The sequence below is a fragment of the Trachurus trachurus genome (genome assembly GCF_905171665.1).
Source record: "Trachurus trachurus genome assembly, chromosome: 3".
Lineage (NCBI taxonomy): Eukaryota > Metazoa > Chordata > Actinopteri > Carangiformes > Carangidae > Trachurus > Trachurus trachurus.
The window spans coordinates 21,577,880-21,722,058 of NC_139893.1; the positions used below are offsets into that span (position 1 = coordinate 21,577,880).

General features: G+C 41.7%; 5 protein-coding genes across 6 annotated transcripts in view; all 5 read right to left on the reverse strand.

The window, feature by feature from the left end:
• Positions 1–8,729, reverse strand: part of cskl (c-src tyrosine kinase-like) — a 49,102-nt gene extending 40,373 nt beyond the window's left edge. Inside the window, 1 exon segment of the mRNA XM_083969284.1 lies at positions 8,458–8,729. The gene's annotated coding sequence lies outside the window, so the exon portion shown is untranslated.
• A 3,820-nt stretch (positions 8,730–12,549) lies between these two features.
• Positions 12,550–32,901, reverse strand: LOC310984225 (enhancer of mRNA-decapping protein 3-like). Of its 2 annotated transcripts, none has more exons than XM_083969384.1 (7): positions 32,801–32,901; positions 29,833–30,015; positions 28,349–28,542; positions 22,166–22,519; positions 16,275–16,428; positions 14,668–14,885; positions 12,550–14,181 (listed from the first exon to the last, which is right to left on the reverse strand). In XM_083969384.1, the coding sequence occupies exons 2-7, from the start codon at positions 29,994–29,996 to the stop codon at positions 13,847–13,849; spliced, it is 1,419 nt and encodes a 472-aa protein (XP_083825510.1). In that variant the 5' UTR covers positions 29,997–30,015; positions 32,801–32,901; the 3' UTR covers positions 12,550–13,846. The 2 variants fall into 2 exon arrangements, with proteins under 2 accessions (XP_083825510.1, XP_083825511.1); XM_083969385.1 differs by having other exon boundaries at positions 29,833–30,012; positions 32,801–32,885.
• A 314-nt stretch (positions 32,902–33,215) lies between these two features.
• cyp1a (cytochrome P450, family 1, subfamily A) lies at positions 33,216–37,056 on the reverse strand. The gene is made up of 7 exons (XM_083999654.1): positions 36,945–37,056; positions 35,597–36,467; positions 35,352–35,478; positions 35,161–35,250; positions 34,799–34,922; positions 34,563–34,649; positions 33,216–34,350 (listed from the first exon to the last, which is right to left on the reverse strand). The coding sequence occupies exons 2-7, from the start codon at positions 36,434–36,436 to the stop codon at positions 34,053–34,055; spliced, it is 1,566 nt and encodes a 521-aa protein (XP_083855780.1). The 5' UTR covers positions 36,437–36,467; positions 36,945–37,056; the 3' UTR covers positions 33,216–34,052.
• Positions 37,057–67,864: 30,808 nt separating this feature from the next.
• On the reverse strand, positions 67,865–103,524 carry LOC311008235 (collagen and calcium-binding EGF domain-containing protein 1-like). The gene is made up of 11 exons (XM_084001717.1): positions 103,220–103,524; positions 101,345–101,425; positions 74,174–74,226; positions 72,630–72,764; positions 71,975–72,112; positions 71,512–71,645; positions 71,189–71,303; positions 70,962–71,101; positions 69,836–69,871; positions 69,389–69,424; positions 67,865–69,101 (listed from the first exon to the last, which is right to left on the reverse strand). Exons 1-11 carry the CDS (start codon positions 103,330–103,332, stop codon positions 68,913–68,915), a joined length of 1,170 nt encoding a protein of 389 aa, XP_083857843.1. The 5' UTR covers positions 103,333–103,524; the 3' UTR covers positions 67,865–68,912.
• Positions 103,525–131,404: 27,880 nt separating this feature from the next.
• On the reverse strand, positions 131,405–140,284 carry LOC311004485 (synaptotagmin-2; the record flags this gene model as incomplete). Its single annotated transcript, XM_083996556.1, has 5 exons — positions 131,405–131,554; positions 131,644–131,810; positions 132,678–132,849; positions 136,691–137,688; positions 140,263–140,284. 5 exons carry the CDS (start codon positions 140,282–140,284, stop codon positions 131,405–131,407), a joined length of 1,509 nt encoding a protein of 502 aa, XP_083852682.1.
• Positions 140,285–144,179: the final 3,895 nt, after the last annotated feature.

Genomic DNA, 144,179 nt, shown 5'->3' on the forward strand with positions numbered 1-144,179 from the left:
GCACTGATAACACCCAACGGTGATCCAAGTAAGTAAATGAATGTGCTGAATCTCAGTGAGTGCTGCTTTTTCACCATCTAAAAGAAGTAACTGCAAGGGTGTGGGCCGCGACGACTGTGCTGATAACATTCTTGTGCGGATTTCTGTGTACGATATAATGCCTAATACTATAATGCCTAAAGAGTTACGCATCTGTCTCCCTCTAAATCCATCATTCAGTATCTACAGTATTTATGCATTCATCGGCCACCGGCCACCTACATACCTCCGAGTATGAACCACAGGGGTTCATCCGCTGTGTATTAGAAATATGCCCAGACGTAGGCCACAATTTACAATAAACAGATGATGATGCGGAGATCCTTTTTAATCTCTCATTTGAACACATCAGGAAAATGTTGCTTTTATTAAAATGAGGGAGGGGAGGGCAGGGCAGAAGTGATCAAATAAATTCTTCCTTAAAAAGAAAACCCTATTACAGTCGACCCAATTCAGGTCACTTTACTTCTCAACACTCTGGGTGACATCATTAAAGCAGACACACTGGCTGTTCTGTATCTCTGAAGTCAATCTGATGACTCAATTGCACAAAAATGACTCTGGCAGATAAAAAAGGAGGAAGCACTGGAGCCTCCCCACTGAGACATAATTCATTGTCACCACGGCCACTTCTGCTGCCACCATCATCGTCATCAACATCGTCAGTGATTCATGCTGTGTTCTTCTTAGGAGAGCTCAATAATGGCTGTAGAGTTTCATGTCTTTATAAATGGGGAGGAAAAAAGTGCCATCAACTAAACTTCCTGCCGACTGCACTACTACCCCCTTCTGTCTCTGTCCATAGACTGCAGTGAACCAGGACACCAGGTGATCAAGTGGAGGTAAGCAGGGAAAGCAACGACTATAAATAACATGTTGGCACAGGTCTCCCTGTGTTTTCCACAGGTACTTCCTGCTCGGCTGGGGAACTTGTGTCTAAAGTTCAGAGATCAGTTTGACACTGCATGTGCCTGTCACAGTGTGTATGTGACAGCACAGCTTCCCCCCCAAGGAACACGACACTGCTGCAGCATCACATGTGCATTTACATATGCTCACCAAGCACTTTCTCGGGAACACTGACTGTATTGATGCTGAGTAGAGTGTCTCTTTCCCTTTTTTCTTCTTTGTGGCATTGAAACCTCACTTTGAGATGCTCTTCCATGTTTACAAGATCGTATCACGTCACTGTGTCACATTCAGACTATTCTCCACTTTTATACATCCCAAAGATGTTGGGTGGTCCCAACTTTTTCTCAAAATTTTACCTTTTTTTTTTCAGAAATATTACATTGTTTTCCAGAAAATTTCTCTAGATTTCTTCAAAGATTTCACACCATGGCCCTAATTTGAACGTACATTGACTAAAAGAAGTAACATTATTCAGTCTAAGAACAGATATTTGTGTATTTCTGGTGTTTGTTTCAAAATTTTGTCCAATGGGGGGGTCTGTGGTCTAATTTGTGTAAGTTTAGGGGTCTTTGATCTAAAAAAAAAAGTTTGAGAACACTGTTCTAGAGGATGTATTTCTCATAACTGTGGAGGGCAACAAAGTACACTGAACCCATTACAGGATGATACATTTGTATTAAGGGCCCAAAGGTGTGTCAACAAGACATTCCCCACGAGGCGGTGCGTGGCGCAGTGGGTAGAGCGGCCGCCCCATGTAGAGGCTACAGTCCTCACCGCAGGCGGCCCCGGTTCGAATCCCACGTTGGGCAGCCCAATCCTGCATGTCATTCCCCCTCTCTCTGCCCCCCCCCTTTCCTGTCTATCTCTACTGTGGACTATCGAAAAAAAATATGACACCACCAGCAGCAGCAGGTTGGTTCTACAGGTTCATACTATAAAAGCTGTTCAAACCAGAAATATCACAGGTAGCTTACCTGTATCTCACTTCAGCACATCACTGTGAATAACTGGTCATGAGTAAAGCCTTCATGCACTGTAAAAAAAAAAAATCAGAGCAGTAACTGCGTTTGTGCAGAGTGGAAAACTTCTGAGCCTTTTCCAGCAAGAAACTTCCAAGACAAGTGGCTCATTCAGTCAAAATCAGCTGGATATGAAAGGTGGAATTCATTTCACACATAAGACAGACGGTGCAAAGCAGCACTGTTGATCAAAGCCCATGTTTCACTTGGATTGGCATTTATGCAAAAAAAAAAATCTGGTTGAAGTTAATTATCAGCTCAACACCTCTGTGGTGATAGGATTACCTATTCCATCTGTGAGTTTATTTTCAGGGACATACAACATGACAGAGAGCGCAACATGAAACACTCACTACCAGTCATTTCTTTATTCTTGGCTACATTGTTCTAATTGCGTAGATGGAGTAATTTGTTTATTTTTCCTCAATAAGCCCAATAAAGTTATTCAATTGTTTACAACAGTGAGAATCTGACTGTGAATAAAAACGTGTCCTGTCATATATTAACAGATCTGTCTATAATGTGTGTATTTATGCAGGAGGTGGCTGGTGTTTTCCAAAGCCAGTCCTACACCATGAGACAGATGCTCCTGACATCGGGCCTTCTACATGGATCCACTCAAAGAATAAGTGTCCGGCTGTTTCCCTCAACCGAAATGTTTTCCCTCTGCTCATTATTTCAAGTCTGCGCTCGCACAACCCCCCAAAAAATGCAGGCTGATGTCATCAGCTCATCTGTCAGTTCAATAAGAAACCATTGTGTCGTGCTGGTTTGCACAGTGGGGTAGCTCTGCTGGGTACAGAAGCAGGGTGGTTAGTGAAGGACGACTAGCTATATGAGCCGTATCAAAGTTGGTGACTTGGCAGTTTTAGTTGATTTATGTCTCGGACCTATGAGGAATTCTTCACTACCCGGTTTCTAAATGATGACCTCAGGTAGAAAATCGTTATGTGGATGATCAAACATTTAAGCTGCAGGTTACAGCAACTGATGGGGGTGGCCTGGCTGTCATCCGACAGGGCAGGCTCCATTTATATCATTACCTCTTAAATGTGGCGGGCAAGCTGTCACATTATGTTTTAAGAATTTTAGCAGAAAACTGTATGTAGACTCTTCCACAATAATATATTTGCTATGTGTTCATCATATAAATATTTTGCTTTGATGCATGGCTGCAGAACCTAATGATTAAGCACCACCACAATAGTGAAAGGAGGAAAAATTAACAATGAGGATCAAATTCATCTGAAATGATGTGTTTTAGAAATATTGAACATTTTGCATGATCAATATTCAATATTCTTGTGTGAAGCGCTTCCCAGTGGGTAATCTCTGGAGGCCGTGGGTGTAGCAAAAGACCGGGCATGTGCCAGGCCTCCGGCTCTGCTCATTGCCTACATTGTGCAGCTAGCCAGCAGGCGTGGCTGTAGAAACCTCCTGGCCTTCAAGGAGCTGCCTGACTGACCAGCCGCTGCCCAGATGGAGGGGCCTCGCTGAGTTTGCACGCAAGATGGCAGCCACAATGCCACTATTCTACTGGGAAGCATGCTCACCAGGAGGGAGGGTATGGGGGGTGTGGGGGGTTTGCCATGATCGCAGCTCAGCAGGTGCTGAACAGATAAGAAGATATACGAGCAACACTGTAAGAGGAATAAATGACGACCAAATGTTTCTCATAATGTGTGCAGAAAAATGACACTTAGAACAGGAAAGCACAAAAGAGTGAAATAGTAATAATATAATGAACTAATATCACACTGTGAGAGATTGAAGGGACAAACTAAGACTGAAAAAGAAAAACACTGTGGAAAATGAGTGAACAGTTCAAAGTGAGAAAGATAAAAAATTAATTGGTTTAACAATGCTGATGATGGATCAATCATTCATCGAGTAGTGGTTCCAGTCTCTTATAGCTAGTTGCTGGTCACTGTTAGTCCTCTAGGACAGTAAATGGAATATCTTTCAGTTTTGATTGTAGTGCAACAGAACAGGTAATTTGAAGATTAGGCTTTGGGAAATTTTCATCAGCTCCTGACATTTTAAATACAGTCTAACTGATTGTGCAAAAGATGAACTGATAGTTTATTCATTAAAGCAGAAGTAAGCGGAATATTTGTGTTAATATAAGTCTTAAATAGGTATATCTTCCGACAGCAATCACTTATAGTGTGTTTGGTCTGAAACACGGGTCTGTCAGTCACTCTGCTCTGCTGCCAAGGAGAAAACGTTCCTTGTATCCTACAACCTTTATCCAATGAGGAGAGAGAACGGCATAAAGGGGCGGTCCTCTCTGTGTGTGCAGCCAAGGGATGCGCATGAATGTGGTGACGTAGGGACGAGGGCGGGGACTGCTAACTCCATCGGCTGACAGGAAGTTAGCCAAAACGACCGGAACGCTTACTTCTGCTTTAAATCCTGTTTGCTGTTACATATTCAATTAAAAGTATTGCTATGCTTCAAATTTGTATAACTTCACATGTAGCAGAGTGCTGCAGTATACTCGGTGGTTGATGGCTGATGGAGTATTGTTTTCTGAAATCAAACTGTTGTTTCGCGCTCATAGGAAATGACGATCGCAACATGTGACCAAGGTCCGTCAAAACATCTGCTGGCTGATTTGCTCTTGTCATGACAGTTAGCATTTCCCTTTCCCTCTGTCTGTCCACTGTGCGATGCGATGCCTTCTTCTACGTATAGCCAAGATGGCAGGGTGCGAGTGTCCACTCAATTACTTCATCATTTTGAGTTCACTTCATGTTCCCATACTCATCAATATTAACACACTTATCCACTCAAAATACCAAGTGTGAGTATGGGAAGTACACAAACTAAGCAAAGGTACACTTCCTTCATATTACTAGCAATAATCTGATTAAGGGGTGTGATGAGCAGGCCAGGCGGCACAGTTTACTAAACAGGGATGTGTCTGGTGTACACAAAACACTTTGATCACTTATCAGCCTAGAGACAATTAGACCATTGTACACCTCACAAACAAGAGTGTAACACTACAGTACTATTACAGTGATGCACCTGTTCTGTCTGTGCACATGTTCAAAAGAAAGAGGAAGCAGTGCAGGTGCAGTGCAGATCTGCTGTCAGTTTCGCTTTCCATCATCATTCCTAAATAAGTGGACCATGGCACTGCTTGCCACTTTGCATCTTGCAATGTTCACAATAAAAAGCTGCACTACTCGGGATGTGCACATACCTTATTGGACACAGTAAAATGCATTACACTCTGCTCCTTGTGTGTTCTGGTTGAAAGGCCCATGCACTGCTAACAACTCTTCCCTAACGGGTGTACACACACACACACACACACACACACACTATCCCAGGCTGCTGAGATGCAGACGACCATGAATAAATGGTGTTGAATACTTGTATGCAGAGTGATGCAGCCTACTGTGTAGAGTAAAGTCTCGCACCATCTGTGATGTCCTGTTGCTCATGAGTGTCAGTATACTGTTGTTAAGCTCTGCACCAAAGTCACCATGATAAATCCCTCCTCTGGTATTGCACTTGCTGATTACAGAGACAGTGGATGTGGGAGAGAAGAGGCTGGAGGAGAAAAAGGAACTAAAACGCGGTCATTGTGTTGAGGTCAGCAGGCCCTTGGACAGGCTTCAAATGTGCAATGAGATGGTCAGTGTACAGACAGAGGAGCCATTACTTCCCAGCTGAGCACATAAGCCAAGCTCAGAGCTTAACACAAGACAGTAACGGAGCTCAGCTTTTAGCAGCTTCCAGGATTGACCCGAGTGATTTTTTTCCCCCTTTCCTCCTCATAACTCATCACCAAAAAGAAGAGAGCTGACATGTAACTAAGCCCCCAGACTTGTCCTGTCACCTCCAGTCCCCGTCAAGCTGCACCTCCATTAGACTACTGCTATCTAGCCATCAGTCAGTCAGTCAGTCAGTCAGTGAAACGAGCAAAGAGCTATTGACAAACGGAAGACAGGCAGGGGAAGGAACTTAGTGTGGTTGAGGATTTAATCTGCGAGTCTTCTGCCACCATACTGGATGGGTCTGACTTCACAGATGGAGCTGGAGCTGTACAGTCTCACTACTCAGACCAGAGATGAGCCACGCTGTGTTTAAAGGACTGGGTACAGTGTGCTAAAATAAAACATTGTGTGCAATTTTTTTTTCTCCCTTTCCACAAAAGTGACATGAACTCTTACACCGAGCGAAAATGACATTATTCGCAACTGCTCGTCGTAAGACTATCAAGCCAGAACTATGTTGAACACTGTCACACGGACAGCAGGTTAGCCCTGACAGACGCAGCATATGGATCCTTCACATGTTGCAGTCTGGTTCACCAGATTCCTCTGGGGATAATGGGTGCCAAGCCCCCGCACCCCCACCTCGCTTCAGCCAGTCCCGGTAACAAATTTCTCAAATTGTAAAACCCCAAAGCTACCACAGTGCTTCATCAGCACTCAGCACGCCAGTCAAGACAGGTGGGCTGCAAAATAAGAATGCAACTAAACTATCTGGCAGCAAAGAAATGGACACTGGACAATAACTGCTGTGGCTGGATGTTTTGTTGTTAAAAATCCCAATTAATATTTAGAACCTGCATGTGAAATAGTTGCAATTTTGAAGATTACCTTTTAAGACTATTGGAAAACCAGCACATTTTGTAAAAAAAAATAAAAAAAAATAAATACAGATTAGCAGGCTGTACAAATGCCAATATCTAACAATCCAGTTTCCGATCAGCCTCACACTCACTGTGGCAACCAATTATTAAAACAGGCAACATGGTCTGAAGGACTGATCTCTTAGATTTTGAACACATCAGATAACAAGCGCAAAGACAGAGATAATACAGTAATCCTCACATTTGTTCCCTTCAAAGCAATGCAACACTAAGACTGAAAGTGATTATACACTGTGTAAAGTAACAATACACAACAGACTTGACAGTCATGCCAGAGCTTGCAAAGGTATGTATGTTTCAACATTTCTGTCAGACTTTTACCTTGGAGCTCTGACTGAGGAGCAAGGCCAGAGCAGTCAGAGGGCTTCATGCAGCTCTGATTCATTAAATTATACCAACATTGTGTAATACTACAGCTATTGTTCACTCGCCTTCACCTGAAAACCTCTGTGTTTACAAGCATCCCACTTCTGCCTAACTGTCCTTGAGCAAGACACTAGAGCTCTACCAGCTCCAGGATGGTGCTCTCCTAGGCTTGGCCTCTGACCTTTCTGTACAGCAATGTAAGAGAAAAGCACTTTCCCCTGTGGGATAAACACATCTTCACAGTACCACCAGAACAGTTATCTCCTGTTACTGTCATCAACAGGACAACTACAGTATAGAGCAGCACTTTTTCTTCTGTTACACGGTGGCACGTACTAGGCCTACTCATCTAAAACCACGAACCACTACTAAAGAATGTAGTAGGCCGAATGGACACATTAAAACAATATCAGTGGAAAGATACTGATCAGTGTTTCCTGAAGCCGAATGGGCTGAACCTCAGCTCCAGCTCTGCTCCAGTGCAACGCGGAGGTGGCTAAAGGAGAGGGGTCCATTATCGGACAGGATCTGTATTTCGTGCTTTTTGTTCCCAGTTCCCGACACAATACAAAAACCATTACAAAAAGGTCGCCTCGCTGCATTGGCACACGTGTAATATTAAAGTGGTGACTACTTAAACGGCACAATAACCGAGCCTCTACAGTCAGTCAGGTATAGGCTGTTACCACATTTAGACGAGCGCATCCGCCTGTCACACACAATGCTGTATGGGTCCCTGTTTTTACTGACTCCCAGCTTCACCTCCGCTGGCCTCCCTACAGCACTGGACTATACACTGTGCCAACAAATACACACGGAAGACAAAGAGGAGAAGCACAGTAAAAGGTCAAGACCACAAGGCGTTAGCCGCGACCAAGGTGTCCGACTATGGAAACAAGAGGAGAGAGGAAGGGGAGGGGGTGACTGGGAGGTTTTGGGCACAGCAGCCGCAAAATCGCCCATAACAAGAACACAACAGCCAGTACAAACGAACAGCACAGTAGTCGTTTAACAATGGCCTTGCTTTGTTTGAGTGTGTGTGGGTATTGGTCCGATATCAAACCCGGTGAATGTGTCAGGGGAGTGAACCGGGGGAACGGGGAGGCTGGGTGAGGGTGAGGGTGAGGGGGATACAAATCTGTCCAGACTTAGCATAAATAGTGTCCGACAATGGAACCCGTCACATTGTATGTAAACTAGCAACTACGGCTAACCGCCTTCACCCGTGCTGCACTAAAAACGCTCACATTTTAGAACAACACTTAACGGCCGAGGCGAACGTAAAAGATCACCCGGGATACGAGCGGCGTATCCAGGCCAACGGTGACGTTCCCCTCCCTGTTCGCTATCTCGGCTCAGCTCCTCATGCTAAAAACGTTGCAGCAGCAGCAGCAGCAGCGGCAGCAACACAACGAAGACAAAACAGTGACTGCGCTGTGGGCAACTCACCCAAAAGATAACCACTGTGCTGTCGACCAGATGTTGCTCCAAATCAGCGGCGAAGGCCCATTAGGCGGACTCCTGCGGTTGGGAAGCATTCAGGTCTACCAGAAAGATAAGACAATCCCAAACGTGGCTTTGCTTTGACGGTTGTGTCCGTACTCTGTCTGCATATGTGTGTACGTTAGCGTGTGTGTATGTGCATCTGAATGAGTGACTGTGAGTGTGTGTGTGTGTATGTGTGTGTGTATGGAGCTCTGTGAGGCCTGCTGCTGGAGGAAATGGTCTCCGCTCCGTCCATGGGATGCGCATGCGCAGAGGAGCAGTAACGTTACCGCCACGGGGCGAGCGGTGTGCGAGCACAACCGTGTGGCCAACAACAAGTGAGACTGGCAACTGATGGAGGACTTGTTACAGCGGGCTGGAGGAGCTGCCCTGCGGCCCCTGCCACAGGGTGCATAAAAAGCTGTGATATATCAGTATAGATACATCCTACAGACAAACAATATGATCAAAATTCTTCCAGAGTATAGGGTCTATTATTGACACATACTCACACTCCTGGTAGCATAGGCTACCATGATCCATGACATCATGAGCATTTCACATTTGAGTAAAGTTTACCAGAGGTGGGGACTTGGACTCGAGACTTGAGACTTGACTTGGACTTGAGTCCCGATTTTGATGACTTAAGACTTGCTTGATCAAATCAAAAAAAGACTTGAACTCGCTTGGGACTTGATCAGATGCCAAAGACTTGAGACTCTACTTGGACTTGAGAGCAAAGACTTGAATTCAAGTCAAGTCACATGCAACAAGCACAAATATTAAAATATTTTAAAACAATAAAATATAAACAACTTAACAATTGAGGCGTGGTCATGATCTTTATGTATCATTAATTATAATCGATTTGTTTGGGACTCGAAACAAAAATCTTAGGACTTGGTTGGGACTCGGAAAAAAAATCTTAGGACTTGGTTGGAACTGGGGAAAAAATCTTAGGACTTGGTTTGGACTTGACTTGCGACTTGAGAGCAAAGACTTGAGACTCTACTTGGACTTGCAACATAGGGACTTTCTCCCACCTCTGAAGTTTACACCTGAGTGATTTAACATTTCATTTCATACAGTATCTCATTCTACAAAGCATACGGGGAGACATACATAGCTACTGGATCTACGTAACATTCAGCAACATGAATGCCTCATGTGGGTTCAAAACCAGGTTTAATTCTGAAATGCTTCTAGTCAATATACATAATAGGCCTACATCTGATTAATCCGTTTGTGTGTTATGACAATCTTGGGACTGATCTCCGCAGCTAACATCACATCCACTAAAATGCCTGAATACTGATTATCTGAGATGCCTTCTCTTTTTCATTAGGCCTATTATTAACCTATTTTTTTGTATTACATAGATAATGTTAGATAATCTTATTATAGCTGGTCTCTAACACATTTTTTATGATGGCTAAATGAATTAATAACCTTCTGTCAATATTAATTTAGAGATTATCCTCTTGATGCCAGAACATTTTCATGGACCTCCTCCACAAGGTTCTCATGTCATATTTACATAAATGGTTTTGGTTTGCACAGGAGCGGGATATTAATAACATTAGTGATGTCTCCACTCTACTTCATTAATTCAAAGATAGTTCACTAAGTAAAATATGTGTCTAACCATGGCAGTGCAAGTGGAACATGCACATTTGACCATATAGTCATAACTTATGTCATTAAATATACTTGTATAAATACTTATAATGATTTATAGCTGCAAAGATTCAGCTTTCTGCTGACTGAACAAACTATGACACACTATAAGGACAAAACCTTAAGTATTACCTTGCATCTTTATGAAAATAATGGTGACATTTTCATTATACTGTAATAAACTAAACTGTACAGTAAATGTGATTAGCCTTTTTTTTTTTTTTTTTACAGAATACTTTTTATAACTAGCCATCATCAATGCTGTAGGTAAGTAACATTTGTGTTTCCCATGGCTTTCTACATCAGAATGTCTGTGTTGATCAGTATGGTGCTGTTAACTGATTAAACCATGTATTTTAAATCTTAGCAGTAAAAATGAAGAAAAAAAAAGAAAAATCCTCACGCACATCCGTGCCAAAAAACTTTGGGCAGGTGCTTAGCCGGAAACATACAAAAGTTAAAAAGAAAGTAGAAGTAGAACGGCTCGCACACCACAGGGCTCCAATATGCAGTCCATTTATTCACACAAGACAAGATGTAACGTTTCGAGCAGAAGAAGCTCTTCGTTGGAACAGAAAATCTTAGCAGTAAAAAAGTAAAAATATAAGTAAAGTTTTTATGTACTTTCATCCAGTCCATGATTGCTTTTTATTAGCCCACTGTAACCTTGTTTTTTTCTGTTTAGGTGTTAATGATGGCCTTCGTTTGTCTTTTCTGTATGTAGGCTAATGTCTTACAGTTCAGTCACAGACATTGACTCCAGTTTCCACCCATTTGTTCCTCATTCGTTATTTTGTGAATATTATTTTCTGTTTTCAAAACATATTGCTTCAAGTTTTCTATCTTGACGCTACCAGTGTGATTCAATAAGATTTTCCCCAGAATTGAGTGATTCCATATTTATTTCCTCTACTCGATCTAAAAAAAAATTGTGACTGACTACAACAATTTTCTTTCCTGCTTTTTAGCGTTTCTTAAGGTTGGTATTTTGAATTAAAATTGTTTTGTGGCATGTCTGTGATTTGCCCTTTTTCTACAAAATTAAACAACTAAACGAACATCCTCCAAGAGTGGTGATTCCATAACTTTTGCCAGGGGTTGTATATATTTCTCCGTCCTGCAGCGAAGAGAAAGGAGCTGTCCACCACTGCCGTCTTTTTGGTACATCAAGGTGTTATGAAGTGGATGATCTCAGTTGTTCAGAATGGCCTCTACCATTTTCAGTTTGCATCTCTCCTCCCACTCCCCCAGTGAGTCCATCAGGGAAACATGATTGAAGTCTCCAAGTGCCTCCGAATGTTTAGTCTGTATCCCAGCAACGACTACATTGAGAACTTCACATGGAACTTGCAGTTGCCATGCTGGGATGTACACAAGTATACATGAAAAATTGTCTACTTTCTGAGTCCTCACCATTACCACCAGTTCATCACTGCTGTTGGGCAGAGTTAACATTTCCCATAATGACTGACGGCAGAAAGGACAGACAGTACACCTCCACTTCCAAGTCTTCACCTTTGCATCAGCACGGCAACCACAGAAACACCTCTTCTTCTCAGCTGGAACAGGGTGGCATCCTCCAGACCTGCTCCTTTTTCAATGAAAGAAGTTCATCTCCTGAACAAACTCCTCTCCCCACAGAAGTATCCATCAGTAGTTGACAAAATACGACAAAAAACAAACATGTAACAATAATAAAGTAAAGATCGAGTAAAAACTCAGAGCTACCAGACTTTGCTGCTACCAGTTGAAGTGCATGTTCTGTAAATAGTTAGATCTCCTATTTAGGACTTTATAGACGCACCAAAAGATAACGTTATTAAAGGAGATATCAGTGGAATGTTTTTGTTAATATAAGTCCTAAATAGTCCTATTTTCCGTCAGCAATCACTTACATGAAGTATTTCAGCCTAAACACGAGTCTCTCCGTCACTCTGCTCTGCTGTAACCCGAGGAGAAAATTTTCCTTGTGGGATACAAGTGTTATCCAATGAGGAGAGAGAACGGCATGAAGGGCTGTGTGTGCAGCCAAGGGATGCGCGTGAATGTGGTGACGTAGCACGAGGACCAATTGATGCCTGACAAGGGCGGGGGCTGCTAACTCATGGTGCGTTCAAAGAAACTCGTACTTTGTGTTTTTCCTTCCTGTGAAGTCATACCAGTTCGATCTGGTACGAGTTCACGGGTCGGAAGTTACGAGTGGCCGTTATAGGGAACTTTCACAGACAACAGGATGGTAAAAACACGAGCTACGGGTTACCTGGAACGCTACCAAGTCGTAGTTGTGACTTGAAGCTGTAACTTACGGTTTCAAAAGCCTGCCTTGAACGCAGCATTAGCCGAAACGGCCGTGAAGCTGATATCTGCTTTAAGCTATTCTGCTTCCCATCACCAGATTTACACATCTGGGTTTGGGCAGTTTCTGGTTTTGAGCAGACTCTCAAGAGATAAACGGGAACAATGCCCACAGCTGTCCTGGTCATACTTAACTAATATCCACATCAAATGTAGACATTAGTTGAGTGTAAACCTCACAAACCCTATTAAAGCCACCATTTTCAATTTGTGGCCAGAGGGTTTTTTATTTTCAGGTTTTAGAAAATAACTTCTGACACACAGACATAAGAGCATTTGAAAACCTCTACCTGCAAAATTTCACAAGTGCATAGCTGCCAGTCTAAAATAAGGCTGTTTAACTTGTTCATATAAACTTGATCTAAAGTTTTAACACAAGATCACAACGCTGACTCAAGGAGAGGAGGGTCGGAGTGGTGATTCCACCGAACATGGCTGAATCTGATGTGTCAAATATGTTTCACTACACCTGCATCGCTATAATCCCTGGAGATGAAGATGTTTTTTCCCCCCAGTCCTTGGAATGTGTGCTTCAAATTCCTGTCTAATCTGCTAGACTTCAAAAATACAGAAAAATTAATCCTCTGGGGGCGTTTGCTCCCACTTCTGATTTTTAGTGTCAGTAGTTATAAAATCTGAACAACCAACAGTGCAGAAAGAATGTCATGAAATGCAGTATATACAGTATGTAAATATAAAGTATTCCAAATTTACATTTATTCCTGAGGTGTACTTAAAAATAAATACAAATATAAATTCTGTATAATACCACTGGTTCAATGTAACATGCTACGGCCACTACTGGAAAAAATACACCCATTTGTAATTGTGAAAAAAAAAAGAAAAAAAAACTCCATCAAATTAAAAGACAATGGAGATCAACCGGGGAGGAGATAAATGTCAGATTTAGGTTGAGCTGTGCCCCAGTTCACAGGGTCAACACCAGAATCCACATGTAATCTAAAGAAGGAAACAGGAACTGAGCTGCTGCTGCTCTGACTGGTCACAGGGTCAGAGGTTACATAGACTCAGAGTGGTCAGCATTTTGTAAACATATTCACATAGTCACAGAGCCCTTATCAAAACACACCAAAGAACAGGAAACCTTTCCCTCTCAAAAACAAGAGGTGTTGCACGCAACATGCAGCAACCCCTGAGAGTTTCCACTGAGTAAAAGGACAAACCTACACTCTGATTTTTTAGATGGTGCCCTCAAACATGTCATTAAGTTCTATAAACTTTGTGACTGAATATTGTTTTGGTCGCGGCTGCCACATACATGCTGATACCAAAGTGTAAAGAGACATTAATGGCTGTTCTGCTATGATCTGTGCAGAGGAATGACAAATTTACATCCAAAGGGGGAGAGGTATCTGATTCCAACATCCTGGAACACCAACTTAGGGATGCCAATGTCACAGAGGTAGACCCTGCTCTCTGTCTCAGCCAAAGGGAGTGGGAGTCCTAAAGAGAGAGTCCACTTTGCCTCGACAGTCTGCTGCTGCTCACTGACGGGAGGATCGATGCTGAGAACCGGAGCCCGGTTCTGGTTGGCCCAGGCGGCAGCTGTTTGGTACCAGGACTGTTCTCTGAGCAGCGGGTTCTCGTGACAGTCCAGGCAGTTGATAAGCAGATCGACTGGGCTTGCAGGAAGGTCTGACATGAGGAGAAGAAAAAAAACATGGAGTTGATGGATGCAGTGTCTCAAAGTTGCATCACATCTTGGATCCATTCTTAAAACAATCTTAACAATACATCCACAAGAATCATTAGTTTATAGCATGTCAGGCTGAAACCTGCACCTCCACTTGGCTGTCAGACTACAATCCTGATGTCTACCAAATCAATAAAACAGAAATATAAGTCACCAACAGTTTTTCTCACTTCTCAGTTATCTAACTGCACATTACACAAAGTTGTCTGAGTTACAACCAGGTGTCCAAGATGCAACTTTCAGTCACTTTGAGCCCAGCATTATATGAGATTACTCCACTAGAGGGCAGCGTTTGTCTGTGCTAGCCTGTTCTAACATAACTAGATAAACTAATGCTTTGCTCTGGTACTCCCAGTGACACTTTTCCATTTGTGTCACTGAATCATGAACAGACAGGGATTAAACCATCTAAAAAGTTGTGTTTTTACCTTTGACACTGGACACTTGCTTGCCACTGGTCCTGCTGTAGAGGCTGACCTCACTGGTGACAGATTCGTGCATCTTGACAAAATTGGGCAAGAACAGAATGACTTCCACTTCGTGGTTAGCCAAGTGTCGACCACAGCTGATGCCCTGGGCTCCCTGGAGATGGGGCCCACAAAGCAGGACCACGGTGGGCCTCTGGTGGACATTTTTTGGGGTGAGTCTGGGGACATTTGAGGGACAAAGAGACGAGTCAAAAAAAGTTAACTAAATCCACGATGTCCAGAGAAGATGATGCTCACAGGTTGACAATACCCCACTCTAACCCTGGATGAAGAACAATGCCTGTTAATGGAAGTCTTGTGAGAGGGGCCCATTCTAAGGTAAAGGCATGTGCTATTCAGAACCGACATACAGTGCCACCTCAATGTAAATCTGTACACAGAACAGAGACAAGACTGGCCAACAACTATTATAAACATTAACAGAAATAATAATACTAGTGATAAGTAAAGAATGTTAAATATTTTATCACAGGATTGAAAGTAGGACTGTTTTGAAATTATACTGTGTAACATATTTTATATTGAATGATATATTATTTCTATTACTGTATATATTTTTTTGTTTGATGGACCATTAAATCTTTGTTGCATCCGTTAATCTCTGGTGGACATTGCCATTTTTGATCAGTGTGCGAGCCTTTTCCTCCTGTTGCTCTCAAATGTTTGTTGGCCTACGCACCTGAAAAGAGGGAATTTTTTTTTGGACAGTGAGCAAAAGCGCAAACACCTTTTCTCCTTTTTATTACTGTATATATTCATATTTTACCATTTGTTGAAACAATTTTAACATTGTTTTAATATTGTTTCAACAAACAATAATATAATTATCATAATTATGAAATTATAATAATGATGGGTACCAAAGCTCACATGTGGAGGCTTGATGTTGCACGACACGAATTGAGTGATATAATATCTGCTGTCTGTTGCTGTTAATAGTGCAACACCATTGTGGTACAATTTTATCTGAACTCATGAAATTTCAATTGTAAACTTGAGACACTGAAGTATTACAGTGCTGCTGGACTTATAAAAGGACCTGAAGCAACAAACCTGGACCTGTTTGTTGTACGTATGAGCCACTGTGCTGCGATTCTTTGATATCAAAATAAGACTTGACTGCTCATAAAAGGTGCAGCTCAGCGATACCAAACAGGGGTGTCTTCAGTCTATTAGGATGTTCACGGCCTGCAGTGTGACCGCTTACAGCAATTCTTTCCTGACAAAATAAACCCTGAGGGGAGTCAAGGTCAGCACCCCCTAACTTGTGCAGAAGCATGGTAGTAAAGATGATTGCCATGGAAACAGGAAAACATAACATGAAAACAAAAAGAAAGACACAGCAGCTCTTATGGTTGGGTTAGGGGTTAATTACTCAGATAGTGATGTTTGGCTCACTGCTGTGCATTCTTATTATTATTGCACAAACCATGCTGCAGTGTGCTGCACATCACATGAGTCAAGAGCTGATTATCTTTGCTCCTTTAGACAATTACCAACCACGAGGAGCTACCCACCACACCGTCACCCAGACTGGTAGTTCGTACCTGTTTGGTCCACCCAGCAGTGTGAGAGCCATCTGACTGGAACAAACGCCTATCGCCTCCAGCCTGCGCTCAAGAGACAGACCCCACTGCTCTGCAGTCATTAGGAGACGCTTATGAAGCTCATAGGGCACACTGGGCACCACCAGACCCGAGTCTGCAAAGGAAAAACACAAGGTACATAGCATGTTAATATTTGTAATACTATTATTAATTGAGGAAGACATAAAGCAGAAAGAGGGAATTATTTCTCCACTATCAACAAGTCATTAACATTCCTCTATAGCTGTTTAGTCATGTCACGTTCAGTGGTAGAAACAGGCAATTTAACCATGCTTACTGGTTCACCTCGATCTTCCCCATAGAAATGGACAAACATAACTTCACTACTTTTGTGCCACAGTGGTTAAATAAATGCCACCAGGGACATTTCACATAACACAACAACTGAACCAGAAAGACTAAGCAGTGTGAATTAAATTTAGATAAAAAGGTTGAACTAACTCCTGTTAGAAAAGACATTCATACACATATTTTTGCACTGTAATGTTCTTGGCTCCATTCTAACAGTCTGACAAGCTCCAGAAACAAACTCACACGCAGTTTTGCGTTTCTAAATTGGACCTGAATTGAGATATATTGTCATCAGCAATTTGTTTTCATCAGTGCACCTTGAAAAACAACATCTGGAGTATAAGTGAAGCCCAGAAACTGACCTCTGAGATAAAGACAAATATTGCACTACAGATAAACACGCTCCCAGGTTCTCAGGGGGTGGCAGCTATGCTTAAGCAACAGAGATCCTCATGCAAGGAACCCATTCCCCAGGGAAAAGGCCCTTCCTCCTCCTCATGACCTGATCTTGTTCCCATCACGGAAGATTCTCCATTTCCTCTCCTGTTTGTCACTGCTGTCTGCGGCAACAAAGGGAAGATTGGCAGCCTTTACAAAACATGACAAACATGAGGCAACTAGAGTGAGACGCCTATTCCCTGCAGGGCCCGAGTTCACACGCACCGTCACATGGTTTTTGACCAATCTCCCACCCCTAACTGTAGGACAGGGGCTGCACTGGGCTGGACCCCCCACATTGGCTGGCGTCTCAGTCAAAACATAGCACAGGTTAGCGTGACAGAAAAGGGGACAAACATCATATACTTACTGTATGAACACCTGCACCTGTATCTCAGTGGTTTGTGGTGAGAGATTGGGGAGGTCTAAACATGGGGGAGGCATGGTGGTGAACTATGGTTTCAGTTTATGAAATTAAACTATTTACTCATCCACCAACAGCTACTAAATAAAGAAAACCTTCTTCACAAAATTCATGAACTATACATTAAACATTTTTAGTTGGGATGTGTCACCCAACATATTTTAATTTGAGTTTCATGCACAGAACTTTGTTTATATGCATTTATAGGAGAGCTGAATTTCTTTCAAACCCTTGCGTCTTTGTTGGAGCACTTTTCACTATTTAATGAAAATATAACTAACTATATTGTATTGTTCCCCTATTTCAATTGCCAATGATGGAAGACTGGTTATCATATGTAAAACTGTAACAGTATCAATAAAAAATGTTTTATTAGTCTCTGGAAGAGAGCCCATGTTTGACATTTTGCTATAATTTGTTTTATTTATCAGTAAATATTGTGTATCCTGATACAGATATATAAATGTAGTCATGTGATTGTCTAATATTTCATGTACCGGTACCCACAGTTAATTTTCAGTTCAGATAATAATAATAATGATGATAATAATGAAAGACTGGATTTGAATGTGGATTTGGAATGAGCTATATTCAATCTATTTTACTTTTCTGCTCAATAACACTATCACACTGCTCTCATTCTCCAAAAGTAGATTCTGCTTTGAAATTCACTGTATCTTTTGTAGTTCTCTTTCTTTGGAGGAAAATGCTAATGTTCCTTTGTATCTGTGAGTCCTGTCATGTTACAGTAAGACACCTAACCTTGTCCGAATTGTTCTCTTTTGTGTATTTTTTGAATTACTGTACCACACAAATTCAATTCAGCCTTTCATCACTGTACAAACAGAAGTGTGTAGAAATATTTAAAGAGTCTGTGCTAATCTCTGGCTGTCTGTTGCCTGTGGCACATTAGAAGGGTAATGAAAGTCAAGCTGGGGGAACTGCATGGCTCAGGATCCCTTTGATAAATAAAGCTGCTGGGAGGCAGTTAAGTCCTTAATGGCCTCCTACAGATCTCTGACCTGGTAGCTGAGAACTTGGTGGCCTCATTGGCGTGCACAAATTCACACTGACACACACACACGAATGCACACATGCTAACACACACCTCATCCTACATGACACTCGCAGCAAGCGCATGTGTTCCCACAACTTTTTCACCCTGGCATGCAGCACAGGCAGAGTGACAAACACACAATCAGCCATGCCACGTACACACGCACACCCTCATACACGAGATAACTACATATAAACACAGGGACTGATGCCGTGCCTGACTGAAATTCGGGCTTATCTTTAGGGTGGCCCTGCTCCCCGCCCACTATTCTTTTATTGATACCGCACAAAGACGAGTAGTATGTTCCAGTGGGCAACAGAAGTCTGGAACATGCCAATCCTCACGTGAGTGATAAGCACAAGAAAGTCTACTGCCTCTTGTCATGCAAACTGCTGTTTGAAGTGCCAAGCTCAGAGGAAGTGGGAGTTGCACTAGTAGTATGCACTAATTGCTTTGCAAGCATCGCACCAGGTGCACTTCTTAATAACTCCCTTGCTAAAAGCTCTGGAGTTGCCACTACCATTATTTAAACACACACATGTACGTATGCACACGCAGACGCATGCACACACCATGTTCCCCTCCCCGACACTCTTGACATACATGCAATTATTTATGCGCATGTATGCACACACCCACTGTCGGTGTGGTGTGAAAACAAACTCGAGAATCAACTAGACAGACCAGGTAGCCATGAATATGCAGTGACACTAAAATAAACTGAGCTGGAAGCAATCCTTCAAGCATGTCAAGGAAACCGAAGGAACTGAAAGTAATACACGCTTGCTGGATGCAGGCCATGTGTGACTTAAGGTTCGCGCTTGGATAGGGAGAGTGAGACGATGCTCTTCCATTCTTCTCTTCTGCACTGCTGCAGAAGTAGCAAGATTGGGCACAAGTTCAGAAAAGGAGCTTAATGTGATAACCCATTCAATTCCGTTGAAGCAAGTTGGTAGTATCTTTGGTGCCAGTAGCTCATTGTCATGGCTTTCTGTACTTACAACAACATAAAACTGTTTTATCAAAATGGATTTTCTGCTAGTAAAGTTCACCTCTGTAGGTGGCACCACTTGATTTGTCCACTCAGCCATAGTGAGCTCCACTGCTCTTTTTCCAAACGACCTGTGACTGTTGTTGTTGTTGCTGCTGGAAACCTCCTACGAAGTTCTTGCAAACCATTAATTTTAATCGACAGGTGCACAGTCAGGAAAAGCCCTGGACTGTGAAGGAACAATCTGGCCCACAGCTGAAAACTTGAAACTTGAAGATACATGACTTTACTATCCATACTGTGGTATTGTCCCCTTCGTAACACACACGGAGGTTCCCATCTGTCCCATTGACAAGGTAGACTGGTTCAAATATTTCAAAATGATACAAATGTTCAAATTTGCGCCCTAGAAAGTCACATGGCATTGGAAATATATAAACAAACAAACAAAAAAACTTGGAAAACAAGCTGGCATTTGGCTTGGTTGCAATTTGTGTTGTGGCCTGGCTTGTTTGCACAGGAGAGGTTTCACTGCACAGCTGGAATCAATCACCACACAGGAAAGAAAGACAATAGCAGAACTAAACCAACACAGACTGCAAGCTTTACAATAAACAATGCTCTATAGAAACAGGTCTGTCAAAGCCCCATGCCAATGCGTTATGGCAACCTGAACATTACAGATGGGCACTTTGCTTTTCTTTTCTCTCTTCTCATAGTGTTGATCTTTCTGTTTACTGGCAAAGATTCCAGGTCAAGAGTACTGCAGTTTGTTCCTGCTTTCAGAGGTGCTGTTTATGTAAGGCTGTACGGCGGCATGCTAATTACAGAGTGCAGTGGATGGGGATTATGATGACAGCCCTGGGAAGCAGATCTGCCTGCACGGTAAGAAAAGGAGGCTCTGCTTGGCAGCTGTCTGCTGATTGGTAGACAAGTGCCCCTGCTGAGCTGTACTGTGTCACCATCAGATAGACAGTCTGGGATGTAAATCCTAGAAACACTATTAGTATTACAACCTGCTAATGCCATCTAGTGTACACAGCCATGGAATAAAAAATCTCAGATTGTCATCTTCCTTAGTCATCCTAGTCCTGCTATTCTTCAGCATAGGAGAGACAGAACAGACGCAACATGAGATATATGATGCCCTGTGTTTTAAATATTCACTTACTCATCATTCCACCTATTCTTCCTGTCAATATAAACTAAAGTCTTTTTCCAAAGAGAGACAGCCAAGAGAGGGACTCTTATTGAGATTCACAATGGGAGTAATTATTCCACATCTGCCCTGTAAACTACTCTCCTCTATCTGAACAGAAAAAGGTGGAATTTGATCACTGTAGTTTCTAGTATACACACCTACACATACTGACACATCACACCACTCAGCCCTTTCCTCACTTCCACCCCACTCTCCACCTTCTCACCGCTGCAATTCGTCCGCTAACGTGCCATTTACTTATCTAGTGTTTCTGTTAACTCGTTATGTAACATTTCTAGAGTGAACTGAACAGTGAGAAATTATGGGTTCATCATCTCTGTGGGCTTAAGGGTGGAGGGTCAAAAGTCACCTTCATACACACCTTATGCAACCATGGGTGTAGGCTGCCAGGCAGTCTGCCCCATGGTGACCTCTCACTGGCCAATGGTGGAAAAAGGCTCTGAGCCCACTCTTTATACTGCGTGTTGTTTTTCTCATTGTGTTCAATGGCAACAGACACTGCAGCACATTCCCCACAGTGCCGAGAGCCTCTTAGTCTCAGAGTCAAGTGTAAAAAAAAAAAAAAAAAAAAGTTTAAATTTTTACAGCTCTTGGCAACGGCTGGAAACGTGTTATTAGATAAACAGATGGTCCTTCTGGTTAAAGTTGAAACACAGTGGAAAAAAATGGCTCCGTCCAAAACAAACACTGTGCTCACAACACAAACATTCTCACTGATAAAATGCCCCTTCACATTATTTCATGTTTTTTTTCCCCCAGTAACAGAGACACATTAGTTACCATCTCATACAAAGGTAAATTCTGGTGAGCACATTAAATGATCCTGGAAACCCTGGCAGACGCCAACAGGCGAGGAACAATAGGTAAGTCATTAGGATTGTCATTACAAAGTACATTTGCTCGAAAATATTCTTTCCCTTTCTTTGTATAATGAATACAAAACAAGGTATTGTTGAGAGACACCTTGCTATTGTGCCCTCGGTGTTGTGGCTTGTGGTGCATTGCATTATGTAAAAATAGTAACAAGTTGTTTATTTCACACAGGAAGGAACTTTATATCATCTCACAGATCAGATAAGCTATTTTTTTCTGTGGTTTATGTAATTAAATACATTTAGGTTTTAAAATGTTCTATATTTAGAGCAACGGACAGAATGCGCCTGTATCTGGCACTCAACCATAAAACCATTGGTTCCTAACAAAAATGTAAATCTGTAAGTAAATATATGGGTCTAGCATATATAGCATTTTTTTTAAAAGCCAATATGATTACCCACTGTTGTTGGTTTTCTGCCATTCTGACTGACAACACTGTATGAAAGAACATAGGGTAATACAGTAAAGTAAGTCACATGTAGGTGTATGTGCTTTTGTGTGTATTACTATTCAAATGCATATTTGTTCTCACCAGTACAATACTCTTTGCCTCCATGTTGCGGCACCGTTATCTGTCGGTATATGACAGGCTTCCCCTCCAGAATGTTCTCATCATGGCGATAGGACAGCGGCTTCTGTTCGGCCTGCGTGCTGTGATGCTGTGCTCTGCTACTGTGGCTACTGGTGCCATCAATCTGGGAGAAGACGGCGGCTTTGTCAAACAGAGCCAAATTCCCCTCAAAGTCAAAGTCAGTATCCAGGTCCTCTTCAGGCCCGTCTCCGAAGCACTCATCATCCTTTGACCTCATGGGCCCACTGGTGCCTCCGTTCCTCACACTGTTCTTCTTTGCTGTGGCCGGTATCAACCCTTTACTGTTAGACTGACCTGTTGAGGTTGGAGAAAACAAAGACGTTATGATGTAAGCAAACTGTCAGGAGAGCGTGTGATTTATATGAAGCTTCTCACACTGTGTGCACATAAGGCATACGCATTCCTGAATTTCTTTTTTAAACTTTGGAAATTGTTCACATAAAACAATGCTGTGCAGGACAATGGTGGCAGAGATTCAATCTGAACATTAAAGGGAGTCCACCGATGGAGCGTTGCCCTCCCAATCTAAAGTGGTGCTGAAGGCAGGAAGGCAGGTAGTTTCACAATAAACCCATAAGGAACACTGCCAAAGACATTTGTTCTTTTATCAATTCAAAGAGTCGTTCTTGTTTTTTCAATCAGACTTTTAACTTCTAACCTTTCGTCATATTTTCACTTAAAATATGTAAATATAATGTAACAACTTTCCCTGTGGTTTGGCATCCAAGAAAAAGAAAAGACTAAAGGATAATGAAGGATACTATGGAAATACCTTTGTCTTCAAAGGAGATGTTATACATATACACTGAACAAGGGCAGACACCACAGATACAATAATAATTATCATATGAGGCTAGGTAATGTAAACAATAAATCAATAACACACAACGTCTGTGTGGTTCTTTTTTTTTTAGTATATTTTTTGGCTTTTCTCGTCTTTATTAGATAGTACAGTTGAGAGAGACAGGAAATGGGGAGGCAGAGAGAGGGGGAATGACATGCAGGAAAGGGCTGCCCGATGCAGGATTCGAACCGGGGTCACCTGCAGTGAGGACTGTAGCCTCTATACATGGGGCGCCTGCTTAACCTCCTACGCCACTCGACGTCCCATCTGTATGGTTATTTAGACTTTTCACGACAGAGGGTGGGAAGCTCTGCTCTGGGTGACAACAGGTCTGTTTTGGCTGTAATATCAAGCACTCAAACCCCAAATGTGTAGATTACCCAGAAATCCCCCCCAACATCCTAATCACCTCTGAAAAGGAGCTACGAGCTGTCATACTATACATCATCTCGTTGTAAATGCTGTAATCCATACACAATAAGCTCCTGCACTCAGCAGTTTCAAATTCTGACTCGATGCTTGTAACGCCTTTTATCTTGTGTAACTCTGACGGGCAACTCCTCTCACGGTTAGTTACTATTACCTGCCGAGAACAAAACACGGCTGACACACCAAACATACAATGGCGCCGTTCAATAAAGTTTACATACATGTTTGCACAAACAAAAAATAAAATGAACGGAGACCAAAAAAAAGAGAAAGAAAAACCGGAAAAACCTGGCCTTCAACCCCAATCATCTTGAGCTCTCACGCTAACCAGGAGACAGAGAGGCACAGTCGCACGCTACTGTCACTGTGACAGCTAAGGTGCTTTGGACTCTCACGCAAGACACTGGGAGGCTCAGTCATAGTACACTGGCACTCACACAAAACCACTAGCCAGCTGTGAGCTAATCTGAAACCTGCCTCAATATCACAATCCAGCCTTCCAACCACCGCTCAGGGACAGACAGGAGTGACTTTTTTTGCTGCTTCTTTCGGCCGTGAGTTGTTGTATCGACATGCGATCAGTATTTCTATCACCTTATTAAGGTGATTAGTTTCCCTCCGATGTGGAGTTGTACTTACTGCTAAATATTTTGCATTTGTTCACCAATTATAACTAATCCGGAAAAAAATATTGTAGTATCATGTTCGACATTTAAGTGTAAAAGATGGTGAGTTAGAGTGTTGAACTGTGTGAACAGGGATAAAAGACAGCATGCTTATTATCACAAGCCAACAATGACTTTATTTACAAGGAAGTGTTTTGTCATGCTATGAATCAATCATCTGAACAAACTGGGCAGAGCTCCAAGTCAAACAGACTAATGAATACCAAGTAGCGAGACAGAAGTGAACTACACTGATTTCAGTTTGTGCAAAGCTACCTCTGCAAATTAGTCCAACTGCACAGGCCAGGGGGATTTCAAAGTAATATGTGGCTTTTGGTTAAAAGTGCATCATGATCACACAAGCTCTCAATGTGAGAGTGGTGTGATTATGAAGTTAAACATTGCACATTCAGCAAAAACACTCAAAGATATACAATCATTATACCAACTTGAAAACAGTTAAGTGCACTTATTGTCGTGGCTGATCAGTGTGTATCTGTGGCCTGTTTTAAGAGCTCATTCTGATTTGAAACTTAATTTGTAGTTTTAATAATTTCCCAGAGCTTCATGACTTGACAAAAAAACACACACATACTGTAGCCATATAATATTCAAAACCAATGGCTGACTGGCGCATGTAGCCTCCCTTTGCTGTGCTGTGTTGGATTCAGATCTGAGGACTGAGAAGGTCACTGAAGTTCACTGAATTCATTGTCGTTATTGTGTGCATGAAAATAGCCTGAGATGACGTTTGCTTCTTGACATGGTGCATTATCCTGCTGGAAGCAGCCAGTAGAAGATAGTAAAATTTGGCCATAAAGTGATGCACGCAGCCAGTAACAATTCTCAAACTAGAGTGTGGAATTAAAACCATGGCTGATTGATATAAGGGGCCCAGAGTGTGCCAAGAAGAAGAAGACATTCCCCACAGATTCATGGAAATAGTGACTCTTTTTCCAGTCTTCATCTGTCCAGTTTTCGTGAACCAGTTTTCGTGCAGCCTCTGAGTATTTCTGTCTCAATAAACCAGACCATTTTCCTCTCACCTTTCTAGTCACTAAACAATTTCTGTGCACACAACTGCTGCTCACTGGATGTTTTTGATGTCTATGAAACTTTCCAGAGATCAGCAGATCAGACATTTTCAGATCAGCCCTTCTGACACCACAGTCAAAGTCACTGAGATCTGATATTTGATGTGAACATTAACTGAAGCTCCTGACCTGTAGCAGTGTGGTTTTAAGCACCACACTGCTGCGACATGATTGGCTGACTGGATAATTGCATAAACAAGCAGGTGTACAGGTGTTCTCAATAAAGCGCTCTGAGCCTGGTATAAACATTTCTGAGGCCGGGGGTTTATGGAGAAAAACACTGGGTTGCACACAGTGTAACTCCATATACTGAGGCATCATGCTGGTTATAGGAACAGTTCAGAGTAGAGCTTGGAGCGCCTCTTTCAAACTGCTTTTTTAATGAGATCTATTTGGGTCTGATGGAATTTGACTCTGCTTCTGGACGTGTCTGTATCACAGAGAGCAGCCCTTTTCTTAATTCCCATCCTACTCTCCCAGAAAGATCAGTGGTAGATATTCAGAAACCATTTCTGGAATTTGTGATCTTGTATAAGCAACAGGCCACCCTGCTTTCCCCTCTTTGTGGCCGGGGGCTTCTTGGGAGCATGGCATTGCGTGTGAAAGGACCAGCCCTGCCCAAGCCACTCAGCACTTTGGCCCAGTGCAATTTGGGCATTGGCTCCCTGGCCACCAGCCTGGGAGCTGGAGATTAAAATAAAAACTCAAAAGGTAAACATTACTTCCACAATTGATATCGCTTTGGCCTTCCGAGCACACTGGGACAACATGGCTTCCTGTCGGGGGCTGGGTGGGGGTGGTGGTTTCCTGTGCAAAGCAGGAGCAAGGGAGGTAGAGGAGATGGGGAGAGAGAGAGGACAGGAGGGCACAGAGGCACGAAAGCCAGGCTTTGCATAACCTTCTCTTTAGGAGCAGACACGTCCAGGGAGGGGGAATGTTTATTGATCTTAGTCACACACATATTGTAAAGAGGAACTTTGCTACAAGCCCTTAGCACGCTATGGGAAGACTTTGTGTGTTTGGTTCCATGCTCAAGCCTCTTAGCAGGAGCTGGTGGTGACACACAGGAGGAGGGACCAGAGACTGGCGACAACTTACAAGTCCTACTGAAAATAAAATAAAATAAAATAAATAATAATCAATTAATTAATTAATCAATGCAGAAATAAAAATGCAATTTGAACATATCTCTATCTATTTCTATGTATCCTTTTGTGCAAGTTTCGTCTTCCGTGCACAGGAAAAATGCCAAAGCAGAGGTCAGTTTTACAACCAGGCTGAAGAATATTGCACAGTGTCCATTAGCCAATTCTATTGACCTCTGACCTCTCCATTGTTTGGTGATCCTGAGTGTGAAAGTGAACTGACTTTAACTGATTCCGGCCGAGGCCACAGAGCTGTCCAAGCAGACTTCCTGCTGACTGGATGTTGACTAGAGGAAATGCTGTTTTTAACTCTTATCTAATCAGGAAGGTTATGCAATGCACTCACATTTTTACAGCTACACATACAACTTGAGATGGGAGAGGAGAATGTAGATGCGCTGTTCAGTATGAAGATCACAGCTCATCACTGTCTGCACGACAGGAGACCCCTGATGATTATGTTATTTAGTTAATTGTTGTAATACTTGCATTAAACCACATTTTCTACACAAAGAGCCAAATAGCCAATCTGTTCAGGTGCAGGGCTACAAGATACACAAAGTATTAAAACCACTGTAAGACACAAAATGCAACTTTTAAATAAGTTATAGTTACAAAGACAGCGGACTTAAATGACTCTGCTAAATAAAAACATTGGTCACAAGTTAAACCCCAGTACTAATACCGGTAACTATAAAATACCAAACAAGGTCTACGTATCACTTCCAACACTAATCCCTATTATTATTCCTGAGATGAATCAATTCCTCAGCTACAGAGTCTGGGCTCTAACATAAACAATACTATAATTTCAACAGAATGTTGGATTGCATTACACGTTTCATATTCCTGTTTATTCCTCTCTGCTGTGTTTTTAGTGAGCAATTGGTAACATGGCAGTCAACAACAGTAGTCAATAACTAATTTATATAGCATAACCAGGCAAGGCAGAGCAGTGCTCAATGCACATGGCCCTTAAAGCTATACACATACCAACTCATTCAGTAATTACAGACTGACCGTGTTAGTCTGAAAGAGTCTGATAGCAAGGTTCATCACTAAAGAATTGAGTTAGTTTATATATGTCATACTGAGAATAAATCCCTTGACATGCTCCTTAAATACCATGAATATTGCCTCTATTTTTGGGGGATGACTTGGTATCCTGGAATTGGCACATAAACTGAAAAGACTTCGCTTTTACATAAGGTTGAGAAACATTTTCTAAAACCCACAATCCATCTGTACTTAGCAGTTTTGAATTTAATGTGTATGACTTAAACATGTAACTCTATGAACTGTGAAAATGTGCTTCTTCTTTTAGTGGAGTATTGTGATTTGGCATACTTGAAGTGTGTGAAAACGTATTTGGAATTTGATCCTCATCATCGTGGGTTGGCGAACATCACACATTTCTATTGTATAATCAAAAGAGGTGACGTTTCATGACTTGGCATTTTCAGTCCATCTTCATTGGTAACTCAGAGAATAAAGGTTATTTCCTTAAGTGCAAGAACAATAAGTATAGTCTGTTCTTCAACAGAGAAAGTACTGTAAAATCCAGTCACGTAGTGCATGACTCCCAATGTGAACTATGATACAACAGTCTTGTTTTGTGAAATGACATCTACGAAATGCAACTTCATAATGATTAATCATAAGTCATAAATAAACTGGTCTTGCTTATAAAACCTACGACACATTGGAACATTCACAAATGTCACGTCAGTCTTCTTGTATTTTACTGCGCTGTCATTCTCCTTACCTTGGCACATCACTTGACACATAACCAAACAGTATCAAATTACTGAAAAATACTTACGTGACATTCAACAACATTGTTTCTTATCTCGAATTACGAAACTCTAAACAATGTTAATATCTTTCACTGTGATCTCTACCAAAGAAAATGAACAGTGGATGTATGAGCATAGCCATTTACCCACCTCTGCGTAGTATGGTGATTGGAGCGGCGGCAGAATGAGAACTGCTGCTGGTTACAGGAGGTTGAGTGGTTCTGTTAGTCTGGCCTTGGTGCCCCGCTGATATGATGCTGGGTTGCTTCGCTGCTCCCTGACCAGAACTGGGCTTGACTGTCGGCCGGATATCTAGGAACTTCAAGTCCTTGATGTCCATGGCACTAGAATACAAACAAACCCCTGACCTTAAATGGAGCTCTACTGTTGGACTTGAATAATTATCCATTGACATCTACAGGTTTATTTTTAGTCGGCATGCAAAACTATAAAACAATCAGGTTTGATTTGTGTAGCTCTCTCAGTGCCAAGAGCTTCAGCCATGGTTGTGGAATGAAAAAGAAAAAAATGTGATACTGAGCTTGGTAAGTAAACAGCTGTTTATGCTGCTAGCAAGCTAGCAATACCAAAAGTCCTATAAAACCAGTAAATTATGTATGAACACATTCAGAACTATTATGGAACAGACTTGATCAAAAATGTATAGTAAAAAAGGACATTTCTCCCACCATGCACATTTACAATACCCTGAATGGGAAGCACTTAAAGCAGATATCAGCTTCACGGCCGTTTCGGCTAATGCTGCGTTCAAGGCAGGCTTTTGAAACCGTAAGTTACAGCTTCAAGTCACAACTACGACTTGGTAGCGTTCCAGGTAACCCGTAGCTCGTGTTTTTACCATCCTGTTGTCTGTGAAAGTTCCCTATAACGGCCACTCGTAACTTCCGACCCGTGAACTCGTACCAGATCGAACTGGTATGACTTCACAGGAAGGAAAAACACAAAGTACGAGTTTCTTTGAACGCACCATGAGTTAGCAGCCCCCGCCCTTGTCAGGCATCAATTGGTCCTCGTGCTACGTCACCACATTCACGCGCATCCCTTGGCTGCACACACAGCCCTTCATGCCGTTCTCTCTCCTCATTGGATAACACTTGTATCCCACAAGGAAAATTTTCTCCTCGGGTTACAGCAGAGCAGAGTGACGGAGAGACTCGTGTTTAGGCTGAAATACTTCATGTAAGTGATTGCTGACGGAAAATAGGACTATTTAGGACTTATATTGACAAAAACATTCCACTGATATCTGCTTTAACTGTCTGTGGTAACATTGTTCCCAATTCAGTGAAGTAGATGCTATTTGTGTTGTATAGGATTAAATGGCGACAGCATAACACTAGAGCTTGATCTCAGGGAGAAAAAAAACACAGGCAATGGTAAAGAAGTGTTTCCCATTTTTAGTCTAAAAACAGCAAGAAATATTAATGTTAATTTTTTTTAATGGGCATGGATTCAACTTTCCACCCAATGTCACTGAGACCTACAAATTCTGAGACAGGGGTTAAAAATGTCATATTACTGCATATCCATGTTATTTAATGGAGAATTCTGCATTTTAGTGAATGTGAATGTGATGGAAAAGAAAATCTAGTGGTCTCTTTCCCCATTCTTACCTGAATGTGACCTCAGACACAGGACACTTGACCCCATTGTGATAGGGCTGCCTCAGAGAGATGGTCTGACTGGTGTGATCAACAGATGACACCTCTCCCTGATAAACTCCCAGCGCTGGCCCACAGTTTATGGACACAACACTACCCAGCCAGTCGGCAGCCATTCTGCTCACTGTGATCCTGCTATTTAAAAAAACAGAAACAAAACACAAGTGAAATTATAGCTGCTGTGCAGCAATGGGTCGGGTCCGGGCTATTTTTTTGCAAATTCAGGCAAATTCTGAGCAACAAATAGGAGAACAGGAAGACAAGACAGTTGCCCTTATAATGTTCAATTTGCACCAGTTGAGGCTCGAACCCACAACTTCTGGAACCAAAGACCATCATCTATCACTCTGAGCTAATTGGCAAGTGGCAACTTAAAGCAGAACTATGCAGGATTTCGGCTGTAATTATTGTGGCTCAGAGTCACTGTGATGGTAGAGTGACCTATTATGAGGTGAATGGGGTCTAGGCCAATGCGCTCACCCCCCCCACTGGCTGAAAACCGCACTTGCAAGATCAGTCCTCCGTCTCGGTGTTACAAATCTCATCAATGGATAGAACTATCGTGAGAAACTGCCTTACGGCAGTACGAGATAAGAACGCAGATGACGTCATGCATGTTATGAATCGTGATTGGTTTGAGTTCGGAAAGTCGGAGGAAACCATGGAAACATGTTTGTACTGATGAAGTTCGGCTTGTGGCTAACACGGAGCTAATGCTAACAGACACACACACACCATGGATCTTTTATAAGATAATGTAATACATCATGACACACACACACACGCCTTCGCGTTTTGGAACCTTTATTCATGTGTGTGTGTATGTGTGTGTCTTTGTGTCTTTGTCTGTGTGTGGCCGTATTAGCGTTAGCTCCGTGTTAGCATTAGCTCCCTGTTAGCGTTAGCTCCGTGTTAGCATTAGCTCCCTGTTAGCGTTAGCTCCGTGTTAGCATTAGCTCCGTGCTTAGCAAACACCGCTCTCTACCTTCAGCAGTAAACACAAGCACGTGTAGGGAGGGGGTGGAGGAGGTGGCGGCGGCGAGTTTTTACGACAGTGACATGTGCCTCCCAGAACTGTGGGGGAGCCCCGGAGAGGGAAAAAAAGAGAAACCAACGAAGGAGCGAGCTATTTCCGGCCAAGTTGCATAGTTCTGCTTTAACAGTGGCTTCACAAATTGAGTAAGCCTTTCACTGTCGTGCAGGCAGATTTGAAACCACTGTGGGAAAAAAAATCAGTTTTTGAGGTAAAATTCCGATAAGGACTTTTTTAAACATCATCTACTATGACTCTAAATTTTTGAAGGTTTATTTAACAAAGACCATCTGGTATTTTTTATCTGTTATCATCACCCTTGCTGGGGCTTGAACCCACATCCTCTGACACCAAAAACCAGCTCCTAACTCACTGAGCTAATTGACTGGAAGTGAAATCTGGTGTGTTGCTTCTCAAATAGACTCCCAGGCCGTAGGTGTCAAGGCAGAGTTCAAAAATGGTTAAAATGTCAGAAATTGTGTTATCTAAACTAAAATCGGATAATACTAAATTGCATCATGACAGCATGGAAATGTTGGTGTTTTGTTTTTAATAATAAGTGTTTTGCTTCACAAGAGAAAATGTGATGTTTAAAAATGTCATTCCTACATTGACTGCCGTTGTTCCCATGAGAGCAGAATTCAAAATGTTCTAGAAAATTCAGTTTTTGAGATAAAATTCTGATATTTGTCAAACTTCATCAACCACGACTCCAAAATATTCTCAATTTTTTTCAGGAAGATTGAAAATGTATTTAGCAAGAATTGGATGGTATATGTTTACAGTACTGTTTACAGTCCGTTTTCGTGCACTCTAGGCCCATTTTTTGATAAATCAAAAATCAGAGAAACAAGTTTTGTGTAGGACAGTCTGGAGATGCTCTCCAGCAAGGTTGGTGACAATTGAGCAAAAATTGTGGGAGGAGATAAGTTTTACAGTTATTGAAAAAAACAGAGTGATGGACTTCATAATTTGTAATATAATATGGATAGCAGTATAATGAGTTTAAGTGGACAAAAAATTTAGCAGTAGGCTATTGCTTTTTGGTGAAAGTTCCAAAACTGTAGCATGTACCGTTGGTTTGGTAGGAACTGTTTAAGTTTTTTAATCGCCCTAGGAGGGGGGCACATGTCCTTGGAGTTGAGTAAATCTGGCATGGGGTCGGACATTTCTGTAAAGTTTGGTGAGTTTTAGCCCATGGGAAGTATTTAATGAAGTTCAGCGTTCCTGCTGAGGACCATTACAGACCACTCAAGTGCATGTGCGACTTTACTAAGGCTGTGTACAATCGTCTTACCCCTGTAAATGTAAATGTACTGACATTTTACGAACATAATCTGCTCATTACATTACACAGCACGTCAATTAGCCTTCATAACTTCACGTACGTTCCCCTTAACTTGTAGCCTATGTATGTACGTGGGTTAATGTTACTTCCACGAGCGCAGAGAATACACAGGTAAATTAGTTACAATTGAAATTTGATTCCGATATCGTACTAATCATTGTGATTATTGTTGCTCAATGTATAAGAAGCTGGACCCTTCAACAGAAAGGACTTGATATTTTGAGGTTTGTGAAAAATATTAGCTAAATCTACTACCACAAATGTTGCCTGGACCTGTCTATAAAGAGACTGGTGTTTAAACTCGGGTGCAGAAAACGTTTATAACAACATATATTTGAGGGCACCGCTCTAAAAAAAAAAATAGGCTATGGTAAAACATTAAGCTAAACCAGTGAGCTATCTTGGATAGCTTTAAAGCTAACATTAGCTACGGCTATGTCCGTCCTTATTCGTGTTTAATCTCAGTGAGCTGTTGTTAATTTGAGGAGACCGTGTCCTAATATTGAGTATAAAACTTAATCAATAGTCAATAGATGTACCTTGTCGAGAAATCTGTAGCGGGGGTCCAGAGAAAAGCAAAGCTTCAGCCTCTACTGTCTGATTAGCTCCAGCTGTTGTTGGTGTCATTTTCCGGGTTCACGCTGACGTCACTTCCTTCACCTCCCACGTGGGTTTGTTGTCGTTTGTTGCTCTCTTTCTCTCTCGCGCGCGCGCGCTCTCTCTCTCTCTCTCTCTCTCTCTCTCTCTCTCTCTCTCTCTCTCTCTCTCTCTCTCTCTCTCTCTGACACTTAAAATAACTCAAGTGGAAACTCAGTACCTACTGTACCTACATATTCTGACTTGGGTCCACATCAGTGCCTATATTCACAACTATGTGGTGGTGGTAATTGTTATTAATGAGTGGGTGTAATTGTTTCCTTTCTCATCGAGCCAGAAATTGAAACAAGATGAACATTTAACCATATTTGTTTTCTTTTATTTGCGTGGCTGATTAAAGGATGCTACAGTCACATGCCCTGACATGTTGTACAATCATTGATACATTAGCGATAAAAAAAAAAAAAAAAAATTAAAAAAAAGTATAGCTTACTAATAGGCTATTCCAAAAATCACTGGAACTCTTTTGGTGTCCTGATAAATCATAAAGATGCACAGCAAAACTATTTCACCTCAAATATATACAAATGCTAGGCACATAAAAAAAAACAAGTTTATAAAATAGAAATAACTTGATATACACACAAAATCACATTTTGGGATACAAATATATCTTCAGTGTCTTACATCCACATGAAAATGGAATAAAAGTAGCTTAGTATAAATGATATCATAAGGTAAGATCTGTTCTGTGTCACACAAAAAAGGTTTCAATGGTCTTAGTTATAATGCCTATATCCGGTAAAGCATAGTTGTCCCAAAGTTGAACAAGGCAACTTAGTCTCTGTGTGTCTTACAACCTCTGAATGGGAACAGTTTAGGTTACTGGACAGCACAACAGGAGATACGTATCTCCTCTTTACTTCACTGAGAAGCACCAACATGTGCAGGAATGTCTCTTGGAGAATTGAAAACATGACATACAAACCTAGACATCTTGGACAATCTGCGACAAGCAAATATCACTTATTTGCTTTGATGCCATTAGCTCTGTATATCAAATTCATGCAGTGTCTTACATTCTGAGAAAGATGCTTCCTCCACTGACACCGGCACTTGAATCTGACTGTGACCCAATAGTGCTTAAATCAATTTACACCAACGGCTGAATTATATTGTACACAGTTAATAAGTTCACTGCTCGTTCCTTGCTCGCATTGTGGCTTTCAGGTGGCAGCGTTTGTGCTTCATTGTGAGACCATATTCGGGTGTCATGTCCAGCGGCTCTCCAGGCATCACGTCGAAGTGCAGCCTCTGGATAATGATTGCCAGGAAGAGGTAGACTTCATTTCGTGCAATGACCTCACCGATGCATCGCCGCTTTCCCATGCCAAAGACTGTCACCTTCTCCCCTTCCAGCTTGTTGACTTCAGTGCCATCAGCACTCAGGAAGCGGTCTGGGTTGAAGGTGGATGGATTTTTCCACAGCTCTCTGAAAAGAGGATAAAGAGATAAGACAAGGTGTACAAATACTCCTAGAAACAGAAGAAGTCAGGGTCTGGAAAGACAATAGCGGCTGCTATGCCCCTGAATATGCCATGTAATTGCTCATAAAATAAATTCCTCTGCTCATTGCCTTGTTTATCAAAGCGGTAAGTAAATGTCATGCATTTTGATATAAAATTGTTTTTAAAAAAGACTTACGGATCATGGTTGATCTGCCACTGATTGATGAAAACACACGTGTCTTTAGGAATGAAGTAGCCATTTAGAGATGTGTTTTTAGAGGTGCTGAAAAAGGAGACCAAAGTCAGCGGTGCCTTGACAGGTTTATATTACACAAATTGAATAAAACATGCCTTGATTCTGTAATGCAATATAATATAATCTCGTTCTCAGTTGGACCTGTGGTACTCTCATCAGAAATAAGTGAACCTCACCAGTGTGGGATGGTGAAGGGTAGGAATGAAGAGTGGCGTAAGATCTCCAGGATGAAGGCCTCCAGGTAAGGTAAGTTGGGTTTGTCAGAGAGAAGAGGAGTTCGGTCCAGGCCCACTTTGTCCTCTGAAAAATTAAAAAAGGAGCACTTTAAAAAGTAGTCTAGGGTGAGGACAGAGGCTGCAGAAATCCCTTCCACATTCCACTATTTGACTTTGACAGTGCAAATTCTTTCAGTTTTTACCCTGAATCAATCTAACAATGGAAATAACCCTGTTATATCCAATGGTCATCAAAGTCATGTTTTTATAGAGGATAAATGTAACATTCAAGGAACTATCTTGTGTGAAACAGCTGTACTTACTCAGTTCTTGGTAAAGCCTCTCCTGGATCTCTGGGTAAGCCACCAAGTACATCACTGACCATGACAGAGCAGTGGAGATGGTGTCAAAACCTAGACAGACAAACAACCTCAGTTAGGACTTTTTTTTTTTTTAAATGCATCGCAAGTAAAATGTGTTACTTGTGATCAGATCAGTCGACATATAGACCTACCAGCTCCAAACAGGTCGTTGACGATTCCTACAATCTTCTCATCTGACATCTGGATGTTAGAGTTCTCATCCAGCTTCCTGTCCTCACAGTGATCAATAAGGGAGTCGGTGATGTCACGGATGTTGTCCTGAAAGAAGATGATTGGACATCAAAGCTTAGATAGACAGTAACTGATAGGAGACACAATGTCTTTCAACAAGAATGGAAGAATAGAGATTCCATGAATGATGAAGTGTGTGGTGTACCTTGTCATAGGTGGCATAGTGCTCGCCGACGATCTTTTTGACGAAGCTGTTGAAGCGGTGATTAATGCTCACAAACTTTTTCATTGTTGTGCTGGGCAGGAACTGTAGAGCAGGGATGAAATCTGCAGGATTGCCACTGCCCACCACCTGGCCAAACTCATCACTGAGGTTGACTAAGCTGAGCAGCTCCTGGTCATTGTGGTCATAACGGCGTCCAAAGCACATCCCACAGATGACATTAGCCACAGAGACCACAATGTAGCGGAACGGGTCGAAGCTGCCGTCTGCCTTCATGACATGGTTGAGCTCATTGATCAGGTACTCTCCCTCTTTGCAGATGTGCTCCTCGAGCATGCACGAGTACTCTGGGGTCGTTCCCTCCAGGGTGGAGAAAGAGCGCAGGGCACTGTAGGCCAGCTTTCTGCGAGCACGCCAGACGCCTGCCTGGTCTGTACTGAAGGCCAGACTCTTGCCATCATTGATGAAGCGGAAGCTGTACAGGTCAGGTCTGCCCGCAAACTCGTCCCCTTGCTTGATGAGAGCCTGTCGAACTGTTTCACTGCCGCTCAGCACAACCACAGGACGCATGCCGATCTGGATCTGGAAGACGTGGCCGTATCTTTTGCTCATTGCACTGAGACTCAAGTAGGGTTTGCTGCCCAACTCCAGCACATTCCCAATAATAGGCAGCGGCTTTGGCCCCGGGAGCCGACGAAGCCCTTCAGGAATCTCAGTGCGGAAAAACTTGAGAATCAGATAGACCAGACACACCGTTGTCAAGGCCACCAAACTCTCTGATACCGACACTGATCCAATGAATGGGAGTATCATTAACGCCATGATGCCAACTCTTTTCTGGCCTCAACACAACCTGGAAATTAAATAGGAGGGGCATTAGAGTAGTGAAGGCGGGGAGGAGAAGAAGTGTTGTGCAACATGTAAACTGCATGAACAATAAAGTTTAAAGTAACTAAGAACTGTCAATGACATGTGTTTGTTATTAACATGACTCTACATGCATTGATCCTATCTTGACTATATGCACATTAGTCTGTTTCTTACTTTGCAACATTCAGGATCGTGCTAGGCAATTATGAACAAAAGCACATCATTATTATTACATGCTGCAAAACAGCACTTGGTCTTTGCACAGTGTTGGGTTACATTACTCTAAGTTTCTTGTCCTCTTACCATGGCTGAAAATATTTACATAAAACAAAATCCTAGTTTAAAAGAATAAGCATATTTGAAGTTGCATCTGCAAAGATCAACCTCACAGTGATACAAGTTATTATAAGCCCATAAACTGCACTCAGCAGGCTGTTCTTATCTGTAATATTAAGCTTACCTTAGTTGAACCGTCAAAGAGAAACAATGCTGTGACTTCTGGGGTGCTTTTCAAAATAATATAGTTCAGATGACTGGTACTCCGAGATTACTCTCTTTATGTCCCCAAAACAGAGAATGGGCTCTGGCTTTATAGTGCGCTCCACAGATTCATTGGCTGCTGTGCATGACGTAATGCCCCTCTCCCTCTCCCTCCCCCGTCCTCTCACCCAGTCTGTCATGAATGAAGTTTAGTACTGAGAAAAGGTGTGGGTGTCGGTGGATGTCTGGGGTGTGTGCGTGCGTGCATATGTGAGATTCGACACTGTTTTGAAACTACACCTCTACACACGCTATAATTTAGTTTATTCTACAATAAGTTGGAAGTTTTAAAGCTACAAGATTTTATAGCCATGCGGTTTATGTTGTAATATTTTATGGACAGATAAGACATAATAACAGTCATAGACGAGTATGTCTTGCCCCACTATAAAACAGTTCTTAGTCTGTGATAACAGTATTCGGTTTGATACATCTACTGTTCTATGGTTGTCTAATAGGGATTTGCAGACAGTCTTGTGTTTGGCTTCTGTGGCTATATCATATTTGGGCTATAAAAAAAAAAAGAAAAAAATTATAATCAATATCATAAATGCGATGCCATAAAAACTTGCAGTGAAAGTGTTGATGCAGGAACTTAGTACAAATTTCTTCTCACCTGCAAATTATAATTCAGTTGTTTGTTTGTTTGTTTAGTTTGTTTTTTATACAGTTAATTCGACGTGTTCCTGTTCACCGTGCAACTCCTTTGACGATGATGCGATTTTTAAAAACTGGTTAAATCAAAGTTTTGCGGAAACCTATTTTTGTGGAAATGGAAAAGTGCGTCTAAAACGGTCATTATATTCCCAAGTATACAAATTAGAATACAACGGCCCAACTTTATTAAGTTAATCCTGTAAGAGACACCCAATAAGCAAGAAAGAGAAAGAGAGGGGGGAGGGTGCAAACTTTAATTTAGAAGTCGAGGCTCTGTAAACATTGTCATATTTGCGTGGTTTGTTCTTTGTCTCAGTCAATCCTGTTATGCCTAGAGCAAAATAAATCAAGCTTTGGTGTGAGGATACTTGTATGCGAGAGAGAGGCAGGTTTAAGTCCTGATAAAACAGTAAAATGCCATTGCGTGCTTGTACCTGTTAGTTCTCAGCTGGAGTTAAAGATTGACCAGTTGCGTGAGAGCGCAGTGATCAAACCCTCACCTCCCCTTTGAAGAGGATGCTGGGGAGGGAAGTGGGGAGGGTGGAGTGGGGGGGGCAATCGGGCAGCACTGCTGGAGTGAAAGGGTAGATGAGTTCAATACCATTCCTCTTTGTCCTTTTTCCAACCTTTTAAACCCAGAGAACATTTTCCTGAGTATTTACAGTACTGCACCGTTTACCGTCAGTGTAAGTTGCGTGTCATTTCAGGCTTTATTGGAAATGGCACTGATACTTTCATCAGGCCTGTGAACGCCCCTGAACTCCACAATATATGCACAAAAACCCTATATGAAGCATGTTAAAAATGACATTTGGGCTTTTTTGTGGAAGAATCTGCACAATATTGAGTTAAAACGTGCAATTCTGATTTGAAACGTTTAATCAAACAGATGTTGATCTCCAGACCTTTAAAAGGCATTTGCTTTTTAATTTCATACGCCCAAGTATTGTGGCCGTGCTTGACAACAGTTCATGATGAAGATACAGCTTTTACGAACAAACTCACCTAATTTTTTCTCCTCAACAAATATAGCAAAAAAAAAAAAAAAAATGGTTTTCCTCACTCACTTTTCTCACCTTTGTTATAAAAAACATCTTAAGTTCAGGTGTGAATTGCTTCGGGAGAAGTTGAAGAGGATGCATAGAGTTATAGTCATATAGGAGAGAAGCTGGTCGACACTGTCTGTTTCTCTGCTCCGTGTCATTATCAGAGTTTCTTTCTGTAGTGTTTATTTATTTATTTACTTTTCTGCATTGGGCCTGGAAATTTAATCGGTTGCCTGCCTGGTGTAGCTGCGGGAATTTTGATTGACACAATTCAAATAGTTATATGTCACTTTGAGACAAAACCTCAGTCACTCTCCCCATCACTTTGTCTCTGAATCTCTCTCTCTCACACACATACATACGTTTTAATATAGGCTTACTTTAATATGGATCACATTAGAGAAATTGACACTTTAAACATGACACCTGTCCATTTAAATGTGGAAAGTTTTAAATTTGAATTGACAAGTAGTCTAGGTGTTGTAGGATTAGTCGTATTCCCCTTGAATTACGTTTTCTCATAGTGACACCAGTGACACACAGTTCTCCTGAAATTGTAAAGAAACTGAGAAAAGAGAATTCACAGCCTGAAATATTCACCCATCCTCTGCCACTACTGAGCACATAGAAAAACTTTTCAATGAATTCCCTATAGGGTGTTTCAGGATGATGTTCAAGAAATTCCCTTGCCTTGTTTTGATGGGGATTTATTTATTTATTTATTTATTTATTTATTCATGATGCGTCAATCACAGCGCGTACTGTGCAGTTGGTTCCCAATGAAATCCGACATTTTTACTCCTCAGGGTTAAAAGGGTTGTTAGTACATTGTGAATAAAAGTTAGTGTTACAAAACAACATTTGAACACAAACTTAAAGTTACTGGAACCAACTTAAATGGCAGGTAGTCTACTGTGGCGGTAAAACCGTGTTTCACCACAACTCAACAATGTGCCCCAGGAGTAAAGGTAAGGAGAAGATTTTGAAAGAAAAGTCAAAATCCGGCAGGTAAAAGTTACATTTGTTCATGTATTTTGCGTAATCCGTGCGGCTCAGCGCTGTGCTGATCCTCCCGGACTCTGTGTTGACTCTCCGGGGACTCTTGCCGTGCGCCTAGGCGCTGCGCCTCTGGTGCTGCAGGTTGCGTGAGAAGCGGAGCTGCCGTCCAGAGGGGAGGGTCCCGGTCTTCTGGACAATCCTAAATCTGCTTGGTCAAGTCACGCGAAGGCAGCAGCCTCTGGAAAAGACACAAGGGTCTTAAACTTGCAGAACAAAGAGCGCAGGACGCGAGACTCCCTTTTTCCCCCCTGCTTGGGCACGAAGGTGCACATATTTGCGCGCTATAGCTTCTGTAAATGCGATGATCTTGGGGCTTTGGAGTCATGCAATCTGCCACTCAGGCTTCATTCATCGCAGTCATGCAACACGATGGGGCCGGACTGAGCAGCTACACAGGCGAGAACCCATCAAACGGCAAAACAAGTTACGAAAACTGGACCTTATTAAACAAGGTGAACTAGTCACCCTCTCTCTCACGCAGCGGGTCCCAGAGTGGAGCCTGGGACCGTTGGAGTGGGAGCAGGGAGTCACAGCCTGCTGAGAAATTAAGACTATTTTCATTCAATATGCTACAGGACCGTTGTTATGGCTGCCCGTTTCTACACCTTTTAAGTGTTGTTTAGCTCTCAGCATAATATTCCCATGGTTAAAAACACATAATAACTTAAGGGGTTTTCATAAGAACTGTTTAAAAGTTCGTGGGGAAACGGGGAAACCCACCCCCCAGTTTAGATCATGATACAGTATATAGCTCACGAAACATGGGTGAAAATCAAAGTTTCATCAGTGCATATATCATATTTCAGCTGCAGGTACAACAAGACACATTGTTATTGATTATTGCTCTTGTAAGCCAGGAGGTAAAGGAAAACTCACTGCTTAGAAGTGTGATGTTAGATGTGTGATATGTGAATCAAACAAGGATAATTTAGCAGGGTAAACCACCCCTATGATAGTTTAATGAACCATAACGACGCCAAGTGGGAAATTTAGGGAAATCAGCTCATCTTTTCCTATCACTTTAATGTCAACATGTAAATATTTCAAGTTGACTCAATTTTGGAAGTTTAATCTTCAGATTTGACTTTAAAACTTCCAAAATGCGTTGATAAAACTTGAAATGCCATGAGCTGTAATGGACTGAAATGACATGAACTACTGATAAATTAGGTGTTGGCAGAAACAAAACCTTTAATAACAGAGACCAGTGTACATTGGTTAAAACTCTCCTTGTACAGTATAGTTTGAAGCTGCACTAACCATGTCTCTAGTACACACAAAGTACATGCCTCACTGTTGTGTCTTTTCAAACTAATAAACCCATTAACAAGGGTTAGTGAAAATAAATAAATAAATAAAAGTTAAAAAAAAAAAAAAAGTCATTGTGGCTCCAATTAGCTTCAGCAGTTCTCAAATCCAAATGAAGAAAACAGTCTTGAACCTGAGAAAATGTAACAGCAAAGCACATTTCCACATGTGACGAAATGGTTGATTCAATTCAGTGTACTGAACTTTTCTCAAGTCCATTTATCTTAACTTTGTAAGCTTCAAGTATGAGGTTGTGTTGATTCACTATTGGAACTCAAGGATTCAAATGCAAGTGAATAAATGTCAAGTCTATGTGATTATAAAACTTATTGTTTTCAATTATTATAAAATTACATTTTCCAATTGAAATTTTAAAGGCAGCTGGATATTTTTTCAAAGTTAAAACTTACTTTCTAAATTAATATTATGTATTTATTTTATATTTTTACAATGCAGTCCCAAAAACATTTCAAAACACCTGTTCAAGGTTGCATTTTCAGGTTGTGTGTGTTGGATTCGACTGTGCTCCCCAGAGATGATACTGAACCTGATTAAAGATGAACGTGACTGTGATCGTGTGTGGACCGGCTGCATTCTCAGTGAGCACTCAGGCTGCAGGAGTGTGTGTCAGATCGCAGCGGGTGAGCAGCATTCACAGCTTGAGATAGAGCAACTGTAAATGTCACACAAGTTGGGCCAAAAGCTGTACTTCACCTTTATATTCAAACCACTTAAGCAATTAATCGTTTTCACCAACCAGTTTCTAGATATTACACCTGATTCATTCAGATTTTTTAAAATCTAGGCCTACTGAGTGAAAAAGGAAGAATGATGTAGATGCCCGGATATAAGTCAGTGATTAGATTCTGTGGTGAGGTGGTCTACTAACTTCTTTAAAAGATTAAAGAGATTAGGGGCTACCACAGGACGCAGAGAGAAGTGCTACTAGATCCAGAGCCGTGGGTCAACCTGACCACAGGTACAGCAGAGGTGGGCCATCCCAGTGTGCACAGGATGAGCCAGAATGCAGAGGCAGGACCCCCGGCCTGGAGGTGTTTGATGTTTACCCATGTCCATTTCACAGAACTGGGGAAAAAACAGGAAAAATATGTTTTGCCCAGAGCCATTACTGCTCTTAAAGAATTCTTGAACATAAAAGCAGGTGTAATGACTGTGAAGGCTGTTAGTTCCTACTCACGCAAAGGCTGTCACGCACACACCTTCAGAGCAGGTGTGTACCTCCACTGCACTGTGTGAATATTTCTCTTTGCATACCGCCGCTGTCACGAGCTTGTTCTTTTCTATGCGCTGCTTTTCATGATTTAGTATTAGTCGAAGAGTGAATGCACCTTTATGGTTGTAATAAAGCCATAAAAATCTTTTCAAAATAGACAGATAGAGATTTTAGAAAATGTAGGCTACTGTGTCCAAACCAAAAAAACCAAGAGATACTCAGGCAGAATATTTTGTTGCATTTTGCACAGCTAATGTTCTCTCTTTAAAGTTTTTGCATGTATGAGTAGTTTTGATGCTGCTTTAGAAAGCAGAAAATCAAAAGCAAAGAACTATCTTAGTGTTTCAGTCTTAGTGTCTGAGTGTTTTGGCTCAAAAACCATTGGCTATAATAACATCCTGTTGCTATTGCGTGTTGAAATGTTCTTTACCTGATCCAGGGCTGACAACCCATGAACTTCAAGGAAGCGGGAGAACGAAATGGGAATTTCCCCTTCAATGATCTGTCAGGTCTCACATCAGATTCTTGTGCTGCTCCTCCTACTTAGTGTGTATCCCTCGTAACTAACAGCAATTTAGCAAAGTCACACAGATTGCATGTATTCCAAATGCAAAAACTAACATTATTTCATATTTAAATTTGAGCATATACCATGAGTTGGGGAATACCTGAGGATTTGACCATATAAACTTTATTGTTAACTTGATGAGGGATCCAATGTGTGTGACTGCAAATAAGTATTTCAGTGGTGGGCTTATGGCCAGTCCTTGGCAAGTTAAAGCAGAAGTAAGCGATATTTTTGTGTTAATATAAGTCTTAAATAGTTATATCTTCCGACAGCAATCACTTACATAGAGTGTTTGGACCGAAACACGGGTCTCTCAGTCACTCTGCTCTGCTCTGAGCCGAAGAGAAAACATTTATCGTATCCTACAAGTTTTATCCAATGAGGAGAGAGAACGGCATGAAGGGCTGTGTGTGCAGCCAAGGGATGTGGTGACGTAGGGATGAGGACCAATAGATCCATGACGAGGGCGGGGGCTGCTAACTCCATCGGCTGACAATAGGTTATGGTGCGTTCAAGGCAACCCGTAACTCGTGTTTTTCCGACCTGTGAAGTCGTACCAGTTCGATCTGGTACGAGTTCACGGGTCGGAAGTTACGAGTAGCCGACTTTCACAGGTAAAACAGGTGCAACAGGAAGGAAAAACACGAGTTGCGGGTTGCCTGGAACGCTACAAAGTCCTAAGTCGTGACTTGAAGCTGTAACTTACGGTTTCAAAAGCCTGCCTGGAACGCAGCATTAGCCAAAACGACCGGATCGCTTACTTCTGCTTTAACCTAAAACCTTAATGTGTTACATGTTACACTAAGCTTACTTAAAAAGCAACAACATTACTGTAATGATTACTCACCAGAAAAAATACTTTTTTTTTTCTTCTGGTGAGTAGCCAACTTATTTTGTTTCATCCACATCCATACCTCATCCTTTGTTTCCTGTAGTTTGTAGTCACTCAAAACTGTATCCATCATCTTTTGGTAGGTTTCCCTCACCTACAGTAAAGCCCCTGTGCCAAGTTAAAGCAGAAGTAAGTGATATATTTGTGTTAATATAAGTCTTAAATAGTTATTTCTTCCGACAGCAATCACTTACATAGAATGTTTGGACTGAAACACGGGTCTCTCAGTCCCTCTGCTCTGCTCTGAGCCGAAGAGAAAACATTTATCGTATCCTACAAGTTTTATCCAATGAGGAGAGAGAACGGCATGCAGGGCTGTGTGTGCAGCCAAGGAACGCCGTGAATGTGGCGACGTAGGGACGAGGACTGTTATGGTGCGTTCAAGGAAACTCGTATTTTTCCGACCGTGAAGTGGTACCAGTTCGATCTGGTACGAGTTCACCGGTCGGAAGTTACGAGTGGCCGTTATAGTGACTTTCACCGGTAAAACAGGTCGGAAAAACACGAGTGGGTTGCCTGGAACGCTACAAAGTCGTAAGTTGTGACTTGAAGCTGTAATTTACGATTTCAAAAGCCTGCCTGGAACGCAGCATTAGCGAAAACGACCGGACCACTTACTTCTGCTTTAATTTATCCCAGACTAATCTGTCCATAGTTGATATTAACCATCCAACTAACTCGTAAGTAAGACAGTAAGCTTGTCATCAACCAAATATGTATAAAATAAAATAAAATAACAATTGAAGCAGCAGAAGTTGAGTTATCATACCTTTTTAATCTATAGTCAAGCTGTTGGGCCCTGCATCTCTCCTAAGATGCAGCATGGTACCATCTTCCCAAGAATATGCTTCATCATCACAGTTTTTTTTCTTTTTTTTTTTTCTTTTTTTACTAAATCTCCATCCAGAGCCACAGAGGATATTATACAGCTGTTTGCACAGTAGCTCACCTTTTGATGGGTTGAACTGAACTAATGTAAACTCAGTGGAGTCTTGCTTTAATGCTTAGTACTACTCTACTGTTGCACTGATCGTTAATCCAAAAACAAAGCTCTTCTGTTACAAAAGTAATCATAGCTGCTGAGCAGCAATGGTCGGGGCCGGGCAATTTTAGGCAAAATTAGGCATATTTGAAAGTGAAAGTCCCAAAGCTGTAACACCACCATCAGGACTATTATCGTGTTTTTCCAGTTGAGGACATCTGGCATTTTGATGTGTCATTATCATCACCCTTGCATGGGCTTGAACTCACAACCTCTGACACCAAGAACTAGCGTTTGTGTAGGACTGTCTGAAGATGCTCTCTAGTTTGGTGTTAAATGAGCAAAAATTGTGGGAGGAGATATGTTTAACAAGTTTTACAGTTTTTGAAAAAAAAAGTGAAGGACTTTATAATTTGTAATGAGTTTAAGTAAACAAAAGTTTCAGCAGTGTTGGGGCTGCATTTTGGTGAAAGTTGCAAAACTGTAGCATGAATTGTTGGTTTGGTAGGAATTCTTTTAAAATTTAAATGCTTATTATGCCCCCCTCTGCAGCTTAGGCTGCCCAACCCCTAAGAAGACGAGGCAAACAATGACCTGACCAGTATGGCACCGGTGAGCAGGCTCCTGCCCTTGCGTGTGCCCGATCGAGCAAACCTTAATAGGATTATTTTGGACTGCAGGTCATGACACCTCACATGAATGTTGCCTATGACCTAATACAAACTTGCAGAATATCCCATTCTGGGGAAGAATTAATGTGGAGCTAAAATGGGTTTGACTGTGTCAGACATTCAAAAGAAACACACCAGTGACATGTTGTGTTGTATCTCATACTCTGCAAAACTGCATTCACTGTAGTACACATTATTATAATCTGTTACATGCACTATGGTCAAAACACTTGGTTTCATAATAAAACAATGTACAACCACTTGTTGCATAAAGTGTGTACTGTTTGTGCCGTTAGGCTGTGGCTACAGCATGCAGCTCACAGGTTCATGATGATACATGAAAAGACAGCGTTGTAATGTTGCCTTCTCGTATAGGTAATCAACCGGTGCACTTGCTTGTTGTGATTTTGTCATTTTGTTTGTCAGGCTCAATAGAATTCATATAATTCTATAGTTATGGTGAGGATTTTCATCATGGGCCCTACTAAGCCATAATCAGCAAGATTTTCTGTAAACATTTCATACACCGTTTCCCTTCGTAAATGATTTAATTAAAAAATGATTTAATTAAATTGAATTGATCTCAGGATAAATCAGACATGATAAAACTGAGGTTATCAAATTACCAGTGGTTGCTGCTGCTGCTCTGCTCTGCTGCAGGTGATTGTACAACAGAGGACAGAGTCAGTCCAGGCCAGAACAGAAGTCATGATCAATAGATACCGGGGTCAGGGTAGGTCGCCACGTAAGCGCCAAAATCAGCTGAGCAACCACTACTGATATGACTTTCACACGCAACTGTAAACTCAACACATAGTCATGCACACACGGCTCTGAGTTGTTTGGAAGGGGGAAAAAACCTTTTCTCATATATTGTGAGTGTTTGGACGGCGTTGACAGAAAGATTTCGTGTGTGTGTGTGTGGTGTTTTGTGTGTGTGAGTGAATGGATGGGTGGAGGGGTTGTGGGGGGTGGGGGTCACTGGATCACCTTCCCTTCCTGACCAGGCGTGAATACCAGATTAGTAACTGAGCTAATGGTTTCCCCTCCCCTCCACACACAAGCCTCCTCTGGCCTTATGCAAGCCCCAGTATTTGCGCTCCGTGGCAATAACAATAGTTGCGTGCGGAAATATCTCGGTCATCCATCTTTCTGTCACCTCTCCCTCTCTAGTGGAGCATGAAGGTGTCATAACTCTGCGGAGCCAAGGGGGGCGAGATCACAGAGAGGGGAAGAGAAACCTCTTAAGAGTCATGACCCACACTGCAAGAAAAAATAGAGTATTGTCTGTGTTTATGTGAGCAGGGTGGCTGTGTGTGTGTGTGTGTGTGTGTGTGTGTGTGTGTGTGTGTGTGTGTGTGTGTGTGTGTGTGTGTGTGTGTGTGTGTGTGTGTGTGTGTGTGTGTCGTTATTAGCTATTAGCCATTAGCTATTACACATAAGTGATAACTGTTTACTGGTGTTTTGTTTTCCCTCTTGTAATTGCCAATTATTAATTAATAGTGATTGTGTATTGATTAGTACAGTAGAGTTGCCATGTGGGTTCTGTGGTAAACAAACAACATTTATCTTTGCACCAAGCACATTCAACACTTGTTAGACCTGTTGCAAAAGCGTTGAATGTGCTTGCTTCGCACAAAAAAATTGATGTTGCTAAACTGAGATTTCTAGTATTTTAACCCTGTGTAGTTTTGCAGCAATCTTTCATAGGTTTTTGTAGGTGCCCTCTTATTTTTCTTCTTCTTCTTCTGTTGTGACACATTACTGCACATGCTGATGTGTTACCGCCTCCTGAAGATCAGAGAAATTGGTAAGACTGTTGGTGAGAGGGTGATTTACACATGCCTGTGTACACTCTTGCATGAGGTTGGTGCCAGTGCTAGAGTTTAAAAAAAAAGAAAGAAAAAAAAGCTCTACACAGTGAACCTCAACACCTTAGACCAAAAATGTAAAGGAAAAAAAAGAGGTGTTAATAACTTCAATGGGATCTTAGAAGTGTATTTTTCTGTGTTAGTGAAGGTCTAAATAGCTCTGTATGACTGTGCATCAGTTTATGGTCAGGCCCGTTGCGTCATGTGCTATTTATTCTCTCCTCGGGATAAACACTAGTTTATATTTTTGCTGTGGAATTTGGTCTGTCAGCCAGTCTTTTTTTTCTGTTGGGAAATAAGATATGGATAAGCTTGGCACGCAAAACAACTCATGCATGACACAAATTAACCTCTCCTGCCCCCTACACACACACACACACACACACACACACACACACACACACACACACACACACACACACACACACAGCCCCTACCACAATTTCCATTCTCTCTGCAGTGCAAACCAACGTGCCATCAGCCTATCATACGGGTTAATCCACAGACGATGATTTCAGTGAAGACGTCTCACTCTGTCCCGTTTCCCGTGAACTCTGGGAATTGAGCCAAGGTGATTGCCTGTAGTGGATTACCATCAATGGGAAATGAAGCTCAATCAGTTGATCTGTATCAACCTCCATTGGTAAGCATTTTTTTTGTCAGGTTTCAGCATAAATGAGTGAAGAGTTAGTAAACGAACAGAAAGTTATCAAAACCAAAAGAAAGCAGGTTCAGCAAAATAATATAATAAATATGATGAATAATGAAAAATACTACTACTTATATAAATGAATGAATTAATGAATGAATGAATTTTTATTTAGATTATGAGTTATGATAGTAAGAGTGGTGGGGGTTTAGTTAATTTACAGAGCAAAATAAGAAAGAGGAGGTAATGCAGCAGTGCATGTGACAAGCAACTGGGACTTTTTTTTTTTTTTTTGCCTACGGAGTGATTCCTCCCTCAATAGGCGATCTGCGGGTTAATCATTGTGCATTGCGTGCAGACTGTGTTTGCTCGGACAGAGCCAAGGGTCGGGAGGTTGTGTACAGAAAGAGTAGAGGGAGGTCGGGCACCCTTTTCTATCAAAACAATCAACGGGACGTTTTTTTAGACAGCACGCTAAGTTGTGTTAAAAAAAAAAAAAAAAAGTTTGCAGTTGTGCATTTCAGGCCAACTGTGCATTTGTACTGTTTCAACTGGACCGGTTGGATGTGCTTCAGCCGACTGCAAGTCTCCATGATATGACTAATGACTCCCTCACAAGTTAAGGAAGTAGGTTTCTGAGATGACTTTTCCGGAATCATGTACAACATTAGAAAAAAATAGCTTGGCATAAAATATGGGGCAAAAAAATAAAACCCTCACATGCTCATCTTATAACATAGGGAATCTACAAAGTAGCCTATAAAATGAAAAATAGCCTATAATTACCCAAATCTACATTTTGTGATGTGCAACATTATGAGAGTATGATGAAATACATATAGGCAACTAACACTCTTTACTGGCACTGCACCGTGCCATCCAGTCACCTAGTGCAGCGCTTTAGTGTAAGTTCTGCAGCTAACAAAGGCAAGACACAAGAAGGAAGTTTTCTGACAGACAGACAGACACCAACTGTTCTGTTGTTTCACTGTACTCACATTTGGCCAAAAACAACAGAGAACAGTGGTGCGCCCACAGACTTTCAGAGTAAGGGTGCAGGGAAAAAATTGAAAAACAGAAGCTCTCTGGCGTGAACATGTGAATGTGAATAGGCCTTTGCATGAATCCTGGTTATCTTGGTTTCACAAACCTGGAAACAAATGTGCAAGCAAGGGTTGGCTATTCCAATGGAAAGAATAGAAACAATACTGTAATAAGCCCACTCACTGGTGGACTGGGAGACTTGGGACCCAAACTTCCCCTCTGACCACAATCAGAGTATTTAACTACCACTGAGCTGTAGCCAATATCATCATTACTATACTGCTGTGTCACAATGAAATAATATTATCCCATACTAAAGGGAACTGGAGCTGGGGAGGACTCAGTTCTCTTACCGAACTTACATTACTCAGCTTCCTAAGGAGATGAGAGAAGCCCATGTGAATGTTGGTGATTATTCCCAGCCACAAACACACCCACTGATAATGTATGATAATGGATTCTTCCTAAATCCACCTCGTTTCCATGTCGCCCACGGGTGCACCGTGCATCTCTAGCCACAGATTCACCAAAAGTGTGCCGTTTACTTTCTCCTCCAGTCTGTTTACTGGCGCCAGTGTACTGTTTCTACAAAGTTCTCATGTGGGCCTATCTACTGTGCAGCTTTTTTCTCTCTTAATCTTTTTTTTAACTGTCTGCATCTCTCAGTGTCTTTCTTTACTGTAAATCTTTATGACCCAAAGTAACGTTTTTATTATATTATAGTCCTGTATTTCCCTACTTCCGTGCACTTGAACAAATGATCACATGTCTCAACATGCTTAACTGTAATATAATATCCCTAATACATAACATAAGCACAGATCTGTATTATGTAAATGTTCTGTCAAGAAACGAGGGTGTAGAAGGTGTAAGAATCTGAAAAGAATGATTGGCAGAGATGAATAATTCCTTTGCGTGAGGAAGCTCTGGTTATGCAGGTACACGTGGAGCACTGAGGCTATTGTGTGCCAAGCTTTATCTCCTTAATCAGTTCTGTTTGCCACCAGTTAATCATTTGTGCATGCCAGGGCTCAGACACATTGGATTCATTACACGCAGTGGGAGAACAGAGGCAGGATGACGACACCGTGGCTGATAAAGCTGACTTAGCCGCTGGACAGTGGTGTAAATTACACAGCACAGTCACCGACCCTCCTTTTGTACCAGTGGCAATAGATTTAATCGTGTGCTTTGTGAAGCACTCCAACATCTGATCCCTGTGCCTCAACATGCTCTTTTATGCAACACAGTGAGCGGCAAGGAGGCAGGTGAAGAAAACACACACATACGCACAAGAGCTCACACATCTGGCCCCTGGGGTTGTGTGTATATGTTTAGAAAGATGTATGCATGTGATATCGCCTATGTTAATTTTCATATTTGTGCAATTTTCCAGCGTCCTATTGTTTGAGTTGTAAAACTGATAAGACATAAAGGAAATTGAGCTATTTATACCTGCATGTAAATATAATGCAAACCACGCAGAGGCAGATAAAAGTAAAGAAGTAAGTTAACAGTGCCGGCTGCTGGGTGCCGTGCTGGCATGTGTGATAAGTAAAGGCAGTAATCCAGCAGCTTGTTAGTTTGCAGGCCCTCACACAGCAGGGAGATTAAAGATGGTGATCATGATACAGGAATACTAAAGAGACACGACACAAACCGGTAAAGGATCTGCGGCAGTGGACGTGTGTTGCATTGCTTGTCGTTGAGTGTGCATGTGTGCTCGAAGGTATGGATGCGTGTAAGCAGGAGACATGAGCTTGTGTGTGTGAGAGTGACACACAAAGAGAGGTGAGTCTGGCTGAGAGTTGCCAATGGGTGTAACCTGGCTTAAATAAATTTCGATCCCTGCAGGGCAGCACTGCCTGTCATCCACCCATCTCTGGGATGTGAGCATCTCATAAACACAGAAAACAAAAATGTCTCCCCGTCTCCTTCCCCTTCATGTTTACAGAACAAGCATCGACACTCATGCATGAGCATGCTCCACAAAAACTAACAGCTATCAAGCAATGTGGAAATCCCGTTCACTAATGTTGTTTAGACTGTGGGGGGATAAAAGGCCATCTGATGAGGAAATGCTGCCGATGTCATGTCACATTTGATGACAGGACCCAGGGTTCAGTCTGCCCGCCACTGCCACATCAAATAAGGTTACAAATGGATCTGCCAACAGCCCATTACCCTGCCTGTCAAGTGAGAAATTACTCTGATTTGATCTCAAGCCAGTTCTCAACTCCCAAATGTAATTTATGAGCAATCATAATTGTAGCAGTTACAAAAAAAATGTTACTTCTTGGCCTCAGGTTAATGTACTGTAGCGTTTTTATTGTCGGATTGAAAGCCTTTGATCTTTATGTGCTTTGCTCTGTGATACGCCAAAGTCCTTCTGGATGCCTCTGCGAGCTCATTTGCTGCCTTCAAATCATATGAATCAAGATGTAGAGCAAGTCGTCCACTGATTAGAAGGCTGTGGTTCGGTTCGATTCCCTGGCTCCTCCAATCTGTCTGTTGAAGTGGCCCAGGGCAAGATCCTAAACGCCACATCCCCCTGATGGCTGTCCTACCTGTATGAATGTGTATATAGGTCAGATTTATGAATGTCTGTGTGGATGGGTGGGTGAGTGAATGTAGCAACTATTGTGAAGACTAGAAAAACACAACATGAGGGTCAAGTCCATTTTCCATCACCTGAGGTTGTAGTGTGAGCTGCCATTGAATGTGTCAAATAAGCACTAGAGCTTTTGCTGTAAAGCTGACTCAATGCTGACATGAGCAGAAAAAGTGGATACTATAGCTCCTGTAGATTGTCAGATAAGTGAACTATTACCACTCACTGTAAATATTTGCCTGAAGTCAAAAGTGTTGTTCCTGTTTTGACACAAAGCAGGCTCTGCCAAAACTAATGGTTGAAATTCACCTTTGTTCAACTTTGACCTCAGACAGCCAATTACAGTAGACTAATAGCGTTCCTATCATCCTGGGAAATGGAGGAGTTATTCTTTTAAGAGCCTGTCATTTTGTTCACTATTACACCATCAGATTGCATATACATCTGTCACGGCTGCCATGTCATCACATCCTTTCTGGTGTGGGACAGTTTCTGTAATTGTAGCCTCTGCGTGCAAAGGAAAACGTACCTAATGTAACAATCTATTCTATTTCTCCAATGATTCACCCTCAAAAATTCTGTGTAGGCCCAGTGACTGTACTTTGTATCGTGACACAATGATACAATTCACCTATTGTGTAACAGGTCAGCCAGCAATGATACACCACATCTAGTTATTGGCTAAAGCAATGGACTAACTGTAAGCATGATACAACAGTAACATGGAACCTGCAAGAGTCATGGGAGATGTTGCTCACTGCTCCGGAGAAGCCATTTCCCCAACCACTGGGTGTCAGACGTGGGTTTTTATTTTCCAGTCAGATTTTCTGCAGTAAACTGAGTAAATATTTCCCATAATGCCGAGCTGTAGCTCAGATTTCCAAAAAATCAATTTGATTCTGCCAAGTCCCCAGATCGCAGCAGTCACTTTGGTGAAGACAGTGTTATCATAAGTGATTGAAATGAATATCAATATACAATAATAAAGAAAAGAGGGCAGCAAAGGGTGTGAATAGAGAGAGAAGATGTTCATGCATGGGTGCGGCATCAACTATGTCCCTGTTAAGCATACGCCTCAGTTTCATGTATATGTACAAAGGCAGGTGAGTAAATATGGAGGTATGCCTCCTACATTCCAGCTGGTGCATGGTGACTCATATGTTTTGAAGCAATCAGGATAATTGCTCCTGACGTGCAATAAGCAATGTCATGTTGGCAACAGAGAGATGTGGTAGTGGCTGCAACAGTCATTAATTTGAATATAGTGTGATGATCAGCACAGAGACTGACGCTGTGGCTATAACATGGATCTGGAAAAATGGACAGTATGCTCTCTCTATGTGATGTTATAGGTATTAGACCGTAAAATAAAACATTCAGTATTACAGAACAGAAGGATGCGAAGGATGTGCAACCTTGGTTTTTCAGGCCTCCAAGGCGAGAACGTAAACAGTCTCGGAGCCACTCCCACACATACAGTATATGAAAAAAAAAAATGTTTTTTGTGAATGACAGCAGCAGCTTGACAAACTATTCTCTGTCATTCAGGATCTTTCACACTGTGCGCAAGATGTTTTCTTTGTCAGCTGGTGGGCAGATGAGAGCTCTTACACTTGAGGAAGCTTTTTTCCCACTATCACAGTGTAAACCATAGGAAACAATAGGATTTGTAACATTCATAATATATAGCCTGGAACTCACAGTGTACCTTTTTTGTCCAATGCAGGGAGGAATAAAATAAAATAAGTGAAAATAAATGTGTTTCAGATAGGAAAAGGGTAAAAAAAAAAAAGAAAAGGAAAAAAGGCCTCAAATAATCTGATGTGTGATTTTAAATATTGTTGTTTTAGCATTATGATTATAATTTACTTAATGCTTCTCTTTTCATTAGGATTTGATGGTCCGTGAAAACTTTTCTTCTGAGTCTTTTACTGCAGTTGATTTCACAACAGTGTTTACTATTAAACCAATGTTCTCTCTGCTTTGATCAGAGTGAATTCACCTAGCAAATGTTGTGTGTTTGCACGTTTGCAATGCAGTGGGGAGTGACTGTGGCAAGAAAAACACAATCTCCTATGGGCCTGCCTCCCATAAAAACCACGAGCTCTGCTCAGCGAAGCCGGAGGCACTGCAGACAGGACTGAACCCAGACCTTGCACTGCATTTTAAAAAAGTAACTAAAACACACATGATTGAACAAGTCATGTTTATTTGGTGTGATTATCAGATGGGAAAAGTAAAACGCGTTAAGTCAAATCAAAACAGGATTCGACTCTGGAGACTGACTGGGAGTTGAGTGAGCCTGACAAATTTGTTCTTGAAACTCACAAACGATAGGAAAGAATATTTAACATTTCAAAAAACAAGTGATTATAAGGTTTAAAATTAGAGGAAAACATATAAGGCTGTACACGTTGGACAGTGTACAGCCTTATGGTGTCATAAAGCTGTACACATTCTCATCAAGCAGATGATTGTTTATATATGTATATCACAACTGAGAGGTGTCATCGTTGTCAGAATCCAGTGTCTGTCCTCCACATGCCTTACTCCCTGCCAAGAATGTAAACATGTAGTAGCTCTTATTTCAGCATACAGGTGTTGGTGTTTTGCTGCAGTAACCTCTTAAATCCAACACTTCCATCACTTCACTCCAGACTGAAACATCTCCAAACCCGACTACCATGAAATTAGATGCAAATATTCATAATGCAAACTGATGACCTATTGATCCTCTAACTTTTGGATAGCCACCACCAGGTCACAGTTTTTCCTCACCCTCTTAAAGGATCCCACCCAATACCGCTGCTTGTCTTAGGTTAGCAGCTGATAGAGCATCTAGATGTTGATGATAAAGAGCATCAGGATATTCGAGGAGCCACGTGTGTGAGGCTCTGTCTAAACCACATTCGGCAGCTTGTGGTGACACATTAGTGGTTAGTGTAGTTAGCGTCTTTTCTATGTTTCTGTTGTTTGTTTGTAACAGGTAGTTAGATCGACTGGTACTGTCCCTCGGCACAGCCTCACACTGTCAAGAGCACAACTTTAAACTTATTTCACCATCCCCTTTGTAAATCCAAAGTCACTGTTGTTGTGATAGTGCCAATAAGTGTCATCCATAACAGACATTGCCTGCAAGTTCTCTAGAACTGCTATTATTTACCACCTGGGTCTGTCATTGGCACCATTAAAGAAGATACAGCCTTTTAACCACAATGCTTTGCATGACTGAATTTACCAAGCATGTTGAGGTGTCATGGTGGGACAATGGAGGACAATTGGTGTTTTCTTGAATCATTTTGTCTGGTTGTTCTGGGTTTAATTTGCCTCTGTTGGCCCCTTCCAAGAGATTTGGTTCCCCAAAAAGAATTGTTCCCAGAACAAGACTCACACATCCTCAGGATTTTCCCTCACGAATGTTTCAAGGGAGTAAAAAAAAAAAAAAGTTACAGAAATGCAGGTACAATATATCAACCGCTTATGCCCTCCAAACCCTCCTTCCATGACAGAAATGAAAACATATCTGTACAATTGTCATCTTCAAAAAGCTGTGAGTCAACAGCAAGTGAATAAGTGTGTATGATTCACGGTTATGCAATGGAGAAATGTGCACACAACGATGAATGCAACACACATAACACTAAGGATTAAGAGCAAATCATAAACGCCACAGAGAGCAGTGCCAGGCTTAATTACATGGTCTTGTTTTATTAACGAACTTTCATGACCCAGCAAGTACTGCTCTGCTGTTACCCAAACTATTATCAACAGGAAAGGCATGGGGGGGGGGGGGAAGAGAGAAAGAGAGAAAGAAAGAAAGAAAGAAAGAAAGAAAGAAAGAAAGAAAGAAAGAAAGAAAGAAAGAAAATCAACCTCTTATGCGTCACTGTAGCAAAACCATTAACATCTAATTGAGTGGCAGCACTGATTTACTTTCATTTATTCAAATCTTTTTCATTATAGTTCAAAATTCCACAGATCAAACTGCCGAGGAAATGCCACCGTGCCCCGAGGAGACGTTCATCAAAGAGACATGATGAAACGCCATCACAACCTGTTGATGTTGCTGCCTGATTTTCATGATGGCCTGTAAATCAAAACTTCTTTTTAACTGTCTGTCAGACACTTTTATAAGAGGAAAGTAGTCTGCCTCAGTCTCCACCCAGGAAAGATGTGTTCCACCTTAAACCATGCACACCTGTTGATGGAGCCACATTTTCTTCCCATGCATTGCACGCCACACATAAAGAACATTTTAAATTCACATAAAGGAAACACCTTTAAACACCGCTCATGGTACCTGAACAGATGAGCACTTCGCTGCCACAGCCCTGCGTTATGTTTCTCCTTTTTAATATCACGAGTTACTGATGTCAGGGATCGTGCAACGATCGCTCACAATGCACCACCTCACACAGGCAGTGCCAATTAATGTAATGTTTTGCTCACCTCACTGTTTTGCTTGTCACCTGGGCGCCACAAATGTTGGCCTCTACCTCACATAGAGGGCGCTATTTAGTAAGCATTATTGGCTATCAAATTTAGCAACATATTACGTAATCATTACTACAAAAAGTAATCAGATTAAATTTACAGTCTTATAAGGGCATACTAACTATTAATAGAACCTTGATTTAATAACTACAACCAAAATTACCTTACTAATAGCAGTAGAAGTTGAAGGATCTAATAGTTTAACTGGACAGACAGAAAAGTGGAGTGTGTGTGTGTGTGTGTGTGTGTGTGTGTGTGTCTATGTGAAGGTGGTTCCTTTGTCTTGAGATCAAAGGAACCAAATGGCTAAATCAAAGATGGCCCCGTCCAGACGAATACGCGGCTTCACCGAATCCGATCTTTTTCTTAATCGTTTTGAAAAAAATCTCCGTAGACACGGCATCGTTTTCAAAAATATCTGCGTCCACACGATCACCTGAAAACGACCCAAAACGCTGTAGTACCTACATACTGCAGGCGTGTGTGTGGAGTGTGTGTGTCGCTGTAGCGCTGCCTGCCACACATAAGACAGCTGAAGAAGACGGGAAGTCCCCGCTGTAATTCAATAGAAGAAGAAGTTCCCCGCTGTATTCAAACTCAAACATGGATTAAATGTTGACAGGGAGTCGTGTCAGAGTAAATATGATGATCAGCGATGATTAAACAGCCGTGATTCAGCCGCAGCGTCTGGGCGACGCGACGTTAGTTGGCCGTTGTTGTTGTTACGTGCATAGACTGTCAGTGTGCAGCTGCTGCAGCGGTGTGTGTCTGTGTGTGTGTGTGTGTCTCAGGTTACAGGTAGAGCGGCGGGGGGCATCATGACATCATCGTTTCAGAAAAAGTCCGTATTGGCCGTCCAGACGGATACGCTGGGGCGGCGTTTTCAAATTTTCCCACTCTGGGACCCGTTTTCAAAAAATACCGTTTTCACCCCCTGAAAACGCCGGATCCGTGTGGACGCGAGGTCAATCCGATAAAGTATTTATCCGGATTCGAAAAAAACGGCTTCGTCTGGACGGGGCCTTAGTCAAGCTGTGTACGAGGTCAGCTATCGAGGCCCAATTACATTACCAAGTCACGTGGATAGGTAAATGCCATTTGATGTAGGCTACTGGTTGAAGTCCTGTGGTTGCTGGGCTGCAAATCCTGCTGCTGCTATAAAGTCCTACTGTTGTTGTCCTTGTCCTGGCTGTTCCAGTTTCACTGAGTAGAGTTTCTTGGTTCTCCTTGTGGAGTAAGCTGGTTGGTGCTCCATCGCTGGTAAACTCAACTAGCAAGTTGGGCTAGTTGGTGCTTTTCCTTTAATCCATTGGTTGGCTCTACCAAGGTTGAGTGTAGTGGAGGCCTCCGCTTTGTGCAGGCCTTCGGGATATTGAACAGCAGTAGCAGCTCTTATTGGGGAGCTGCCCACTTGGAGGGAAGAGCAGGGAGAAGAAAGGAGCAGCAGAGGATAAGGGCACAGGGCCGTACAGTAACCAACTGAAGCAGGAGCTGGCAGGAGGCAGGAGTAGTGAACATACTGTCACCCAGGGATGAGGGCTCACATTCACTGAACATACTATTCAACCGTGTTGTGTCTTTTGCAAATGTGTACACTCAGTGAACGTACCGTTTATCAGTATGTTTGAACGTACTGATAAAGGATATGTTCACTGAATGTACTGCACAGACGTTCGCAAGAGAAACTTTTAGCCTAAAGAGCCATACCATATGAAACTAAAAATATAGAAAAAGAAAAAAGGAAAATATAATTGCATATAATTTTACAGTTGAGAGCTCAGCACACTGCAACTTAATACACAAGCAAATGCACAGGAAAATTAGAAAATATATTGATCAATTTGACAACATGTGTTGGTGGGACAAAAAAAAGAATGTCTTATCTTATCAGTCTCTGCTGTTATACTTGATGTCATATTGCTTATTTAAACAAAGTGCTACTAGAGTTTGGTCATTCTGTACCGAATCAAACATATTAAACAGAGCAATAAATTCTTTAGAAGCGTAATCTCTCTCATCTGTCTTTCTGTATTTTCAGCTTGTTAAGCAATAATAATAATATCAAAAAAGTAGCGTTGATAAAAGTTTAGTGTAACAGTTCCTGGCATGACTGGTTAGTGATGGCTTTTCAAAGCAGTCTGTTACTCATTTACATAAAAAATGACCAAGTGATAATTTGCTGAGTAATTTAACCCCACAAAATGTCAAAGGCATCAGCTCATTGCGTATACACACCCTCATTCTTTGTCAGCAGGAATTGGCTCCAGCCAATAAGTGGTATATTGTCAATGGATGGATGTTTTAAAAAAGGTTGCCTGAAATTATGAATCGCTCCCAGGTGAATCTTGACTCCCAGAACACAGTGTCACAATTTCTGAGTATGGAAGAGCAACAACCTCAATGGTCAGAAAGAAGAAGAGGATACAGGGTGAATGGTGGAGAAGCAGGCAGGCAAAACAGAGAGGTAGATAATGTTCCCGATGATATAATAACTAAAGATTTTGAGCAAATACAGGCTTTTGTAGATAATCCATTATCTGGTACTGTGTTCCTTCTGTTAGGCAAATATAAAGGATGATGTAAAACAACGGGAAACTCAGTAAACTGTAATTTAAGAGAGGTTTGGTATAGTATTTACTATACATAGGGTAGCATTCCAATGATAGAAAGATAATGCCAAAAAAAAAAGTTAGTGTCGTAGCTAGCAATTGTGTGAATGCCTGCTGCTGGATAAATAACAGTTCAAAAAAGGGGCATAGGACCCCAGTCTCTGTGCCACTCTCAGCCAGTTCCAGGCAACTGCTGTCTAAGCAAGACCTTTGTTATGGTGGGAGTCATTTCATAATGCCAGTGGTGTCCACACATTGGTTGCCAAGCTCAAATTGAATTATCAGCCTGTTTTCCAAAGGAGGCCACTTGGAAATTCCACTATTATAGATAGTGCTATCATGCCAGAAATCCCAGCCTGCCTGGGCCAAAAACAACAGTTTGTGATGCTGCAGTGTGTGTGTGTGTGTGTGTGTGTGTGTGTGTGTGTGTGTGTGTGTGTGTGTGTGTGTGTGTGTGTGTGTGTGTGTGTGTGTGTGTGTGTCTTTCTGTCTCTGTGTGTATGTCTGATCTGCTGTCAGCAGGATAAGTGGCTGTGCATGTATCAGCCATGACAATCAAAGTGATTTGTATTGAGATTGAATGCTCCAGGTGTCTTAAACAGCTCTTCAGCCACATGTATGCCATCGGTTGATTTAGTAGTTCGTGCCATTGCAGTTATCCGACTGTGGTTTGGCCCAAAAATGAAACAAGTCGTCAGTTTCACACAGCAGGTAACTGGGAATCAAGTAGAAGATTAACTGCCGTTGCAAAGCCAAACACTGTTGACAGGAGATGTTACAACTTGCATTTGTTTTGAAGAATGTGGAGACCGCAGGTACACACGTCATTAAAGCAATATTGGTATTTTCTTCAATCAAAAAGCAAACCAATGTAAACTGAGATGGAGATGACTGGCAGAGTAACATCATGCAAAGAGTGGAAGAAAGTAAAATGTCAAATATCTTCAGCATGTCTTCACTGTGAACAGACGCACGGCAAGTATCATTACATTCGCTGCATCTAACATGCCCAAGAAAACATGTCATTAAAGTTCAGAGTGATGTGTGGATTGGTGTAAAGGTCACCCTCTGATGACATTATGTAACGATCTCTATATCCAGGAGGTTTTCTTTTTTTATAAAGTACATTTTTAGGGGCTTTTTGCCTTTAATGGACAGGACAGTTGAGTGAGAGACAGGAAATGGGAGGCAGAGGGGGGGGGGATGACACGCAGGACAGGGCCACCTGACGCGGGATTCAAACCGGGGTCACCTGCAGTGAGGACCATAGCCTCAACACATGGGGCGGGTGCCCAGTTTGTTAGACCAACATTGCAGCACAAGTCACAATAATGATGACACAATTAGTGCTGTGAAAAACAATATTACGGCGAAACAATTTAAAATACAAAACACTATAATTGTCATCCTATTTTACTGTCTAAAAGTTACCAGTTCTTCCTAAAAAAAAACTGTACTGATTGATTTTTGGACTCACACATTAACACATCATTCACACACATCACATACAAAATTGCCTATTTACATGGAACAACATTAAAAGTTATGCTGATGATTTCGTTAACCTTCACTAGCCCGCTAGTCAAATATCTGGCTTTTTATCAGCCACCATTTGTATCCATTACCATGTCTATTATAAAATACTGCTACAGCTGTACAACTAAAAGTGAAGAATCCACACTACACTATTCACCAGATAGTTTCCAACAGTGAGCTTTTATGTCGCATCTCGTGAACAATGCTAATGAACATGTGAGAGAGAATTGAAATAGTAATGTAGTGGGTGACAAATTGAAAACAATGAGGTGGAAGACACTAAAAATCTCAGAGAGCTGATTGGAAGAGCAGAGATGGTGTCTATCTATGTGCATCTTGATTGCGTGCAACTGAAAGAACACAAATCAGGTTTCACTATAACTGCATCCAATGACCTTTGCTCTGTTTTTGATGTAGTTACTGTAATATCTGCCATTACTTAACAAATACAAAGACCTTCTCTACAAACTTATTCATTTCAAGAGCTTCTGTTATGGGCCTGAGGGCCTTTGGTATGCAAGTATGTACTTAGGTTGAGACACTCGCTACATAAACTAACATTGCCTGGGTTGAAGTTTCGATTGCATGTTTTGTTGCTGCAAACAGTGCACAGCATCTGTCATGAAAAGATGCTCCAAATACTTAGATGCTGGAAAAGATGTTTAGCCTGTCAATGAGAATTTGAGTATGGATCTAACCATGCGAAAAGAAAGAAAGAAAAACAACAACTTGTAAAAGTGCCACTGCCACAGGCCAGGTCAGGAGGTTGATGGGGCTAAAAAAGATGAAGCTGTTGTCCTCACGCAAGGCAACTCTGCAACCAGAGGCAACGCTCTGCTTTTTCCCCAAAAGACAAGAGAGCCATGGACTCGCTCATCCGGTTTTTCACACTCCGGGCTTCGCTGCGTGCATGCGAACACCTTGTAAAAGACAGAGGAAGCCAAGGTGTATAAAGACCAAGTGCCTAAGGCCAGGGGAGTTTACACAGCGTGTTGCCATTAATCCGCCCTCTCAGATTTTTCTATCCAATTCTGCCATAACCATGCCAATCAAGCGCAACTGTCCTGTGACGCTGAGTTTAAGCTTTTGACAACTCTTTGTTACACATTCTTGACAGATGTGATGTTGTATATGTTGAACCTGCAAGCAGAGGATCACCTCAAATCATGCATGTGTCATTCAAATGGTACATACAGTAAATCTGGATTTTCTATCAGTGAGGAAATGTGGAAATCTCATGGTCTTGCAGCCATGACCATGCTTTTTGGTGTGTGTTTTTTTATTACACTGGGCTTCACTGGGTTTGCCTGTGTGTTTCAGAGCGACCTGCAAAGAAATTCTAAAACACACTAGAACCAAATGCATTGTGCAAAAGTCAGCTCAACCACCGCTGTCGTAATGTCAGGTCTCGATTGAGGCATCAACGCCTCTGTAAGAGCCTCATCCATTTGGTTCTTATACACACAACTGCAGGACAACAGATAATACATACTGATCATGGGATTGGTGGCATGCTTTTGACACAGCTAATAAGTCCATTACTCATCAGACAAGCTCCAATTCACAGGCCTCTTAGCAGCACCATTATGAGCAGAATGACAGAAGTCAACCTTCAATCGGAAGAGGGTGTGCCCAAGGACTGGAAGAGGAACAGGCTTCAGAGAGTAAACTAGGGTTCCTAGAACTCAGCCTCAGGCATGTAACTCAGATTTAAGAATGAGTTAGCGTGTCAAGATAGCGTGTCTTGCAGCAGACCACGCCTGCACCTGTCAGGTGTTCTGTGGCATGCCTGAGTTTCGTGCAGGAGATCATATGTGCGTGTGTGGCTGCATGTAAGATAGTAAGACATGTTTATAAGCGTGTGTGCTCGTTCTTCGTGTTGCACGCAGCTGCATACCCCAGCGATGATGGACACCTGTGATTTACCTTGTCTGCAGCGGCTGCAGATCCCTGGAAACAACTAAATATTTGTTAGGAAGCGCAACCGTTCAACATGGGCCAGGCAACTTCCTCGCCCTTTGGCTGACAAAGTAAATCTGGTTATATAAACTGTTACATTTCTGTCACCTTCGACTATCACAATCACCTGTGGTTTGATTCATGGGCTCAGGCTGAGGCTGTTCCAACCTGTGCTGTGATTGAGCAATATGGCATTTTTGTGGTTTAGAACTTTTATACTACATAACCGTCTCTATCCAGTAGGTAACGACTAATACTGACGAAATTCTACCCCCAGTCAGGTTAAACTATCAAATCACAGCTTTTTTTTTTATTTTGTAAGGAGAATATAACAGAAGAACCTTAACTGATTCGATATGTAGTAACATAACACAGTAACGAGCAATAAACACAACAGGGACACAGTTCTACTTCCTACACATCACATTACTTTTAAGTTGACCTTAGTTCACCTATTTCATATCCTATGTTTACAGTACTGTATGTCCTAGTCTGTACTCTAGTTGGTATCTGTAGACTTCTGTGAAATAATCTGTCTTTAAATCCCCATTTGCTAAATGCTATGCTCTCTTGTGCTGAAAAAAAGCTGCCATCTGCCAGTGAAGTGCTGAGGCTGAATCAAAACCGTCCTAACGATGTTCACAAAGATGCTGTAAAGCTCCAAAGTGCTTTGGGGAATTGCAGGGTGATAAATGTCTGTGGGTTCATCACAACGAGCAACCCCTTTAACAACACATATTATTTTGGTCCATTGTTAACATAGAATACCGGTTAGTGCAGCTTTCCAGTTCATATCCTATGCTTGTTGTACCAGAAGTGAAAAAATGTACCTATCTGAATCCACTCTTTTTGTGTGGTGCAACCTGCCAGTGTGTGGACATACTGACTGTTTAAGTCAAACTGGTGATTGATGAAGACTCTCCAAAAGCCTAAGCAGGTTTGCTCAACTTTCTCTCCACAGTCCAAACACATGCAGATTAGTTTAAGGTTAAAAATATAATTCCTGTAGTTGTGACTGTCTCAGTGTATCAGACCTCTGATGAACGAGGACCTGACCTAAATGTGACTCACATTTTTGTTATTACAAAGAACGGTCAGTAAAGTTTGTCTTTATCTTTGAAACTGGTACCTATTCCCTCTCATCTCCATCTTTCCTCTGGGTGGTTTACAGAGACGAGATCGATGATAAACGTGCAGCTATCTTGACCTGCTAATGGAGCCTGCATTTATTCTGAAAACTATTTTTACACTTTTGTTAAGGAAACTCCTTTGTGCTTCTTTGGTGGCTAATTATGACGTGAAACTGTGATAAAAAACATGTGTTGATAGTACTAAAAATGAGGAACCCACATACAAATATTACATATGTCACTGTGAGTATCTAGATTAAGATTGAAAAGAACATCTTTTGATCCTAATATGGTGGAGGACCAAATAAATTTAAAAGATGAGTACCTGATGAAGATCGGACCGAAACATTGTGTGTTCCTAATAAATCAATTACCTTTTGCAAGAGTAGACAGTGTGCAGGAGTTTTCTCTGTCTCATTTTGTCGACCGCTTACCTATGCAGCTGTCCATTTATTAAAAGGTGTGCATAAGTTTTGCTTGCTTAATATTATTATCTCACAACTGATGCAATGATGTCATTGGAGTGCTACAGCATACCAGTTTGTGCTTGCTGTAGTCCATTTGCTACAGATTACACACATCTAACAAACAGTTATATGCAAAGCCTTGTATCACGTATAGTAGGTTTGTGTTTTGTAATTATTCTTAAGGTGTTAGCTATATGATCAACAATAGAGAAATGACTGGAAACTGGTATATTTCACTTCCCTTGAGGACAGGAGAGACATCTTCCAGGGATTTGAGGCAGAACTACGGCATGAAGCTGAAGGGTGGACTGATTTGAAAAGCTTGGAATAAATTAGTGCTATATCAGCATAATTTGATATGACATTCATTCTAGTGGATTATCTATTAGTCTTTTACAAAAGCTTTTAGTTTCTGTGTTGATTTTAATCAGTGGTGTAATAAGCAGCCACCAATGATCGCCTGGAATGTATAATCCCTAAATGTACGGTATGCGTGATTCCTACTACACTGTTTAAATTTGGAAAACATTTTTTGATTATGTCCCCTTAATAACAAACGGGGTTTAGGGAGGTGGAAACTGACTCTTTTTGACCTACTGACCTTTTTAACCTGTTGATATTTTCTTGGTCAAGAAAGATGTAAAATGTGAAAGATGTAATAATGTGACTCTGAATTAAAGGAAGCAAAAAAAAAAAACATTAATAAATGTAGATCAACAGGGGAGCTCATAAACTCTACATTTACTGCAGAACACTTACAATATGTTCGCCATAGACACACACACACAGTGGCGTGCACAGGGGGGGGGCAGGGGGGGCGGTCGCCCCCCCTCGTGGCCCAATTGTTGAAAAACGCGTGCTAAAGTGCCCCCTGGGAGCCAAAACGCGCGTTAAAGTGCCCTCTTGGAAGCCAAAACACGTGCTAAAGTGTCCTCATGGGGGGCAAAACGTGTGTTAAAGTGCCCTCTAGGAGCTAAAACGTGTGCTCAAGTGCCCTCATGGGGGCCAAAACGTGTGCTAAAGTGCCCTCTAGGAGCCAAAACGTGTGCTAAAGAGCCCTCTAGGAGCCACAATGCGTGCTAAAGTGCCCTCTAGGAGCTGAAACGCGTGCTTAAGTGCCCTCTTGGGAGCCAAAACGCGTGCTTAAGTGCCCTCTAGGAGCCAAAACGTGTGCTAAAGTGCCCTCATGGTAGCCAAAACGTGTGCTAAAGTGCCCTCTAGGAGCCAAAACACATGTTAAAGTGCCCTCTTGGAAGCCAAAACACATGTTAAAGTGCCCTTGGAAGCCAAAACGTGTGCTAAAGTGCCCTCTTGGGAGCCAAAACACGTGTTAAAACAGGCCACATCGATGTTTTTTAGTCTTAAGGTATTGATATTATAAAACAGGCCAAATCAACGTTTAAAAAGGCCAAATTTTTTTCGCACCATGTCGCTACAGTCTCACTCTTGTCATTTTCTGAAACTTGGCAGCCCTGAAAGTGCCCTCTAGGAGCCACATCTAGGAACCAAAACGTGTGCTAAAGTGCCCTCTTGGGAACCAAAACACGTGTTAAAGTGCCCCCTTGGAAGCCAAAATGCGTGCTAAAGTGCTCTCTAGGAGCCAAAACGTGTGCTAAAGTGCCCTCTTGGGGGCCAAAACACGTGTTAAAACAGGCCAAATCGACGTTTTTTTAGTCTTAAGGTATCGATATTAAAACAGACCAAATCGATGTTAAAAAAGGCCAAAAAAATTTCGCCGCCGACCTATGGTCGCCGGCCAAACGCACCATGTCGCTACAGTCTCACTCTTGTCATTTTCTGAAACTTGGCAGCCCTGAAAGTGCCCTCTAGGAGCCACATCTAGGAGCCAAAACATGTGCTAAAGTGGCCTCTTGGGAGCTAAAACACGTGTTAAAGTGCCTTCAGGGAAGCCAAAACGCGTGCTAAAGTGCCCTCTTCAGTGGCGAGGACGCGCTATTAGGTGCCCCTTTTTTTCCTTTTCGCCCCTGCCCTTCAAAAAGTCTGTGCACGCCACTGCACACACACTCACAGACATGCGCACTCACTCACTGTCATACACACAGGGACACACACAAAGGCCCAGACTGTCTGAAGGGACAGCCCTGTCGTGCATGAGGTGTATTTATGGATGGTCACATTGTGCCAGTGCGGAAATTCCACTCATTCTAGGAAACATCTGGGCAACTTTTATCTGTTGTATCTTCATTCTCATCTAAAGATGCCAGCAAATAGTTACACAACTCTCCTGACAGCACAACATCAATAGAGTCTGGCATACAAAATGCCTGGATGAAAATACTTGTCAAAATTGTTATGTCATGATTGTCAGTGATATGATTGAATGAGGGGGTTTCAATTCTCTCTCTCTATATATATATATACATATAAACATATATATATATATATATATACACACACACAGGTAATTTCTTTTTAATCATTTGTGATGCAATACTCCCATCATTCATTGTCGCTGATAAAAAAAAAAAAGTGGGCCTACTTAATTTTATGAGCTGACGTGTTGTAAGTTGTAAATGCAAAAAATAGAAATGTAAGATAACAACATGATTTACTGAATACAGGACAGTTTGTGCTCGCACAGCTGATCTTACGTTTGATTGACAGATCTCTTGTCGCAGGTGGTATGTGAACTTTGTGCTTGAGTGTGCACTCTGCTGACCTCCTCTCTACCGCCCCCCACAGGTGGAGAGGAAACACTCTGGTTGCATGACAAGTGGTGAAGGAAATAAGATAATCTCTTTCACTCTCTTGCCTTTCTCTCACTGACATGGTTCTTAAATTGTTTCATGTTGTTTTTCCTGATCCTGGTTGCCCTGGCAACGACTGTACTGTGAGCAGTGACCGCACGACAGGGGGCGGAGCTGTTAGGTGAGAAGCCTGACAAGTAAGAAAGAACACACACACACACACACACACACACAAACATGCGCGCGCACACACACACACGCATGGCAGATTTCACTGAGAGCTGCTCATCAGGATCAAAGAACCAAACACCAAAAAGGCCAAAGAGAGTGAACTCAACTACAGCCGATCAAACATGAGATGTGTTCTCTTTCTTTCCCAACCACACACTCCTCGGTGGTGGGTACGAGCCTGGACAGACCCCCCCGCCTGAAGGTCTCCTGCCTGTAATTATCCCTCCAGCTGTTTATGCCAAGGCATTTGACCTCTGACCTCTGATGCTTACACTTTTCATAACGACACCTAGCCACGCTACACTTCAGCAGTTAGTGCTGACAATAATGAGAGGGGGCATGAACTTTGCACATAAAGGCTCAGATGAGACCCATTTTTTCCATAACTTGAATGTTTTGGAGACTGAATATTTATGGGCAGTAATTATACAAGGATGAAGACTCTGAGATTTTGGTTGTTTCACCTTGTTGGTATTTAGAGAGATGCAAAGTTTTGTGGCTGAGCTTTTGAAGTAGTTGATCTGTGATTTAGCATCCTCTGCTGGTTGCACTGGGTAAAACATTATTTACGAATTGACTGGTTCAAAGTGGGCTGCAAATACCTGTTCAACAGCACTTTGATGATAGCTGTTTTGGGAAACTCTTGCCTATTCACTTCCCCCACACACAAATCTTTCCAGTCTTCAGGGATCAGTTCCCTTCCATTCGACTTTAAATTCTCAACCTGACTTCAAAAACCTGGACAGGAAGAGAGACACAGTTCATCACTTCTCCCTATTTGGCCACTATTTAAATTCCCCTGATGAAGAAATACAAGCCCCAACCGATCTAATCAAGCTGTTCATTGCTGCCACCATAATATCAGATTTACCTTTGTGTCTGGTGGATGTAGGAACAGACTGCTGCCTCAGTTTTCTAAAGTGCAAAACTTATGTACAAGTCAATGAGATATTGCAACTTTAGCCACTCCATCATATTGATCATTCTTTCATCTGTTTTTTATGCACTCAGCTTTGTGCGTAGGCGTAGACCCTTTGCAATGTGATGCCTCCTTGACAAAAAAAAAGCAATCACAATTACAAAAGTTAAAACCTAGAATTAGACAATCCTTTATTGAGCAATGACTTAGGCTTTCTTGGCAGCTCCTTCACAGTAAATAAAATGTTCGAGCTGCCTTCCCTCTTCATGTCCATGTTTCTGAGTATGAAAATATGTGATACATCTGTGAAACTTTTCCTGCCAAATTATTTTCTAATAAAGAATGCTTTGACCTACACCACTGCATAAATTCATTTTGTCCTTGTAATTAAAAGTCACGTCTATTATATTTTCTGTGTATTAAGCAGCAGATACCAGAGGGTTATCTAAAAATCACTGTCAGTAGATTGACGTCTTGTATACGTAACATTGCCTTTGGATTATATTCAAGAACATATTGCTACTGTAAATGTTTTTTTTCTATTATACTTGCATGTGAGAGTTGTTTAATTGCGTAAATTCAACAATACATCAGGCATTTCTGTTTCTGTCCAACAGTAGCCTACAACTTTGGGGATAGTCTGTGCTCATGAATCTCATGAATTAGTTTCTGAAGATTCCTCAGAGTCGAGAGAAGCTGCAGAGCTCAGACTTGTGGGCCGTGATACTGCAGACAGGTGCAGGAGGCTCACAGTGCGGGTCCTAGGTCTTTGTACCAGCGCCCTGCAGGCAAACTGTCAGTGGCTGCAGAGCCTCCATCGACAGACTCAGGAACAGGAAGAGATGTAGACGATAAAGTCCAACGTTTGAAGTGGTTCAGCTCAGAGGCACAGCTCAGAGACTCAGACATAAAGGCTCACACTGCGTCTTTCTCACTCGATGTGCTGCACGCACACCCCTCTCTCACTCCACAGCATGTGAACGGCAGCAAGATGGCGCTCACAGAGACACTGTGGTCAGATTTCTGATTCTGTAAGCTTTGAATCCCTCTGCTTTATAGTCTGTGGCAGTGTCAAGGATGTTCCCAAGGCTCCTTTCCCAGTTCATCCCAGCTGTGATGTTAGGAATTATTTACATGTTGGCACTTTGTCCACCAAGATCCTTTATCAGTGAAGAAAAGAGTCAAGGTTGGTGACTGTTCTGCTGGGTTTGGGTGTCTCTTACTATGGCCGGGAAATCAAAAATCAAGTATTGAGCATGACATCTCCTTGTCCAGAGCCCCACTCCACAAAATCCACTTCCCCGTTGGATTGAGGAGGACTATCCAGAGAGATACTTCGCCGCTCCCCAAATACCTTCTCCTGTAGTTCAATTATATCATTGCGGATATCGGCCATCATGAGCAGAAGGAAGTCGAAAGAGCCGGGTGGTCCCTGGAGACAGATGGGAAATTGTGGAACTGATTAACATGCTCTGAATTTATAGACACTTTGACAGTGCAATTTTAGGATATACCACATATTTCCAGTTCTCATATACGTGTGTAAATTGTCTACAATTTCATTATGTACTGTATATGGAGGCTGTTCAAAAACGTATTATACAGTGAGTTTTCATTTGTGGATTTGTAAAGGATATTGTATTTCTTTGCATGGAGAACATCCATGTGTTAATATTTGCTCTACTGTATGAAATTAATATACGTAATCCATAAACTTACAGGGGGACCTCTGGGACCTGGAGCTCCTCTGTCACCCTGGGGATGAGAAATAGCACATATTTAACCCAGTTTATGCATAGGGAGCTTCCTGAGGCTATGGTGCTAAGGTTACAATAGTGAACAATGTTGCGGTCAACAAAGTAGAGTAAATTGTATTTTATCATTTATTTGGATGGTGTTTTATCTTGTGAATCAATCCTACAGGGAAGAAGAACAAAAGAAACAGGATCCATGTCAATGCCGTTGTAGTTTTTCCAGAACCACTTATAGCTTGATATATGATCCAGTTCAGTTCAAGCTGCCCCCTGTGGCAGCTTCAGTCAAGTCTTTTCTCTCAGTGACACAGACACTAGATGGCGACAGTGTTGCTCCACATGAGGCACAAACACAAGCACAAGCCCGCACTATCATATTTCAACATGATAAATAAAGATATGCTATAATGACCTTTATTCCATCTCTTCCGGTTGCCCCAGTTGGTCCCTGTAAAAATGATGCGACACAGGTTTAAGCTTTTCAACATAACATCTGCACACACACAGCTCTGTCAGCTGAGCAAACTGCAATGAGTAAGTTAAATGCTTTACTTTTCAGTGTAACACAGAGATGATCATACAGACATTATGACATGTGGTAAAAGCAACATCACTACAAGGCTTTCGGTCCATTCAGTGTCGGTTGCAGGGTCCTGATAACGGGCCCACTCACTCAAGACTACACTGAGGTGAGTTAGTATAAAAGTATAAAACCTGAAAGTCATAATTGTGGTACTTTTCCTATCAACAGTTTCCAGGCATTACAATGACTGTTTATGAACAAAATGACTTTTGGGCCATAGTGGTACCAGGTTGTGTCATATGATATCATCATCATCTTCACAAGAGAACTCCACAAGATCCCTTAAAGTCTCATGGGAGCTGTGGGTGGTGTCACTTGTGTACTGTACTGTTTGTTTATTTTAATTGGGAAACTCTTGCCTATTCACTTCCCACACACACAAATCTTTCCATCCTTCAGGGATCTGTTCCCTTCCATTCGACTTTAAATTCTCAACCTGACTTCAAAAACCTGGACAGGAAGAGAGACACAGTTCATCATTTCTCCCTATTTGGCCACTATTTAAATTCCCCTGATGGAGAAATACAAGCCCCCAACCGATCTAATCAAGCTGTTCATTGCTGCCACCATAATATCATCATGGATGTAGGAACAGGCTCAGTTTTCTAAAGTGCAAAACTTACGTACAAGTCAATGAGATATTGCAACTTTAGCAACTGTAACTGCAACTGTCACTGCACAGTTGAAACATACTTGTTTACACAGTTGACATGATTGCAAAAGACACCAGTTTTGATTTATTGATCAGCAGGCTCAAGATCGTTTAACCCCTGAATGCCCACTGGCCTGTGGGTTGTATTGTTTCTAACGCATGCTTGCATGTGTTAGGGGGTTAAGTAAATGAATTCTATTTTAGTTGACCTATCTAGTTTGTTTGACAACCTGGACTAAAAGGTCCAAATGGAGTCAAACCTTGTAATAACCTCAAGTTATAGAACCAGGAGGTTTCTCTTACCACGGGACCCCTGCGGCCTCTCTTCAAATGTTTGGTGTCGGGCTCTGGGCCCATAGGTCCCATGTCTCCCCGTGGGCCGCGAGGACCAGGTGGTCCCCTCTCCCCTGGGTCACCTCTATTTCCTGGTTCTCCTGGGTGTCCTGGCGAGGACAGATGATTCAAATGATAAAGAAATTATTATTTCCCTCAAGTCGATACTGTGTCTCCTACCTGTATTGCAACATTACCTGGGACCCCAGGAGCTCCTGGCGGGCCAGGGAGACCAGGAAGACAAGGGCTATCAGAACCTTTTCCTACTCTTCCTAGAGACGGCTTGTTACTGCTGTTAGCCAGGCCAGGTACCTACAAAACACAGAGGAAACAGTAAGTACAGTGAATACAGAGGTAAAGTGTGTAAAGTTTATCATTTGGATCCCAGTCTAAATTCAATCAATCATAATTTACATAAAATGAGTTTAGATTTACAGTGGACTAGGGTGTTGATGTTCTTTTTGACGATGTAAAACAATGACACAATTAGTTAAACTCCTGTAAAAAGTGAAGATGTTACCTGGTTTGGTAACTGTGTGGTGCCCAGCCTCAGTTTGAGCTGCAGCAAACTGCTTTTCATGTTCATAAAATCCTGACAGGTGAATGAGCAGGTACCGGCACTCATCAAGGTGTCTGACTTCCCTGATGAACTCACTGCAACACAAAACATTTACACATTTAAAAAAAAACTTTTTTTATTTACATATTTACATTAAGATTCATGAGATTCTCACTCTGCTTGCAATAATCCGGGAAAAACATAAATCACCTGTTGCATCAATATAATATATAATATTTAACCCTTGAGTTAAAAACACCGACTTTAGGCAGGTAGAAGTTTAACGGATCTTATGTTGTACAGGTGTAACACCTTTACAGAACAAAGAACCACTTTATGACTCGACTCTGACTCATATCTTAAACTGATACCTTCCTATCCAGACCAACAAACCTCAACAACATCAGAGAGCACAGAAACTTACAGTTGTGTACCGGGATGCAGGAGCGCTGGTCCGATGCGAGGATGTAGCCGGTGTGACAGCGACACAGAAAGCTGCCCACAGTGTTCACACACTCATGGTCACACACATCGCCGGCCGAGTGCTCACACTCATCAATGTCTGTATGAGATGATCAATGAAATCAAAAACGTTTTGGGAGTTTGGAGGTTGCTATGCAATGAATGATGAATAGAATAAAATGAAAGACAAAGAGAAAGAGAAAAAAAGCTAAAGATGAGGATGCTACAGTTCATGTATGATGCTGACACTGAAACATAATTGCATTGATTATCACTCCTAGGATATAGTTCTCTTATACTGTATGTTTCTTTCATAATTTAGTAATTAGTTTTGAGCTGTCTATAATAACTGCACTCAACATGCACCTCTGTAGTGCAGATTCAGTCAGAACTCAGAAATCTGCTTCATGGTACAGACCGACATGCTTTGCTGTATCATATAGGAGGGCAATGTTTTCCATTTAGGAAAATGACTGATGCTGTTTAAAGCAGAAGAATGTAGTAGTGTGTTTACTGTCAGGAGACTAAAAGCTGCTGCTGCCAAACCAGTGACAGAGACAGTGACACAGTCATCAAAGGTATTTAACAGATGATGAGTGGGTGGGTGAGCTACTGACCTAGACAGTAAGGAGACTTGTGGTTGCGGTGTCTTTCTCGGTCGAAGCGATAGCCGGGGTAACATGTGCAGACAACTCGCCCAAAGTTGTCAGTGCACTGCTGCTCACAGGGGGAGGCAGCACACACATCCACGCCTAGAGAGAGGGAGAGGGAGGGAGAGAGAGAGAGTAGAATCAGAGTTAATGTCTGAAAACCGAGACACCACTGTAATCACCCATGAACAGTGTAGCCAAACTAATGGTAAAACATTTTACATCCACAGGTGGGAACGGAGCAGTTCGACTGTAAGACACAGCTGGAAGACATCTTGGACGTGTCACAGCGGAAGAAGCAGAGGTGTACTACACAGTAAAACATTGACTGAATGCTGTCCACAGTGTCATGGCAGACTGGGACACTTAAAAGAGGAGCTATTTCTGGTTCTTCTGTTATGACAGGTCAAAAACCATGACTGAAGTCATTGCCTCATTCACTTGTTCACTGCTCCCCGGTGAATAACTCAACTCTATAGTGTGCAGTAAATTGAGATGTCTGATATTTACAAAGCACTGTATTTTGGGGGCATTGCTGACTTTGCTTTTAAGGTCACGCAACTCAAAATTTTGCATTTATGAGATGCTGTACATTATTACATGGTGGGACTGTTGGCAGAGAGTTGCCAAACATGTCCACAGTTTTATATAGTGTGTAAATTTCACACTCATTTTGGACACAAAAATAAAATGAGAAGGGAGACTATAGTGCACTGTATAGTAACATATAATCCACATTTCTGCTGTTAAATGGGCCTTGTAATGGCTGGACTTGGTTCCCAGTAAATGCCAGAATTTATTTTACGGTTCAAGTAATGGCCAATAAGAAAAACTTAATGGTCTTGCATCAGACGACATTACACATGAGACTATGAGCCACAAGTGTGTCACAACTAAAGGACTATAATCAAAGTTTTTAATTAAATGGGACACACACATTCGCTTAGAGGCCCTTTCAATGAGTTTCAGGCACAAATGCATCAGCTGAATCTTTTTTCACAAACAGTATATCTTCATCATCAAGATGTCAAACTCATAGAGAAACAGTGTCCTCTAGTGGTCAAGGTAAATCACTGTTCCTCATACAAGTAGTGACATTTTTGTCAGTATTGATCATTAAGTGTTCCTGATTGTAATTTTCCAGTTATCACTATAACTGTATTTTGCAGATGACAACAAGAAAATGTGGCCTCTGACAAAAAAACTTTAGGCAGTTTATTTTTTTAGTGTTGTGTTGTTTGTTCCAGTTATACACTGCAATGTGGAAGTTATCTGGAAGGATTCCTGACACATAAAACAAACACCAACTAGATAATCACTCAAAAACTAACAGAAGTCGACAGTAATAACAAAGCCATATCTGGGCTTGTTTTTAGCAAATGTGATCCCTATAAGACGTGCAATCCCTGTTTGTTTTCATCTATAAACTGCTGTAATGGGAACAAAAAACCACATTAGATGTACGTGAAATCTAGAAAGTCAAATGTATTGGACAGTGTGTGTTTACCTACCTTCAGGTATACACTGGCCCATCACAAACCTAAAGCCCTCACAGCATTTCCTCCTGAAAGAAAACAGAGGCAATAATCAGATGTTTGTGTTTCTATTTGTGTTTGCTTTCAAATCAAAAGGACCAGCACTTCAGCTTCTAATCATTAAATTAATAGTTTGACATTTAGGGAACTAAGTTCATTTGTTACCTTGTTATGATGACAATGTTGACACCACTAAAATATGTAGCAGAAGAAGGTGACAAAATTCACCCCTCAGGCTCATTAATTAAATCTAGTTTGTTTTATCGATGCAGAAACTGAAGGGGAAACTCATTATAAAACAGACTACACATCAAGTAAAGGGTTGGCAATCTACAACATCCACACCAGTGTGGTCCAATCCACCAATGCTTGAGGATTATGTGCAATTTGCTGAATCAAATGTAAACCATCATTGAGTAAAACTGCATGTATCCACAAATCAGGCAGCTGTAAAATGACCAAGCGTGGGAGGCAGAGACTTATTATATGCACAGTGAAAAGGTTTTGCTTAATGAGCTGTCAAAACTAAAACACCATCAGGTCCAGAATTTGAGACCTGCCTCTGTCTGCGATAACTGTCGAGGGCCACATTAACTGAAAATGTCCATGCCCAGCAAAACAGACAGGTCATTTAGAGGTATGTGTGCAGCTGAAAGTATCAACACAAACTTGAAAGAGCATCAAAGGGCAAAGACAGTCACCACAGCAACTGGTTGGCCCAGGTAATATTTCACTTATTAGGAGCCTACATCACAACCACCTACACAAATACCAAGTCTGCAGCTCGACTATTATACTGCACAATACATAGTAAAAGAAAATGACAAACAATCTCCTCATTTTTGTGGTCATCTCTGCACCACATGCTGTAGTTACTGCAATTACTGCAGTTACTGATTCACGTAAATCTATGTGGAGGAGCAGTCAGAGTTTACTTATTCCTATTTGGCTTACTAGTCCAGGCAATTTAGCTCATTTTGGACCCCAAAATAGAACTAATTGTCACAGAAGGTTTTTCACCATACATCATTTCTATGAGGTGTCTAGAACAACATACTAAAAGTCCTAAGAAATCCTAGTTGGGGAAATATGTTTAATTTGCATCATTATTTACTGTATAAAGTCTATGGTGCCGACAACAATACACCCCAATGGGGCTATTTTTTTCCTTTACTCCTATCACAATGAAATTTTACATGATGAAAGTAGACATTAAAAGTAAAAATTTTTGTATTACAAGTTTCTTGGAAAATGAATTTGAATATGCAAATGAGCAATACACTAATGGAATATGCCCAAAATACACCCGAATAGGCTTACTTTCTTCCTTTACTCCTACCACAATCACACTTATAAAACTTACTCACACAATAAAAGTATACATGAAAAGTAACATTTCTGTATTTCAAGTTTCTTGGAAAATTAATTTTATATATGTAAATGAGCTCAACACTAATTGACTTATGGTCAAGAAGCCATAAAGCCGCAAGCAGCAAAAACAGGGGCAGAATAACTTAGTTCTTAGTCCCACTCATATGTTGTTGAACATAGTTCAGCATATTTAATATAACATCACACACAGTCGTTGAAACGACTTTGATGAATTCTGACTTTCATCTGATGTTCTCTGCAAACTGGGAGGAAAGTCGTTAGGTAAGGCTTGTTCGCTAATAATAATAAAAAGAATTTAGAAAGCAACTGGAGACAAGACTGTGCAATTAATTCTTAAGGTCAATATAGGTCTTTTAAGTGTGGCAAGTGACATGTGTGTATGCATAAGTCAAGTGTGGCAAGTGACAGCACTCAGTGCATAGGTTAACTTATTGAATGGACATATGAATGTGTTAGTTATTTGGTCCCTGTTGCTGCTTGTGGCTTTATGGCTTCTTGACCATAAGTCAATTAGTGTTGAGCTCATTTACATATTTAAAATTAATTTTCCAATAAACTTGAAATACAGAAATGTTACTTTTCATGTATACTTTTATTGTGTGAAGTGTGATTGTGGTAGGAGTAAAGGAAAAAAAGAAGCCGATTCGGGTGTATTTTGGGCATATTTGATTAGTGTAAGGCTCATTTGCATATTCAAATTCATTTTCAAAGAAACTTGTAATACAAAAAATGTTACTTTTAATGTCTATTTTCATTGTGTAAAGTTTCATTGTGATAGGAGTAAAGGGAAAAAATAGCCCCATTGGGGTGTATTGTTGTCGGCACCATAGACTTATACAGTAAATAATGATGCAAATTAAACATATTTCCCCAACTAGGATTTCTTAGGACTTTTAGTATGTTGTTCTAGACACCTCATAGAAATGATGTATGGTGAAAAACCTTCTGTGACAATTAGTCTGTCGTAAAACGCTATTTTGCCTGGACTATACCTCTCTTTTCACTCTCTGTAGAGTACTTGCACTCTGACCAAATAAACAACCGAAAACTATTACGTAAAAACTTAAGTTTCTGACTCCTTTGCATTCTCTGTTTTTAGAATTTTTTGAATTACAGCGTTGTGCAACGGATACTGGGCAACAATTTCTTCCAAAATTGATTTATGGTGTTTGGCAATGACACTCCATCAGCATTCCCACAACAATCCACCACATGTTACAGACATTACAGTTGGAAAAACAGAGAGGAAATGGCTCAGAAACGGGTGTAGCACAGCCACGCAACAAATATCATGCTTACACACACACACACATAAACTTGAAGACAAAGAGGAAGAAATGCAAAAGTCCTAAAAACTGCATGCTGTTACCGATGGGGGCGTAGCATGCAGCCTCATTCACAGCCCCCTCAAGACAACAAGTTGCTTTTATTCTCCTCCAGCCTCCATGCAGTGTAACCCTAAATCACTCTGAGACGCCACCACCACCACCTCCACCTCCACCCCTCCTTCTCCTGAATGAAAAATAACCTATAAAACTGTGAGGCTGGCCCAAACTGATGAGATCCAGATGAGAGCAGCTTAATCTGCAGCCTGTAGCTGCAGAGTGTTGAGAGGGATGGATCGGGCCGGGCGTGGAGCTGAGGTGGAGACAGGGGAGTGAAGGCTGAGACGACCATCGTCACTCATTGAGTCTGTCAGTCAGACAATCAATCCATCCATCAATCAGTCAGTCGTCTAACTTGGGATAATGCACTACAGATGCTGGTTTGTGCAACTCCAAACTCCAAATTTTGACTGATAGTGGTGCTGATACTAACCTTATTAAGTTAACTGTATCAGCCATGGTGTGACTGTCTTTGTTTGTCAGTGTCAGAGTCAGAATGAGCCAATGGCCAAATATGTGCACTGTGACACATACAAGGAATTTGACTCCACTTTTGCATTATTCTTTGTACTTGCTGCATATAAAAACATGTACAGAACAATGACAACAACAACTGAACAATAACTTAAAGTATAATAGTGTCCTAATGTCACCATCAATACGAATATTTCCTCCATCAGTGAGCCACGACCAACGCCAGCAACAGCTTTCCTTTAATTCAACAAGTTGCACATATTGTGGAAACAGATCAGAGAGGAAGAGAGCAGCAGAGAAACAGTGTGTCAGGGCATCTGTATTGAAAACAGGTGGTTTATTGCAAAATTACTACAAGATCTTAACTCTCAAACACCACCCTTTGGCTGCATGTAGTGTTTAAACGGACAGACAGAAATTGACTTAGGTTGACGCAGTCACATATTATTGCAGATGAGTATTCGCAGCACAGATGAGCTGTGCTTGCTTAATTCAATAATTCATTTTAAGATGACAATGCAGTGTAATAAAAAACAAGCTGTCTGGGTTTGGAAAATTCTGAATTAATTGTTTGACTCCGACACACATCATGTCCCAACATTTTTTCAAGAGTCAACATTTCATCAATTGTCATTGTGCATGATAACTTTTTTTCTTATGGACTTATTTGTCAGGATAGGAGAAAAAAACATTAAAAAAAGCACATTCAAATTCAGGAAACAGAGCTGGAGTCTGTATAACTATAGTCAAAGCCCAGCAGGTATCCAAACAGCATTTTAAAAGAAGATACACATTTATTAATCAGTGCAGTGCTGGTGACTTAACATGGTTAAAGGTGTCATGGCATGTTTCACCAGAACTGCTGCTTTGAAAGTCATACAGCCTTGTAAACCCCCTCACACCTCTCTGTTGTCAGAATAGAGGGAGCTGTGTCCGACCACCAGTAAACATATAATGCAGTGAGGTGAGGAGGTGAAGGGGATATGTGATTGAACTGTTTCTGTCACTTTTCATGCAACCAACCAAGTGCAACACTATGAATGCATGAAACTGAAAACCTTTGGCCATCTATAAACAACACCACATCCTCCCTCACTGTGACAGCCATCTTTTCACACTTGTCCAGAACAGCTATAAACTCTTACATTTTCTTTATATTTTCTCTTGTGAAAAATTGCAAACGCCATGAAAACTGACAAACAGACAAGGCGGGGAGTACTGTAACAGTATCTGAATGACAGAACGGAGCCAGGACAGCAGCGTAGTATCTCACTACGGCAAACCCTCCACATCCAATATGTACGACGACAGACTGCCTGTCAGTCAGAAATGCAGCAGCCTCCCCTGGGTGTTTCTGACGGACGGGACGAGGGAGGCCGGGGGCATCTGGACAAGCAGATGAGGATGGAGGGAGAGGTGACCCGTGTGTTTTTGTTTAGGAAGGTGAAAGTATGTTGGCCAGACTGGCAACAGGCTCGGTCAACGTGACTGAAACACAGACCATTACACTTTGTGGAATCTAAAACAAGCTCTCTCTCTCTCTCTCTCTCTCTGTGTCTATGTGTGTGTGCGCATTGGGAATACATATCAGCATGTGTAATAGTTTAAGAAGCTGGTGGCGTTATTATGGCTATCAGCAGCCTCCATTAAAACACACATGAAAAAGAATCCAAAAGCCAGAGCAGTCAGACTGTGTGTGTTCATGTCTGTGATTCTCCATCTGTACATACAACATGCATGTGGGCTGAGAGTCTGTGTGAGGGCTGGGATACCATCCAGTAATTGGGTACAGCCTTTTAATGTCAGTCAGGCCTTATTAGTGAGAGCGATCCATGACGCTAGCAGGCTCCGTCTCCTCCTCTCTCCTTTTTCATGTCCTCTCCGTGCACTTTACTTCACTCGCCCTATAGTCATTCCCGTGATTTGAAACATGTCAATGTATATTCAGGCCGTTCTATCGGCCTCTTGTTCCACAGTGTTGCTCCACTGCTTCGCTAGTTGTTGACATAATCTCTGTCTCCCTCCCCTCTCCTCAGACTGACATGTTGTTGGCCTCACTGTTGCCCTCTGTTCATGAAACCTGATGAGGTGTCTGCTTTTTCCATCTTTATTTCATTCAGAGGGATATTTTTCTGTCCTCTTAACATTTGCTGGGGGCAGGGGTACTCAAAGCTTTTAATAACCATTTACGATACAGCACTAAACAAGAATAATTGTATGCTAGACATTAAGTATTGATTTCCCAAGCTTTTTTATGTGCTGTGAATAATGTTGTTTGACTTGATGCTGCCGTGTTTGATTCCCTTTCAGAGTAAAGATAATAATTTGGGTTTATAACCAAATACCTACATATCGCCCTTGGTTATAATTCATGTTCAGTGCTAATTATCAAATGTTAGCAAACACTGCATCTTCACATTGTGATTTTGAGCACATAGAGCAAGCTGATGTGAGCCTTTAGCCTCACCGGACTGCCAGCATGGCTGCAAAGTCTTACACCTGGTAAAACTGGCATCATCTCGAGCTGTATCACTTTATGTTTCTGCAAATATTCAGACTTTCGCAGTCACTGCCCTTCGATTGTGCAACAGCCCATTCACAATGATCAGATCTGCCTCATTTATTGACTTCCTCCAAGTCTCAGCTCAAAACATAAGCTAGTTATTAAACTACTTAATCATATGAGTCATCCTTTGCTATTTGCTGTGGGTGCGTTTTTTATTGATTGTCTATAGGCGGCTATACAGTGTGTGGGTGGCTGGTGTACAGTGTCCTGTTGTCTGTGCATCTGTTTCTCTTCTGTTTCGTTTATTCCCTGTGTTGTTTGATTTTTGTGATGACTGTATTGATCTTGTGTTATACAGCACTTGGTCAGCTGTTGCTGTTTTTAAACATGCCTCACAAATAATAATTTATTAGATTTAGTTTTAGCTAATCAATTCTCTTTGAAGTTGGAGTGCAGGGTTGGCACAGCCCTCTGACTCCAGCTGTGGTGAGAGGGCTGAAAACTGGCCCTTTGGACTGACCGCACAAATTAACATGTACGTATGAAATGATTTACACTGAGTTCTAAGTAAATGACTCACTGCAGTATTCAATTGATTCTGAGCAGAATGACGTGAAATGTTCGGTTTAGCAGAATTGTATTGATCTGAAAGCCTTGCATTGAATAGTGAACATGACAGAGGATATTATCTTCCCATGCTGTTGGTATTTTGTCTCTCCTGCCTTATTCTTGTGTTCATCTTATGTCAGGTTGTGAATCATCCTGTAGCAGACTGAGTCACAGGATTGACATTTCTGGCTTTGTAAGTCTACATAAATTATTTTATATTAAGTTATTGGCTGCAATTTGCAATTTTGCAGCTGATTAGCTTTGCATTTGGGAAATGTTCAAATAATAGAAAGGTTTGGAGAGGATTTAGACAGCCTCTCTTGGCTTCCACTGACACACTGTCAGCGTGTTTATCATTAATTGTGACTGCTGGCTGCTGTTTTTGACAGCTCATGCAGCTAGAGTGTGATAAATTATACCAAACAATGTACTGGAAATAGAGTGAGTATAACATATCTAATACTGATCCACTGAAAATGCCGTGATTGACTCTGATACAGGTCCTGCTGAGAGCTTTGTTAAATCTCTGACAAGCACTGAAATGTTTTTTCCTCCCACTGCTACAGTGATTTCTCAGTTAAATATCATTTCAAAGGAGCAGAATGACTTAGTGATTTCCGGTGGGGAGGGGAGAATACGTGTAAAATCCAGCATGTCATAACTACTCCACAGTGAGTTTACATGCCGCTGAAATGACCTCATTCAAAGCATCCTAAACTTCACCTCTGTCTGTCCTCCTCTCTTGCCGCTGGGTACCAACTCTCTCCCACCAGTCACCGGTACCGGTGGTGGCTGACCCAGCAGCTACCTGCCCAGTGAGGGGTGCAGTAAGCCCCGCATACGACCCCAGTCCGCTACTGCAGCTGCTGCCAAAATCAGCATGGAGGGACTGGAGAAAACACCGAGACAGGATCCAGAGGCAGACCTGGGCCTGGATCACTTTACACTGAAGATTATGTGCTTTAGCAAGGGGTCTCCCTTCCAGAGGGGGAACGCTCACTGTTATGGTTTCCCATCCAGTGTTACCATGATTTATTTGTGCATTTGCAGGCAGGAATGTGCTACAAAGACAGGATATTCATTATAGCACCAAAAGAAACCCTCACTACCTCCACAGTCCCCAACCTAGACAATGCGGGGGTCCAGAGATCAGTGCACAGCGTGGATGATGCTTTTCATAGATGATGCTGCAGTCACTCTTCATTATGGGCCTTATTCACATTACACAGAGCTGCTCCCCCGGTTTGTATATAGAGTTTCTATATGAGAGGGAGATCATAAGAAACATCGGCACTGGTCCAGTCTCATGACTTTAGAAATAAATCCCATGTCTTATCTGTGTATCAACTTTAGCTGCAAGAATGTGGGATGATCTGAGGGGGATGAAGGAGGAGGAAATGCCACACATAAGAAATGAGGGAGGACACTGACATGAGGAAGAGGAGGATGGTTAAAAGACATCAATGAGGGTTGTTGTCAGCTTAAAGTGTTCCCTCTTGGGACTCTGAAGGGAGGGACACAGGAAGTGGAGCTCAGTGGAGGTCAACGGCCTCTTAACACACCAGGACAGGAGACCGGCCGTGTGTGTGTGTGTGTGTGTGTGTGTGTGTGTGTGTGTGTGTGTGTGTGTGTGTGTGTGTGTGTGTGTGTGTGTGTGTGTGTGTGTGTGTGTGTGTGTGTGTGTGTGTGTGTGTGTGTGTGTGTGTGTGTGTGTGTGTGTGTGTGTACGTCTTGTCAGTTTGATGGATGCTTCTTACTGATGTGGCTTATATGTGTTACAACTACAGCATGTTGTATTCATCAACCATGCTGTAATTGATTTATTTGCTCAGTGGTGAGTTTGGTTCAGAAACTTGGCTGGTCGTGTTGCATGTGATGGTGTGATGAGGGATTACACTGAAACACATTAGTATGATGGGAGCGTCAATGAAGCTGTGCACGGTGTAACACATTTTTGGAGGGATGCCATGTTCGGTTTTTGCACCTATTTGTTCAGCTCAGTTCTGATTGCTCTCTTTTGTGTTTGTTTTTTCAGTGTGTTGCGCTTTCTTGCTTGTGCTCTAACCTGTGGGAGTTTTATTCTTTTTTTTAATAAGGTGTTCTGTCCAACAGCAATTTGTGGGATTTTTAAAATCCCCAGTGAAAGCACATTTATACTACTTTATAAGATAATCTAATTTGAACTAACTTTCCACATTTGTCTCACAGTACAACCAAAAAGAGCAGCAAATTCCAACTTCTGACAGTGTTTTTGAGGAAGAAAAAATGTCCTAACATCCTAAATACAAAATGTCAGACTCCAAAAATCCACAGTCTATGTCAGCGCCCTCATAAAGTGTGAAGGTGTTGAGCACAGCAGCATGTTAAGCTCCTTTAGTGTTGGCGTGTAATTGCGTGTGTGTGTATTCTTCTTAACTTGTGTGAGTATACATATGTAAAGGTGTTAGTGTGGCGAGTGTGAGCACCTCCTCACTGTTTATTTGCTCTGCTAGCTCACTTCCAGGACCCATGGCCTCAGGGGAAACATCAGAGCTGTGGCCTAACAGAGAAAGCTTTGACTGGGAGCACAGGAGGTCTGAACCACTTCCACCAGAATACAGCCTGCACGCCTCCTCCTCCTCCTGTGTTATGCCTCACCTCTCCCCACTCGCCTCATCTTTCCATCATTTTTCCTCCTATTCTCCCAACTCACCCCCTCCTTAAAAACACCCTCTAACCTTCTGTCCATCACTCTAATTTCCTCGCTGTCATTATTTCAGGTTCATAGAAATATAGAAATATATCATTTGATACAAGCATTGAACATTTGAACAGGCACAACCCCACACAGCTGTAACACCGTTCCTTTGTGGCCACTGACCACATGGTGCCTTTATTTTCATCACTAATAAGCGCTGAAGTTTGCGGACCTACAACTGTACTTAAAGCAACAGAATGCAACATACAGTATTCCCCCCATCACCACCTTTCTTTCTCACTTACATCATCCATATGTTAAAGGAAAAACTGACATTTTAGAAAATACATCATTTGTTTTCTTGCACAGAGTTTAATGTAGAAATGAACATCACCCCCATGTTTCTGGAGCCAAATGGTGGTAATTATCCCAACATAAAGAGTGAAATCAGTGGGAACAAACTGGTCGGTCTCATTATAAAGTAAAAAGAGAATTTTCCTGCCAAGACTATTGAAAGTGGTATATCGCCTTTATTTACACAAAATATAAACAGAAAGGCAAAGACACCAATTTGTGGTTTTACACGGTAAAACTCTTTGGCAGGGTTAATCTCTTGAGCTATAAAATACCCTCAATTGTTTTCTAAAAAGTGGTTAGTTTGTACAAAAAAAGAGGGAAACACGATTCTGTTTTATATCTCAAAATGTTGTTTAAATTATTTACAGATCACTTTGAGGACTCGTTCAGCGATTAGGTTCCCAGAGATCCCTGAGGGAATGACTTCGCTATTGCTATTGTTTGACGAACAACCGTTCATCCTTGCATCCCACACACTGAATTCTGGGTATATTGCCAGGTGCAGCTTTGCTTTAATTAGTCTGTACAGGCGTAATAGTCCCAAGCCTGTCATCCTCATGTGATGACAAAACGTCAGGATGCTGCAAACAGTCCCTGTGCCCACATGTTATTTCCCCAAATCCTGACTCCAGTTCAGAGCTTGCTGGTAAATTTCCTAAAGTAAGATGACTATCAAAGAAAGTAAGTGGAATCATCTCTCTGGCATTGTTACTAACGTGTCTGTGTGAGACCAGAGCACTTTCTTCCCGCTTATCCTTCGTTCCATCCCACGCAAAACCTCAAATGCCACAGACCAGATTTCCTGATGATGCAGCATCTCACCACTTGATTGTGACATTTTGTAAATTGCCCTACGTCTTTTCCGTCACACATGATTTCCCACTAACCACTGAGCAGATTTTAATGATTCATTTTCACACTTCATGCCAAACTGGCTTTAAGTAGGCTACTATGGTTTTTTTGGTCATAGCTAGATGGGTTTGTAAGCACTCTGCCTTTTAATGTCATCTTTCCCTTGTTTCATGAATGTAATACACATGTTTGAGTGTTTGTGTCCGTCCGACCGTCCGTGTGTGTGTGTGTGTGTGTGTGTGTGTGTGTGTGTGTGTGTGTGTGTGTGTGTGTGTGTGTGTGTGTGTGTGTGTGTGTCAGGGCCCACCAGAGCTCTCCCAAGAAGCTCTGGCCCCTGCGACCCATCCAGGCTCTGAGTCACTGCAGGAATGTGGCATCTCTGACCCTATGAGCTCTTTTCTGTGACAGATACACACACACACACACGGATCAGGAGATCTGGTATCCTACCTGACAGCAAAGGACAGGACAGATGTGAGAGAGGACATGGGGAGAAAACACTGTGTTTCCAATTACAAATATAGGCAGGGGACTGGGAGTCAGTATTTAAAATATTACCAAAAGTAAAATGTAAATATAGGCCATTTTCCATCATTATCAACTAAGGATAAGAAAATGACGACGGAGTTTTAGGGCCACATTGAGAAAAAAAGAAATCACAGTCTTTGACAATGAAGTCGTAAATTTACGAGAATAAAGTCATAATATTTTAACCTGTTGTTTTAGAGGAGGAAAGTTGTTAAAATGTGGGCCGTGGAGCATTTCGTATAAGTCAGTATAGGTTTCACAAACAAGGAGAGCCCCACTATGAAGTTTTTCAACCTTAAAATAATGTTCCTAAACTCACTGAAGTGGTACATCGCAGCTCCACTAAGCTCCAGAGCCCGAGCTCAAGCCGAGTCTCCCCGCGCTCTGTGTTGGGCCGCACGGCCGACAAGGTCCCCTCCAGAGCTCGAGCTCTGGAGCTTTGCTTGGCACCGCTACCGGCAACAGTGACGGCACCGTATCGGTACCGACGATGGCGCCGGTACCAGTATCGGCATGGTACTGGCAACGGCAACAAATTCACGTATAGGCTACTGGGAACGAGGTAGCAGACAGTTGCTCTTCTTAACCATAGTACTACCAGTACCACAAATCCTACATACTGGGGCTTTAATCTTTTGGCACATCAGCACCTCATTGTCATCAGTATCAGGACTAGAATATGCAAGAAAATGCATCTATTGGGGCGGTGCGTGGCGCAGTGGGTAAAGCGGCCGCCCCATGTAGAGGCTACAGTCCTCACCGCAGGCGGCCCCGGTTCGAATCCCGCATCGGGCAGCCCTTTCCTGCATGTCATTCCCCCTTTCTGCCTCCCCCTTTCCTGTCTATCTCTACTGTGTGCTATCGAATAAAGGCAAAAAGCCACAAAATATACTTAAAAGAAAAGAAAATGCCGCAGAAAGAACCAGGCAGACTTGGAGGAAGTCGCTGCTTTTTTCTCATAAAATTCCCACTTTATTCTCATATATTTATGACTTTACGCTCATTTTTTTTTTTTAAATGTGGCCCTACTCCGTCGTCGAAACAAAACCCAACTCATCATAGGATTTTTTTCTGTTAATGAGTATTGATCTTTCATGTCAGCTTATATGCATCTTGTTATCAGATGGAAGTACATATATGAATTTGTAAAAGCTGTAATTATTTCGGTCACACCGTCTTTGAGTTACTCACTGGCTCGCTGATACCAGATGTCTTTGACTCCTGCCCACGTTGTGAAAGAACAGGAAATATTGGAGTATCACAATCAAACCAGACCAATGTGTTTCCATCATTATTCATTTTCTGGCATGAAACAGTCATAGAAATAAGTGGATACACATTACATCGGGATGTGTGTGTCAGCGAGAAACTGTGAAAAGTCACACTTTTTTGCTTTGGTGTTTGGATAATACTTTTATGTGAATTTATAAAACACTGGATTGAGTGAACTGTAAAAGAGGCAGCGACTGATGGTCAAATATGGAGATATGGGGAGAGAGAGGAAGGTAAAAATGGACTGAGCAGGATGGGTAAGAGCAAGATAAGGGTGAGTGAAAGCAGCTAAGCAGGGAGGTCAAGTTAACGACAGCTCGCTCATAATGATGTGTCTGCTTAAATTTTTGTGCCAGACAGGAAAACTGTGTTAAGAGAGAACTTTTCACTGAAAATCCCACTGGAGACTGTAACTGAAGCTCAAAGTAATGGCCTGATAAGACCATGAAGGTCTTCTAGGTCTTCTAAATGGCTGTGACTGTCTCTGTGTTGAGTAATCCTGGAGGTATAAGGAGATTTATACCTTTCTTCAGTAATAACTCCACAGCTAATGCTCTCCACACCTCATCATTTCAGGTTTAAATTCTGTTGCACGAGACAAAGCTTCATACATGCAACTCATGTGCCTCAATAGGCTTGTAGACTTCAAACCATAGTGCAACAGTGTCGTTCCAGTCTGTTATCAATTGGCTGATGATTTGTTTTGTTGAGGTATTGACAGTGACAGTGCAGCCATAAAAAGGAACTTAAAAAAAAACACTACTAATCTGGAGCAGATTGTTCACCAAAACACAGCCATTGTGAGGGCCGTTCAGGTGCACACTAATTAGAAAAAGATGGAAGATGATGACTGGAATTTGTTGGGAGGTCTGACTCTGCTCCACCCGCTCTACGAAGACAATTATACCACCATTAAACACAGGAAGCGTAACTGAAGGGCCTCGTTAAAAGACCTCTCTGAGAAAATGAAGATGGGGACAGCGTTTAGTGCTTCTCGGTGCAATGAAATGGCAAAAAAAATGGAATTTGCTGAAAGAATTTTGTGTCAGCTCCAAATGTGAGAAAAATGAACAGGGATTTGTTGAACGCCATCCAACGAACACAGAGGAAACTCTTATGGGAGAAGAGAGAGTGATAGTTTGAATAGGATGCCTCTGAGGACTTCTGGTTGCAATGTAAACAATCCGTAAGTGGTTTGCGCTGGATCTGAATGTGTTTTCTCCAATTGGTGAGAGAAGAGATTTCACCAAGCACCTTAACAATCTAAGCTCACGAGCCACAGGCGAGAAATTACTTTATCCACACTGTGTTAATGACGAGGGCTGAGCTAAAGACAGAGCTGTCAGTGACTCACTAAAACCCTCTCTGGATGATAAACAGTAGACTGAAGGTCATTTCACCACTTCAACATCCACACACACAAACACATGCACGCACGCACGCACGCACACACACACACACAAGTACTCAAGTACAAGTTTATCACTACTCATTACCACCAGATATCTAGAAAAGTGGGGCAGTATTGGCAGGATATATCTTCAAGCACACACACCTACTGTACAAGCCTAATGGATGATCTCATTTATGTGCACCTGCACACACACATGCACACACACACACACACACACACAAACAGGTATCAAATGTAGAGATCTTCAGTCCAGACGTCTACAAACTGTAACAACATACACATGGACACTTGCACAAACATATTCACATACTACTCATAAACATATGTCGAAACACATGACACGCACAGCGATGGAGGCATCTGGTCTTCGTTACCTGTTTCAGAGCCAAATCAAATCACCTCCTTCTATTCTTCAGGCAAGACTTTCCTGCTGTTTGAAGTAACAGGATTTAGCACCTAATTTTACTGTTTATTGTTTGTCCATTTCGGCATTAACCCTGTCACTGTCGGACAAGACTACTGGGCTGACTAATGAAATGTCAAGTGGGCAAGCAATAACATGAACCAACAGCACATTTTTTCATATGGAAGTGTTGAGGGTTATTACAACAGGGTCTTTAAGAACTGTGCGAGATGATGAATCTCAATCAATACGCTGATGACAGAGCATTTTCAGTCAGACAAACTCACATCGTACTTGCTGTAGTAAGTTTTTTTTTCTTTCCCAGCAACAGCAGTGTTGTAATGGCTGGTTTTATGGCTTGTAAGAGGGGGACCTCTGACTGTAGATCCCAGCAGGCCCTGAGCGTTCAGGCCTGCAGTGTACGAGCGCCCCCCCCCCCCCACACACACACACACACACACACACACACACACACACACACACACACACACACACACACACACACACACACACACACACACACACACACACACACACACACACACACACACACAGCACAGAGGAGAGAGAACATGTGGACACATACACACAGGTCTGCTTCCCATCACCTGGTGTAGGAGACAGCCCTCTCTCTGTACAACCAGATACAGATGAATAGCACTTCAGTGATGTGATACATTTTGTCTGCTTCTCTCTTCCTCACTGTGTCTGTCTCCTACACACAGCATCTGCAGCAGCACATGTGGTACTACTACACCAGTGCCCATTACATCTACCCCGCTCTCTGCTAACAACACCACATGTCGTCCTCCACATTTCCTAGATTTGAAAATAACAGATGTGGAATAATACATGTACATAGACATATGTCAGCGATGGCTCATAAGTAAAGACGATTTCAGTTCAGTGTAAACCACTGAGTGTATATTATGGAGGGATTAGTGAATAAATGAGCAAGGCAATGACATAAATTTGGTATAATTGAGCCATTACTGATATTGTGGGTTTCCAACTATGACAAGTTAAAATGAGGCCTACGAGCCGTCACGCTGCCCACCCGTGCACTCTAGGGTCTTAAGTCATGACAGTGATCCAGTATGCAGAATACCAGGGAACTTGAACTTCACATAATGCTGTTAGTAACACCTACACTCATAGCTCGTCAAAATGTATTCCTGTTGTCAAAATGACAGCATGGTTGTATAAAACTAAATCGGTACATTTGAAAATATATAAATATAGCTAGACATTTCCTATTTCCTCCTCCTTTGCTTTGGATGACACACGTGGACAAATGTGTAGACTATGTACAGAAAGTTAGACTCAACAAACACAAAGACAATGGACGTATGTGTGTTTGTGTGTGGAGCAGGTGCTCAGGTGTTTCATGATATCTGGGACCGAGGGCTGAGGGTGGTTCTGATCCAAAGAGGGAAAAGAAAGGAGGAGGGAACAGAAAGAAACCCAAGGAAGAACACAGGTGAAAACTGAGGGAGAGAGAAAGAAAAATGTAGGGAGAAAATGACACAGCAGAGAGAGGAATGAGGAACAGATAAAACAGCATGAAAGATGGATGGAGATGTGAGAGGGTTAGAGAGGGAAGATAGAAAAATGAAAAACAGAAAGTGACAGAAATGGATGCAAGTAGACAAGAAAGAGGAGGGAATCTGAAGGGGGCCATGAGAGGGAGGGTAAAGGAAACGTCACGTTGATGTCTACTGAGCAGAGCTGCGTGTTCTCCTGCTGCTTCACTGACAGCATCAGTCAATGGAGCTTCAGTCAGCGTCCCACCACATGCATTCATCTAAGTGGGAAACCAATTACAGGAGGGAGAAAAACACCCAGCGGCTTCTCTGATTTCCTCTTCTTGCTATTTTTATAGACCTTTATGTGGTTTTCCAGCCAAATCCCCCACCGAGGAGAGCACTCAGCCGGCTTGTGTTTTGTATAGGTTAAAATCCTTCTTCATTTTCTTACCACCGTCCTGTAGTTCCTCCTGCTGTGAATATTCCTTGAGTATTTCTTTTAACATTTTGTATTGATATCCTTATGCTGCATGTGAGTTTCAACAAATTCAACAAAGCTATTTCACTATTGCTATAGGCCTAGCCATCATTTGCATGACATGAGCAACTGTTAAATTACCATTACTAGAATAAACAAGGTCATCATCAAACTTCATTCTCACCAACAGCTGACCCCAGAGGTGGGAAGCCACGCCATTGTCTCTATCACTTCCTGATAGCGACTTACTGAAGCCTCCAAATGTATCCTGAAGAAGTAGTACTGCTCAGAGGGCGTATCATAACCTCTAATCTTGTAAACAAAATGTTTTCTGAAGCTCTTGACAAGCAAAAATCCCTAGCACACGTTCCTGAAAAGAAACCTTGAGCACTAAGAAAGAAAATGTAAGCTTGGTCCCAATTCAGGGGTTGCATCGTGGTGCAGATGTGGTCTACAAAGGGTTTGTCCTCTGGTCAAACCAACAGAGGAGTGTCCAATGTTTTTCCAGGGCTACCACTGCCTGGCAACCTCAACAGCTGCTGCACGTTCAGCTGATTACTCATTGGGAATTATCAGACCAGACCACTGCATTTACAAACAGCTTCGATTAAAAGACAAAGTGCAAACACAACCAGGGGGTGATAATTAAAATTATCACATTTTCTCTACTGCTGCCATCACCACACAATAATCCATGCAAAACAATATGCATTGTCAGATGCAGCATCTTGACTGAGGGGCAGCTTTAATACTATAATACTGTATATTAAGCAAGTATCACAGAAACCCCCCCAGATCTTGTCTGCATATATGACTCCACATGAGCAACTCAGAAACAGTTTCAACAGAGAAACTGCTGGAAATGTTTTTGACAGCTTTGCATAGTATTAAGCCAAAACTGGGCAGTGAGAACTATATTCTTGGGATCAGCACCACGTTGAGAGACTTATTCTTTCATCTCTCTCTCCTGCTGTTTTATGTGTCAGATTACTATCAGAAGAAAATTCATCTGAGTAGATTCAGCTTTTCTGTGCGTGAGTACTCACAGAGTATGTTTTTGAATAACTAAAATAACTGGTACACTCACTCTTAGTAGTACAAATTAGCAATAAATCGATAATGGTGTAAATGGACTTGCATTTTTAGCACTTTTCTAGGCTCTCTAGATAGAAGCACTCAGAGCACTTTACACTACTAGTCACACTCACCATTTACACACCCATTCACACAGCACAACTATCGCCATATATTGCACATCATGCATACACACCACGATGAGACATAGGGGGCAATCTGGACTGGAGGAACCAATCAAACTGCCAACCTTCTGGTTGTGAGGGACTTCCTATCTCCTAAATTAGTGATACCTGAGTACCTGAATAACAAGTGCGGTCTTGATGGTTGACTCCCATACAGCAGCATCCCACGCTGTTTTTCCTCATTCACTGGGATGATACAGCTCCTGCTCTCATCTGTTCATGTTTTCTCTCTGTGTCTTGTTCTTAATGACATGTCATGTCAATGTGTTCCTGACAACTCAATTGTTTATTCATCTACAGTAATATGTTGTGTTGCTACTCTTTTTTCTCAACAAGTCCTTGTTGTTTGGCTGTTGTGGTTCGACTGAGTGTGTGTTGGGGAAGGTTATCAAAACTTTAAAAGTATGCGCAGAGACCACATTGGATTCAGAACTGAGGTGAGAGCCAAGTTTGATGCTATAAATCGAAAGGGAAAGAAAGGAGATGAGAGGGAGGTTGTAAAGGCTCTACAATACCACAGGTTTATGCACTGAAACTGTCAGTGAGCAAAGTTCACAAGCACTTCCGCACGCATGCATCACATGCACGCTTAGATCCCAGCTAACAGCTGTCACTAAGTTAATCAATCATCCCAGCCAGTCAATCCGTCAGTCAGTCAGTCAGTTTGTAAGAGTTTGAAGCCAGGGTGTCATTCACCCTCAGCAGACTCAGTGTCTCCCAGCTCATTGTTATTTTAGAGTGTTTACTGCTGAACGTCCACACATCTTCATCTCTCAGAGGGACCATTACACCACAGATGGTCTCCCTGTGGTCTCATCCTGCCAGATCCCAGGGCACCACGTTCCCATGAGGTGGAATTAACAGGACAAGAGTGGCTGCTGGGGCTCAGGTCAAACCAAGACTGACTTAAGTGTTTCCTGTCATTCTTATTTCTTTTGGCCTAAAATGATCAGACACGATCGCCGCTGACAAGGACAAGGACAGGATCAGTTTCTCAACACTAACCTTGCTGACCTCATCTGGGTAACACCGAGCTGTCAATGCTCTCTAATTATGTGCAATTCAAAACAACACTTAACATGCATGAAATGTCTTGTTTATTACATTTGACCTGGCCTCAACCCCAGCATTAATGCTCTGGCTACTAGACAGAGGTCTGGCTTCTGTCTTTACGGAGCAAAACATACAGGCTCAGCCCTACCAGAGAGAAGGAAGCTGTAGAGTGGAGATGGAGTCCAGACCTGGACAGCTGAGTCAGTCTCAGTCGGGTCTTTGTAATGAAGACTTTAAATGTTTCTGGGTGACACACAGGGCAATTCTGGGTGAGGTGAAGGAGGGGCTGGGATTGTACTTGGACTTGGTCCTTGTGAAGGAATCTACGACTATAGATTGCTTTCCAGACCAGTTTCCGTACATGTTAACGAGGTCTTTTACATTTCCAAATCATCTTTTCTGACAAAAAACAATAAAGAAAACATTCTGAACTTTGGTTTGGCTGGATATTCAAATTATGTCATAAACATACACCATGGCATGACCCTCAAAACCACTGGTTTCCTCCCCCCAGACATTGTGACAGAATATGATTACATGTGCTGCCATGGTCTGCATAAGAAATAAAGGGAACAACTGATTAGTAGAGATCAGCAAACTAATTTCTAACCTTCAGGACGCCCTGTCTGAGGAAGTCATACAGATTGCACAAAGACACGAAGCGAAGCTGCAGGCAACTAACTCAACACAACAAAGACCTACACTGCGGTTCACTAAGTGAAATAAGCAAATCCCAACAATACAGTTCAACAACTCAAACCAAGAAAGACTTTAACAGTCTGAGTGAAGCCAACAACAATGTTCACAGACTGAAAACAAGTACAAAACTAAAGCTTATGTGGTCTTTAAAGAGTCGTGGCTTCATATTTCTGGGTCTTTAACACAAAAAACAACAACAATACATTTAAATTAGTGTTAATGTGCTTCAGATTCACATGATGTTGTCATTATAGAAGTCAGTTTCCTTTTTTATGTCTTTTTTTAACAACATTTCGTACATTTTGAAAGTTGTTCCTTCTGTTTGGTGGATGATAGAGGCAGATTATGCCTTAGAGGCTGATTGGAGTTGATTTTATCCTTCCACTCACTATAGCCTATCCTTGCAGTGTTAAAGGGAAGCTGCAGCCATTCCCAGCCGACATAGGGCGAGGACGGGGTACACCCTGCACTGGTCTCCCTTTTCTCACATTTACATCTATGAGCACTTTAGACTGACAAATCAACCTACTGTGCATGTCTTTGGAGGATGCTGGTGACCCTGGAGAGAACCCACACAGACACAGGGAGAATATGCAAACTCCATATACAGCAAAGGCCCAGGCCGGGGAATCAAACCCAAACACTTCTTGCTGAGAGGTGACAATGCTGACTGTAGCCTCATGAACCATGCCAAGTGTGTGGACTGCACCATCCATATCAGCTACAAACACAGAAATATACTTCTATCTATGTACAGTGAGAAAGCAAAGGAAAGGGAAAAGCTCCTGTCAATATTTTGTCCCTACTAACATTTGGGTGACTTGGAGTGAAGTCCTATTGGATAATTGCATTTGTGCTTTCCCAGGGGCTATGTTTCCAAGATGACCAATTCAAGCTTGCTGATATTTCCTTGGCTGAGAGGGCAGAGGCTGTCTGGAGGCTTATACACATCATGCACAAATACCACAAGTTTACTGCCAGTGAGGACACAAGAGCAGATCAGTGAGCGGCAAGTTGTCAGTGTCAGCCCAGAGGAAGCAGTGAGTAGATGGGTAATAGACTGACCAGCCAGCAGCTACTGTGACTTAAAATGAAAACATGTGAGCTCCTTAATGACACCAACCTTACATTTTTAAATTGTACTGATGCATTAGCAGATTATTGTATTGCATTTCACTGAGCCAAACCGACATGTATTTTTCGGGGCCGATGCCAATGTTGATATTAGGGAATAAAAAATTCTGATAACTGATATATTGGCCAATTAAATTTGTACATTAAAAAAAAAAGAGAAGAAAAAAAGAAAATTGATACAAATAGCTGCTTTTACACCTTTAAGTGTAGTTCAAACACTTATAACTAAGATATAAGGGAGAACATTTTACTATTTTCAAATTCTTTTATTGTCAAAGATATTTGTGTGGGGCAAGAAGCATATGAACAATTCTAACATCATTTGAAATGTGCCTGTTACATTATTCATTTACTTTATATTTTTTAGGCCAGCAATGCATTAGACCTCTACTGGATAAACACAGTAATAGCACAAGGACATCATATACTGTAAATGAAAATATACTGTAAGTGTAAACAATGGTCTATCAACCAACATTTGGCCATTTAACGATTATTCTGGGCTACAATCAGAGGATTAAAATGGCCATTTGATTAATCCGTTGGGCCCTAGCTAAGCAAGGTGGAGTTTGTTATGAAGATTAAATCAAAGGTGAAAGAAGCACTATTACTGTAAATCCACTGAATGTGTTGGATGCAGAAATGTTAAAGCCCCACTGTGTAGGATTCTTGGTAGCCTACTGGTACTCTGGTGACTAGTTTTTATTAAATGTAAATGCAAATCTCATTACAGTTTTAAAAAACATTCAGATGACATCTTTGTAAAATTGTCTTTGTTTTGGAGGGTCTGTTTTGTCCATTGGTTATTATTTTCACAATGACAGTCGTCTATTGTGTAGCAGATGAAATGTTCCTCATCTTAGTTGAGCTAATATGACATTTGCTAAACAAAGCTGATGGGCTTGTTATTGGCCCATAAACCAAAGCAAATAAAATAAATAATTAAATCTGAACTGAGGCTGATGTTTGAGGAAAAATTAAGGGATTGATTGTAACAATTCATAATGAGGGATGTGTGTACACAATGTCATGGAAACACATCCAGTAGCTGTCAGGAATTTGTCACTCAAAACCAGAAAATGTCAAACTCATTAGGTTCTGTGGTCTGAAGAACCTCAAGTGGCTCGTTCATCAAAAGGGGGGGATCACCAGAATCAGTGGGATTAGTGGTGTATGAATTACTGTAAATTTTATGGTGATCAGTCTAATATGTGTAGAGTTATTTCAGTCTGAGCAGTTTGCCAATCAGCAGACCAACACTGTCATCTCTGGAGCCACACAGCTATTGTGGCCAGAAGCATCTTGAATGGATGTTTACTTTAATAAAATGGATTTCCAGGATACATGTGTATTGGTTTAAAGGATGGAAATCACAAGAGAGGCCTTGTCCAAACTGCGCTTTGGCAAAGCAAAGAGGAAACTAATGCCTCTACAATATGTATATTATGAACACAATCCACATCTGAATGAGACACATGTGAACGCCAGGTGTAGAGAGGGCTTCCTGCCGTCCGACCGGCATTCGGCGAACATTCCCACGCCCACCGAGGCTCATCCAGCACAGGTAGCAATGAGTCCAGACTGGAAGAGGTTGTGGTTAAAATCAAAGGCTGACTTCAATAAAACAGAAAAAATACAAGTACTCGCAACTCTGCAGGACTCAGCGTATTTATTGTAGTGACGTACGTTTCGAGCAGTAAAGGTGTGCTCTTCGTCAGACAGTAGGATAGATAACAAGAAGCCATCTTAAATACTACTAGTCACATGACTTGATCAGGAGAGGATAGCATGCAGCTGTCAACTCACAGGTGACAGAATTAACAGAAATAGCAAAAACAGCACAGCAGCCTCAATACCATGACCATAACAATTTCAGTGTATACTGTATAAATCAATGTACATTATGTCACACAAGCAAAACACTATAAAAACATTACACATTATACCAAGACTCAGGCCAAAAAAAAGGGGGCCGTCATGTAATAGAATTACAAGAATTACCAATAATAGATAGAATAAAGTTCTCAACCCAAACATTGGGATCAGACATAAAGTCGTCATATAGGATGGATATAATGGCATCTTAAAGTGCAGTATTCATAATAAAATGACAACAACACATGTCATGATAGAAGCAACAGTCATGATAGAAGCAGACAGTCATGGTGGAAGAGACAGTCAACCCAGAAAAAATAAATAAAAAATATACACAAGCTCACAAGAAAGGTCTGATGTCTATCTCTTCATTGAGACCTTTGGGAGAGACTGTGTTGAAGTTGGACATATTCAATGCCTGTGTATGAGAGATGCCACTGTATGTTTGAAGAGATTGAAATGTCTGGCAACAGGGCTTTTTTGATCATTGGTCCTAATGTTGCTCCTGTGTTCAGCAATTCTGTTTTTCAAAGGTCGTGAAGTTTTGCCAACATAGCCAAGTCCACAAGGGCATTTAAGAAGGTAGATGACATTTTAAGTTTTGCATGAAATAATACCCTTAATGTGAAAAGTTTTTCCTGTTTGGGCTCTCCCAAACCAGGCAATTACAACTGCGGGGGAGAGGTATTGAGGTATTGGTATTGAGGCTGCTGTGCTGTTTTTTGCTATTTCTGTTAATTCTGTCACCTGTGAGTTGACAGCTGCATGCTATCCTCTCCTGATCAAGTCATGTGACTAGTAGTATTTAAGATGGCTTCTTGTTATCTATCCTACTGTCTGACGAAGAGCACACCTTTACTGCTCGAAACGCACGTCACTACAATAAATACGCTGAGTCCTGCAGAGTTGCGAGTACCTGTATTTTTTCTACTTTGCCTTTTTTGTACTCTGCACCTGCCCTCGCTGGTGTGATGTGCGTGTCCACTCTGGTCTGTTCTGACTTCAATAAAACCTCACATTATTAAAGCTTACAGTAAGTCAGTTGTAAGCAATAAGATAGTCAGAGCATGTCTTGGAAAGAGTTAGTGAGCTTTCCGAGTTGCTGTGAAATCCTAAGCGTTCCCTTTCATTGATGTCAAACGAGTGTTTCTGTGGAAAAATTTTCAGACAAATGAAACAGTAAAAAAAACGCATGGAAGGGTCCACCAGTGTAATGATATCAGAGAGAGACCCCCGCAAAGATGCTTCTGAGTCAAAGATTCTGCGTCTGTCTGTCTTTCTGTGTGTGCGTGTGTGACTCAGCTGTGAGACATTCCTGCAGGCAAAGTCCAAAAACACTGATTGTAACCCTTCTCTTTTTCTCTCCCCCTCAAATACAGCCAGACTTTAACTGTTCTCCTACAATCACATGCTCTGCACTTTGTTCTACTGGAGGTGTGTGTTTGTGTGAGATAGAGAAATGAAACAGGAGGATGAAGAGAAGATGTTGAGACACTGATCCCGACCCCCTGTTTTCTCTATAAGGATTAGACATGAAGGCAACCCCCATTTTAGAATATGTACAGTATTTCCAACAGCTATTTACCCTCATTGATTATCTCTACATGGTAGTTTTCATTGGTTGAGGAGGACACCACCATCACCTCACTAGATTTAGTTTGCTACAGTAAATGGAAATTATAGGAAAGTTATTCAGTGAGTAATCCAGAGCAGTTTTATCGTACTGATAACAGCAAAATTCACTGTTCAGTGTTAACTCTCCTGGCACTGTGTCAGAGCTGTATTAAGTTACCACTAAAGCAAACTCAACATCCTACTGCTGCTGCTGTTGCTGCTGCTTCATATTAAATTCTTACTGTATGTAGAAGTTCAACAGTGTTTTGGCATTTGTGTTATAGATCACGAACGATATAGATTTCCAGCAAAAGATACACGTCTTCTTCCCTCAGGATATTTACAGCGTGGATTTTCTACTGTTTTCCTAGAACAACAAACTCTGGTGATTTTACAGAGCGTTTCCCTCAGGACATCCATGAACATGGTTATCACAATCTGTTGAGCGTAGCTGTGTGAATTAGTGAACATTTGGAAGAGGGTTCATTCATGTGGGTTCCCAGGTGCTGCAACTGAAGGCTTGGCTGTGAAATTAGCTTTTTCTTTGGTCTGGTGTAAATTTGACTCTTTCATCTCAAGCTATTTTTCATTTCAGCGTACAACTTGAAATAATGAAACAGTTCCAGCAAAAAAAAAAAAACATTAGGACACCCTGTCATCTGTCCCTCAGTGAAAAGATAATGACTGCTAATGATTTTTTTTTAAGATACAGTGGCAAACAAAACTATAATGTCACTGAAAGTTGGGCTAAAGAAGCATCAAACGTTGGAACAATTGTTTCCATGGCATTTATCATCATCCCTCACATTATTTAAAAAAAAAAAAAAAGAGCCTGAGCTCACATGCTGCTGCAGGATGTTATGGGTGTTATCTGCTGCAGTAATGAGCCTTGCAGGGTATTTCAACCAAAACAACGTGCCAATCAAGTGAAAGGTTTATAGTTTAGTTGAGCCCATCAGTCGTGTTGTAGTTGGACTCCACAGCTGAGAGTGTTTATAGAGAAAAGATTCAGATTGGAGTAGAAAATTAACTTCTACTGTATCTAACTGCCAGCACAGACAATACTGAGACACTTCATACAGACTCATACATAAACAAGGCAAGCTCACACACACATGCTCACATCAACTCACTGTCTGGGTACAAACCATGTATATTTGGCTTGGCACTGACTGCAATCTGACCTCCAGCAGAGACTGAGTAAGAACACGAAGTAGGCAGAACAATAGAAATGTAGAAATTGAGCTGATTCACCCTCATCGCTGAGAAAACCACAGCGACCGCTCTATGTTTGGACGGTGAGATCAGCACGGGTTTCCATCTACACAACACCACAAACCCATTTGAGACATTACATTTACATGTTAGGCATTTAGCAAACACTCGTATGCGCACGGCATGACGAGGGGGACACAGATAGCGACAGTAACAGTTACTGTCAGGTACAGAACAGGTTGAAGAAATAATGGGAGCTTCACATCATCCTGAGAAATCTTTCAATATTTCTTGAATATGTTATACTTGTCTAAAGCATCAAAGGATCCCTTTCATAAAATCTCACTCAAGTGCTACATAACTTAAGGACCGTTAAGTACCATAATTTGCTTCACTGTTTTGATAGCAACTAAGTAGACTTGCTTTGAGATGGTGTAAATTTTTCCAAATGGTTCACATGTCATATTCAATCAAAACTCCAGCAATATGACTTTTTCCCAGATTATTTGAATATGAGAAAGTAGCGCCAGGTGGGGAAATTAAGAGAAGAAAACCAGAAACGATTGGAAAATGTGCAGCCTGCCTGGACGTGGCAGAGCTGCGGGTACAGATTGGACTGTTGGACAGACCAAGCGAGGGTCAACACACTTTGCAAACTTTAATTGTCCAGTCATAGCTGGGGATGTAGTGAAAACAATACTCGGTATCTAAGGAGTTTGGAGGATGAAGGTTTTTTGAAATCTCTTCTCCAAAAACATCAATCAAGTCATAAAAAACCGTAAGAAATACAAACAGCATGTAGAGCACTACTTTTATCTAAACCTTATTTCCAAGGTCAAGGACCACATTATTGACTGTGGAGTTACAAGTCATGTTAAAGGTAAAAAAAAAAAAAAAAAAAAAACACATTTAAAGACCACCGTGTGTGGACGCAGGCTCCAATTACAACGTTGTCGTTCCAAACAAATTGTGAGTGATGGCCTCTTCATCAGCCGTGTATGCTGCTCTCGCTAAGACATGAAAGTAATATCTATGCCAGACACAACGGATCAATCTGATTGCCCCTGAAGTTATTCGTGAAAATCTATTTGATCCAGGTCTGTGCTGAACCACCCTGAGAAACAGGGGGAAAGGAAAATACAACCTCGCCTAATCCACCTCCTCCAGCAACACCACGCATCTCTCGTGGAGCCAGAAATTAAACCAGACGCAGAGCCTGTTACAGTCTGACCTTGACAGTAAACAGATCAGATGGTCTGGCCTCACACTAGACCTGGTGCCTCATTTATTAAAGGATCTTCTTACGCCAACAACCAAATCCGAGCCAAAGTTTGGCTTCAGAGGAAAGCTATGTTCACGTTTTGCATTGGTTTCCTCTTGTTGCGTGTTGTGATGTATCACGAGCTGAAAGCCTCACAACCTGCCGTTAAGTCTGCATCGGATCTGTGTATTTCTTTTAACCTACGCTTCAAGATGTTCATACGATATGATATCAGTGCACAGCGTCATAAATTATATCCCTGGAGACTGTGTGTATGAAGAGAAAGATGAGCGAGGAGGGAGCCAATTTCTTCAACTAATATGTCATACAGTACATTTCAAAAACTGCCTCCGGTACCCTTCCACGTTGTCTCATCTGCATCTGTCTTGTTTTAATAACAAAAACACTCACGAGTCCAGAGTTCAACCAAATTTATCGTTGGTAATCACTGTAAGCAGTCTGTTCTCCCCGTTTTTCTCTGAATGGATACAGTGCAATAAAAATAATCACATCCTCTCCTGTCAGACTACGTACTTCTACTTTTTAGGTTATAATGCAGGCCTAACTCCCTGAGGGGGATGCCTTCCCTAAATGTTTTAGCTCTGGACCCAAGCAGAGAAAGTTCAAGTTCAAGTTCTGTTTTACTGTCACAGAGCCAGAGCTGGTGGAATTCAGCTCAGTGCAGATGGAAACTGCTGTACACGGAAAGTAATAACAGCTTTAAGAAAAAAAAAAAAAAAAAAGGGACTAACAAACTACAACATGAGGTTAGAATAAATGATGGCTATTAAAAAGACTGAGGAGCACGGGGTAAGAGAAAAGTAGCTGCTGTGGGTTGACAAATACGACAATTTTACCAATTGCATCTTCATCCTATGAGTGATGGTCTTCAGGAAATTATTATTTTTCTCTCTCAAGTGGATATATAGAGTTTCCAAAAGAGAGATGTACAGTGTGGAGTTGTGGAAATGACATGGCAGGGTGGTTTAGTGGTTACAGAACCGCTCCATAACCCCACAAAGCGTCAGGTTCAAATGTCCCTACAAGCATCAGCAGCAGGGAAACAGCTCAGCTCAATACAGATCCATGAATATATAATGTAACTTACTGCTGCTTCACTCAGTAGCTGAGGATTATGAGACTCAACATGTCCGAGCGTCTTACCTGAAACAGGTGCTGTTCTTCCCCCCTGCTCTGACACAGGGATACTCCACTGTCAGGATCTTACTCTCCGGACACTCCGCTCTGAGAACATGGAAACAAATGTAAATATTATTGACAGCTTGTACACTCTTTGTCAACAGTGTTTTGCTACATGACGGGGGAATGACGCCCAACAAGGGGCTAGACATGACCAGTTGAACCTGGTGGGTGACGGTGCCTCATGGAGCTAAACCCAGTACTTTGACACAAACTGTCCCTGTTTTCATTGTACATTACATTAGACATTAAACTAGAGCCATGCTGATACTGTGAGTTTTCCGGTCAATATCCACTTTGATCGATATCGGTTTAGTGTTTTTTTTTGTTGTTGTTTTTCTTAAAGGTGCAATATGTAAGAATGTGGCCAAAAACGGTTACTGCAGTCAAATTCAAAACACAGTGATCTGGTTTTTTCTCCCAGCCGTAGCAGCAGCTCAGTGGAACCAGACCGGAGGCTGAAATGCCACTGACACCGCCGTGACTGGGAGAGAGGGCTAGGTGGCGCAACATGTAAACACGTAAATTCAAAACATAAACATGATTTGCAGTCTGCAAAAAAAGATTTTTAATGCGAATACTCTGGCTGTACTATTGTTGTTGGTGAGTTCATCATGTTATATGAACATTATTCCTGAGTCTCTGTGACATATTAGGAGGATTTTACGGCCAGTTGCTTTAGATTTCTTACATACTGTACCTTTAATCCATATAATCCATTTTCCTCATTGTGATATTTTTTTTTTTCTCTTTGATGACTTTACCTTGGCCTCAGTTGTCATTGAAATGTTCTCACATTTCACAATAATAAATTGCTTATTATAGAATAAGGATTAAGATACTGAGATAATAGCTGACTGATGGGCTACTAAAGAGCATACCTATGGCATTTCTGTAAGGTGCTATCAGTAGTATCAGTAGTAATAGTTTCTGATATAATGCCCCAGCTGATTTATTGATCTAGGAAAAATTGGATACTGTACTATGCCAGTATTATGTCCAGTTACAGTATATACATATGATACACTGTTTCCACTAGACCAGGTACAGACTCTTAAACTTTTAACTATGCATTTATTTAATGGGGTCAGTTTTTATCCTGCTGTAACAGAATCCACAGAGTTTGCACTAAAGCATAAATCTGTGAGTAAAATAAAACATTAGACTACAGTTGTTTTTTTATCTGAGGTTTAACCTGATGCTCAACAGTTTGCTCCTCGCTGGTCTCCTCCGCACGGGCACATGTGCTCCACTAACATCCTCTCCTCACCTCAGGAACCTATGCCCCCCCGGGCACGTTAATAGCATCTGTCATGTTTTGTCTGAGCGCACGCAACATTTGGCTCTCTGCGCCCCTCTGCACCGCGACCGATTCCAGCCATTTGGAGTTCCCCCGTTGCCTTTTTGCATTTCCTTGAGGATCACATTAGATTAGACGCGCTACAGCGGTTCATCTGAGGGTCTCCTCTTTGACAGCGTGCTCACACAACACGCCGTAAAGAGCAGCAACCAATAAAACAGGCTAAACTCTATTATGGATTTGGCACTGTGCGCTCATCTGACAGCGAAGCCCTTGTTGTGAGTTTAAATGAATTGGTGGGATAATGAAAATGTAGTGGTTGTTTCCATGAAGTTCACAGAGATTTACTCACACACTGTAGATCTCAACCTACAATTCACAAGATGCTGGGGGAAAAAAAGAAAACAACTAAAACTAAACTATGATGTTTCAAAAACATTTTCTTTTCAGTGGAGTTTTGCGCCCTGGTTAAAATCGCCGCAGCTGCCTCTCATTTACATATGTTCAAGCTATTTTAGGATCAGCTCCGTGAGACTTACCTCGAGGTGTCCACTGAAAGCGTCGTCCTGATGGAGCTGGCAGCAGACTCCCACAGGAAAACCACACAGATAGCGCCAAATGGTAAAAGAGTCGCACCATAAAGCTGACCCATGTCCCCTCTGCGCTCCGGGACAGATGATCTGTGTAAGGAAAACGCCTTCACGTCAATAGATCTCCACTGTTTTCATCTGTCAGTGACCCGCGAGGGTAGTGCTATCAAAATATCAGAAATCCTTGTCAAGTATCCCGCAGAGGTGACACACATGGAGCCTGTGGGATGAAGTGAGCGCGTCCGGAGCCTCGTCCCAACTTTACGCACTGAGGCAGAGACCCCTTGGAGAGCTACTGAGGGGTTTACAGCTCCGTGTGTTCTCACTAATCCCTCTGGATTTACATTCCTGCCTCTAAAGAAGAGACTTCCACTACAGCCTCACATCGGTGGCTATGACGTATACTCCAATAATAATAATAAAAACAAGAGAAGCAAGGATAATAATAATACAAAGAATACTAATTATTGTTGTAATTCTGAAGTTATCACAAAGTGATATTTTTTATTTTTTCAAAGTCAAAACATACTTTTTCAAGTTGAGTTTCTTAACATGAGCTGCAGGGGCATTAATGCATTGGGGGCGCTGTGACGTGAAAAATTAGGTTAATGATGTAAATGTGACAGTTTTAAAGAGTATGGTCTGATTTTATAGCAGAGAAGAAGCCAGAAAGAGTCAAAGTGCTACAGTGTGTCTCTTTGACAAAGTAAACCACACTGACTTAAACATTATTCATTAAAATATTTGAGAACAGAACAGATGCTTCTTTTTTTTTTAGCTTTTTTTTTTTTTTAAAGTCACCTTCAGGAAGCTCCATATACAGTATGTGCAGCAGAGCAGCTAAAAGCAGCTTCACCAAGTTTGGATTTGACGGATCAGTGCCAATTTCTGATGTCTGTTGTGTTGTAGTAGCAGAGCAGTGATCAGCGAGCTGCAGCTGTCTGAGAGGAAAGTTCACTACAGGTACCCAACATATTGTAAAGCCACGGACTGATGCTTCTGAATTCAGCTGTTGATTTATTACTGATTTAGCACTGATTCTTAGTTGCCCCTCTTTTCCACCCTCTCTATTAGACCCTGTTAGTGCATTCAATCAGAGCTAGTACATTTGAGTATCATCTGCATAACCATGAAGTTTACTTGTGACATCTGCACAAAGTTAGTCATTTCTAAAGTGGCCATTGTTTTCCAAAGGAATGTCTGGGGAGATTTATCTGTGACACCATGGCATCCCTCTTGCTATAGCAACAGCAAATATGTTGCTTCAGCAGGGACAAAACTTGGTGTATGGTCTGCTTGTTAGCAAGATGCAGTCACACATAAAAAAAACTACACTATTATGAATCCGAAGTAAGTGATTTTAAAACAAAAAAAACCTTCACATCAAGGTCCATTTACTGTAAATAATAATTATCCACTAATTAGTGTGTTATTTTAATGATAGTTGTAATCACAGTCTGATTGCTCAACCTGTGTTTTTGCCATAGGCATTAAAGAATTGAATTGCCAATTATTAAGCCACTTTCTTCTGAAAGGAATTTCTGTTTTCATATTATTATCATGAAGTGACAGATCCACATTAATATTAATGCACGGGCATTTATAAACATGTAATCATTATTGAATAGAATATTTCTTTCACTTCTTCAGCATTACTGTAACATGTTAGCTGAGAAGATACGGTTTCATTTTTCCTTTGACATATAATTAATTTAAAATAACATTAATACAAATTAGAACCTCCGCTAGATGAGTAATTGGGTGAAATCAGAGCCTTATTGCTCAACACCCGCTGCTTAGAACCCAATAAGAAAAAATAACTACAGTAATCCTGTAATAAATTTCAGTGGCATGTCATCCATACATCACTCCAAAGCTGTAAGTGTATTTAGTAATTTACTGAGTGTTTATAATATCATATTGAGAAACAGGATAAGGTCATTCTAGTTTCACAGTGAGTGTCACACAGGATACATGATTTTGTCATCCCTGAATATTTTAGTCAGTTTTATTCACGGTAATTTGGTTGCTAAACGAATTACTCGTTGTTTCTGTGGGACGTTTATCATGATTCCCTGAAAGACATAGAGGGTTATTCCAGTGTTGTGAGAGCAGCTCTGACCAATAGTCACCTCAGTGGAAAGCACGGCACAGTGGTCGGCGGATGGTCAGGCAATGTTAGGTAACTCTGTACTCCTTGGTCTGTTACACCGTCTATTTCCCCCTGGTGCCTGGAGTTCTTGGCCACTGTTCAATAGAAACAGCTGGTTTTGTTCACCACACATGAATCATACTAGAAATACACATGCACTCACTTACACACATACTGTATACATGCATGCACACAGTAACTGGGTCTAGCACATCAAATTAAACTCTACAGTCTTCTTTGGCTCCGTTCCCTCCAGAATCAAATAAATTCATAAAATATATAAAGCAACATTATTAAAGAACCACAGGAAAAGGCAGCTGTTGAAATGGCTGCTTCGTTATTACGACCACACAGGCCACGGTTTCTCTTGTTCCCACGAAGGATAGTCTCCGTTCTCGGTTTACTTTGGTTGTGGGTTTTATTTGGTGTTTGTCTATCTGCATACAAGCAGGCTGGAAGAAATGTGTTTTTCATTGAGGGCTGGGGCCATACTCTGTATCCTTACCAACTCCTTGTCATTCATGACTAGAAGCTGGTGTCCAGTTGTGAAACATAAAAGAGAAGAAAGTGTCCTTAACTTCCCAAAGGACTTAGGGAGGTTCTTCAACTTGTAGCCTCTGTAGAATTACATCTACCAGGAAGTCCTCGGCATTACATTACATTATATTTACATTCACACCCATTAACCTTTTATTGGTACTTTAATGACCAGAACATTACTCCAATTACCCGTCCTGTGAAACGTTTAAAGGTCTGAAACTCAAATATCTGTCTGGTGTGGGTGAACCCAAATGCAGGAGCATACATGGGCAGATACTTGCCAGGCCAAGTTTATTAAACCAAAATAGGCAGGCGAACAGAACACCACAACACAAACAAGAATCGGACAAGGAACTAAAAGAAACACAAGACTAAATACAGTAGACCCAATCAAAGCAACAAGTAACAGGTGAGGAGACAGGGGGGCAAAGAGCTGATTGGTGGAGCCACACAAGGAGCAGGGCAGGGCTGACGAGGTGAAACACAGGACAGGTGTGCAAGGAGGGTGTGGAGGGAAAACATAGGAAGTAACACTAGAACAAATGCACAAGAACTGAACTGAAGAAAACAAGAGTCCAAAACAACAGAAAACCGAGCCACTGAGTGGCGGCAGGCTCAGAGCCATGACAGTATCAACTAAATTCCCATACACTGTTTATATGAAGAACATGATCTGATGAATGTATTTATAAAATACCTGTTACTGAAACACAGCAGCAGCGTGTCTAATTTGAGATACACTCACACTGATTGGAACTTCCTTTAAAGTGATGTAGATCAGACCTGTATCCTTTTTTATACTGCATATCACGACATAATTGTGAGGAAGTATAGGCATTTAATGCATAAATGATCAAATCAAAGTCTTTCATCTATTTCACATTCATTCATCTACAACTTCCTTGATTAGCACCTGTTAGTCTTGGGCAAGAATATTTGTCACAGATCTGTCTCATGCGGGCAGGGGATTCAAAAGAGCCACCCCCCAAAACACTGTTGTTGCATTTTTGTGATACAATCTCAGACATTCGAGTACCTTCATGGCAAGACCCATTGAGTTCTCATCACAACAAACACCATGAGTGGACTCAAATGACATCAGGAGTACCTTAAAGATGCACATCCATCCCTACATTAACTCCAGGAACACAGACCTTTGTGATGCTATCTCTGCTTTTTGTATGTGAGGGACATTAGCTTCTCTAGATGCCTTTGTCTTTAAGTGTCCACTTCCAGACAAGTCCATGCAAGTGAAGGCTCAGGATCCGAACATTGAGAATTTAGCAGTAACATATTTCTCACATGAGAAACACCATGCTGATGTTGCTTTATCTGGGTGGAGAGCCTGACTTAATTGTTCCAGTTGGTCCATATCCATGTTGGCGCTTTGACACCATTCATACTTGCAAGTCCAGTATGTGGTGGAGAAGGCATCAAGGTTCATGTGTCAACTAAGATTATGGATGCACACAGGCACGTCGGTGGGTGACCTTCTGTTTTTGGTGCAAGTTTACATCAGTTAAAATGTGAATTATTCAAAGTAACAGCGCTGAAATAACTCATGATGAATCCACCCCATCCACTCCATGACCTTAACCCCACAACAAAAAAAGCGTATTTGAGTATGGTGTCTTTCGTCTTTTAAAACCTTCAGTGCTTTACTGGTACATTACCTAAGTGAAGGAGATTGTACTTTAGACTTTTATTTGCAAAACTCTGTCTTGAATACATTTTTAAAACCATCTCTCAAACATCCACTCAGATAGAGATTCCTCCTTCAGCTTTGTAACACATCTTATACACTGCAGAGATTGCACAATGTTAAGTGAGAAGATAATGCACATACTTTGGCAAAGCATTTTGGCTTTAGTTTTTATTTAACCCAACTAAACACCTGTATATCAGACCTCACAGATATCAGAGAATTGTATTTTTTTGTTACGATAAATACAAAATTACTGTGACTAATTCTATTTCCTCATAATGTCATTTTGTCCTTACAGTCTATTATAATTTCCACACTGAATAACATTTTCCAGTCTTTGTGTTGGCAATAAATTAAAATCTCCCTTGCCTGATAAACGTATTGCAAGATCATGACCTCATGTCACAGAGCAACATAGAGATCATTTATTTTCAAGTGTGCTCAAAAGAAAAATAGATCTTTAATATTACCTCTCAAACAGATTGGACTCTCCATCTCATTGTGCAATGCCATTAGCTATAGGTCCATTGAACATTGCGTGTCATAAAATAGGCTACATACAGGGAAATGTCTGTCTCCAATTTTCACATCTAACATTGGATGCATTGCTGCAAAATCTGTTTTTATTGTAGTTCTGTTGCTTGGAAACTGAGGGAGTTTCAGAAATATGAATGTTGCATACCTCTCTTATCATAGTAAACACCTGACCGTCTCAGCCAAATAACACAGAAGTGATCCATCAATGTCAGAGCAGGTCATGTGGAGAGAAAATAACTTCATTGCACAATGTTATGGCGTTGGTTTGTGTTTAGCAGAGAGAAAAGTTAATAAATTGACATTTTGGCTGACCTTTGGACCTTGACTTTTCTTTTCCTTTCTTTCTGGCAATTTGTTGGTTTTATTACAGCAGACAGCGATGGATTTAGTTGAACCTGTTTCTTAATAACCACAGACTGCCCCATTTTTATGTCTTTTTCTAGTCTCTCTCCTCACTTTTCGGCAGGAGTTGAGGTCAGGGTGTCAGGTAGTACAAGTCTTACTCTACTGGTTTCACTCTGGGGCCTTTGCTCCACTGGGAAAGTGTTTGAACTTGTAAAAACACCGCAGTATCACCTCTTATTGTTTCAAGAAACTCACACTGGAAAAAGCAGGTTTCTTTCCGGCTTATAAAGAGCTCCAGAGATGTGGCACAGCCCATGGAAAATTATTTTTTTGTTTTTCTTTTTAGAGTTTGTCCTCCCTTCAAACTTCTGTTCAACATCTGCCTTTAGCTCAAGAACCAGGGCTCTTTGATTCTCAACACTAATTTACTGCAAATTTGAATATGAGTGAAATCATTAATAAATCGTTTGCACAAATTTACTAGAGCTGTGAAGCTAGTCCAGTTCACCAGTTTCCCATTTGTCTGCAGTATATCAAGCAGTTCCATGATGAAGATCCTGCTGACTTTCGTCATCATCTGCCTCACACATTTAAATTGGGATTATCAAGAGCAACAGTATTGTGCAATGTGTGGGCCATTTGCAGTAATGTCTTAGCTCAGAGTGAAACGTTACCCACTGCAGCGTCTTCAGAGCCAAGGATTCAGACATTATTTTCTGACCAAAAGTGAAGAAAGCAAAAACAATGTGTCTCTGGCTTCCTGGACAAGGGTCACGAAATTCATGGGCAATTTTATGTGATGACGATAAACAAAATTGACAGATTGTTTTGAGTGCCTTTTTGCATGATAAGTTAGTAAACAGGAATACAGAGTCTGTTTTCTTTATCCCACGACGCTGTTAGATGATGTATTGTAGTACTACATATTATATTGCTATACACCCTAACTTCTTGTATGTATACTGTGGTAACTTTTATTCTTACTTTTAACGTTAGTTGTTTATAGGGGCTTCTGTGGTCATGCTAGTTCAGGGAAAGTTTCCTGAATGTACACTGGATATAGGCCTACCTAACTAAACTTCATGTCAAATAACTCAACCTATCACTTTCACCTGTGTCATCTGAGGAGGGTTTGAAAAAACAAATGCGTAATTTGTTGCTACATTCATTTCTAGCTAACATTAATTGGCTGTGAATTTGAAATTAGCTATGCTAGCTAACAAGCACTAACAGATGTCTCACATGTAGACCTTTATCTCTTTGGTTATGTTTTTGGTTTGCACTGCTTCGCAGTAAGATGCGTTCCTAAAGACTGAAAATGTTGGTGTGTAACACAATCCCCGGCAAAATAATAAAATGCTATTTCAACATAATGGTGGAGAAATGGCACAACTTCAGTCTGCTGTTGTCCTAACCTCTGTGCAATCATCACATCATTCAGAACTAATTGCAATAATCAAAAGCTGCTTTCCGGCTACATGTTTTGCTAACAGTTGAATGCTAGTTTGCCCCCTTTGAGGTCTGCCACCCCTACTGTACCTGCAAAAGCTCCTGTGATTAATAGTTTGCAGAAAGCTTTGAAGTTAATACTTTCTTCAAGCTCTCACAGGTGCACACAGCAGTCAGCAGCTGAAAACACAGACTCTCTGAGGCAAGTTTGGCTTTAACATGACTTAGACCTCAACACATGTCACCCTGTGCAGCACAGCGGCTCAGTCTGCCGGATGATGACATGATAAAGTAGCCTACATGACGTGGAAAAAAACAACAAAAGAAAGGATGTAGTGAAGAAAAAATAAATAAAAGAGGGACTTTTTGGAGAAATCAGCTTTCTTATCAATCGTTACCTGAGCAGATCAATACAACCATCATATCTTTCTAGTGAATACTGCAGCAGTTGCTTATCTTATTTTAGTACAAAGGCTGGAATTGGGGGAAAAATAATCTGGCATTACATAATGGAAACAAACCCGCTCTTCCAGGACCCGTAAAACTCACCAATTATTTTATTTGTTTAATCAGTTCTAAATCCATAAAATAAAAATTGTCACTTGTGGGCTGTAGTATGTGCCAACTATTTCTTGGACAGGACAGGAGCATAAAACTTCCTTTTATTGGGGTTATCAGGGATATAACTGAAATTTAGAGGTGTTGAAAGGCACATTTTATTCGCCTCCAGCGGATATGACAGATATGACATAGTATCAATCTTATCATTGAACTCTTAGGAGAAAACTGACACGTATTTCCCGAAATGTTATGCTATTCCTGAAAAATCTACCTTGCCTGAATAAACAAATGATAGGACCACTGAGGGCAGTGAGTCAAACAATATTAATGCAATATTTTCACAGTGAAACACGTCACATTGTTCTCTGGGAGGTGCAGTGCAAGAACACAGCAATCAATATCTCTTAAGTCAGAAAAATGAGTAACTCAAAGATGACGACTTTAATTTACTGAGGACATGACAGAAATTTAGCAAAGAATTTTAAGTTGTAGATAAGACTATGAGTTTTCGAGGTGAACCACCTGCAGCAAATGTTGTAATAGCACAAATACTCCCTGATGATAAGTATTAGGTCCTCTTTTGAAATTCATCTTTTTGCTTTGGAAAAAGTATCCCTGTACCGTGTGTGACCTCCATCAGTCATGACAGTGGTACCTACTTACCGTAAGTGTCAAGGTTGATAGTGGCTCGGTGAGAAAGTGTATTTTAATAAATGAAAAGCTGTGTATACTGGTGCAGGTGAGTTAATGTACAACTACATCTTAATCAGCCAGAGAAGAGGAGGGATCCCACTGCAGCAGCACTGCGGTCCAGCCAGGAGAGATCACACTGTGTATGTTCAGTGATTGCTTTGATGGGGTAGACATCGGGGCTATGCCTGGAATGCCTCCCAACACGGCCGTGACCCCTTCGGACGTGAGGGATTATGAGCTGTGGGAGAGGACGGTCCCTCTTTCTTCACCGGGCAGATCCTGCGGTCAGACCTGCTGATTGGCAACATCACAAAGCCACAAAGGAAAAGGGTCAGTGGCTCAGAGGTGCTGCACTTGACATTTTTTTTCTGCACATGGACAAGCTTGAGAGGGTTTACAAGGTTTATAAATCCCCCAGTTGAGCGACTCTAGTCTGACTGCATAACAGAACAAATACAGTAGATTGGGAGGGAAGAAAAACACCAGTGTGTAGTTCTTTGCATCAGGAACTCTATACTGTAGTCCTCCTTCACGGCACTATACATAACACTACAGTACTTTCAACAATCTGTAATCCACAGTTACACACAGCTTTGACTTTCCAGTATATCCCAGTAAGAATCAGAGCCCTGAGCCTGGCAGTCATCTACAGTGCCCTGTTTGCTAAACGGGACCACATGCAGACAAAAGTCAGATATATGACTGAAATAGTTGAAACTCTATTCCCCAGACTGAATTTTACTTTAGGCCCTGCCAGCATGAAGTGGGGAACAGAGTGGGGGAAATGCATAAATCTCCTCAGAGAAACTGAAAATTAAACAGCTCTGAGAAGATAATGTGAAATCAGTCGTGAATCAGGCTGCACCGTACCTTGTGCAGCTGTGTGGCCTGGGACAAACATTCCTTTGTGCAGTAAGTCACACACAGAGGTGGTGGTAGAAAAGACAGGATTATTATTCATCATTCCACTCACACTCAAGGGAAATACTTTATGTCTCCACTGACTTTGGAGACGACGCTGCCTCCGAACTAGGCAACATGGACCAAGAGGGGCAACCTACGGGGCATTAGGCAAAGACGAGGTCTGCTCACTGTCCACTCAGCACCACTGGCTTCTGGAGCTAATCGCTACACTTTAATTAAACAGATGGCGTGTTTGTTTGCAGCACAGAGCCAATCAGATATATTGGCTGTGGAGTGATGACAGGCAACTCTAATTAGAGCTGGACACTAAATCTAGTTCTCTGTACGTGAAGTCATGCTAACACGCCACATTACCATGTGTTCTCTTTGTGTCTGTGTGTGTGTGTGTGTGTGTGTGTGTGTGTGTGTGTGTGTGTGTGTGTGTGTGTGTGTGTGTGTGTGTGTGTGTGTGTGTGTGTGTGTGTGTGTGTGTGTGTGTGTGTGTGTGTGTTTAATAGACAAACAAGGTGGGAATGGGATACTGCAGGGGCTCTAAATGTGCAAAAAGACCAATAACTGGCACTCGGAGTATAAATTATAGACAGCTGCAAAATATATGCTTTGCCTCCAATACCAAAAGTCACAGCATCACATTCCTTCTGAAGTGTTAGGTCAGGTCAAAGGCATTTGTATTACTCATAATCACTATCTCAAAAGGTTTCAAACAGTCACGAGGAGAACGAGACTTCATAGTGTATGGCTGGACCGCATCATAGGTAATTTACATTCTGCCTCGCCATTCATCTGTTTGTTCCTCTTTTTAATACAGCCCGTTCCCAATAAAGCTGTTCTCATTTACATGTTTTTCTGTTTATGCTGTCAGACAATGGAACAAGTCTGAAATAATGACTGAGACATGGCCCATTGAGACTACAGACTATAACCAGCAATCATTTTCAAGATGCTGCTTTTTTTTGCTAAAATCCAGATTTTATAACTATGACGTCGCCGCACAAACTCACCAAAACACTAAGAAAAGCATAAAATAAAGATAAAAGACTGGTGCTGCGATTATGGCTACACTGAGCTGTAAAGTCAAAGTTAGAAAGTCATTTCTGTCAGCTGGCTCACAGTCAGCATAGAGATGATATACTATGTGTCTGGATGTGCTGTTGCACAATACTGACAACTCTCTTGGAAGTATGCAAATGTTTGTCCAAAAATCCATTGAAAAAAAAGTCACTTTAGAGGTAAAAATTTCAGACATATCTGTGACCAAAGCAGTCCTATCTTCAATTTCATACTGCTAATATTTGAAGTAAAGTTCTGATGTGCAGTATTTTGTGAGATGAGATGAGATGAGATGAGATGAGAGTTTCTGGTCCATCAAAGTGTTATGAAGTGGATGATCTGAGTTGTTCAGAATGGCCTCTACCATCTTCAGTGTAGACTACATCTCTCCACCACATCCCCCCGTGAGTCCGACAGGGAAACATGATTAAAGTCTCCTGATAAAGTGCCTCTGGATGTTTAGTCCGTATCCTCGCAACGACATGCATGAAGAACTTCACATTTGAACTTCAGCAGTTGCCATGGATGGGATGTACACAAGTATTGTTATGATATGAAAGAATGTCTACTTTCTGGCTCTTCGCCAATATCTCCAGCTCATCACTCTTGTTGGTCAGAAAGTTGACATTTCCCATGAAGACTGACGGCAGAACGGACCGACAGTACACCTCCACTTCCAAGCCTTCCACAAAAGCACCTCTTCGTCTCAGCTTGAACAGGGTGGCATCTTCCAGACCTGCTCTTTTTTAATGAAAGAACTTCACCTCCTGAACAAACTCCTCCATCACTTCTTCTCTGGAGGAGGGTCTGGTGAGCGAGTCTACTCCCCACAGAAGTATCCATCAGCAGTTGACAAAATACGACAAAAATTATAGCTGCTGCGCAGCGATGGGTCGGGTCCGGGCTACTTTTGGGCAAATTTAGGCAATTCTGAGTAACAAACAGGAGAATAGGAAGACAAGACAGTTGACCTTATAATGTTCAATTTGCATCAGTTGAGGATTGAACCCACAACCTCGAGAACCAAAGACCATTGTCTATCGCACTGAGCTAATTGACAAGTGGCATTCAACAGTGGCTTCACAAATTGAGTAAGCCATTCACTGTCGTGTAGGCAGATTTGAAACCACAGTAAAAAGAAAAATCAGTTTTTGAGGTAAAATAATGATATGTATTTGTCAAACATCTACTGTGAGTCTAATGCCGCGTTTCCACTATATGGTACCGGCTCGACTCGACTCGACTCGGCCTTTTTGCGTTTCCATTACGTAAAAGTACCTGGAATCTGGTACCCGGTACTATTTTTTTAAGTACCTGCTCAGCCGCGGTTCCAAAACGGCTGAAGCGGTACTAAAATGTGACGTGTAAACATTGCGGACTGCTGATTGGTCAGAGAGTCGTCACCGGTGGCCGCGGGTCATCAGATATCACCACATTTCAATAAATAAATGTTTTAAAATGAACAAACTATGCAAGTCTGGTCGCTTTTCCGCTGTCGCTGTCCCCCCGCCCCTACCCTCCCCTCCCCTCCTCTCCCAGTCTGGCCATGTGGGTTTGTTGACAACGAAGCCGGCGAAAAATCAATACGGAGCTGTGGATAACTTTATCTAACACATAGGATGTTACGATGTGTAGTCTTAACTGTCAAAAACAAAGGCTTACAGTTACGGAGCTCGTTTGTGTGGCGGTGCAGCAGAGAGGAGAGGAGAGCTGGGACACCGGGGGGCTGCGGCCAGGTAACGGATGTTGCAAGGTTGGTTTTCAGTCGTGAGAGGCCAGGTGAAGGCAGAGAGCCTCCGCTCTCACTCGTAACAAGTCACAAGTCATGTAGTAAGCTATCAAATTACTCCCGAGCTTTTTAATTAAGGTAAAAATGTGGCTTAACCACGGGGAAAATCCTGTTTATAGTTTTGTTTTATTTTGTTAAGCGCCGCCGGTCGCTATGACGACCGGCCACTCTAAAGCCGGTACTATCCTGTAATGGAAACGCTCCCTAGAATAGTACCTGGTACCAGAGCCGTGTCGAGTCGAGCCGGTACCATGTAGTGGAAACGCGGCTTAAGATGTTAGGAGCCTTCGCGCATGGTCCAGTCCAAGCTATTTGGATTTTTAAATTTAGAGGCTTGCTGTGATGCCACCATCAGTACAACTGTCTTGTATTTCATGTTGAGGACATCTGACATTTTGATCTGTCATCATCATCATCATCATCATCACCCTTGCTGGGTCTCGAACTCACAATCTCTGACAGCAAGAACCAGCTCCTAACTCGCCGAGCTAATTGGCTGGTAGTGAGACCTGCTGTGTAGCTTCATTTATCCACTCAGGTGAGCCAGTGCCCGGGCAGCTGTTATGATGAAATGGTCAAAATTTCAGAAATTCAGTCATCTAAACAAAAATCTGATAATACATAAATTGCATCTTGACAGCATGGAAATGTTGGTGATTTGTTTTTAATGATAAGTGTTTTGCTTCATAAGAGAAAATATGATGTTTATAAATTCCACTCTCACATTGATTGCAGTTGTTCCCATGAGAGCAGAATTCAAAATGTTCTAGAAAATTCAGTTTTTGAGATAAAATTCTGATATTTGCCAAACTTCATCAACCATGACTCCAGAATATTGTCATTTTTTTTTCAGGAAGATTGAAAATGTATTTATCAAGAATTTGATGGTATATGTTTACAGTAGTGTTTACAGTCAAACGTTTTCATGCACTGTAGGCTCAATTTTTGCTTAATCAAAAATCCGAGAAACAAGTTTTGTGGAGGACGGTCTGGAGATACTCTGTAGCAAGTTTGGTGTCAATTGAGCAAAAATTGTGGGAGGAGATACATTTTAAAAGTTTTACAGTTATTGAAAAAACAGAGTGATGGACTTCATAATTTGTAATAAGTTTAAGTGGACAAAAGTTTCAGCAGTATTGAGGCAACATGGTGGTGAAGTTTCAACACTGTAGCATCTACCGTTGGTTTGGTAGGAATTTTTAAAGTTTTTAAATTTAAACGCTTATTGTGCCCCCCTAGGAGGGGGGGGGCACATGTCCTTGGAGTTGAGTGAATCTGGCATGGGGTCGGATGTTTCTGTGAAGTTTGGTGAGTTTTCACCCATGGGAAGTATGACTTCCTTGGAGGAGGAGGAGGAGGAGGAGGAGGAGGAGGAGGAGGAGGAGGAGGAGGAGGAGGAGAAGGAGGAGGAGGAGGAGAAGAAGAAGAAGAAGAAGAAGAAGAAGAAGAAGAAGAAGAAGAAGAAGAAGAAGAAGAAGAAGAAGAAGAAGAAGAAGAAGAAGTCCTAGGAATACAATAGTGTCCTGGCAGCTGTGCTGCCAGGACCCTAAATAAAGTACTGTAAGATTGAGTAAAAACTCAGAGCTACCAGACTTTGCTGCTTCCAGTTCAAGTGCATGTTCTGGAAAAAAAATTATAGATATGAAAATCTTAATATTGAGTATTTTTACATTGTACACTAGTCATATTTGAACTACATAATGGTTTATGATGGGCATGTTTCTCCCCCAAAGCCAGCCCCAGCAGTTGTAACATGTTCTGTACAGTATAATCGGTTTAGCGGGGATGCGATAGTAACAATGGCTCTGTCGTGTCCCAGCAGGTCGTGGCTCTGTGACAGTGAGGCAGCATAAACAACGTCAGTGGCCAAAGGAATTCATTTGAATCGTTAAATCATCTTCTTTTTTTATTACTCCCCATGTGCTTTTCATATTTTTGTGTAAAATGGGTCTACATTTCAGATCCTGTCCACACTTGGCACCAGTTCTCCCCACTTAGCCGCTCATACTGAAGCATCATACACACACTAGCCCACTGCCAGATTATCTATTGTGCCTCTGTGTTCTCAGCTTTCAATGAATAATATACTCGCTGCTCTGTTAAATTTAATTTTGTTTATTTGTTTGCCTGCTCTTGACCGACTACCTTTGACGGCCAATTAAACATCATTTCACACATACCTGGCTCTCTTTCTCAGTCTCGCTTTCGATTCCAGACATCCATTTCCAGGAATGTCACACGCATATTTTCCCATTTTCTACGTCAGTGGCTTGAATTGTTTTGCAGTTTTATGCTGCTTGGTTTAGGTCTGAGAAAGACTGTGGTCATGGTTTAAAGAAACCAACTTTGGCTGTTTGTAGGAAACAGGATACAAACTGCACTCTGTGGTGCCAAAGTCAGACACTTTGTATTTCTAACATCAGCGTCATTTTCCTGCACCAACCCAATTTCACTTGGATGGTCTCCACACACCAAGAAACAGGACACACAAACTAAAATCCCCAAGTCTTAACCAACTAGTTTAACCTTTATTCATGCGAAGATGTAGCTTGTAATAATAAAAAACAAACACAGTTAGAGTTAAGATTTTTATCCCTCCACATAAAGACACCAGTTGAAACTGCCCCTTTAGTCTAGGGTGGCTGATCTAAACAGTGATTTACAATCCACATTAAAATCAACACAGGTTTCCTGGTTGCCTCTAGACTTTGCATGGCAGCTACTTTCTTGTTTATAAAGCAACACTAGCTCTGTTTATGAGGAATTATCAGTATGACAGGAACACGTCTTTGGCCAATCACACTTGTTTGGTTAAAACTACCTATTGTTTTACAGTTTCCTTTTACTCGCCCTGCACACAGAATACATGCTGAGAATATAAGACAGACCTGCCATGTTCCCATGGTCACTGACCCAAATAAAAAGCCCCCTCCCATAATTTCCTTTATGAGGACGACAAGGCACTTGTCCCTGCAGATTTACAGGTCAAAGCTTTGAGACCCAACGTAGATATGTGAGATGCAATATAAACAAATTCTGAACAAATTGGACTTCAGGCAACAAATAAATTCTGCACTCTTTAACAAGGTTATTCTAAAGACTGGGCAGCTTCAGAGTGAGGGCTTATTTTTAACACTGTAAAGGTACCAGTAAGCAGGAGCAGATGGGGACAGTGGGCAAACTTCTTGTGGTGAAGCCCCCAAAATTGCTCTGCGTAAATGTTTGGTTTTATTATTTGGTGCACTTTTACTGTTGCCTGTAAACGTGGAGGTTATGAAAGTCGTCATCATGGTAAAATGCAGACTGCGAGTACAAAGAAAGTTGTGTCATTAGTAAACGATGATTTGAACAAGCGGGATGAATTAGAAGCATTTGATGTTGCAAATCGGAAACATCTGGTGATGAGCGACAGACGGTGCACTGCAGGGAGAGCTGAGGAGGTGACTATTGCTTGTTGAAAGCCGAAAGAAGAGGCCTGTAACAATATCTTGTCCATCAAAGTCGTACCTCTGAAGTGAGAAAGGAATAAAAAATGAACCCTGCCCTGAATATGCTCACACATTAAGAATCCTCAAATTTGATATTCAGTAAAGTCTTGGAAGTACTTTGTGTTTTGAGATTTGCTTGATTGCTGTGACTTGCTTCTGCTTTTACTGACTTCCTCCCATATTTCAGAGAACTGTCAGCAGCACGTTGTCGTGCAAAGTTGTCTGTGAATGGGTGTTTCCATGCAAGACAACTAAGACAAAACAGATGGATTGCATTCTCGTCTTTAAAGGTCACGGCCAATGTTGAAATAATCCTACAGCACTGTACTGTATATGCAAAGGTTAACAGATTTCACTGATTCTCCTCCATCAGTTCAATGGTGAAGAACACACCACATAGCCGATGTACAATACTTGTGTCCACTGACATGACCATTGGGTTGAACTTTGAAAATGTATGAAATTCTTATTTTTTGTTTTGTTTTATAAAAGATAATCTAAAAAAAATGCATAGCATATTCAGTGATTATAATTGGTAATAATATTTCAATATTCCTTTGATACAATGTAAATTATAATTGCAAAAAAATTCTGTACATCATCTGATCAGTTAGTGCCATTGTGTGTGTGTGGAATTGTACTAACATGTGCAGGACGTCACATATGAACCCGAATCCTAGGACAATGGCAGCCTATCTTTAAATCAACATTCTTCTTATTAAAATACATGTACCAGTGTTTGGTTTCATAGCTTGTGTGTGTGTATGTGACTTGTTAATTTGTTGTCTCATTAAAAATGTAAAAATGACACTACACCACAATGCTCCACCCGGGTAAAACTGGAGAGTTAGAGTTTTTAATGCTCAAGTGTTTTTAAGAAACAAGAAATATCTACCCATTTCTGATATAAAATCCCCATCTGTCTCAATTTAGGTCAGTCAGGTCGTTGCTTGTTCCTCATGGTTTATCTGAGGGAGAAAGAAAGTAGGAGATCTTCCAGCTCCGTCAAACTGTGATCACAGTTCACACATGCAGACTGTGTGAAGTTAATTACATAAACATCACAGAAAGTGGTGTTTTTGAGAGTTAGCTTTAGCCTTAGGCAGCCATGTGTGTGTGTGTGTGTGTGTGTGTCACAGGGCTGTGTGGTCTGTTTCCCTGTGCAGGCTGACGTTCACCTCCCACTGTGATACAGAGCAAAGGCAGAGAAGGGAAGAGGTTAATCAGAAACAAAGGGGTTAATAGGATCTGGGACAGGGTCTTCCAGGTCTATAAGAACACGGTCATGACAAAAGACACAAAGTCTGTCACACTAAGTGCCTGATTTAACCAGAACAATTAAATGCGGCTTCACTGCATTAGGTATCACGGGACACATGAAACATCTGTCACATCTTCTCTGCTCTCAGTTTTATGACTTTGATCTGGGAATCCTAATGAAGAACGTACTATGATCAAACTGACAGAAAAACAATGACTTGCAATCTTAATCTAATCCAAAACAACACCCTTTGAGCAGGCAGTAAATAATAAAGCCTGTACGCCCTGAAGCCCTGAACATTGTGCAGCCTGAATATATCAAATTATATTTAATGCTTCATGTTCTTTTTTTCTTTTTTTAATCGGTGTAAAACTCTTGGGAAACTGAGAGTGGACTTTCTGTGCATCACATGTTGAGCCTGAAATGTTTCTCGTAACATCATTGTCACATAATCATCTGACTTCCATTATTGGTTTACTCCTATTTATTTATTTCCCCTGGCAGGCGAACAGAGCTGAGGTGACGCACAGTCGACCCAGCCTCCTGCCGGGGAGTGGGTGTGTAGAGCTGGGGACAGCAGCTCAGCAGAGTCAGAGACACAGATCATACTGTACAGATAAAAAAGATACAGTAGCCCACATGTGTGTGTAGGATACTGTGTATGGAACTGATGGCCCTTGTAGATTTTAACATAAATCAGGATTTAGTTAGTTGAATTTGGCTGATTCATCTTTTTTTGAGCACTAGTATGCACAGAAACTGTAGTAAGGAGCAGTCTTGTTTTTAAAGAGGAACTAAGCAGGATTTCTCCCGTGGCTATGCTACATTTTTACCTTCATTAAAAAGCTCCAGAATAATTGTTATTGTTAACTACATGACTTGTGACTTGTTACGAGTGAGAATGGAGGCTCTCTGCCTTCACCTGGCGTCTCCCGGCTGAAAACCAACCATGCAACATCAGTGTGGTACCTGGCCACCACCCCGGTGTCCCAGCTCTCGTGTCTGCACACCGCGACACATACACACGCGCCTTAACATCGTATGTTATGTAACGTTTCATTCATTGATTTTTCGTCGGCTTTGTTGTAAACAAATGCACATGGCTGAGAGGAGCGTAACGAAAACAGTGGAAAAGCGAGCAGACTTGCATAGTTCCCCTTTAAGTGTCAGTGGTACTTCCTTATCTTCAGTCGTCTCTCTCCTCCATAAATGAACTGTTAGTCCCTCAACAAGAGTGACTTTGTGACCTTAAAACTAGTCAACTAAAGCGGAATATTTGTGTTAATATACAGTAGGCCTAAGTCTTAAATAGTTATATCTTCCGACGGAAATCACTTATGTAGAGTGTTTGGTCCGAAACACGGGTCTGTCAGTCACTCTGCTATGCTGTAAGCCGAGGAGAAAACTTTCCTTGTATCCTACAACCTTTATCGAGATAGAGAGATTAAATAGGAGTAAATGATGTGGCGGGGCTGTAGAACTTTATCTTGGGTATACCCATACTGCCTTGCGCTTGATTTCAATCAAGATGAGGTCTGGTATTAGCCAGACTAGTAGAACTTGGTATTTGACCCCAATTTATTGAGTTCCTATGTAAATTTAAGTAAAACTACAAATGTCACGCTCTATTAAATGTTCTGCCTTCACAGGACTATGCCAAACTCCATTGTGGAAAACTGAGAAATAATATGAAAGGTTTGTGGTGCTTCTCTTCACTTATGAACATATTGCGTGAGAAAACAAAGTGTATGTTCCTTTTATAAAACAGAGAAAATGACAGAATTTGGCTGATTTTGACGTCAATCTGATACCACAATGCTCAGACTAATCTAATCTGGACTGGATGTGGCCACAGTCTCAGTTTCTCTTCTATTAGAAAGTATCGAGAAAACGAGGCTCCAGCCGACGAAATGCGGTCCCTGAATGCTCCCAAGCTCTCCAGGATTGAAACACCACTAATAGCACCCTTTCACATCGTCCTCAAACCTTCCAAACATTTTGTGGAGTTAAAGAAAAAAAGCATTTCGTGCAGAAGAGCCAGTCAGCAAACACAACAATGGAGATAGTTTGAATAGAAACTAGTGTCATGTGTTTTTGCTTAACGCTGCTTGGCCCAGTGTTTACATGGAGAGGAGAGAGGCACACTGAGTCCAGCTGCTCTGGGATACTTGGGCCTTGCGGTCTTTAACACATTTTCATTGGAGCTCTCACCAGCCCTCAGTGCAGCTGCAGACCTGCACCATGCTGTCCTCCTGGATGCACAGCAGGGACAGCTTGGGGTAGATATGTGTATCGAGATATGGCGTGTATAGTTTAACACATGTTGTCTGCCAGTGGATTGAGGGTCTGGGTTCTTTTTGAAGAGAGTGTAGTCACATTTTTGGCAAAGTCTTTGAGCTTTTTATCATCCCAGGCTTTTGATTCGTAAACATCTGGCTACAGCATAATCTGATCTCTTATTAATTAAGCAAATTGAATTCATGTAATACTGTTTTACTTTCTATGCAATTACTTTGAGATGCAAGTGTGGAGGCTGTAGCAATTTTCCTCTAGGTCACAAGGAGCCTGAATGGGCAGAGTTCTCCAGGGTACGTCACAGATTTTTTGGGGGGAGGTCAAATGGACTGAGCCAAAAGATTCTGGCTTTAATTTTCCAATTCTCTGTTAGTTTCTGAAATTGACTCTGTCTGCACTCTATGGTTGATTGAGCTGTTAAAAACCCATGTCCGAAAGAGTGTTAATATGTTTACATCCCCCCCTCACTTGCACGCTCCCAGCAGCCTGTCTACTTCCATCCTACAAGCATTTGATCCAATGCTGATGGACTCAAGACCCCCATGGCCATGCTGTGATATCAGGGCCCAGAGCAACCTGAGATGGAGGGGTTAAAGTTCTGCCCTGGCACGAGGAGGCGTGAAAGCCGGTCTAACCGAGATGCCGCGTTCATTAATCATGGTGACAGAGAGCCCTAATAAAGAAAAAGAGGCCGATCTGATCTCAGCACTGTTCTCTGATCCTCCAACTTGGATTGTGTTGGGCTCCAGATGTGCTGAAAGTCTCACACACACACACACACACACACACACACACATAGGTCCATGCAAACAGATCATCTTGCATCCAACATCAACATACATTCACAATCATGTGTAGGTTTTTGCCCTCAGAGGCACAATGTGTGTTTATTTCAACATGATGTGGCTCAAATGTGGCATCGTTTTGTTTCTGCAGTGAAGACAGCAGCTTTCACCTGGAGACTGTGAGCAACAGCCAGGCCCTTGATGCTATTTACTTCAAAGACATCGGCGGTGCTCGTGCGCGTGTGTGCGTGTGGAGGAAACCAGAAACCGGTTTTCCTCTGTCTGATGAAAAAGGTCTCATTTTGTGCGTGGAAAGGACAAGGACAAGCACACACACACACCCTTGTGCTGATGTGACCCAGCTCTGGCAGCTTCAGGAAGTACCTCAACAGTAAAATCATGTTTTCCAGGTTTACTGTTAAATTTTCATCCAGGAGTTGAATCACCTCAGAGATCCACTAGAGGGCGACATTCAAACAGTTTTATTATGAAGACCACATTGCCAAGGAAATCACATATCACAGCAGGACATTAGGGAAAAAAAACGTACTCACACTAAATATAAGATGATGACATTATTATTACAGAAAAAAACAGTGCCCCCATGTCTGATAGTCAATTATTACATATCTTCCTGATGTTGCTCTCGTACATTGATTTAATTAATGTATGTATGTATGTATGTATGTATGTATGTATGTAATGTATGTATGTATGTATGTATGTATGTATGTATGTATGTATGTATGTATGTATGTATGTATGTATGTATGTATGTATGTATGAATGAATAAATATACTTATTTATAAAAGAGTAACATCTAAAGTATTGCTGCAACACTGGTCGTATTGTGGTCCATGTGGTTTTAATAAAAATAGATGGAGCATAAAGTGTAAACACTAAGTATGTTGACTGATTTACAAATCTGGCAGTCATGCTTATGTGTTAGTACAATAATAATGACGATGATAGTAATAAAAAGTCTGATGTTTTACTGTTTAAATCAAATAGATTATAAAAGATCTGAGAAATGTTTTGATCTGGTCTCTCTAGCTCACCCTAAATGCTCTTTGCTTACGAATCACTCCACTAAACAAAAATATCTGATGTCCAGCGGCCATGCAGCCACCACTCAAAAGGATCAAATAGTTAATGGTTTTATATTGTATGAGAATAGTTAAAGGCTTAGGTAGATTCTAGATAAATTCAAGTTGAAAGACTTTAGTAAACAACTGCATAGTCTCTCCACACAAAATACTTTTGTTGGATCTTTAGTAGTAAGTAGTATCAGGGTATGTGAGTTTATTACTTATCCTTAGATGAAATTTCAATGCTGAATAAACAATTTACTATTTCCACACCAATGTGGAATGTGCTGCGCTGTTGTGAGTGACATGCACTGTCAGTTCACCACTACTGTGCTAAGTACACCAGTCTACCCCGAAGTAGAGTAATAGTAAAGATCAAGACAGAGACAGACATCACTTGCAGCCAGTGGAGGCAGAGCACAATCGATTCACATGACCCAGACGTGGTGAGACACACAGGGTTGCAACAGCCTTTGTGTGGACATCAGAGCTGACGTAATGTTCACAACCCTGCAATTTATTTGTTTATGCTAATATCTGTTGCAGATTGGAACTCATAGCATTTAGTGAGTGTGTCCTTTCTAACCTTGCACCACAGGCAAGCACAACTAGTGACCATCTGAGTCTTGGTCTGACCCAGGTTCAGACTTGTGGTCAATGCCAATGTTTCTTCTAACACTACTCACCTTGACTCCTCCCATCAACCTATAACACAAGCAGCACAAGACCGATCTAGATTCTTTCAGAAAGGACGCTTTTGAATGTGGGAAAGCCATGTTCAACTAAATAATCAGAGCAAGATATTTTCACATACACTTAAACATGTCAAGAGACATAAAAATTTATACATGTCATTACTATACCTTCACTGTTTTTAGCGTGTTAGCATTTTGCTTATTAACACTAAACACAAAGTTGAACGCCATTTGTTTTGTAGCGTTGTTTGGTCTCATGCCAAAGCATTGGATAAACCTTCAGGGATTCACATTTTATCCTGAAGTGAACATGTTACATGAACACCTGTAAATATCAAGGCAACCTATCCAATATCAGTCGTATTTCAGACTGGCTTATAGTGCGTTCAGACCGAAAGCGTCGAGAGCGTCGCGGTGGCCGGAAGTCATTCATTTTCAATGAGAACCAGCGTCGAGGAGCGTTGAAGAGCGTCAAAGGCGTTGGCGTCGCGTTTTGGCGGCGAGAGCGTCAGGAGAAAGTTGAAATCTCCTGAACTTTATGCTAATGAGCGATGATGCGGAGCAGCGGCAACCAATCAGAGTGTAGATGTCGCGGCCCCTTTAAATGGATGACCAACCACAACCGACGTCAACTTCTTTGACGCGCGTCAAAACGCCAGGGTGTTCAGACCACCAGCGTCGCGGAAAAGCGTCAAGAGCGTCTTTTGACGCTTTTGACGCTTTTGGTCTGAACGACCCATTAGAATTGTGGCCTGACTGACATTTAAGTTGTGACTAGATTTCATACTTTGGTAACACAGTAAACGTCCTACTTTCCCCTTGTTTTTACGAAGCTCTTTGTACCATAAATCCTCCATGACGGTGTAGAGGAACTAAGCAGTGAACACAAGGTGATGAGTCAGTGTTGAAAGTTGTTTCGTGGCCTGGGAGGACTCGTTCTGTGTTCCCACAAAGTGTTTAATGCTTTTGTCATGGCAGTGGGTTTGAAAAGCAACTGGTTTGAATGTGTAGGTGGCACACCTCAGCATCCAATTTGGCATAGTAACGCAGGAAAGGAGGACGTGTCCCCTCTTCCCCAGAACACAAAGGCCCTGCTGTCTCCTCAGATGAAAGCAGGTGCACGGTGACAGGCAGTAAATGTCAGACCGTGGGTCTACTGAAGGCAGACGAAGCAGCATCAGACTAAAGGGAGTGAGTCATGGATGCGCCCTGCAGTGCAGTGGGGAAGATGTTGGAGCTCTTCAGGGCTGGAGGTCATTAGTACCGAAGTCATTAGTCACATTTAATGGTGAAGAATAATAGTTTCTGTGCTTCTGTTCTGCAGTTTATGAACCACACAAGACTTTTTTCCCCACACAAGCCATCTGTGATGCCTGTCCTTCACATGAGAGAATAACTGTTAACTTGTCAATATGTTGTGTCCACTACTCGCGTCTTCGGGGAATTGTTACAGAGGGCAGTCAGACAGGTGAACACACAGGTAGACTCGCTGGCACATGCGGATCAATAGTGTTAAAAAAAAAACACACAGTGGACAATCAGACCAACGGAGGGTTGTTCAGGGACTGTGAGCCGAGGACTGATGCTTACTGAACTGGACAGTTAGCACTTGTTTTGTTTATTTTGTCCCTGCATGGGAGAGAACATGGTGTTCAGTACAGGCTCTGTCCAGGATTATTTTTTGCATAACTGTGTTTCATTTTTTTTACTCATCCTTACACCTGTCACCAGACCTCAGCTATAAGAGGGGGCAGCACACAATAGGCCACATATTTTTGATATTCCCATATGCTATTAGTAGTATTCTTGCAAGACTGACACATTTTGTCTGAGGTTACATTATGGATCACAGACTTAATACATTAGGCCTATTTCTTATGCCTCTATGTAAGTTCTGATTATAACGTGGAGAGCTTCAACAAAACTGGCAACATCACAACACATTTGCTAAGTAAGTGACTATGGAAAATGAATAGGCCTAGTGAATAGGCCTACAGCAGAATTTGGCAGTGCACACAGCACATTAGACACAGTCTGCAGACGCACGTGAACCATCATCACGTAAAACCATCAACAAAGCAGACAGGCAAACTACAGTGTGGCAGTCTTCAACATTTACTTACAGCAGACAGTAGAGCATCTACAGGTTGATCCATAAAGCACTAGACTGAAGAATAAACACACCGCACAGGACCGATAGAGCAGCAACAGAAGAACCAAACATAGCAACAACCAGAGGAGCAACGCATGTGACAACTAATGGAGAACAAGCTCCACGGACTGGCACACACGCACACACAACACAACACACACACACACTCCTTGAACTTACTTTGAACGGAGCTCTGCCGCTGCAGTGTAGGCCTGTACAGTCTGTGGCTCCTCCGGCTCCAGCTTCGTCTTTAGCATCTCACGGTTTCACTGAAATATCCGACATGGAAGTGGAGTCTGGACAATCAACCCATTTGCGAACGTCCAACAGCTCGGAGCTAATGCTACAACAACTGTTACCTTCTCTGTTTTTTTCCGGCTCCACGATGACCTATGACCTCTGACCTTTTCAGTAAGGCTAACGAAAACAGAACACACACAAATAAATCCTACTACAAACTGATAATTAATGTATATTTAAATATTTCAGACTGTACTGTATCACCCACGGTCGGAAATACAAAGATACACTACTACCAGAGAAGTTCTAATATTTTCGTAGACTGGCTCTGCTACTACTCTGACAAGCTGCGCCAATGATGTGAAATATACACTTCCTGTCTCCGAAGTGGCCCGCGTGGTCGCCCGTACCCCTACTACTTTCTAAATTAAAAAAGATGCCAAAATCCTGCCCACAGCGACGGGTAGACTACGCTCATTCTGCCATGTTGAAGCAAAAAAAAAAAAGTGAGGAAATAATTAGCCATAAAGAAATTAGCAGTTTGATCTTTTGATGATTAGGCTAGGCCTACTGATCACTGGCTCAGTGATAAGCCATTATTAATGTTGAGAAATATCATCTTACCAGGGAGTTAGAACGTCTCTGAAATAAGTCATTAAAAATAAAGAGGAAGCACTGACCCTATTGGTTTGGCTATGACATCAATGCAGTCATTCATAAAATGCCCATTTGTTTCTCACATTACAATTATACATCAGTAAAAGTTATACATGCAGTCATCTCATTCAAATCTGTCTAACCATGGAATAAATGGGTTTAATGAATATTACTATTTCTTATTTTACATTTAGTGGTAAAATGGCAATAGTAGATTAACTGGTCAGAGTGAAAGTTTTCACGTCTGATGTATTTGTGTATTTTCATTACAATGTATGTGGATATGATCAACTCTATAAATGTTGGTAAAACAAAAACAAACTGACTGTGGTCCAGATGCTCCAGAAGGTCAGAGGGTCAGAGGTTAAATGGTCCATTGGAGGCACTTAACAGATATGACTTTAAGAGCAACTTGCTGGTAGAGGATCAACACCATTCAAAACATTTTCTTACTTATACTCAGAACTGATATACCAGCATCACTGGCTGAATAATTAACTCCAAATGAGGCTACAACTACAACAGGCTCTTGACAGTATGGTGACTTGTTTTGGATGAAGTCTCTAGTTAATTGTCTTGTTTACCTTCCAACTGTGTTAAATGCTCTGTTTCTCAGCAAGTGATGCAGAAAACCTGTTTATGACGGTAGCAGAGTCGTGCCGGCCCACACAGAGAGGAGGCTACACCGTGGATAGATCAGCTAAATCTCATTTACTTATCCTCCCCCGGGAGAGTGGGCAGATCAGAGGAAACGAAGAAAGGGATGTGTGTCTGTATCAAATGCTTTACAGCCTCATGCCAGGATTTTTTTCCCAGATCCTTTACACAAAACGGGATGTGCAGAATTTTGTCCTTTCATGTTTAAAGAATTTAACTTCCAAGCATGACAGAGGCATTGGAGGACAATATTTTCTCAAATTCAATTCAGTCATTATTTTTGAAATCCAAGTAGATTTTTTAGTGATGAGTTTTATTATATTACAAATAAGCTTAATTAATAGTTTATAAAGTATATGATACATACTTTAGGTTGAGGATAATTACAACTGGATGAGGGAAACAAACACAACAAATCTGACCATCTCCATCTGTAGAAAACTCAAACACATATGGAGCTTTTCTGGATCTCACATCATGGACAGAAGTGATGGTTCGAGCCAGTAACGGTGCAAATTACACAGTGAGGAAGGGAGCCATGAATTGGTATTGAAAGGAGAGGGAGAAAAACAAGCTGAATGGGGAAGCGTGAGTTGATATGAAGAGTGTAATTAAGTGTGAGAATGTGTTTTCCGTCCAACTGGGCCCATGATGCAAATGTCCACATTTTATCCATTGTAATGGTTTTCTAACACGACTTACTCCGTGGGTGTGTGCATTAGCGCACACGTGTGTGTGTGTGTGTGTGTGTGTGTGTGTGTGTGTGTGTGTGTGTGTGTGTGTGTGTGTGTGTGTGTGTGTGTGTGTGTGTGTGTGTGTGTGTAGTGATATTCACATGTTTGGTGATTTGATATGACATAAGATCACCCTAGGAGTTAGATTACATCACCTTTGACTTGCACATCTTATAGATATTTATAACTACTGTGAGGGATGTTTCCAACTGTTAACAGGAAATAACAGATAAAAGATTTAGTCATGACGCATACATTTGTCACATCTGTGTCAGGACTAGACGATGTGAACACAGGCAGGGTGAAAAATCCACCAGGAAGGGCCAGGGGAGGGATTTGAATATGTCTCAGGAATAGCAACAGGAATTCAACTGAATCTTTATTAGGCTGACTCAGAATGACAACATCTACATACAGTACATCACTGTCCCTCAGAGCAGCAAAACTTGAGTACAATATTACAATGTAGTGAATGTGGGCGTATTACTTTGAAAAAAAATAATAATTAAGTTTTATTGACTTCTATTTTATCGAGTGCCACTCTTCTATTTGTGATTTTTTTTCCCCATATTTTCATCATATCATCACGATGGCTGTGACATTGTGTGAGGAGTTCAGCTATTCACTGTCACCATCATCATGTGTTTAATGTCAATTGGCTCATAAAATGTTAGTTGATAACACATTAAAACCTATACCTGCTAAACATCAGCACATGTTAGTAGGTTGATCATTTATCTCACAGTCCCACAGCTTTTAGGCAGCTTTATCTGCCGTCCACTGCCAACAGCCATTGTTATTTTTATGTGGAAGCTTTTGTTGCTCCAGGACCTTTATTCTCCAAAGGATTCAGTAAATATCAAGGAGCTGAACCATCATTAGATCAGGGGACTGAGGCTCTGTACTGTACTGTTTTGCAACCTTTCCCAGAGGAATGGTAAAACAAACATAAATGTAATTTATGTTTATTAATTCATCTTACTTTCTCATTAAGCAGAGGACAAATGAGCAAATGGGTTTTAATTCAAAAGCCGATACTTACACAGCAGCCATTTAGACTTGTGAAAGTGTTAAAAACATGACTATGAACACTGTGAGTCACGACAGTGTGACAGGGAAACTGAATTAACAAGCTTAATGAAATCATTTATTGGAGTATTTTGCACACTGTGATATGTCAATAGATCTGGAAAAAAAACATCTGTCCTGGCTTACTGTGCAGAACATCACTACCAGTCTCTAGAGTATCACTCAAACACAACAAAGTTTATTTATACAATATATTGATTTATTTTAGATCTTTTGACACTGTTCCTTTTTAAGAGCAAAGACATTCATACACAGTTGAGAAATACATGCCACCAGTAGGCATCAACATGGTCAATATACTGTACATAAACACATTACAACAGCTCCTTTGTATTAAAAACACATGTGTTTTTATTTTATAGAAGTACCAAATAAATGTTAGATCTCACCTCTCTGTACGTAAGAACAGGTGTCATAGGTTTTTTATTAAAATGAAAGTGTTAGAAAGAAATATTAACATGTGTACTGACATTTGGCATTGATTGACTGAAATAAATAAATGGTTTACAATACGAATGTGGATCACAAAGCCACCACATGTTTATTGTAAGTTCCAGTGGCTGAAAAGAGGACAATTTCTTTTTTCTTTTCCCTATTGGGAACTGCACAAAATAAAACAATAATTCAGTCCACATGCCACACAAAGTGAACCCAGTCTAATGGTCTCCCACTGAGTGTAAGATTTTTTTTTTTCAGTTTGTGGACAAATACTGTCACAGTGATAAACCACAGCAAACCACAGGCAGAGTGGCAACAAAGATGTAACCGAAACTTGCACCGAAATCTTTGAGAATCCAACGAGTTCTATTGAACATTAACATGTGTAGCCTCTGGGCACAATACAAACAGTACTACAACATTAGCACACATTGCATACAGTACATCCAGAATGATACAGCTTTACAGGCTAGAGTTTCAAGAAGTCACAGTGGAAGAAATCACAAAATGCAATGCAAAGGATGCAGAATGTTGTTGACATGGAGACTGGACATCCCTCCACACAGCAGTTAGTGCTCCTCCCGGTACAGCCCTGAGGACACACATGGATTATCTGAACATTGTCTTCACCCTAGAGCAACATTACTATGGCTGATTTAGTACTGTAATTCACACAACCAAATCAGAAATAAAGAGACTGAGATAAATACTTTGGCAGCAGGGGAAGCATGTGTATTACACCTACAAGTACTGTAAGTCCACCTCTAACAAGTTCACTAGGCTGCAGAGCGACAGTCTGTCAGTTACTCCTACAGCACGTCTGATTGGATGGTGTGCCAGCGAGCTGTTTCTATTTGCCCCCGACTGCACATTTCCCTCCAGTGTCCCTGTCCCGCCTCTGACGCATCGCTGCCAATCAACACGTGACCCAAAACACTGCTCTTGGTATAGAGCCGGCCCTGTGGGTACATTGAAAATAACAGTTATATAAGACACATGACATAAGTAATTAGGTTGACTGTATATAAGGGATGTAGAACTTTTTTACCTGCATGATGATGAATTCAAGGACCAATGGCAGCTGAGTTATGTCACCTGGAGGCAGGTCAAACAGGAATGGTGCGTTCCACACGGGGTTTGAACCACTGGCTCCTTTGGTCTCCTTTGTACCGATTACTTTCCCATTCTGTCGCAGGTTGATGACAACGTAGTGGTCTATGGGAAAAGATCACACCCACAGTTGCTATTTTATTTTTATTCACATCTGGTTTCTTTTTAATCTCATAATTAATTAATGATTAAATTGTTCCTTTCTGCATATTCAACTAATAAAAATAAGTAGTGAAATTGACATTGATATGAATATTTTTTGCTAATAAATACACTGCACGGTTGTCATTGTGACATGAAATTAATCTACACATGCTGATTTACATCCTCATAATTCCTTCTGAGCACTTTTTGACTGTCTTTGTGACAAATCGCCATCATCACTTCCAAAATATGATTTCCTTTGTGAAACCAGTCTCGCATACTAATTGGATTTACGCAAATTAAAAGGCAACAAATCACTGTCAGATAAGAATCAGCGTATTCATCTTCATTTTCAGACTCTATGACCTTTTTTTTATGTTTAAACTCATGAGCAACACACAATGGACCACATGGTCTCAAACTGTCTGTTTTAAGAGTGGAAAACAAAACATCAGAGTTGTTTTGTTTCTACTGAAGCTCATGTTTCCTCCTCTGCTCAGAGCTTTAAATCAGATGTGGTGAGGGGAAATGACACCGGGCTCATCGGTTCCTAATCTGATTACTACAAACCAATCAGGGAAGTCTATCAGTCCGTCTGACTAGGGCTGGAGCAACAGAGGACAATACAGGCAGCAGTTAACATGTCAACTAGTGTATTTATGTGAAAATACTTAAACATACTAACTGAGCATAGAAAAACCATTTAAGTAATTTTATGTGCCACAATCAAACCCAGACATGTGGCACATTGATAGTTTTCAGTTTGTTTTAGTAGATTAGAAAACACTCATGCATAATGAAAAGGTTTGAGGACATGCTGATCTTCACCTGGAGCTCCTGGGATCCGTGTGAGCTTGGTCAGATTCTCAGCCTTTCGGACCATCACTTTGATGCGCTGGGCGAGCGTCTGGTACTGCAGCAGGATGAACAGTTGGCCCAAAGCACGTGGTGCACACACCGAGCCCTTCCTGTGACCTAGTGTTTCCTGAGAACTCACACTCTGAGGGTGGGAGATAAAGACAAAATGTGAGGGAAGTAGTGAAAGGGGAAAATGTCTTCTTTCACCCAAGCAGATGTTCCCTTCATCCTTTGGGAGGCCGGGAATGTAATGAAGCCAAGAGGGGGGAAAAAACAACAGACTAGAGAAGATCCAAGCTCTAAAGCACTTAAATCCTGTGCTCTAGGCCATGCTCATCATCCTTTTTCTCTAGTTCTGTCAATGTCAACCTACATGTCAGAGCCAGTGTCTCAATTTTCCATCAGAAGGATTTTCTGTGAATCACTGGGAACACGTTAAAAGTCTGAAAATAAGTTCTTCTGCATGAAAATTTCATTGCTTGTTATTCATCATGAGGGACTCATATGGGATTGATAGTTTCACAGTTACAGTTAACCTCTCTTAGACATAGCCATCAGTGAAAAGGCTTTTGTAGCAAATTTGCAAAATAACAGATGTTCATGCACTAAGACTTTAAATGGTTTGAATGGTTAAATGTAAGAGCTGATGTAAGAATTGATGTTTAAGTATGACGATCATTTCAGTCTGATTTCATTAGGTCGCATTGTTTGGGGGTTTTGTGAGTCACAGTCTTCAGAAAACTGGCTTAGCATTAGACCGCCAGCAACTTGCTGAGGCTAGGCAGCAGAGTGTGAAGGCGATTTCCTCCAACAAGTGAGTTTTGGTTCACTGCTTCTGTCTGCCACTTTGCCTCAGAGACCCTCAAAATGCACACTGTCTTTTTGTAAAAAAAATAAAATAAATAAATAACAGTGAGGGTTATTCTAGAAACACATAATGCTAAACAAAACTTAGCCGGAGGTTTGTTTTTCAGCAAAGTAGGCTAAAGCTGGTTCTCATCACTTACAACAGATTCCAAGTGGTGAAATTTAATAAATGTAGGAAATTTCACCATTTTTCGTTATTTGTGGAGGAGATACACAGTCAGCTCACCAAGCTTTCAGTCCTTCATACTGTATACCCTCATCTTTCCAGAGAGATTGAAAGATGAGGCAATGATGAAGCTTAATATAGTTGTAAAGACTGGACCAGAGATGTGACATGTGTGTAAGCTGGATCCCTCCTCACCTGTGATGCAGCTAGGTCATAAAATCTGGCTGAAAAGCTGCATGCTTATCCATCCCAAAAATGGCTCATTGTTTAAAAAAAATAAAATAGTAATATATCATAATGTAATAATGTAAAAATGACATGAAAAAAAGTTCTTATTCTTGCTTTATCCTGAGGCACGGTCTAGTTGGAAGTATAAACTTATTTGCAGTGGACCGCAGAGGTCTTCTGTTATTATTTGGTAACTGTTAAGGTTACATAACGGGACCCAGCAGACTGAGTATATGAGTCATCCAGTGATCTCCAAAGCATGGATGTCTCAGAAGAGAGAGTGAGGGGGGTATTTTAACACAGACAAACCTCTCCCTGTGGTTGTATTCTATTTTTCCTGATTGTTTGTATGGGAATGATTGACTGAACATTTTAATGACTTAATTTGATGGGGCAGTGAGGAGAGAGAAGCATGGAGAGAGACTGGGAGAAAGACATGCCGTACAGATAGTCCCGGTCGGGAGTCAAACTGGCTATCACTGCCTCAGGCTAAGCCAACATGGGATGTGCTCAAACAGTTGTGTCCATCTTAATACACACTCAAAAGCCTCATGAAGGAAAATAAAAGGATTCTCTTGGCTTTAATCCTGTATCTACATGTTAATCTTTCACTTATCTCTTGATAGCCGCCACATTCATGCCAAAAGTTTCCATTTGAACATTTCTATTTTTGAAATCAGGGTATTTCCATTTCCTTTTAAATAACCTCAAACATTTGTTGACACATCCTGGATTTGGATGTGTGGAAGCTGTGTCTGTGATGTACAAGTAGGCTACAACCTTTGGCTCTAGGCTCAAATACGGTCTCACTCCAAATACATTTTCATCATCTTTCTCTGGAAAATATTCCAGTCTTGCACACAAAATCAGAAAATGTCATCTGCTGTGCATTATTGTCAATGTCATGATGCTGTTTCTAAAGCCTGACACAGTAGCAGGTTATAACGATCACAAGATGGTTATAATGTCTTGGTATTTACTGTATGTGTACACTCCCAGGTCCTTCATCAGTTTACATTAATCAACTATGTAACAGTCCTATACACTCTTGTATGCTCATCGGCTGACAACAGAAAGGAGAGGTTAGTCATCACTTTTCTTAATGCAGATCATCTAGACAGTCGATATTAGCAATGTCACGACCAGGCTCCTCTTTAGCTAACAATATGGTAATGCAGATTAATAATTTTCAAAGCTGGTCCATTACACTGATTACAAAACCCGCTGTTTTACTATAAATCCAGGAGGTGACTACACTAAAAGATTGAGTTATGACTGATGGCATCTGGCCCACCCACCAGAAATGATTTTTGCCCACCCACCTAGCACACAGCATGACTATAGCAAATATCAGAGCAACTGACTGACTAATGTCCACTAAAATATCAGGACCCCCTCCCGCCCGTCGCTTCAGAAGCCTGTTATTTATGCCCTCTGGCACTGTTTCAACACAGCCACAGAGGGCAAGGCGTGGGCGCACTGCCAATTTGTTTCACTCTGCTTGTTTGCTTTGCAATCACTAACAACAATGTCACCATGACTAACAACAGTGGAAAACTGGCTAAGTGTAAGAGCTGATTAAATACTACATTCCTTGATGGATAAAACATGATAGGTGCTATTTATAAGCATTTCTCTGTCCACTTAAAGTTTGTTAAAAATAAATAAATAAATAAAAGTTTTTAAAAGCAATAATGGTATGTACTGTACAGGGTGAGAGGAAAGTGTCAGAAGCACTAAAAAGCAGATACACAGTCCACCCTGCTTTGTACTCAAAGGTCATTAGGCAGACACAGGTGCTTGAAAAACTCAAGGGTATGACCCAAAACATGCCAGGTCTTTGGTCCACATGTCCCAGTTCACTCTGTTTCCTGTTTGAGTCAGAAGTAAAACTGCCTTGGGGTCTAAGGTCTGTATAAAAATTTTGATTGGGTCTGACAGCACACAAAAAACAGACAGTGCCTCATTACTCAAGATCCCCAGGCCGCATCTTTAGCCAGCTAATCAAAATGCAACAAATTACTCTACTGACTTGAATGTGCCTTCTTTTCTTTGAAAGCAACTCTTTTCTCTTTCTTGGCAAGAGTTTGGAAGATGTGAGGATCAATACCAGTGATTCATATGTCAGATTAGCCAGTTTAGCTTTGCACTAAGGCTGGAGGGTATTTAAATCTTCCTAACAGTACATCTAAACCTCCCAAATGAGCAGCTTATATCCGTTGATTAATGCCTAACACATTTTAGTTCATTCAATCTGTGCGCCAAGCAAATATTCAATTAACAACTTTTCATCCACTGACTTTATACAATCAACAAATCGTTCTAGTAACTTACTGTGAAACCACAAACAATGGATTTTACACTTTGTGTTGGGCAGAATAAACAAGTAAATGAGTGAACTTAAATGTGCTACAAGTCTGATTTTGCTTAAAACTTTGGCCAGTACAACTGTTTCCAATCAAGCTATAAGGTCTCAGCTGTGATTGGTCCCCTAAAAGGTAGGCTACTGCATTTTGACCAGAAAAGACAGTTGGCATGGGTTAGCCCGGCTTAGCCAGCTCTCTGTGTGCACTGCAGCTCTGAATTCAACTCCTGGCTGGAGCTGGAGATGCAAATCAACCATTTTGCTGACTCTGCAGACACTTTCACAATTCCTTCTCATCTAATTCCCTGCATTTAGTGCTTTGTATGCATCAACACAATAAATCAAATCACCATGTACCTTTTTCAACTTGTTTTTAGTGGGGCTGAGCTGCCTGGTGTAAGTGGTGGTAATGTCAGGTTCCCACTCCACGTGCTCACAGGGCAGCTCCACCGCCCCCAGCGCGGCCTCCCTCAGGCCAGAGAAGTCCCTGCTGTAGACAGCTAGTCTCAAGGTGCAGGTGCGCAGCTCTTCCACAGAGCCCACCTGCAGCACAAAGCTCTGGCTGTGGAGGTCTGGGCTGAGGCTGCGGCGCCTCGAGGCTGCCTGCTGAGGGGAGGGGCAGAGCGGAGGGAGGCTGACCCGAACAAACACCCCGCTGCGCCTCCGACTGGCCCCAGAGAGCCCGAGGATGTTGACCGCCAGGGTGCCACAGGCAGAGGAGAAGAGCAGGGAGAAGTGCAGGAGAGGAGCAGGCTTTGAGGGGATGGAGAGAGAGTTGGAGCCATACTGTGACAGCTCCCCCTGCTGGGTGGGAGATCTGGCAGTACTGACAGTCAGTCGACTGCTCTCACTGTAAAGAAAGCTCTCACCGCTCACAGTGCTTCGCCGGCCCATCGCCCGACGAGATTTGGACACCAGACTCAGCTTAGTGAGTGACGGCAAAGAGGCTCTGCCGTGACTTTGAGCCTTACTGGGTGAGTAGGGAACAGCCGGGGTGCTGAGGCGCCGCATCGGGAACGAAGATCTGGGTGACTGCGCCAGCTCGGTTGATCTGCTAGGGTTGGGGTCGAAAGGCAGAGCAGTAAGGTCATCCTCAGAGGGCGAGGAGCTGCTTTTAGAGGAAGGAAACTCCAACACGTCTCCATCCAGCTCCTCGTACTGCTGCTTCACAAGCTGCGTACACGGAGACGGAGTCAGCGTGACTGTCACCCTCTCAACAGGATGTGGAGACAAGAAACCTGCCTCCTTGTCTTCAGACGAAGCCTTTTTCCTTCTGCGATAGCAAAGGATGCAACCGAGAACCAGACAGTAGCAGAACACAGCCAGGCCCACGGCCAGCAGGATCTGCAGGTGAACTAGAGAGACAGAAGAAAACAATGCAGTCAGGGTTTAAAGCTATGTCGATGGGATTCACAAGGAGCATAAGAAACTGAATTAGAGGGAATCTTTAAGTGGGAGAAAGCAATATGGAGAAAACAGAAACATGACAGAGAAGAAGATCGCACGGACAAATCAAATCAGTTTTGCACTTTTGAGTGACCTGTCAGTGAGAAGACAAACGACAGACTTTGAATGAAGACACAACTGTGATCACAAAAGTCCAGGACATCTGACCGTAAACATTATCTTGTTGTGTCTGCTCTCTGCCTCCTTGATGAGATTAAAGAGGAAATAGGTATCTCAGAGGTTTATGATCATAATTCTATAAATGGTATTATCACAGTTGCTGCTTTGAGCCGAAGCAGGAGCAAAGCACATGTCTGGGTGAAAAAGAGTCACCACGCTTCAAACAGTGCAGAGAATCTTCCACAACAGAGTCATGGGAGAGGAGCTCCCCGAACAGAGAAAGTCATCAGTATTTAAGCGCAATGCAGCGTGCTCAAAGGACACTCCATACTGCTTAGCAATGGACACGTTATCTCTTACATTGCAAGGAAGATGTTTTAGAACCTTTGCCTCTCAGAGCCGTTTGCATACCTCCACTATCTTCAAGGACGTTTTGCTAATTAAAAATGGACTGAGACTTCTCACAAATGAACACTTGTTTCCATCAGCATACCCCCCCCCCCCCCCCCCCCCACACACACACACACACACACAGCCCCACTCCCCCCTTGTCCAGTGACACCTCAGTTGCAGCTTCAGGCACCACACCTTCACTCCTCTCCTGTGTGATGCCTCAACTCGGCTCTTCATTCTTAATTTGTTCTGTGATGAGGTCATGATTGAAATAAATAGACTCTTTACTAATCCTGCCCCAAGAGTGAAATTTTGATTAATTATGTATTAAATTAAAAATCTAAACATAGGACACACATTTAGTAACATAATAAATGAAGCTGCATGTTGTGTTCCAATTTAAAAATTGGTTTGTTTTTCTCTTTTTTGTCTTTATTCTTTTTCCTTTTCATGACATCTAGTGTGAGAACTGACACTGACATAGCGAAGGTGTGTGAATAATATAAATTAAATAGAAACAATAGAATGTGTTCTGAGTCAACTGGTTATGAGGTGTATCTTGAAACTGCCAATGTCAGTGGTTCAAATGCTGCAGTGGATTTTTGTTACATGCCACAACACATCTGCACATGTTACATTGTACTGTTTGCAGTGCATAAGCATATGTATAAGTGAAGTATTCACTAGACTAGATCTTACTGTGTCTTTAATCTGTTTGTTGTGTGTTTTTGTATGGACCTGTAAGTCCATCTATTCATATATCTATCTATAGTCAGTGTTGGCATTGACGCCTTCTCATACTAGACAGCTTCCATAGACCCTGATGCTCATTTAACGTCACATAATGAGGGTGCACTGGGATGAGTCATGCATCAGACACACTGGAGGATTGAGGTGAAAATAAGGTTCGAAAGCTGTGAGCTTTCACCAGTGTCCATTTCAAGGCAAACAAGTAGCAATGAGAATGAGAGAAATCACTCAACGGTGAAAATGATTTTTCTGATTGGAGACTCTTCACGAAGCCTATAAATCCATCACTTGTAAGGGAGGGATGGTTTTCACTCTTGATCAACAGAAGAGACTTGTTTATTCACTGAAATAAAGACAAGTCTTTCCTGAATATCTGAGGGTGTGTCCTGACATGAATTCTCACATCATCACATGAAGTTATCAGGTGCTGGAGCAGCTGCATCCTTGTAAAAACTGGACCGTTATCAAAGCAGATGCTGCTTTAACTGTCAGCGCAGATCCATTTCAGTGCAGTCAAGTAGTCTGCCAGCCTCTAATAAAGAGATGGAAGTACAGATGGGCTGAATGCTGCAGTGGTGTTAGAAAATAAAGGCTGGGGATAGTGCTGACATGAGTCAGACTGCCCAGCCAGTGGGCAACGATGGTTATAGACCAAATGAGGTAATGGTGAAACCTGAGCTGAGCCAATTCATCATTTTAATGCAGAATTCTCAGTCCTGCTATGATGCACAGGCTGCAGGTAAACTTGATTTATACATGGATATAGCAGCCTGATAACAACATGGGGAATGCAATGCTATTACTATACACTGACAGGAAGTGTGAAGCCAATTTGAACCTTTGGCTGAAATAACCTGACTTATTTGTCGACAAGACTTTTGGTCCTTGTTCACACAAAGTTATCTAAATCAAACAGGGACACCTCTCAAGTGAGTTACAGCCTCTCTCACTATTACATTACAGCTGAGTATATATCTCTTTCAAACTGCCTCCTCCTCATCCTCTTCAGCTCTTAATCAGGACTCAGATGATCAATTTATCTTCCTTTCACTTCTGAGTAAAATCAGTTCTTTTACTGAAATTAGCTTTTTCCTTTTCATTTCTAATGGAAAAAACGGAGAAAGCTGCCATTTAAAACAAAGAAAACGATCACCCAGTTCCAAACTAAGGAGGAAAAGTAACAATTACACATAAGCACAAGAACATGCAAGGCTTCCTACCTCCCAGAGTGTACTGCGACATGGTCCCACACAGTTTGATGTGTGTGTGTCGAGTCAGCGTGAGCGTTTGTGAGAGCGGTCCATCGGCAGTGCGCAAGGACCTGGAGCCTCTCAGCCAATAGATTCACCGGGTGACTGAGCCTTTATTTCAATCGCAGCGATTGTGCGTCGGAGGCAGAGAGGGTCCACTAACATGTGTGCAGCAGCTCAGCCGTCATTCCCTCACAGTAATTAGGCCTATAGCTCCTATATGCGCCGCTGAACACTAAACTATAGATGTCACACAACGGAAGGACAACACAGTATAAGCATCTGTCACAAGCTAATTTAAACACACACACACACACACACACACACACACACACACACACACACACACACACACACACACACACACACACTTTCCACAAAATAAAATGCAATAAAACAAAACAAAGCAAAACAAAATTAAATTAAATTAAACCTCAGGGCAATTAAAGTCTGATATTATTTGCCAATGACAGCTGCATTAATTGCAAGGGAGTGTATCTATAGATGTTTAGGGCAGAAGGTGGCAGCAGGAAGGAGACACTTCAATGAGCCTGTACAGAGTCACATGACAGAAAGGTGGAGCCACCTGCAGAAAATAGATTGAAATTAAAGCTGCAAGCAGCAATGATTGGGCCCTCACTCTGAGGCACACAGGGCTGTGGCGCAAAGTGAGAAGGGAGAGAAAACCAGGTAGGAGCAGAAAATGCAATGTTTTGTTCATCCACGAGGAGGTGTTAACCAGATGTGGGCAGGTGAGGTCGGGGTTGGACTGTCATCACACTATGAAGTTTCGAGCAAATCGGACAATGCAGTTAAGACAAGTTGATGATACATCCACCAGGCGGCGGAAGGAGCGTAACCAAACGTGGGCAGGTTCATTCAGGGGTGGACCATCATCACACATGTGAAGTTTTGAGGAAATCGGACATAGTTGATGTAAAATACGGCACTTCCTGTTTCCACAAGGGGGCAGCATGTTCAAGATTGCCTTTGAGTTTATGGAGGCGTTGAGGGCAGTGGCGAAAGTACCATTAATGCAAGTAATGCCGTTGCATTAGGGCCCGTGGCCAAAAAAGGCCCGCGGTGAACGGTAAAAAAAAAAAAAAAAAATTAATAAAAAAAAAAAAAAAAAAGAAGTATCAATTGGTGGTATAGGGCAGGCTACTGTATTAAATCATCTTGGCTTTTACATCATTACTGTAATTCATTAACGTTATTCTGGATTATGAACATGCGCGCGGGCATAGCCAGGTGACAGTTCTCCTGTTGTCGGCAGCGTGGCGGCGCAGCACTGTCCCTGACCGTCTCTCCCTGTCTCTTCCTCTCTGTGTCTCTGAGCAGTGACACGTTCAGCACCGAGACAGCGACAGCGCTGTCACTCACTCAGGGCCCCGGTCCAGACGGATGCGGCTTTTTTGAATGTGGATAAATACTTTATCAGATCGGCATCGCGTCCAGACGGACGGCGTTTTCGGGGGGTGAAAACGGTATTTTTTTAAACGTGTCCCAGAGTGGGAAAATCTGAAAACGCCGCCCCAGTCTGGACGCCCAAAACAGATTTTTTCTGAAACGATGATGTCATACCCCCCACCACTCTACCTGTACCTGACACACACACCGCTGCAGCAGGCGACACAGTCTATGGACGTAACAACAACAACGGTCGCCGTCGGGTCGCTCAGACGCTGCGGCTGAATCACACCTGTTTAATCATCAGTGATATTTACTGTCAACATTTAATCCCATGTCTGAGTTTGAATACAGCGGGGGACTTTCCGTCTTCTTCTCTGTCCTTAGTGTTTATGTGTGGCAACGCTACAGCGCCACACACGCTCCACACAGGCCTGGAGTAGCCTATACTACAGTCTAACACCCCCCCCCCCCCCCGTTATTATTATAGGGCCCGCAAAAATTTTTTTGCATTAGGGCCCGTAGCAGACAACTTTCGCCACTGGTTGAGGGCAGGCATTTTGCCCCACCAATGGGTGACCTATCAGATCAAAGAGATAGCCATCCTTGACCGGTGTCCCTAGCACAAGTTCGTTAAAATACTAGGTGTGGAAATGGCAAAAACGAAGCCATCATCAAAAATTCAAATAAAAAATGGCCGACTTCCTGTTGGGATTTTACCATGACGTTAAGAGACTTTTTTGTGCGGTATGATGAATGTGTGTACCAAATTTTGTTCGCCTACGACAAAGTAACCCCAATGCAGAGGGATTTTTGACATTTTCCAGGGGGCGCAATTTTGCAATTTGGCTCCGCCCATCTGTGACGACCCTATCAGTTGTAAATTTTGGGCCATCTGGACGTGTGTGCAAATTTTAATGCATTTTCAAACATGGGAAAGTCCCCAAAAAAGTGAATCATTAATTCTGTTCAATTAATATAATGTGCCATAGACTTCAGCTCCACATTTATGTGTTTTATGTATTGGAGCTTTACACTGGTCAGCCATGATTTTAAGACCCGTTTCTAATATGAATGTATGCATAGATCTGTAGTCTGACACAAGGCTGCAGCATCGTATAGTGCATCTTTTTTTCCACCCACAACAGAAGTATGGAAAATTGATTTCATCAGGTTGAGTTACAGTACAAACATGAAAACATAGTCATTAGGTTGTAAATGTGTGCACTTCCTCAAGAGTGCAGGTCATGTGACTTAGATCTGCCACCTACACACACACAACAAGGTCAAAGAGAGAATGAGTCACTGAGCTCACCACATACAAAGGCGAACGTGTGTGGATGCACAGGTTCTGTCATTTTTCTCCTCATTTAGAATCTATGGTGAGTGGTTTACAACATCTCCTTGTTACTGAGACAACATAGTTTTTGTTCAGGACCAATTTGAGCAAGTGAGTCATCACAGGAGGCTGAAGGAACGGTTTCATTCTGAGCTCTCCAAAGATCCAGAGTGATAGATCTGGCACATGAAGGACACCAAGGACTGGTACGTACAAAGCAGAGACTTCGTGGCCTATATTGGTGGCCACAAATGGACAATTATGTACACAATATGATAGCTTCACGTGTGTCATGCCAGTACACTGATAAGACTGCAAAAACTACACCTGCACCACTCATACCTGTGGATCTTCCAAATGGACCATGGGAAAAAGTAGGGATTAACATTACAGGTCCTTTTGACCATGCTACATGGGACTGTCGCTTTGCTATTACTCTGATTGATTACTATAGTAAGTGGCCTGAGGTAGCCTTTGCTCCTACTGTCACTGCTGAAGTTGTTATTCAGTTTTTGACCACTGTGTTCAGCCGTGAGGGAAATCCTTCCTACCTAGTTTCTGATAATGGTTGTCAGTTCACCTCCCATGCATTTTCCAATTTTCGGAGGGAGAGAGAGATAAAGCACCTGCGCTCTAGTAGTGTATATTATCCAAGAGCTAATGGAGCCATCGAGAGGTTCAACAGAGTGCTTAAAGAGTGTTTACAGACAGCTGACAAAATGCACAGACCATGGAAACAAACTGTAACAGAGTTCTTACAGAACTATCGTGCCACACAACATGCTACAACAGGAGCTACACCATTTGAGTTGCTGAGACACAGAAAGATGTGCACAAAACTACATGTACTCCCTGTCTCACACAACATCAAGACACACGCACAAGTGGAAGAGACAGTAAAACAAAAGCAACAAAAGAGCAAAGAGTACACAGACAGAAAGGTCGGTGCAAAAGTACCTATGTTCCAAGTAAATGATACAGTGCGTGTCCGGAGACCTGAACATGTTCCAAAGGGATCATCCAGATTCACAGAACCCCTGACTGTCATCAAGAAAGTAGGACCTAACACTTACCTGCTCAGTGATGGTCGGAAATGGAACGCATCCAAGCTGGCATTCTTTCCCAAAGGAGCTCTGAC

Bases quoted from the DNA above. Each gene is read 5' to 3' on its own strand.
- cyp1a (XM_083999654.1), bottom strand. From the start codon at position 36,436: ATGGCGTTAATGATACTCCCATTCATTGGATCAGTGTCGGTATCAGAG. The intron at 34,923-35,160 runs GTAAGTACAGCT...TTAATTTTTCAG, and splicing joins GAGGCTTTACCAAGAACTGA to AGGACAAAGTGGGCCTGGAC. The intron at 34,650-34,798 runs GTGAGGTTCACT...CTCCTTTTTCAG, and splicing joins CCCTTCACCATCCCACACTG to CACCTCTAAAAACACATCTC.
- LOC311008235 (XM_084001717.1), bottom strand. From the start codon at position 103,332: ATGGGTCAGCTTTATGGTGCGACTCTTTTACCATTTGGCGCTATCTGT. The intron at 101,426-103,219 runs GTAAGTCTCACG...CCATGTTCTCAG, and splicing joins CTTTCAGTGGACACCTCGAG to AGCGGAGTGTCCGGAGAGTA. The intron at 71,102-71,188 runs GTAATGTTGCAA...TGTCCTCGCCAG, and splicing joins AGGAGCTCCTGGGGTCCCAG to GACACCCAGGAGAACCAGGA.
- LOC310984225 (XM_083969384.1), bottom strand. From the start codon at position 29,996: ATGGCTGCCGACTGGCTGGGTAGTGTTGTGTCCATAAACTGTGGGCCA. The intron at 22,520-28,348 runs GTGGGTAAATGG...CAACCTCAACAG, and splicing joins AATCACCATACTACGCAGAG to GTCAGTCTAACAGTAAAGGG. The intron at 14,182-14,667 runs GTAAAAACACAA...TCCTCATGTCAG, and splicing joins GCAAGTGTCCAGTGTCAAAG to ACCTTCCTGCAAGCCCAGTC.